This window comes from Rhinatrema bivittatum, chromosome 7 (genome assembly GCF_901001135.1).
Source record: "Rhinatrema bivittatum chromosome 7, aRhiBiv1.1, whole genome shotgun sequence".
In the NCBI taxonomy this organism is placed as follows: Eukaryota; Metazoa; Chordata; class Amphibia; order Gymnophiona; family Rhinatrematidae; genus Rhinatrema; species Rhinatrema bivittatum.
In genome coordinates, this window is record NC_042621.1 from 69,794,317 (window position 1) to 69,938,495 (window position 144,179).

The window sequence follows — 144,179 nt, forward strand, 5'->3', positions numbered from 1 at the left end:
CTAAAAGGAATTATAGTACAAAGATATAGACACACAAAGACCAAAGCTCTAGATTTCGAAAATATAGATTTTGGTAAAACTGGAATTACCTTGAAGAGGAGTTAAAAGTCTGGGAGGAGAGAGTGATGGATGGGCCAAATGAAAAGGAACTACAGTATAATAAAGGTAACCAATCGTTATGCAACAAAAGCAGATAAAAGTAAGAGGAAAAGGAAACTGATATAGTTCACCAAAGAAGTGGCTGCAAAAATAAATACAAAAAAAACCTCTGCTCAGAAAAATGGTAATGGAGCCCATGAAGGGAGGTGTGATACTTGGCTTGGCGCTTACAAATGGAGATAGTATCTCTAATGTCCGGTAGGTGCCCAAGCGAACACCAGGGATCATCAGACGGTATTGATCCGCTATAGCAGCCAAGACAAAAAAAAAAGACACATGAAGACCAAAGTTCTGCATTTTTTAAATTCAGATTTTGGTAAAACGAGGATGTACCATGAAGAGGAGTTAAAAGATGGAGGGGAGAGACGAAGTGGAACAACAGTGGGCCCAATTAAAATGAGGTATAGTAAAAGCAACAATTAATGATGTAACAAAAGCAAATAAAAGTAAGAGGAAAAGAGATGTTTCACCAAATAGGTGGCTTTCCACTCTGACCAGGTTTCTCCCTCTTTTGCATTCTTTTGGGGATTTTGCATTTTGGATCCTCCCCCATCTTTAGACCATCCCCTTGCCTAGAAAAGAGAGAACCATCCTGACTGAGAAGTTGGAATGTTTGGAGCCGAGGAAGGTGTTTTTTGAAGGTGGAGCTTCTGGTAGGCCTCACAGTTCACCAACTGAAGATGTTTATGGATGGACCCGGGATTTTTTGTGACCTTTACCAGTTCACCCTTGCTGGAAGGATTGAATTTACAGTTACCTCACCCCTGCAACCAGTTAATAGAGACTACTGGCTTAGAAGAAGTTTTAGTACCCAGTTTTGTTTTTCTATTCCTATCTCCTGCTAATGATTTTGAGAGGAGATTTTTCCCACCCTTCATGAGGGCATACTGGACATTGATTCAGATCAGAGAAGAGTTAAGAGGAGAAGCACTATGGACAAAGAAACTGCAGCCCTACTTTTTATGATAATGATTTTATCAGTTTTGGCATGGATCCTGTTCTTTTAAATTGAAGTAAACCTGGTTTTTATTGAACACCACTGCTGGACTTCTCCATGCTGTGTTTCTCCATGTGATCACAACTTATTGAGATCCTTAAGTGAGTACCCACTCAACTGAGATTAAGAGGGTGCTTGAAAGTGACCAAGTGAATTGTGAACTCCAGAGCGCCAGAGGTCATACCTCCTCCCTGCCAACAGAACCCCAGCATCCCAGTGGCTGTCACCATTGTGAGATGGCAGAGAGAATAAGAGGGATGTTAGTTTAATAGCCCTGGGAACTGTGAGGGCCCTTTTATTCATTCTACAAATTGAAGAGGGGGTTACAAAGGCAAAAAGAGCAGCATTCAAAACGTCAATGGGAACTCAAAAAGAAGAACGTGGGGAAGAATATCTGGTGAAGCTAAAAGAGATAAGGAAATAAATCAGGAAAAGAAGAAAGTGGAAGAAAGGATGGCCAAGAAGCAAAACGAGGTGACAAAACATTTTTCAGATATATCAGAGAAAGAAGGAAGGCCGGTGGTGATGTTGCAAGATTGAAAGGAGGCAAGGAGCAATGTGTGGAGAAAGAGGAGGAAATTGCAGAAATAATACTTCTTTAGTGAACACTGAACTGAAGACCATGGAGAAGCACCTTTGCTTTTTGGCAAGAGTACAGATGTGGATGTGGTGGATTCCATCCCATTTACAGAGGAGGGTTTTTAGGTGAAACTAGCAAAACTGAAAGTGGACAAGGCCATGGGGCCAGATGAGATTTATCCTGCAATAATAAGGGAGCTAAGAAAAATACGAGTGAGTCCGCTGATGGACCTATTTAATAGATCCTTGGAAATGGGAGTAGTGACGCAAGATGAGATTAAGTAGAGTAGTGGAGGAATTGTCTGGTAGTAAGAGCATTGGACTATAAACCAGGGAAACCAGGACTCAAATCCCATTGCCACGCCTTATAACCTTAGGCAAGTCACTTTATCCTCCGTTGTCTTAGGTACAATCTTAGATTATATCCCTCTGGGGATAGGGAAATACTTACAATACCTGAATGTAATAAACTCTGACATTCCAAAAAGTGGAATAAAAAATAAATAAAATCAGTCTAGGGAAAGGCGATCAAAATGGTGTGGTGTCTGCACCAAAACAGATGTAATTGGAAGATCTAAATATGGATACCCTGGAGGAAAGGGAGATATGATAGAGACTGTTAAACTCCTTAAAGGTATAGATGATGTACAAGAATCAAAGCTTTTCCAGTAGAAAGGAAGCTGGCTTTTGGTATTTCTGAGTTGCAGTTTTCTTCATCTTTTAGGCCCCATAGCCTGAAACAGGAGAAGTGTTTTTTTGGTTTTTTGGAGTTTAGGAGTATTTAGTTAGAGTGTGGTAATTTTATGTTAGAGCTTGGGGTGGAGAAATAGAAATGAAATAATTTGGAAAAGTTAAGGAAACTCCTGGAGTGAGTGCTCAATTGGCCTACTATAAGCCTCTTAGAATGTATGGAGAAAGGACATTAAGGAATGATGGACATTTAAAATTATATACATTGATCAAACTACAGAAGAATATACTGAAAGACAAGCTGAAATAATATTTTAAAGATTGGAAATAAGCCTGGAACTTTCGTATTGCCAAATAGTGAGCAGCTGAAAAGCCGCAGAACTTTCTTTTAACAGAAGTATCATATATGTTCATTCTATATGGTAGCATTCAATCAGGAAAGGCTTTCCATCAAACGCCCCTCTACCAGGTAAAGTGGGGGAGGCAGCATGTGACTCGGAGACCAGCCTGATCTGAACACCCTGACCTGAACATTTTATCATTCTGACTAAAGGGTGGACAAATCATTAAACAGATCCAACCAATGAAATGAGAGAGATACGTGACCTTCTTGCATGCTAAGAGTTATATACAAAGGGGGAGGGGCCAATCAGCCCCTTCGCAGATGTGACCAGAAGGAAAGAGGCCAGACCACGCAGAGGCATCCAGAAGAGTCGGGAATCCCTGGCCAAGGTACAGGACACCTCGATTCGGGAGTGGTAAGAAACTATGGGTGTTTAGAAAGGCATTGTTTGCATATCGTATGCATAGGGAGTTGAATATTGATACATATACATAAGATAATAATGACATTCATATATATGATATTCTAGAGTTGTTGAATCTGTGCCAGAGTGTGCAAGTGCCAGAGTGCATTCGTAGATACACATTGCCCACCATCCTGATTTCCAAGTGGGGCAAATAATCTATACATTCATGACCAATAGGATAGGTGCCCAAGCCTTTCCTTAATAAAATGTCCTGTAACAAGTCGGTGTTAGAGGTGGGATTTGCTTAGCAGGCGTTGGGAAGAAGTTGTAAATTGTGGTTTCAAGCTGCATTATTAGTGGGAACTAGGGTCAGTAAAGGGAAAGAAACTGAAAGACCTTTGAAGGAAACTATTATTTTTTCACAAATCGCAGTGTGATTTGTTAATTAAATTGCAAAAGCAAATCCTGGCACAGATTTAAATGCTTAAATTAAATAGAAACACACTTTACCCAGTGTCTCGTAGATAAAAGATGCTTGCTGCTGCTGCTATAGGCATTGTATAGCGTGGGAGTAGTTATATAGGTCACTAGCATTAATTTAGGGGGAAATGAAGTTCTTTAAATGGGGACAAAAGGACATACAGCAGGAAAATATAGAAGTACAGACATAAAACATACTAGTTTGCTGCAACAAACTGGGTCAGAATCTCTGGGAGAGCTGTGATGATCTGATAGACCTCGATGGTAACTTTCAAAGCAGCGCGCGGGGCACACATGTGCCCGCGTTCGTCGGCCCGCAGCTATGCACACATGTTGTGAAATATCCCGGCCGCACGCACAATTTAAAGTGGGTGTGCGCAAAGGCCGCTTCTACCCAGCAAATCGGGGGAGGGGGGATTTTAAAAGGGGCGCACGCACCGACCAGTTCACCCCCCACTTCGCCCAGTTAAGAGATAAGGTCCTCCAAACTCCCCTAGTTAATAAATAGCCTTCGAAACGGCGCAGATCTGTCTATTTAATATCTTTATTTTATTAACTTACTCAACATCCACGGCAGGAGTAAGGTTACGCCCACGACAAGTCCAGGCAGGTCAGAGTAAGTGCGTAGTCCATTCCCCGTTTTGGTAAACCCCTACAGTGCTCGGTCAGATTCTCGCAATAGTTGGTTGGCCTTGCCTGGTGGCAAGTTCTGAACATAGGCACTTACTACCATACGATGGAAAGTCAAATGAAGAAAAAGAAGAACAGAAATGGACTGTTGAGGGCTTTGGACATTGTAAAGCAGGTATTATTTCAGAATCAAGTTAAAGATATACCGAGTGAAGCTTCTTCCCATCCTTATTCTGCATGACAGGTCGGCTGCACGGGTAGAGAAAGGAACTGGGCACGAATGTTAGCCCCTTTTGACCCTGGTGGGGAGGGCGGGGCAACTGTCCATTTACTATTGGTTAAAAGGACACTACTACTATAATGCTTTTACCTTCCAGATGCCGTGATAGGAGTAGAAATGCAATTGAACCTTAGCTATATATCTCTATCTTTTGTCTGCAAAGAGATTGGATGGAGTGGGCGATAAAAGATGTGATTTTTCATTGTTAGGACAAATGTACAGCAATATGAGTTGAATAGGTACTTAGATGTCACCTCATGTTCCCTAACGGGAATCATGAGGACATCTAATTTATTACTACATTTTAGCCAACTCATGTATAGAGAATCTACAACCAAGACTTATTAGTGAGTATTGAGAAATAATTAGTGCCTCTCATTAAGAGAAGAGGTATCATCTCCCTGTTCTCTCCCAGGTCCCAGGAACTGTGAATTCGGACTTGAAATGGGCACTTTTGCTTTGGGGTCTCCTGAAGGATATAAGGAAAGCTCCTGAGCTTTGTTTGGATCATAATTGCCCAGAGATTACTGTGACCACACATTCATATGTTATAGGCTACATAGGTGGTCATATAAATCAGAACTGCAGCTTTGAGAACAAGCAGATTCTCAGCCAGTGATTAAAATTAGGGAACGTTGAGCTACACCTACCTATCTGTACTGGGGATGAATGGATAGGAAAATCAGCCGCTGGCCAGAGTATTAGGGTAAGATTAGGAGCAGGACCATGCAGATTTAGAGATAGGGAACGTTGAGTTATTCATATTCGTACTAAGGGGTGTATATGCAAATATCAGTGGAGGGCTGCAAGCCATAGCATAGATTTTTACATTTTATTCTACATGTTAGCCTAAGAAAACACAGAATTAGGAATCTGCACGACAGAGTTTAGACATATTGCTGGTGCCGGTTCTCGTACAGTGCAGTTAAATAAAGCAAAGTCTCTTATTGCGCTGGCGCTACTTTATCACAGCCTCATTTGGCCGGTCATACCTATTCTTTTTCATTAACTTGTTACTTACATAGAATGTCTCTATAGATATGTACACTAGTATATGCAATGATATGGGATGTCCTCTGTGCGTCTGTGTTTGTGCGTGTACAATTTAGGATAACTCACATAGTTTAAAACAATATACATGTAGGTTAAGATAATATATACAGTAAGTATTATGTTTTGAGATTTATTTTTTAGATTTGTTTGGAGCCGAAGAAAAAAAAAAAAGAAGAGGATAAAACCAGTTTCAAAAATGGGGTAATTTTGTAGGGGAGTTATCAGGGAAGTTTTGTGGAAACTGCAATTCACAAATTACCCTTTTCTTTGTTTCTTTTTGAGTTCATTTTTAAGACTTTTATACATAAAAGTGTTATCCACATAGATTACATTTGTTTTGTTATTTTGCTTTTTCCTTTTACTGATTGCACTTTTTCCTGTATGTGTCAATTGAAGTTCTTTATGCCTTTGTAGTTTATAATTCTACTGCTTGCACCTTTTTTAAGTTGAAATATATTATTGGTTTTAAAGCCTTGTCCCTGGAATATTTTTACAGAAAACATTTTGATAAAGGCTATGGAAAATAATATCGATACTATCGCCTAGTACTTTTTTTTTTTTTCTGATGATCACTCACCTGACATCAGGAGAACAAGCCCAAGCCCTGTCCCTTGGGATTTCACTCTCCATATTTGATCCCAGCCACAATGACAACAGGAAAGACTGGACACTTATGAAAATGAGAGGGGGAGGAGCAGTGACAGGGAAACGTGTGCAGTTGCTGTATGTTTAATTTTTTTTGTTTGAGTCATTTCAAGAGCTTATTGAAATGTAGATATTACACCAGAACATTCTTTTTTCAGACAGCATTATGGTCATTAATAGTGATGGAAGCAAACTCTAATGTTTGTGACCTTGAATGGTTTGATTTTTTATAACAGAAAGATCATAGCTGCTCTCTGTTGACAGAACCTTTAGAAAAAATGATGGTAACCCTTGTCACCAAATTATTTTCTAATGTAAGACAGTCACGGAAAACAACAAAGGACATCTTAATTACATTGCTTGGAGGTATGGGAATAGTTATGGGAATTCTATGCAAATAGAAGCATTAATAAATATATTAACTGCTTTGGCCCAGTATTCTGGATGCCTGGCTAGATGTTACCATAACAGTTTTTTAAATTCTGACAAATGGATGGTGATGCATCCACCATGTTATCTGCAGAAGTTGATTTCATCTGAATATATAAAAGGTCTGACCTATAAGGTTTCCCAGGCTTTCCAATGCACATTGCCACAATTAATGTTTGCCTCTTATTATTCCTTTATCTTCAGAGTGTTGATACCGGGAAAATGGCCTTACCCCTGAATTTTTACGTAAAGCACATTTATCTCCCCACCTTCTGAATACAGCAACCTATGGCATACATAGATTTTGTTTTAAACAAATTATTACACTTCAGTCTTAGTTACAGGACCAAAGAATGCTCAAAAATATAAAACTGCTATCCTAAGCCTGGATTCACCATTCTATCGCAGAATGGTGAATCCAGCAAAAACGGGGGGCGACAGGGGGGGCGGGCCTGTGAAAGCCGGCAGCCATCGCACCACCGCAGTGTTTTCACTGCCAGCTTTCGCACCCAATAGTGCCACCGTGAAAGGTGGCGCTATTGGGCGCGCTACTGGCGACGATAATGGCCCTTACCTTATTGCCGCCAGCGAAGACACCGCAGAGTCCGCCTCCTCGCCGCCCCGACTCCTCCCCTCGCCGCCCCAACTCCGCCCCCAGCATGCTATGGCACGCAAAAAGGGACTTTTCGCATGTGATAGCGGCTTATTTCACGCGATAAGTGTTTGAAAATGACCCCCCCTACTTAGGTGCATGGTAATACAACAGAATGCTTGTTAACTTGCCCCTATCATTTCACAAAGTATATTTATGTGTAACTCACCTCTTTTCATATAATGCTCCAGCATCACCCTCAGTGGTGCTTGATATGCCATCCTTTGCTTTTACAAACAGATATAATGTGTCAGAAAACAATGCTAATTTTCAGATACACTATGTAGATAATTCTACCTTTGAAATTCAAACAGATGACTAAGTTACAGGTTCAAATAGATGTAATTAAGTATTATAGTCCACATACAAACAACTGATTTTCATTTAAAGTAATTACATTTCAGAAAAATTTGTATTAAATATCTATATTTTTATCATATATCTGTATTAAATAATTACTTCAGATGTATTTACATAATTGTAATATATATATATATATATATATAGACATGATTTTCAGCATATGAGTCTTAAGCAGGGGAATGAAGACGTCCTTTTTTTCATCATGTTATAAGTAATACAGACCATTTGGGGATTTAATACAGACTTCTTTGAGATTTTGTCCCACTCTTTGGGGTGGTATTGGTTCCTACTTGAAGTATTTTTAGCAATAGACATTATTAATTTTGTAGCTTGTTTAGACTAATTTATATGAAATTGAGTTTAGGTGTGTATGTTCCACAGCATCGCCTTTGTATTTGCATTTGTTTTTGTACCTATGTAAATCCATTTTGTACTTATTTAATGTTTATCTAAGTAAATAAACATTTTAATTGATTGTATTTTGAACGGATGTACTAGTGTTCTAGTTTTTCTGAATACAGGGTATATAATGGAACACGTAAGTAATTTATTTGCTGTGTTTTCTTTGACTATATATATAATATAAATCTTTGTAAAAGGGTATCACCATTAGTATCCCAAACAATTTATTAATAAATATACACAAATTCTTTATTCCATGTTATCAACATACCATATACATTTCAAAAATGTTTTTGTTAAAATTGCCTACATATCAATTACTATACCTATTACTAATCACACACTCACCATACACACAACGAGCTCTACACGCTACTCCTGCTAACATTCAATAATAAATATCCTTTACTCTGTCATATCATCTAAAACTACATATGATGGGTGGTCCGTAATGACCAAAAGTAAACACCATAAAGCCAGCAAATGATCCATGTAGAATAGGATGGCGCGCGTCTAGAGCTCGTGGATTGCGCTTGGCCCAGCCCACCAGGACGCATCTAATAGCAAAGTCCCTTGTCAGGTTGGGCAAACCCTGAGCCTTTATGAAGAAGGCGTAACCCATCAAATTGGCTTGATCTGTGCCTCGTGATGTGACGTGCCTTTTGGCCTGCACAATGTATCCCACCATTCTATGCGAAAGACCAAGGCACTTGGGCAAGGAGGTGGTTTTCAGGAATTCCACGACGTCACTATATCCCCTCAGATATGCTTGCCAAGTGGATGGTGAGATCGACTGCCGCAGTAGGTTGAATGCATTCCAGTTCCAATGGTCCAAAGATGTGCAGGGATCAGCATCAACTGTTCCTTGGTGTCTGGAGCAAGTCTCTGGAAATCTTCCCACTTAGAACAAGAAAGACAGTCAGCATTCTTGTTGTGAAGGCTGGGGATGTCTCACCCACGCCAATACATTTAACTGCAAGCACTTTAAAACCATCAGCCTCAGGCGTTCTACAATGGGAGTACACCTAGTGGATTGCTGATTGATTATGTGTACAATCGCTTGATTGTCACAACAAAATATCTTTCTGTTCACTAGCCGCCCTTGCCAAAGGTGGAGTGCTACCACTATTGGGAAGAGTTCCAGGAAGGAGATATTAGCCGTGATCCCTAAGTGCACCCAATTGGAAGGCCAATTGGCCAGCTCCCTTGAAAGTAAAGGCCAAAGCCAATGCCTCCAGAGGCGTCTGAGAATAGCGGATGCGGATGGGGGTAACCACATTACTGTGCCATTGAATTGGATCAAGAATTGTTCCCATACTTCTAAATCCTTACACAAGGCATGGTAACTTGCAAACGGTAGTACTTCTTCGAATTTGTCAAGCAATCGGCGTAGGAATGCCCGCCCCATTGGATGACCTTACAGGCAAAGACCAGGCTCCCTATTAGGATGGTAGCCAAGGTCACCTTGTGGGCCAGACGAGCACCTCGGTGGAATTCCTGAAAACCACCTCCTTGCCCAAGTGCCTTGGTCTTTCGCATAGAATGGTGGGATACAATAGTATTTTGTTGGCTGAGAGCCTGGACATCATTTGAATGGTGTCAAGCTTAATGCTGAGAAAAGTAAGTACTTCAGCTGGTGGTTCCAGCTTGTCCGCTGCCAGCAGAATGCCAAAATCTTTGGCCATGCTTTGAAAGCCATCGAATAGATTGCGACACACCTCTGAGCCAAGAGGTCTAATGAATAGAAAATTGTTCAGGTAGTGGATGATTCCTGTCAGGCCCAATGTAGGAAGGAGTTGAAAGTCTTGATGTGCACACATGAAATTGAGCACCCCATGGGCATGCATTTATCAAAGTAGCAAGCGCTAGGGGTGTGCATTCGTTTGCAATGTATTGGCAATCCGCAACGTATATTCCATATTTGTTGTATTCGTGGGGGTCACAAAATGTATGGCGAACCCCCACGAATACAACGTATCACTAACGAATAAACCCCCATCCTCCTGACCCCCCCCCCCCCCAAGACTTGCCAAAAGTCCCTGGTGGTCCAGCAGGGGTCCTCGAGTGATCTCCTGCACGTGGGCTGTCAGTTGCCGGTATTCAAAATGGTATCGATAGCCCCTGTGACATAGTAAGGGCAAAGGCTATCGGCGCCATTTTAAAAACTGGCAGCCAATGGCCCGAGTGAAGGAAATCGCTCAAGGACCCCCGCTAGACCACCAGGGACTTTTGGCAAGTCTTGGGGGGGGGGAGGACTCCTGACCTATGGCATCGGTAGGCCCTGTGACATAGTAAGGGCAAAGGCTATCGGTGCCATTTTGATACTGGCAGCCGACAGCCTGAGTGCAGAAGATCGCTTCAGGACCCCCGCTGGACCACCAGGGACTTTTGGCAAGTCCCAAAAAAACCCCCATCCCAACCCTTTAAATTTAATTTACTACAACCCCCCACCCTCCTGACCCCCTCCCAAGACTTGCCAAAACTCCCTGGTGGTCCAGCGATCTCCTGCACACAGGCTGTCTCTAGCCCTGCAACCACATGCCATGGCTGAGTTAAAGGTGCTGCGACCCCTAAAGTACCCTGGGAAGAGTTGATATGGATACATCCACCCTCTATCCCCAAGGACTACAAGACAACTGGTTCTCCTCCTCGGCTACCACCCTTGTGAGGAACAAAAGCAAAGATACTGGTCCACGGTCTCGAAAACAGGCAGCGATATGAACCCTGGCTTCCCTGGTTCATAACCTGCCCCTTTAACCACTGGGCTATTTCTTGTTGTCTCTCTGCTCCTGTCTCTCTTTATTTTATTTTATTTTGACAATTAGCCAAATTGTAGGACAGCAGCGGCAGTTTTTCCCAAGAAAGGTGGCTGTGCGGAGACCAGGAAGCAAAAGGGACTGGGGCACTGTGCCCTGGTTGGATACCTTCCTCTGCACAGCTGCCCCCTCCCCATGGGACAGCCATCCCTATATTGTTTAGCCAAAAGATCTACATTCAAAAATTGGAAGAAGGATCCATCAGAAGAAAATAGGATAAAGCATAAGCACTGGCAAGTAAGACATTCATAAGACAGGTTAAGAGAGAGTTTGAAAAGAAGTTGGCTGTATAGGCTGCATAGGCAAAAACTCATAATAAAAACTTTTTCTAAATATAACCGAAGCAGAAAGCCTGTGAAGGAGTTGGTTGGACCATTAGATGATCAAGGGGTTAAAGGGGCACTTAGGGAAGATAAGGCCATCACGGAAAGATTAAACAAATTCTTTGCTTCAGTTGGGAGGATGGGGAGATACCCATTCCGGAGAATGAACTGAACCAAATCACGGTGAACCTGGAATATTTGGTAGGCCAGACTGACAATCTGAAGAGTAGTAAATCACCAGGACCAGATGGTATACACCCCAGGGTTCTGAAAGAATTAAAAAATGAAATTTCAGGCCTATTTCAATTAAATTGTAACCTATCATTAAAATCATCCATTGTAACTGAAGATTGGAAGATGGCCAATGGGTGATCCAGGAAACTATAGACCGGTGAGCCTGACTTCAGGGACGGGAAAAATCATGGAAACTGTTATAAAGAATAAAATCACAAAACATTTAGATAGAATGGTTTAATGGGATACAGCCAGCATGGATTAACTCAAGGAAAGTCTTGCCTCACAGATCTCCTACATTTTTATGAAGGGGTGAATAAACATGTGGACAAAGGTGAACTGGTAGATGTAGTGTATTTGGATTTTCAGACAGCATTCAACAAAGTCCTTCATGAGAGGCTTTTAAGAAAACTAAAAATGTCATGGGATAGGAAGCAATGTACTTTTGTGGATTGCAAGCTGTTTAAAAGACAGGAAACAGAGACTAGGATTAAATGATCTGTTCTCACAGTGGAAAAAGGTAAACAGTGGAGTGCCTCAGGGATCTGTAGTTGGACCGGTGCCTTTTAATATATTTATAAATTATCTGAAAAGGGGTACGATGAGTGAGGTGATCCAATTTGTGATGACACAAAATTATTCAGAGTAGTTAATTATCAAGTGGATTGTGATAAATTGCAGGAGGACCTTGCGAAACTGGAAGATTGGGCTTCCAAATGGCAGATGAAATTTAACGTGACAAGTGCAAAGTGATACATGCAGGGAAAAATAACCCTTGCTGTAATTACATAATGTTGGGTTCTGTCTTAGGAGTTACCACCTAGGAAAGAGATCTAGGTATAGGCAACATAGTTGGCTCAGTGTGCTGTGGAGATCAAAAACGCAAACAGAATGTTAAGAATTATTAGGAAGGGAATGGCAAATTAAAACAATGGATATCATAATGCCTCTGTATCACTCCATGGTGAAACCGCATCTTGATTACTGTGTGAAATTCTGATCACCGCATCTCAAAAAAATATAATTGCACTGGAGAAAGTGCAGAGAAGGGCAACCAAAATGATAAGGGGCATGGAATGTTTGCCCTATGAGGAAAGGCTAAAGTGGTTAGGGCTGTTCAGTTTGAAGAAGAGATGACTGAGGGGGGATATGATAGAGGTCTACAAAATCATGAAAAGACTGAACAGGTGAATGTAAATCAGTTATTTACTCTCTCAGATAACAGAATGACTAGGGGGCACTCCATGAAGTTATCAAGTAGCACATTTAAAACAAATTGAAGAAAATTATTTTTCACTCAGCGCATAGTTAAGCTCTGGAATTCATTGCCAGAGGATGTGGTTACAGAAGTTAGTATAACTGGGTTTAAAAAAGGTTTGGATAAGTTCCTAGAGAAAAAAATCCATAAATTGCTATTAATTAATGAGCAATAGTAGTTTGAGACCTATTTAATGTTTGAGTACTTGCCAGGTACTTGTGACTTGGATTGGCCATTATTGGAAACAGAATCCTGGGCTTGATGGACCCTTGATCTGACCCAGTATGGCATATCTTATGTTCTAAAGCATTTTTTTATCCATGCAAAAATGATAAAGGAGGGGGTGTGAGTGGTCAGTGCCCCCCACCCACACACACAAAAAAGTACAGTACTTCTGTTCATGGAGATATGGGTGGGTTGCAATAGCTCGGTCTGATGGGGGCCAATGTGAATTTACTGGTGAGGGGGCTTGGGAATGGGCTGCTGGCTCCAAAAAGCTCTTTTTTTTTTTCTATTTAACAGTGCTACTTACAAGGATATCCTTTAAAGCTATCCGAATAAGTAAAAAATTATCCGGCCACACAAGGAAGGGGGAGCCTGTTCCGACAGGATGGGCTCCACCTTAACCAGAATGGAACCAAGCTGCTGGCACTGACTTTTAAAAAGGAGCTAGAGCAGCTTTTAAACTAGAACAAGGGGGAAAGCCGACAGTCGCTCAGCAGCGCATGGTGCAGAATTTATTTATTTATTTATTTATTTATTTATTTATTTATTTATTTAAGCAAGTTTATATACCATTTTACCAGTAAAACTAACTGACCAAAGCAGTTTACAATGATGTATCTTTGAAGGATGCTAACAAAACTGAGAAGTTAGGGCCAACTGAAAGATTGCAATGAATGCTAAACTGATTATGCTATTGGTAGTTTAGAGATAAACCGCTGTGAAGGCCCAGAAGGCAGACATCAGTAGCTGTTCTAGCTGAATCCAGCAGAGAGGTTTCTTACATCAGCGCCCGCATGCCATCATGCTGTGATTAGTTAATCATTAGGTGCACAGTACTTTTTAATTAACTACCAGCTCTGTTTGGGCATCTGTTCACAAAATCACATTTGGCTGTGCGTTTCCTGGGCTTCTGCTAAGGAGCTGTTCTTTAACACAATCAAGGTCTTTAGTTCTCTGTGGTAACCAGAGGGTACAGCCACGGCAAGGCCATGTGTGGAGGTCAAAACTCTGTCTTAGCTGACATGTAAGGTGGGCCCATATACTAGCATTGAATATTGTGCTACATCTCTGCAGATGGAAAAAGAATATTTATTTTACTACCTATTAAAAATCCATATTCTATACTGGTGACATAAGGAATATGAACTGACTTGTATTTTACAAATTTATTTTATTTGATGTATTGCAGTTTTAAACTTTGCACACCACTGTGGACAGCCTATTTAGGTTGGGAAGGCAATCTATGCTAAATAATAATAACATGGGTGCTTACTACTTAGGATCCGATCTCCTTGGATTCCCTGTAAGAGTTTTCCCTGCTACAGTGGGGGAGGGAAGAGACTTTGCTTCACACATAAATGCAAATCTCCGAGAGGAGCTTTGTTTTTCTGTCCACATGCACCCGGTGTTAAAGGTTCAGCACTCATGCCGAGCACACATAACGGGCAAGACTTCATTTCGTCGGAAATCATTTTTATTCTAGTAAAGCAAACAAATTGCAAGGAAAGCCAACCAAGTAACAACCATCTCTGGTGCACATTGAACGCTGCTGCGCCCCAGGAGAACTGAATCAAGGAACATTCGCTTACATAATTAGTCCCCTCTCTTCCATCCCTCCTCCCCCTGGGTAACCCCCTGATGAGGACATTTTAAATTCTGCTTTTCCTTCATTCGCCTCCTTTCAGGCATTTAGGTGCACTAATAGTCATAGATTTTTCATAAGAGAACAATTAGATTTCCCACCTTTTTAAGATGGTCGTAAATAGTCCGCCTGCTGAATCATACTAGTAACTCTTGCAGCTGAATAGGGTCGAATCTGAAAAATTTGGAGGTGTGATATTTACGGAAGTCGGCCTATATAAGAGGGGTTAATATCCCCTCTAAGCTAGCCCAATTTTTTTTTTTTTGCAGCATGAGAATGAAGATTCAGCCATTTATGCAACTCAAACATTTTGAATTGAATTACTCATCTTTTCAAAGCCAAAATCAAGGCGAGCTACATTCAGGTCAATAGATATTTCCCTGCCCAATGTGCCCATAGGGCTCACAGTCTAAGTTTTGTTCCCGAGAAAAGGGAGGGTGACGTCACACGAAGCATCCGTGGGAGAGGTCGGATTTAAACTCTTAACTTCCCAATCCACTGTTCCATCCACTAGGCATTGATGATTTTGAATGATTAGTGGTCAATCAAATTTAATAGCTAAATTGATAGGTCAGTCCTCCACTTCCAGACTAAAGGATTATGAGAATTTGTGCTTTTTATTATTGCAAATGGTTTCACCAATACAAAATATTAAAAACAAAAAGAATGTGATTACTTAAGAGATGAGCTAATTCTTAGGCAATGATCCAAGAGGGCAAGGTGTAAGCCAGGCATTTTTCCAGGTATGTTCTACCTCTTGGAATACTATCCATGAATCGGGGGCATCTTCTTTTAATCTACTCAACCAGGATCCACCTTCCAAAAGATGGTCTGTCTCCAAAAATACCCATAGTACACTTTGCAAACTTTTGATCTCAATCCTTGCAATCTATAGAATAAGTGCACCTTTAGGTTGTATCCATTTGGTTCAGTGTGAGAAATAAGTCAATCAGCATCCTTGCATGTGCAGACTATATCAATTAGCATTTTAGGATGTGATTTCGTTAAGAGATCCATATTCAGCAACTGGCTGGCTAGCAAAATCAGCTGCGTAAACTTGTCTGGCTAACTTTGCAGGAATATTCAGCAGTGCAGATGTGCCACTGAATATACCTGGTTACGTTAAATTTAGCCGGCTAAGGCCTGGATTTTCCATTCTCGCAGAGAATGGAGAAGCCCGGTGGTAACGGGGGGGGGGGGGGCAGGGCCTGCGAAAGCCGGCAGCCGTCACACCACCGGGGTGTTATCGCCGCCGGCTTTCGAGCCCAATAGCGGCACCGTGAAAGGTGGTGCTTTTGGGCGCACTACTGGCGGCGATAACGGGTCTTACCTTATCGCTGCCAGTGAAGTTACCGCCACGTCCGCCTCCTCGCCGCCCCGACTCCTCCCCCCGGCAACCTAGCGCACGCGATAAGGGACCCTATCGCGTGCATTAGGGTCTTTTCGCATGTGACATGATGGGGAGGGGAGGAGTCGGCCGTGTTTTCGCTTCCGGCGATAATGTTACTAACATTATCGTCAGCAGTAGCGGGCCGAATAACTACACCTTTTATGGTGTCGCTATTCGGTGCGAAAGCCAGCAGCTGGCACACCACAGTGGTGTGAAGGCTGTGGGCTTTCGCAGGCCCGCCCCCCCCTGTTTTCACAGGATTCACCATTATGTGAAAGAATGGTGAATCCTGGCCTAAATTACCCCAGAACACCCCTGCCCCGCCCCTGAGTTAGCTGAATAACTTTTTAGCTGGCTAAAAAAAATTGTCCAGCTAACTCAGGACTGATCAGTGTAGAGGATTTTCAAATCCCTCCGTTTGTGCAGCTAAGGCCTAACAGCACAGCATCCTGATTCACTTCGATCTTTAGTAGCCCAATTAGCTAAGTGCTGTTAAGAAATTTAATAGAAAGTGCTGAAGCACACATTTTTCTTCACAAAATAATTTAAAAAAACAGACTTTCAAAGAGAATCTTTTATTTATTATTATTCAGTTCATTACATTTTTTGGGTTACTTGAGGACTTTAATATGTTACCCCCTAAAGAAGAAGAGAAAAAGGGGGATATTCAAATAATGTACCAATAATGCACAAGAAGCAAACCTCTCTGGGGAAATAGCCGCCAATAGCCATCCCCTGGCCACATAACCAAGTCCAAGCATGTCATCTGAATCCTCCAACCCCGGAATCATTAGACTAACTTCCAGCTTAAGCAGTGCCACCACATTAACCAACAAAACTGGCCCTGGTCACCCGCCCCAGGCACAGACTATCAAAATTAGTCCGTGACCCTCACAATAAAGCTGAAATAGCTGCAAACCATTGCAAAATAAGATAATAATGTTCTCCAAAACAACATGCCCACCCCCAGGCAAACCAAAGGAAAACTGGCAAAACACAAGTAGGCAGACAATATGCCCACCCTGCCCCAACAGCCAGATATTTACATACCAGGTAAACCAAGGCGCAGCAGATGCCAATCCCCCATCATCAAATGGCATGCTGCCAAAAGCATCTCGCCACCATACACAACACCACTGCCTAGGGACAACAAAAATGAAATCCATCACTGCTTCCGTCACCTTGCTACTAGTCATCTGGCTGGCTAACCAATTTTTTTCTTTGAAAAAAAATATTTGAATAAATGATAACTGCATAACTATAAACGTACCCCAAATTCAGTGCATGGGTCCGAATCGTGCTGGGGCCATTAAAAGTCCCAGTTCCTTTTGCCCTGGGGTGTGGGTTCTTGGTCTCTTGGAGGGAAGGATATACTTTAAGGCACAGGGCATAGATGAAATCCCTTGCGTGTGTGTTACTGTGGGTCTTCAGGGCAGGCAGACTGACAAAGTAGGCAGAACCTGCTGGTTAGATGCTCAAATAAAACTTTACCGTGATTTGAAAATAATTAAGGTACATAAATGATATGATGTCCAGTTACACCCAGATACAGTAGTTATCAGGGGGTACAGATTTAAAATCTCTCTACCTCTGTGGAAGTATCCCTGAGTACGGAGTCCTGAGATTTGCTTGTTATCCATGGGGTGGCGTGACCAAGTGTCCCAAGGTGGCTGGGGTGATCCTAGTTGTTGATGGGTCCCCTCCCTACAGTACCAGAGGTCCAAGGATACTCCCGATCTTCAAACCTGGCAGTGACCTGCGTCCAAGGGTGTATACTCCTTTGGGGGCCTCCGGATGTCCAAACTCCTTCAACCAGATCGCTGCAGACCTTTCTGGGTGAAAGGCCGTTAGCAAGGGAAAAGTTCTTAACACTTCTCAAATGTAGGGTAAGGAAGGGTGGCAGGAAAAGAAAACGTCCTTCCCAAACTCAGGTAGGACAGAAACACCTTGTTGGTCACTACAAACTCCAAAGGGTCTCTACATAAGGAAACATCATTTTGATTTGCTTGTACTATTCCATAAAAGGTTTATTATAACAAGAAAAAGAAGATGAAACAACAAAGCAGAAATCATTAGAAAGCTCTGGTTTAAGCACACGTGGAAAACAGCTGGTTCATATTTTCTCCTGCTCTCAGCCCTCCGTAGCCCAGGAGAAGAAGATTATTCTCTACCACCCAAAGATATTTATTAATGTAGTGTGTTCTTGGCACAGGAAGAGCCAGGTGGCACAGTGGGTTGCATTCAAACCTTTCACCTTAGAAGACAAATTCAAATCAGTGAAATGCATGATGGAAATCTAGTCCCTAGAAATATTTAAAATTGTAATAATAAATAATAATATTATTCTACTAATTCACATATATGTGATTTCATCAACACTGCACTGTGCAAGGCAGGAATAGTGTCAAGGTCCTTTCCTTTCAGAGCTTACAATTTCAGGGCCTCATTTATAAGCATTTTTCCCATAGAATGAGAGAAAAGCCTTAGGAAATCAGTGCCTTAGTCTGATTAAATGTTCTTGACTTAACCCAGATCACACAGCAAGCGTTGGGTATGGGATTCAAGCCAACATCTCTTTGTTTCACAGATATTTGTTTCTAACCACCACACATCACTGCCAGACCTATCATCATAAAAATATCCACCCAATTTAGTGTCTTCAGTAAACTAAGCTACATAGGCTCACCACTGGAATATCAAGGATAAGAGAAGATAGGCCCAACGTATATTTGCATAGCAATCACATGCATAATGGCTGACATTTTCATAAGAACAGATGTTACGAAGGGAAAAAGTGTGTAAACTGCATCAAAAGTAGTATTCATTGCTTGTAGACAGTAATTACGTCATGGCCTTGAAATTATTACCTTGATAGTAATTCAATGACTACTTAGGTCTTTTTAAATTAACAAGAAAATTACATAAAAATATTTTAATTAGAAATCATCTCTTCTAAATGTCTTACTACACAATAGAATAGGGGTGGGTAAATTCCAGCCTATCTTCCCGGCTTTCCAGCCTGTTTACCTCCCACACATTCCCTATATGATCTAGTCCATTGCTACCCTGCCCGAGTGGCCCTGTGTCATCACTGATGGCCCATAATGATGTGATGATGTGTGCAACATGGATTGATAAAGCAACAAGGAAGGCTGTCTAACCAAACCGTGGAGGCAACAAGTGGAGAATTAGAAGCCAAAATGTCCAAAATTTTGGATTCTTTACTGTAGAAATAAATATCTTTAAAAAAGCCCGACTCAGGCCGAGTTTCGCCCTCTTACAATGGGGCTGCATCAGGGGCGCAACAGGATCAAGTGAAATTCTTGCGTGTTCAAATAGAGTGTGAATAAAAGACATCCGATGGTCTCTGGATTTTAGTGCCAATCAAAGTTGTGCTGTAGTCAGTTAACAATATTGCCACGATTAGTTACCTATCAGGAGCGGTCAGTTCATACAGCAGATATTTAGTGCATTTCGGGACACTTATTTCTGCAGTCAGCTCAATCTCCAATACACTCTGTCACATGGTAGGAGCAATGGATGGTGCCGGCCATCCATTGCTCCTACCATGTGACAAGGACTGACCAATGGCACCGGTAGCCTCTGTGACATAGTAGGTCAAAGGCTTTCGGCGCCATTTTGAATACCGGCAGCCGAGGGCGTGAATGCAGGAGATGGCTCCCGGACCCCCCGCATGACCACCAGGGAGCCTTGGTAAGTCTTGGGGGGGTCAGGAGGGTGGGGGAGTTGTAGTTAATTAAATTTTAGCCAGGGAACGAATATGCATTAACGCATAAACGTATCAGGGGCCCCCCTTGCGAATGCAGCGTATCTGCCCCCCGACGAATCCTGAATGCAATGTATGGCGTCCCTCTGCACATCCCTAATGGGCATTTAAAAAAATAAATGTCATGCCCAGGCATCCCAGCCCAATTTACAGACCCCTAACACCCCAAACTCCTCCAATTGTTTGTTGGGGTTTTTGAAAACTGTGATTTGAACTTTTGGCCAGCCTGCTGGGTTGGCCTCCTGCTTACCTGCCCCCTCCCTGGTAAATAAGAAAAGAATAGCCTCTCCGTGCTCTCTCTCTCTCCCTCCCCACCAACCTTAAGTTTCCCACCCACCCAGAACCGTCTTCAGGGTCAGGACCCTGTTTCTAGCGCCGGGGTCGCGGTACGCTTTGATCCTGGGAGCTTGTGACAGCAAAGCTGATAGCTTACGCTGCTGACGTTGCTGCCAAAGCAGTGCTGGGAGCACAGGGGATCGCAGAGTACTGCAGTCCTGGGGGGTAGAAACAGGAGCCCCGCCTTGAACAAGATACTGGATGGGTGGGAGGTTAGGGTTTGAGGAGTGAGAGGGCAAGGGAGAGAGAGAGGAGGGGCCCCTCTTTTAAGCATTTTATTTGTCTCGGGGAGGGAGTGGGGGAAAGGGGAGACCAGTCAGCAGGCCAGCCCAAGGTTCGGTTTACATTTTCCAAAAAAAAAACAATTGGATGAGTTTGGGAGCGGGAGGGCTCAGCCGGCGGGGCACTTTTTCTCAGAATGAGTAGTTGCGGCCGAGAATCAGGCTGGGTGGCCCGAGCTCGACTTTTTTTTTTTTTTTTTTTTAATGCCCATCGCTCCTTAACCGGCTATATTCTTTTGAACATAACTGGTTAAGGCTACCCGGCCACACAAGGCCGGATAACCTTAGGACTGCTCTGAAACAGTGTGGAAGTTATCCAGCTAAGGTAACCAAATGCACAGTGATACTGGCTAAGCCAGGAAGAAAACCTTACTCTGCCCGCAAAACATCCCTGGAACACTTCTTTTTAAGACAGCTAATACTATATAGTTGGATAATGATTGATCCAGCTATAATTTAGCCGGATATGTGCCCTTAATATTCAAAAGTGCCTTTGAATATCGGCCCCATTGTGTCCTGATTCCAAAGTTGATGGAAGAAGGGAAAGCTGAAAGCTCTTGTCCAAGAACTGGAACGGGCACCAGGCTGAGTTTTATTTCTCTTTGCATGGGAGAAGAGAATTTTCCTGGATTCCCGAGACTTCAAAAGAAGAAAATACCTGTTGAGATAACTTGGAGGGATCACCTAAATCCTATCACAGTCCTCAAAATGGTTTGAGAACTGGTCTTGATCTTTTGGGACTGTGCTGAAATGTATTTTCGATAAAGACATTTTCCAATTCTGTACGCTGGACCGTTTCTGTTTTTGTATCTGCTGAACTTATTTTATTCAGTAAACTCTTATTTTTAATTGTAAAACAAGAGCTTGCATGGATTGATTTTGTCTGCAGTGTAATCCCTTGGATCTCACGGGTGAATCCATTCTCCCACAGTGTGACTCTATGCATTTCCCAGATGCTGCACCAAGTAACAAACAGCTTAGCATGCTCTGAGGTTTGACGTCTCCCCCCACCCTACCCTCCGCCTAGATCCATGGGCTGAAAATTACCGCTGGTTTAAAATTTAGGAATTCCCAGTGGTACGATAGGATCAGGGGAGAAAACTGCATCTTCTAAATGTAAATGTAAATATACATATTTTGCATGCATAGATTTGCACCATCTTTTGAAAGTGGTGCAAATCTGAGCTTGCACTCTTTGAAGTCTCCCTCCCAGCTTCCGAACCTTAATCTGAAATAGAAGAAAACCTTTCACCCTAGAGGAGAAATTAGGGGATGTGAGAGAGAGACATTTTTTGGTTCAGGGGAGCTTCCTATATCAGATCTGGGGTCAGGGATGCAGCGGAGAGTTGTTGCTGTGTCCAGGGGCAATGATGCATTGAAGGAGAGGTGGGTAAGACAGTTGCCTGTGTCCAAGCCTAGAGGGGATGGGAGCCCATACAGAGTCTGATTAAGGATAAGAGTGAAGGGTAATGGGAGTAGGGGGACCACCCTGGCCAGGATACCGCCCAGGGCTCAAAGCACCCTTAATCCATTCCTGCCCAGATGAGTTATTTCACGTTAGATCAGGTCTTCTTCAAAGACTCTACGCAAGTAACCTAAGTAGTCACATGGGTAGCTCCTCTGAGTCTGCTTATAGATGGAGTTTCAGACCCCCAATTATCTGCTGATTTCCCTTTTTGAAAATTGCAGCCACACAGGTGAGTTTTCAGAGGAGTTACATATGTAAAATGTAACATACTATTGTAGCAATTTTCAAGACCATTCACTCATGTTGGGTGAACTTGACACGTTAAACTGAACTTAATATGAATAAAACCTATGGACAATTCAATGGCATATAATATAGCAATTTTCAAAAGTGCACACATGGCAAATTACTTTTACACATGTAAAAACTACTTTTAAGCATACAAACGCTTTTGAAAATCAGGCCCATAGTGTACTACAGTAAATACTCACCTAGAAATACTGCTTCTCAACCCTCCCATATAAACTATGTAAAATATGAATGTGTAATAAATTTGTTTGGTCTTGTGCATATATCTCATATGAAAGGTTTTTATAAATTGGAAAGGTCAGAACTAGGTAACTGTCTTGTCTGAGTCAGCTTTTCCCAGTGCATTAATCTTCGCTATTCAGGACATAGTCACCAGTCAACAAGTCTGAAGACATCATAGAATATACAACCTTTTTAATTAAAACCTAACCTAACATCTCTCATTAGCTAATTACAACCGCCATAGTTCTCGTCCTAATTCTGATGGATCACCATCATATTCTACATCCTGGAAAAGCATGCCCTCTTGTGTCAGGCTTTTATTATTATATGTCCTAAATTCATTAAAGTCCTGGGATAGAGAATCTGAATTTTTCTCTTTTTTTATTCTGCACTTTTACCTTTTTTCAGCTTGGTGGTGTCTTTATAAGTGAATATTTTTCTGAAGTTTCCAAAGATTTATTGGTTTAGATTTGACTACTCACCTTCTCCAAATCCAAGCTCGAGGTGCATTACAATTCAAGTACTGTAGTTATTTCCCTGCCCAAGAGGACTTAATGGTTTAAAATGTATCTGAAGCAAAGGAGGGTGAAGTGACTTGTCCAAAGTCACATGGTTCATTGGTGGGAGAAGCAGGATTTGAACCCTGGCTTCCCTCCTTTTTAGCCTAATGATCTAACCACTAACCAATTAAGCCTGATACATCACTTTGAATACATGTACAGCATTGCTCTCTGCTTCCACAGCAAGGGGAAATTTGGAAAAGAGGATTTGCATTCAGACAATAACCAAAAAGGACTGAACTTCATAATCTGGGTAAACAAATAAGCGTGGGGGTAGCTTGCTTATTACGGTGGTTACTACCCCAAACCAATTAATCCTAATACATTTATTTATTTATTTATTAGTTTTTATATACTGATAACTGTTTTCACATTGTATCGGTTTACAGGGAACAATGATACAGATTGCCTATATATGTGGCAGAACAGTTACATAGAACGCATATTTAACAAGAAAACAATTAAATGGAACGCATAGGTAACAAGTAACTTCATCATATAATAAAATAATTACGTGGGCCGTATGGTCTCAAGGTATAATGGTAAAAAGGGCATTAAATCAGTACGGCATTAAGCATGTTAGGGGGAGGAGAAAAGAGGAGAAGCAAGCACGACTATGTACAAATTACAAGCAGGAGTTTAATAGAGATTTGTTATGCTTTTGTGGCAATGGGTTGGGAGAAGGCCTGTCGGAACAGCCATGTTTTTAATTTTTTTTTTTTAATTTCGATGTGCATTATTCTGTGAGGAAATCAGGGGGCATGGTGTTCCAGCTTGAGGGACCTGCTATTTGGAAGGCTCTCTTTGTTGTGGAGGCGAGTTTTGTGAGTTTGTGGGAAGGGTGTGTGGAGGATTCCTTGGCAAGCAGTTCGTGTAGGTCTGTTGGAGGAGTGGAGTTGGAAAGGTTCATGAAGCTATTGTGTGTTTTCATTCACTAGGGATTTGTATATGAGGGATAGGATTTTGAATTGTATTCTTGAGGTGATAGGAAGGTGAAACATCACTTTGAATGCATATACAATGTTGCTCTCTGCTTCAACGGCAGGGGGAAATGAGGAAAAAAGGATTTACATTCAGACAACATCCAACAAGGCATTGATCTGTGCAATCTGGGTAAACAAACATCGGGGTCACTTGCTTCATGCGGCGGTTACTACCCTTAACCATAACCCTTATGTTCACCTTTGTTGCAACTCCAACATTACTCTCTGCATCAATGACAGGGGATGGCAGGAAATTTGAATCAAACAGTTACCAACAAGGTTGATGAAACAGATAAGTATGGAAAAATAAGTGTAGAAGCTTGCTGGGCAGACTAGATGAGCCGATTGGTCTTTTTCTGCCGTCATTTTCTGTTTCTAAGCTATACCTTCAATGATTTATTGATTTCATTTAACAGAGTTGTGACAAGAGAGTTCATATAACGGGAGTAATTTTCCAAACCATTTATAGTCATAAAACCTGGCTTTATGTGCACAAATGGCTGTTCTACCATTGACCCGGACTCAGTGCACGTAAAGGTATGTGTATATTCTGGTATCATGCACACTGTACACATGCTGAGGTGAGGCATTCTGTGGGGGTGAGTCGGAGCAGGATTGGGGTGAAGTTGGCACTTAGGTTGTAACATTTCGGCAGGTCACGGGGAGGCCCGCAACCAGCCGTCCTCACTCGCTGCACCACTGGTCGCCAAAGACACTGCTGGAATTCACTCGCGGCACTGACGCCGCCATTGCAGGCCTCCACCGTCGTGCTGCACCTCCCCCAACTATCAAGGCGGGAAACTCTTCAGGGCGGCTGGGCATTTAAACCCAGCTGCACTCCCAGTACTTGCCTCAGCAACAGTGTGTGTTGTGTATTCCTAATCCTGCATTCCTGGTCCTGCCTTGCTCCAGCCTTGCCTCGTTCCTGCTCCAGTCCTAGCCTTGTCTCATGCCTGCTTTCTCCTGGTCCATTCCCAGTCCCTTGTTTGCCTGCTGTCCTGGTATTGGCCTTGCTAAGGACCCAGACCACTCTCTTGCCTGCTGCCTGCTTCTGACCTTTGCTACGGACACGGACCACTCTTGTGCCTGCCGCCTGCCTCTGACCTTTGCTATGGACCCGAACCATTTTCCTGCTTGCCACCTACCACTGACCTCTTGCCACAGAACCCAATTATGCCTTACTTGCTGCCTGTTTTGAGCCTCAGCCTCTATCCTGTAACTATCTGATTGCTGTCTGTCCTGACCTCACCCTGGTCTTTGACTTTCTCTTTCCAACTACCCTTTGGGCATTCGCCTACGTCCTGCCAGCCCCTGAAACCCAAAGGCTCAACCTGTGAGGAACAGGCTGGTATTGGCGAAGATCCAGCTCAGTCCTAGCCAAAGGCGTGTCCACCAACTGTTGGTGTGGGCTATTAGGTTCACCTAATAGGCTGTATCAACCATGCCATAGCACAAGGGCTGACAACCGTGACATAGACACAAGAAGGTCGATATTCAAAATTAAATAGTTATCCGTCTAAATGGCAAAATTGGCAAATTCAGTCACTTATCCAGCTAAATTCTAGTTATCCAGCTAGAAGTTAGCCGGTAAAGTGTGGGGCTTGCCAAAAGTGGGCAGCATTCCGGTGAGGGACAGCATTAGCCATATAATTTATCCAGCTAACTTTGCTCGGGCTACAGACCTGTCCTAAAGATATCCGGATAAACATATCCAGCTATTTTTAAGATCCAAGGTAAAAAAGACAAAAAAAATTGAAAAAATACCGCTGAAACTGGGAAGAGAATAGTGTGAAGAAAGCCAGGATTGAGATACTTGCCGCCCCCCCCCTCCCCCGACGTCATCGCAGCTGGAGCCGGTCCGTTGAAAGGTGCCAAGCCAATAGGCATCGCGCGTTGTGCGTCGCGCTCCGAAGGGGCGCGACAAAGGGGCACTCCCCTTTGTGTACCCCTTCGTGCAACCCATAGTGTTAACCATTTCCATGTTTTTTATTTCCCTTGTTAACAATTTTCATGTTTTATTATTGTTTCAATGTCTTAGACAAAGGAAACGCTTGATTTCCTGCATTCTTTTTGTTGGAATGTAAACCGATGTGATATTGTAAAATCGAACACCAGTATATAAAAATAAATAAATAGATAAATATTCAGTGGTACAATCATGCCGCTGCTGAGTTATACCCTACTAGTTAGCGAGATAAAGCTATCTGACTAACTGGTTGAGCTGCACAGCTGCTGAAAATGGAACCCAACGTTTTTTATTTTAAAAAGTGTGTACACAAGTGTACATGCGTTACGCTCTCTGAAGAGAAGGTGCCGCTTTATATGAGTGAATGTGCGCATGTTCTCAGCCAATTGCCCATCTATTTTCAAAGTGAACTTGTGTACCTAAGTTTGCTTTAAAAATACTCAGTAAAGTCTGCCTCTACAAAGTAGAGGCAGACTTTACCACTATGCAAGCTCTTTAAAAATGTACCCTCTTTAAGTCCTGTTCAGACTCTCAGAATGGGATTAGACAGTAAAATGTTTCCATTACTCCAGAGGAACTTGTAGTAAAATGGGTCTTCTCCTAACCCTAGGCTTCTCGAGCATCTCTGCACCTAATGTTTAGCAAATTGCGGGAGCCAGGCCTGGGCTTGATGGCAGCAGCGCCAACAGGGGCAGGGCCTGAGCCAGCACGTGCTCACAGGCTCTGTCGTCAACCTGGAAGGCAGGACAGGACTGGGCCTATGAGCTCACAGGCTCTCTTACTGCCTGCTGCGCTGCCATTGCTAAGTCCAGAATCTGGCCCAGCAGTTTCCCTGAGATTCAAAAGAGGTTGGCTGATGGGAAAGGGGAGTTGAAATGGAGTACAGAGATCCTTGACGGGTGAAGGAAGAAGGGAGCAATGAGATCTGTGCTTGGGAGCGGACCAAAGTAGTCTATTTCGTTTATTAAAATGTGAAGGGGGGGCCATGGACCCTGGTTTCTGACGCCACTGAGATGGCAGCTCTTGATATCACTAGGCTGATACTTTCCAAACTGGCCCTCTATATCCATTCATAGATTGAACAAGCGAAAAAAAAAAAAATGGCACAGTACTTAAGCATATAGGGGTTCAATTTAAAACAGCTTGCCTTGCTGCAGAGTCTGTGAGTAGATTTTGCCCATGGATTTTGTACCAAATTTTAAAGAGAAAGTACACGCATGCGTCCCTTTGAAAACCGTCATGGGTACAAAGTATCTACGGACCTTTTTTTTAAATTTTTTTTTTTTTTTTGCATGGGTAAAATTTTGCTGGAAAATAATTAATTTAGATTTGAGACTTCAACCTACGTGTATTATTTTTCGAACCCACCCTGGAGAATAGCACCCTCCAACCCAAGTAACAGTACGCATGCCATGGAACACGCACATATGTTTAGCAGATTTAAGGAGTGCAATTTGTAGGCAGCCTGTTAATACTGGGAAAATTGCACTGAAAGTTGCCCTTATGAAAGCTAGCAGAAAGTATCAGTCTTGTTTTGCAGGCCTTCCTCTTGCTCTGCCACTGTAAACAGCTGAAATTGATAATGATGGACCTGCACAACTAGATCACGATGAACTGGCACAGTTATATGAAGCTCTGCAAGTTTAATACAATTGAAAGCAAACTGATTATCTAATGAGTATTAATAGGGCTTTAGATACTGTTTGCCCAAAGAGAATTTGATTAGATGACATTTTTTTTCCATCTTATAATGCCAAGTTATAAGCAGTAATTAGGTATTACACAGGGAGGATAACTGTGTAATGCCAAATTAGTGCTTATACCTTGTGTATGTATGGCAATGCGGAAATCTACTCCTGTATTTTATAACTTGCGTGTGTGTGATATGCGCAGGTCATAAAATATCCACAAATGTACCCTTCAACCTGCACACGTATGTAAAAACAAAAACATGTGACTTTATATTGCACTTATACGGATGACTTCCGACTTATCCAGCTTAAGTAGATTTGCTGCTCCTTATCCAGATAAATCTCCTATCACTTACTCCAGATAAAGAACAGGCGTAAATATACACGCGTAAGCTGCCAAATCTACACGCATTAATTTCATAAAATAGCAGCTTACACATGGAATGTTGGCCCCACCCAAAAATGCCTCTGGGCCATCCCTTTTTTTTACCTGTACCTTCGTGTACATGCTGTAGATTTCTAAAATAGCATTTATGCGAGTATAAGCTACTGACATGCATAGAATGCTGATTTTTACATGCACAACTTTTGAAAGTTCACCTTAAATACTATAAAGCTATCATAATATGCCTGGTGTAACTTTAAATTTCATAAAAAGGTTCAGTTAGCTAGGATTTTCCAACCTCACCAGCCTCTCTGAGATTTCAAAAGAATTGTATTGTTAGATATTTATTTTTCCAATAAAGATGAAACTTCAGGAAAACATTTTCACTGATAGTCTCGTTGGTTTTGAACTGACATCCCCACTTGCTTACTGGCTGCCATTAGAAATATCTCTCGGATCAGCTGAACAGTTGGAGAGACTCTCCCTCGACAGATCCCCCCCCCCCCCCCCCCCGCTGCTGAGCAGGGGGAGAGGCCCTCTGAGAAGGCTGCGGGTGAACATTCAGACCCCTCTCACCAGGATCCTGGACACCCCCCGCTCTCCCATCTATCTTTCCCCACTCACAGCTACACCCGATGCCCCGCACACCCTGCACTGAAGCATAAGCTTTGGCAACTTTTCCCTCCATCGGATGGAGCCAGAAAAGCGACACAACCCGGGTAGATTTATGGGCGGCTGGGAGATACTTATGGATAAGGCCGTCGTTTGGGCTATTTTTTTTATAGGCAGCCAAGCACCACGCTGCTTCTTGGACTTTTGGTTAAGATTAAACATAAGGTCAGAGTCGAGAGCTAAAGATGAAGAGATTAAGAAGTGGTCCACATTGGAGGGGGGGGGGGCGGGGTTTAATGCCCTGCTATCCAACCCAACTTGGGACATGAAACCAATAGGACTGTGACTAAAGCAGGAAGATCAAAACTTGCATTAAAAAAAAAAAAGATACAGTAACATGACTTACTGACTCCAAATTAGTCAAGCATCTACAGTAAGAAATATGTGTACTGTAATAAGTATCCAGTAATGTTAAACATCCACTACAAGTAATATGTCATTTTTTTCATTTTGCCAGGTGATCTGGACAAAAGGGAGGGAAAAATGTGCAATCAAGCCTAATGGGACTTCATGAGTAATTTCTAATAAAACAGTTTTTACAGCACGTTAATGATTACTGTATATCATCAAGCTTTCCATCCCTAAAATATTTTCAACAGACATTGTACAACAGCCAAGGCAGAATTAACACTGAGCTATAGCCTTCATCCTTCCTTAAAGTAGTACCATTCGGTTTTTAACTTGGTCTGATTTTGCATTTAAGTACTTAATAGCGAAACTCAACATGTCATGAAGTTATGCGCTCTCAGCACTTCAAAACCCTTTCACAACAGCAGAGCGACAGAAACGGCATTCTGAGTTCACAACCCGGGGACCTCCCCTTCTGAGTGAGAAGGCCTCCCTAAATTGCAAAGGAGACTGTCACTCCCGGTTTGGTCTCAGCTGTCACCTTCGGACACACAAGAGAGGGCAAGCCGTGGAAGAGACAGTCATCCCGGACAGCGAGGGACTGCTGGTAACCAACGCTGCTTCAGGAGGCTCCTGCCTTCAACATTCTTTCCACGATGTCATAGTCCGCTTTGAAAAAACTGAATGTGTCCATCCTGGTCGTTAGGGTGTTGCCTCGTAAACATGAAACAACAACAACAACAACAGTGATATTATTACCTCACGCTCCTGAGACATCATAAGACTATACACATTGCCTGACCGGGCTGATTCACCAGGAAATGCATCCACTAGAGGTCCCAGCATTGATGAAGATACCATGTTAGGTGCAACCATGTGATGATCCACTTTGTGTTCACAGCTTCAGAGAACTGTTATAGGACATTTTGAAAGCAGCGACCGTCTTATCCACAGCTGGAAAAATGAGTGCAGGGTCAGAATGGATAGACAGCAAGCGAGCCAAAACGCTAAGAATCACCAATGACAGAGAATCACTCCACGTATGTATAAGGCTGTGATTTTCCTCCCTCATCAATATATATACACAAATTTAATTGTTTATTGCTCGTGTTACACACAAAAAAAAAAGGCTAACTTTCAAACAACTCTGCGCAGCCCCGGTGTACGCGCGTGCGAGGCCACGAGGAGATCCACCGTAGTATTTTACAACCTGCGCATATGGGGCGCAGGCGAAGGTGGAATTTTAAAAGCCTGATGCGCGCTGAAATTAGGGGGAATGTGCGAATACGTTGGACTGGCGGATTTGAAAAGCCGCCCGTATGTGCAGATACATGCCACTGCGCGCACAAATGAAACGTTTCCAAAAAAGGGGCGTGGGCATGGTCTGGGCGGAGCCTGTATATTCTGGGATTTGAACATGAAATTTGCACGTAAATACTTAGGCAACCTCACCCCAGTATGTGTGTCCTGCGTGGGTGGGACCATAAAATTACTTGTAAGCTCTTGGGGGCAGGAACCCTGACTGGCTCTTTTCTGTGCCCCTTTCTCCAGGGTGGGAATCCTTTGACTTGGGGGGGAAAGGCTTCCTTTCGGGTACCAACGCAGGGGCGGCTGGCGGCTTTTTTTTCGGTATTCTCTGGGAGAGGGTTCACTTCTCTTCTTATGTGCTGTGTTCCTAACGAATATACCGGACACACTATATTAGTGCCCAAACTTAGGTTTACTGAATAAAATAGCTGCAGGAGGCACAATAAATACGTTTCCAACACCACAATCTCTTCTCTTATAAATTACAGTGTTCACCTCTGTCTGTGCAGGAATCCCCCAAAAAGGCAGGGATCCATCCATCCTCCAGGGTTAGGTAAGATGGACGTCCCGGTGGGCAGGACAATCCTTTAAGCTGGTTAGGAAAACTCCTTCCAGTGATGGCCAAAACTCCTCTCCTTACACAGGGAGTAAAATTGTCTCTCTCCCCAGGGGCTGAAAACTCCTGACGGGCGTCCTCTAGAACAGTGGTCCCCAACCCTGTCCTGGGGGCCCACCAGCCAGTCGGGTTTTCAGGATGTCCACAATGAATATGCATGAGATAAAATTTGCATGCACTGCCGCCATAACATGCACGTTTTCTCTCATGCATATGTGGATATCCTGAAAACCCGACTGGCTGGTGGGCCCCCAGGACAGGGTTGGGGACCGCTGCTCTAGAACCTTTACAGTTCTGTTCTCCATGGTTAAGCAGATTCCTTCCACTCCTTTAGATTTATTTCAGTCTCTGACTCTCCTCGGGATTCCAGTGAGGGATGCAGGCTCTCTTACTCTGCTCCACTGCACGTAGGAAGGGGCAGCCGAGCAATCTTCCTCCTGGATGCCTAACGTAATCATCTTTACCTTAACCAAGCTAACACCAGAGTTGTCCCTTTGTTGTGGGTCACCGCCTCACATGGGCTAACAGGGTGGATGGGAGGCTGTTAAACTAGGGGGGGTTTGGAAGTCCTATCACTTAACTGGGCAAACTGGGAACAAACTGTGAAAACTGGCAATGGTGGCAGAGCATGTGCCCCAGCCCTACTCTAACCCCCCCCTCCCCTCCCCAATTGTTATTATACCTTTTGCACCTGCCTGGATGTAGGCGCAGGTTGTGCGCGCCGGCAGCCTGCCGGCACGCGATCCTCCAACACAGCTGCAAATGGCCGCTGTGCCGGAGGCCTCTGGCCCTGCCCCCGGACCACTCCAGACCACCCTGCCCCGCCCCCGGACCGCCCCTTTAGTAAAGCCCCGGGACTTAGACGCGTCCCGGGACTTTGCGCGCGTCGCTGGGCCTTTATAAAAATAGGCCCAGAGGGCGTACCCCCCCACGGGCGTAAATCCTCTGGAAATCTGGCCCAGAGTGCGCATCCACTTAAAATTGAGCAAACATATTTATTTATTTATTTATTTAGCATTTATTTTTATATACCGAAGTTCTAGTAACAATGTTACTAATCACTTCGGTTTACATATAACATTGGAATGACATAACAAGTGAGTCTTACATAGAACAGGAAAATGAACTTGGAGAAAAAACAATTGAAATTAATAAGTTAATAAATAACATTAAAACAACAATAAATAACAGCAATCCTATAGAAAGGGGATTAGAATTAGAATGATGCAAATATATGATGCAAATATAACATATATGCAAATATGTTATAAAATTGCTGTGTTCCTGGGTGCAGGCTGACGAACGTGTGCCCATGTGCTGCTTTGAAAGTTACCATCCCTGATTTTAAAATATGTATATGTCTACCTCCCAACATATGCGTGCATGTTTAGTTACGCATGAATACTTGTAATGCATTGAAAGTGTATACCTTACCTATGTCTTTTATAAAAATATGCCCATATATTTTATGCACAAAAAAATTACAATTTGCTTGCATAAACCCCTGATTTATGCCTGGAAGTTGGTACATTTTAAAACATACTGACATAAGTGAAACCACCAATTTTGCAATTTCCTCCACCAGTTCACCCATTCCTTCTCCAGCTTATCGAGAACCTCCTAGTTCTAGATCCTGAATTTCCCCCCTGTTCTCCCAAGCAATAGCAGCCAATAGACTAGTCTGATATCTATTGCATTAGATAACTAGCAGATGCAAAATTGTGTGACTAAGTTGCCTAATGTATTCGCATAAATCTCATAAAATAGCAACTTAACATGCATACCTCGTGGCACCGCCCCGGAACGCCCTTAGACAGATTCCTTTTTGCACAGGTAAATGTATGCGCAAAACTGAAAAAACATGCATATTTCTGATGTTTATAAAATAGCATGTACACAAGTGCAAGCTACTTAGGTGCATATATGCTAATTTTACACACATAATCCTTTGAAAATTCAACCTTTAGTACATAGAAGAAATATATATTTTTCTTGCTGAAGGCTCAATTCAATAGCTATTTCCCTTAACTCATCTGAAATTTGATTAAATCGATGGCCGCAAGAGATTTTTTTAGAGCAGATGAAAGGGTGTCCTCCAGATCTGTCCTCAAAAGTTCCAGGTTGACACAAAAGTCTTATTTCTTAAGCAGAGTTTAATCAAATTCAAAATTATGGATAAAGAAGTGGAGTGGGTCCCCGACATGATCCATATATTGCCGTGCAGCTATGCAAGGAGGGACATCACAATCTAAAATAAAGAGAAGATAAAAAGATACTTAAATGACAGAGCATACTGAAGGCTTCACACAGCAACTGATCATACAAAAATAAAACACATGCCATAAATGACAAATCTTCTTTTTTCTCACTTAGTGCAAACAGAGCAATTCCCCAAATGTCTTATAAGCAGAGCACCAAATTAACAAAATATATAAAAGAAATAAAAATTCACACCAAAAAGGTCATGTGGTAAAAATCAACCAGTAGAAATAGACTGATGAAGCTGGTCACATGACAGTGATACACCAGTCACTGAACCTTTATAGAACAAAATGAATGAATAAAGTCTTATGATCATAATCCACCAATCAGAAGATACTCAAAGGGGAGGTCTTTAAAATACAGAAAAATTCAATGAATGAAAACAGGAGAGTAACATCCACATACTGCAAAAAAATATAGGGGATTTAACCTACTGAGGAAGTAGTATTTCGAAAATGCCAAGGAATTAAAAAAAAATGCAGACCACTCAATCTCCCAGTTTAAGTCAGCTGGGGATAGGGTCTGCAATATGAAACTCCACCCCTGTTCATGGCAGATAAGCCATCCAAAGAGATTACCACCACAACTCCAACAATGCACAAGTTCAATAGCAAATACTCCCAGTGCCTTCTCTTTTGACAGACATCTAAAACTTCCTTTACTTGAAGGCAAGCTTCCGGTTCCGCAGAGGCTTGGGTCGGAAGTGCGGTCATCGTGAAGGCCAAGACATGACAAGGGACTTGAGGAGCGAGACGTGGAACGTTTTGTGAATGCCTAAGCTGGCGGGTAGGAGAAGCTGATATGTAATGGCCCCCACTCGCCACAAAACTGGGAAAGGGCACACAAATTTTGGAGCCAACCTCTGGGAAGGTAAACAAAGTCGGATATGTTTGGTGCTATGCCATACCTTCTGGCCAGGAAGGAACGTGGGGGCAGCGCGGTGATGGGCATCAGCAATTTTTCTTGCCTGCTCGGCGGCCTGGCCCAGTCTTTGTGTGACTTGCTCCCAGAGGTGCTGAATTGACTGGGCTGTTGCTTGAGCTGCCAGAGATGGCACATTCAGAAGGACTGGAAGCGACAGACGGAGCTACCGGCCATAGACAACATGGAATGGGGAGCTCCCTGTGGCGGCTGCAACGTGGGTGTTATGTGCAAATTCTGCCCATGGGAGAAGATCAGCCCAATTGTCCTGCTGGTTGTTTACATAGGACCGAAGAAAGGCCTTTAGGGACCGGTTTGTTTGTTCGGCCTGGCCATTCGCTTGAGGGTGATAAGCGGAGGTTACGTTTAGGTTGATCTTAAACTTGCGGCATAAGGACCTCCAATACTTCACCGCAAATTGTGGGCCTCGGTCTGACACGATCTCCTGTAGGAGTCCATGGAGGCGAAAGACGTGGTTTAAGAAGAGGCGCTCCAGTTCGGGAGCGGAAGGCAGGTTAGGCAGAGGGATGAAATGGGTCATCTTGGAGTAACGATCTATGACGACCCAAAACATGGTGTTTCCCTTGGAAGGGGGTAATTCCACAATGAAGTCAGTGGCAAGGTTCATCCATGGTTCTGTAGGTGTTGGAAGAGGCTGGAGAAGACCCCATGGCCGTCCAGTGGGCGTCTTCTGCTGGGCGCAGATGTGACAAGAATCTACGTAATCCTGGGAATCCTTCATCATGCTGGGCCACCAGTAATGCCTGCGGAGCATCTCCAGGGTCTGAGCCCGACCAGGGTGACCAGCGAGTCGAGAATCATGGGCTCAGCATAGTACTCGCTCTTGAAGGTGACGAGGCACCACCATTTTACCGGGTGGCACGTTGGTAGTAGCTGCGAGGGAGATGCATGTGAGATCAATGATGTGGGTCGGACCTTTGGGGGTATCTTCTGGATCTATTGAGTGTGAGAGTGCATCGGCGCGGAGATTTTTCACAGCCAAGCAGTAGCACAACTCGAAGCTGAACCACAGAAAAAGGAGGGCCCAGCGGGCCTGCCATGAGTTCAGTAGCTGGGCTTCTTTAAGGTGTTCTAGATTATTTTGGTCCATGTGGATGGTAAACTTGTGCTGAGCCCCTTCAAGCCAGGGGCACCACTCCTGGAGAGCTAGCTTCATGGCCAGTTCGTGGTCCCCAATAGTATAGTTGCGTTCTGTGGGTGAGAACTTATGGGAGTAAAAGGAGCATGGGACTAGGGTTCTCTTCATGGAGAACTGGCTGAGGACCGCCTCCGCACCAATGGCGGATGCATCAACATCTACGATGAAGGGGCGGTTTGGGTCTGGATGGCGGAGACAGAGACCAGTATGGAAGGCCTCCTTAAGGGCCTGGAATGCAGACTGGGCTTTGGGACTCCACTCCTGGAGGTTACATCCTTTCCTAGTCATGGCAGTGAGTGGAGCGGCTAGCGTGGAGTAATCTGCGATAAAATGATGGTAATAGTTCGTGAATCCCAAGAACCTTTGCAGGGCCTGTAGACCAACAGGCTGGGGCCAGTCGCGAATACCTTGGAGTTTGTCTGGGTCCATGGTTAATCCCTGGCTGGAGATGATGTAGCCCAGGAATGGGAGACTGGTGTTACGAGCGCGCGCGGGCGCGGTCGTCGTAAGCGGGTGGTGGTGAGCCCTTGGGCCACGGCAGGACTCAAGGAGGAGCCCCAAGCCACACCGTGGGAGGTGAGCTGAGCAGGCATGGTGAGCCAGGCAGGCAGAAACAGAAGCAGGGAGTCCGACCCTCAGCCGGACCTGCATGCCCATGGTAGCCAACACGGGCAAGTTGACTAATGAACGGTCCTCCGACTGTTCCCGGCCCTTTCGGACCCGCCGCAGGGAACGGCAATGGGCAGCAGGCCGGACAGAGGCGAGGGCAGACAGAGTCCTTAAACAGAAGACATCAGACGGGGCAGAAGCAGGCTGAAGCAAGACGGAGACATCACGACAAGGGCTGAAGCGAGACACAGGAAAGATCCAGGCGAGCAGGAACTCCGATGCTGGGATACTCACATCCGAAGCCCCCTCGGCTGGCAGAAGCTCAAGAGCCCGTGGGACGAATCCCTCCTGTTGGCCACTCCAGGGCCCAACAGGACAGAAGGCTCAGGAACCAGACGAGGACGTAGGTCAAGGCAGAGACAGGAAGACATCCGGGCAAGAGCTGAAGCAGATACTGTAGACAAGGCTGGATGGAAACATGGCACTGTCCAACAGGGCGCCCTACTCAGCCCACCCGTGGGACTGAGTCGCGGACCACCCTGTCCCAGACGCGCCCTACACAGCCCAGGAAGGCTGGTCGCGGACCACGCTGAGAAGGAGGGTGCAGGGAAACTCCAGGCGAACAGGAACTCCGATGCTGGGATACTCACATCCGAAAGTCCTTACGGCTGGCAGGCACAGGAACAAACATCTAGGCAGAGACACTGGACAGGGATCCATCAAAGCATATGATGATCACGGAAGACCTGGATCAGCAAGGATACAGACGACTGGAGGACCTGATCCGAAGGCCCGTTGCAAGTGAACAGAAAGTCCTTAAATACTGGGGGTAGAAGGCAACTCCCTGGGAGGAGCTTGCCAGGACCGCCCACCGCTGGGCCTATAAGTCAGGTGGAGAGCTGCGGGCCAGCCCCTAGGAGAAGGGCGTCGCCAAACAGGAAGTCCAAACGCTGGCAAGCAAGCCACAGGCACAGCTAGGCCTCTCAGGCCCTGGAGCAAGTCCCGGATGGAACACAGGCGAGGCCCAGGCTTCAGAGCGGCCTCTGGAGGAAGGTAAGAAACCTCCTGTAGCGCAGCAGCAGGGGGGATCACAACAACTGGACTGTTGAAAAAGGTATTTCTCAAGTTTGGCGTAGAGATGGTGGTCCCTAAGCCATTGGAGGATGGTCCGGACATGAGAGCAATGGGATTCCAAGTCTTTAGAAAAGATCAAGATGTCATCCAAATAGACTACAACAAAGGAGTATAGGAGGTCTCAGAAGATCTCATTCATCATTCTCTGGAAGATGGCAGGGGCGTTGCATAGCCCAAAGGGCATCACTACGTACTCATAGTGTCCATCTCGTGTATTGAACGCCGTCTTCCAGATGTCTTTGGGTTGAATGCGGACCAAATTATAGGCCCCACGCAGGTCCAACTTGGTAAAAATCCGGGCCCCTGGAGCCAATCGAATAGCTCACTGATAAGCGGAAATGGGTACCGGTCTTTGCGGGTGACTTCGTTCAGGCCACAGTAGTCAATACACAGCCTTAAGGTACCGTCCTTCTTCTTGACGAAAAAGAATCCGGCGCCCGCAGGGGATGTAGAGGGCCTGATGAATCCTTTGGCCAGGTTCTCTTTGACATGGCCTGGGTCTCGGGAAGTGAGAGTGGGTATGTTCTCCCTTTGGGAGGCGTGGTACTGGGTAACAGCTCGATTGGGCAGTTAAACTTCCGGAGAGGTGGTAAGATGTTGGCTTGTTGCTTTGAGAAGACATCTTGGTAGTCAGCGTAGGGCGTAGGTAACCCAGGAAGGGTCGTGGAGGTTAACACAGGTAGGGATGGGGACACCCGCCATAAGCAATGTGTCTGGCACCGAGAACCCCACTCAATGAGCTGGAGTGCCTCCCAGTTGAAGTGTGGGTAGTGTAGTTGTAGCCAGGGTAGGCCGAGGACGATGGGGTATACTGACCGTTTCAGGACCAAGAAAGGAATCTCTTCATCATGAAGAGTCCCTACGGTCAGCCGGATGGCTAGGGTGTGATGGGTAATGTGGTCGGGTAGGGGTTCTCCATGGATGGAGGCTATTCGCAGCGGATCCTCAAGAGGTTGAGTAGGAATCTGGAGTAATGTGACTAACTCCTCAAGAATAAAATTCCCACCGGCCCCAGTATCCACGAGGGCAGTGATGGAAAACAAATGTGCCTCCCTGAAGAGGGAAACGGGAAGCAGTAGTTGAGGGCCTATAACTGTAGTGCCCAAGCTCGGGACCCCCGCTGGGCTTAGGCTTTGGAGTTTCCCAGACGCACTGGAAAGGTCTGGATATGGGTCCCCTGGCAGAGATGGAGGAGATGTTGTCCGGTGACCGCCTGTCGGCCTGGGTCATCGAAGGTGCGTCAGAACGTAGAAATGAAGTGAGGGAGCTGCTGTAGTAAAGAGTCAGAACGCTCCCAAAGCAGGGAGGCCCATGCCAGGGCCTTCCCCTCCAAACACGAAAGGATAAAAGTGATCTTTGTCACTTCGTCTGGAAACAGAGAAGGTTGTAGCGCAAACTGCATGTAACACTGATTAATGAAGCCTTGGCAGAGACGAGGGTCCCCATTGAATCGGGGAGGAGCTGGGAGGGCCAGCAGTGCTCATGAGGGCGATGAACCAGAGGAAGCGCTATGAGCAAGAGTCCCAGGGTTGGCCATGGCGGACTCTTCAAATCGTGACCGTTGTTTCTCCACCGAGGTGACCAATGCCTCGAGGTATTGCCGCTGCTCCCGGACATGTGTAGCCAGCCTGGAATAGCCTGCAAGGTGAAGGACTCTGCCGAGTCCATGGCCTTGGCAACCTGTTTTGCTGGAGGTGTACCCTTGGTCTGGCGTATGATTGGTACGGCCCTCTGAGGGATCCCAGAGGGCGCCTGCCACCAGAAGGCAGAGCACACAAGAAGACAGAGGCAAGCTGGAGCTTCATCATTAACAGCCCGAGGGCTCTGCAGGTTGAACCCTTGGATTCCCGGGCTGCCTGGGCTTAGGTGGGCCTCTGAGGGTCTCCCGGAGAGATGGTTGAGAGGTGTGCCCACAAGGAGTAGAGGTGCGCAGCTGATGGTGAACAGATGAGCTAGACCGGAACAGAGAGTACCGGAGACCACGGGTACAAGGCAGGAACTGAAGATCTTCCGGGCAGGGTAGGCAGTGCCTTGTGGTCTAGCTCGAGGAAGGCCACAAACAGTGTCAAGGTAGGTGGGCCTGGTGGCCTCAGGAGAAGCAAAGAGAGTGTCCGAATGGAGTGCAAGGGTCAAAGCCAAGATATCCATCCGAGGATGGTCAGCCAAAGCAAGGGTCAGATCCAGGTATCAGTCTGAGCGTGGTCAGGGGCAAGCAGAGGTCAGTTCCAGGTATCAGTCCAAGCGTGGTCAGAGGCAAGCAGAGGTCAGTTCCAGATATCAGTCCAAGCATGATTAGAGGCAAGCAGAGGTCAGTACCAGGTATTGGTCCAAGCGTGGTCAGAGGTTAGTATCAGGTATCAATCCAAATGTGGTCAGAGGCAAGCCAAGGTCAGTACCGAGTATCAGACCGAGAAGGTATAACCTGGGTTGCAGAACGTGGAACAAACTCAGGAATGAAGGAACACAGGAACAGGCGCTGGAACACAGGAGGAACCATGGGAATACAGGAACAACGCAGAAATACTGGAACAAGCACAGGAACTCAGAACACTGGAACAAGCACAGGAGCACGGGAACACAGGAACAACGCAGAAATACTGGAACAAGCACAGGAACTCAGGAACACTGGAACAAGCACAGGAACACGGGAACACAGGAACAACGCAGAAATACTGGAACAAGCACAGGAACTCAGGAACACTGGAATAAGCACAGGAGCACGGGAACACAGGAACAACGCAGAAATACTGGAACAAGCACAGGAACTCAGGAACACTGGAACAAGCACAGGAACACGGGAACACTGGAAAAACGCAGAAATACTGGAACAAGCACAGGAACTGAGGAACACTGGAACAAGCACAGGAACACGGGAGCACAGGAACAACGCAGAAATACTGGAACAAGCACAGGAGCACGGGAATACAGGATCAACACAGAAATACTGGAACAAGCACAGGAACTCAGGAACACTGAAACAAGCACAGGAACACGGGAACACTGGAACAAGCACAGGAACTCAGGAATGAGGACGGCAACTAGCTCACACAATGTAATCCATTTGCCAAGGCAAAGAATGGAGGGCTGAGCCCTGCCTTTTAAGTAAGGCTCACGTGACGTCATCGCTGGGCACCACAGAGCGGTTTCCCGCTGTGGTGCCTTTTGCGCACGCGCATGCCTAGGGGCTGACTGCAGCAAGGCGTGGCACGGGCTTCTCCACACCACGAAGGATGTGGAGCACCGGAGCAGGAGGGAACAGGGTCTGGAGTTGAGGAGGCCGAGGAGCTAGGAGCCTAAGGGCGCAGACGGATATCTACGACCGCGGGAGAGACCGGGGGAGCAGTGGAGGCTGGGTCTGAAAGGTGAGCAGGGCTGGTCGCAGCCCTAGTGCGGCCGGGGCGCACAACAGTAAGGCTGTCTTAAATGAACTGATATTCTCCTATTACAGTTTTCTTTTATACATCACATTCAAGTATTTTCTCTTGAAACTATCTTCTTCTGTTAGGACTGTCAAAAAATAGTCATCTTGCTTAAATAGTTTCTGTGCAAATTCATTGATTACTAATGTTTTCATTGTTTTCTGTGCATAGAATATTTGTAATTATGTTAAACTTCATATAAATAAAATAAAAATAAATAAATACAATAAAAAATACTAATTAATAGAGATAAAGGTGAGCAGTAAAACTACTGAATTTCAAGATTCATTTTTCCTCTTTCATCCAAAAAAATGTTCTAATAAAAATCAATGGCTAAAAAAATAAATATACAGAAATAGTTTTCTTGAGTTATTTTCATGGATGTGCAATTCCTAATTGTTTGTTTTTTTTCTGCAGATAATAATTAGACATATCTCTACTTCAATACAAACCACAAGGAAAATACATGACACCTAGCAAAACTTTATCCTGTAGACCATAGTTTTAGTATAAACATTTTTTTTTACTGCTAATGTTATATTATACAGCACATGACATCAAATATATTTTTTAAATTAATACAGTGCCACACGCACAAAAGCCACATAGGCAAATATATTAATGTGTGCTCCACTAGCACTGGTACATTTTATGATAAATGTTAGTAATATATCCCCAACTATGTTTAAAAGAAGTGATTTCTCACTAGGCCAGCAGAATTTGATTACAGCAATTAGTTGAAGCTAATGATGATTCACAAAAACACGGTTACTCTGAAAACTATCGGTTTTAGGAAACAAGAGAAATGCACCATGGATCCACCCATTTAACATACAGAAAAATGGTTGAATTAGCACAAGTTTAAAACCTGTGAGCAGCCAGCGTCAATTGTCATGGCTTCACCCTGGCTGACCATTCACTGATCTTTGATAAACAATCATAATGCAATCATTGAAAAAAAATAAATAACAACCCTATAGTCGCTTATCTCATGATTAAAACAGGGTCTTGGGATTGTAAAAAGAAATCAGGATACGCTAGTTCTGGTCTTTTAGGGAGGCAATAATCAAACTGCCTGCATTGGATCAAATACCTTAGGTACCCTTCAAACTTGTAATTTTGTTTTGATTATTGCCATGGGTACCTTAACAACATAAGAACATAAGAAATTGCCATGCTGGGTCAGACCAAGGGTCCATCAAGCCCAGCATCCTGTTTCCAACAGAGGCCAAACCAGGCCACAAGAACCTGGCAATAACTCAAACACCAAGAAGATCCAATGCTACTGATGCAATTAATAGCAGTGGCTATTCCCTAAGTAAACTTGATTAATAGCCATTAATGGACTTCTCCTCCAAGAACTTATCCAAACCTTTTTTGAACCCAGCTACACTAACTGCACTAACCACATCCTCTGGCAACAAATTCCAGAGCTTTATTGTGCATTGAGTGAAAAAGAATTTTCTCCAATTAGTCTTAAATGTGCTACTTGCTAACTTCATGGAATGCCCCCTAGTCTTTCTATTATCCGAAAGTGAAAATAACCGATTCACATTTACCCATTCTTGACCTCTCATGATCTTAAAGACCTCTATCATATCCCCCCTCAGCCGTTTCTTCTCCAAGCTGAGCTGTGGTATTTGTGGTATTTAAAGGGAAATAACACACCTTCAGGTGAATTTTCAAAGAAGTTACGAATGTAAATGCAACATACTATCATAGAAATTTTAAAAGCCATTTACCGTGTTAAGTGCACATAACGCAAATAAAACCTAAGGACAATTCAATGGCATATATTGCAGCAATTTTCAAAAGCCCGCTTCCACAGATAAAGTGCATTTACACATGTAAAACAGTTTAAAGCATGTAATTGCTTTTGAAAATCAGGCCCCTTAATTTTCTACATGCAATCTTCCCAAAGGGGCGGATTTTAAAAGAGTTACGCGCACAATATGTGCGTAACCCTTTTAAACCCCTCCTGCGGACGCCAAGCCTATTTTGCATAGGCTCAGTGACGCGTGCAAGCCCTGGGACACGCGTATGTCCCGGGGATCAGAAAAAGGGATGGGGAGGTCTGGGGTGGGGGCGTGGCCAGACGCCTCCGAAGGCCCGCTAGGCGGGGGTATCGCGTGCCGGCACTTGGCGCGTGCAACCTACACCTGCCCGGTGGCAGGCGCAACTTAAATAATAAAGGTAGGGGGGGATTTAGGTAGGGCTGGGGGGTGGGTTAGATAGGGGGGAAGGGAAGGGAAGGTGGGGGGGGGGCGAAAGGAAAGTTCCCTCTGAGGCCGTTCTGATTTCGGAGCGGCCTCAGAGGGAACGGGGAAAGCCATCGGGGCTCCCCTAGGGTTCGGCGTGCATAAGTGTGCACCCCCTTGTGCACGCCGACCCCGGATTTTATAACATGCACGTGGCTGGCGCGCATGTTATAAAATCGGGCGTAGATTCGAAAATCTGGCCCAAATTGTTTCCCTCCCTGACTAGAGTTGCCAACTGGCTCCAGATTTTCAGGACAGGTTGATCCAGTCCTGGTTTTACTCCCTTGCATGCAGGTACTTATAGTCTTGATTTTCTTTGGGAAATGCGACAGGTAAATCAGAATAAGTCCCAGCATGCAATGGGGGTAAAACCAGGTCTGGATCAGCTTGTCCTGAAAATCTGGAGCCAGTTGACAACCCTACCCCTGACCTAAAGACGCGTTCAGAAATGCATCCCATCAAGGCAGGCAGAACAACGCTCATAGTTTTACCCACATTGAGAGTGGTCAATTTTTGACATAAATCAGCTTTCAAAATTGCCCTCTCCCAGACTAAATTAAAGAATTTAAATATCTCTGGAGAAAGGGAGTTTGCCAAGGATGTGATATAGTCTGGACTGAGAAAATGATGGGTTATAGCTACAAGGGAGAAGTATTTGTTGGGTCTTTTTTTCTTTTCCAGCAGCTAGAAAGCTAACGTTGAGAAAGAGGCTAAAACATAAAAATACAGGGAGAATCGTATATTGTCACTTATCTTCTTCCTATTTGCGCAGACTATCCAATCTGAAGCATATTTCAGAAAGCTCTCACACTGTAAACTGACGGCCTTCACCAAAAGGGGGAACCTATTTCTTTTGCTCTCTTAATAAAAAGTATCCTTAGCTCCCTTGCGGACTCTGCCTTGCATGGTTGGTTCATTTGTAAGTGTGAACAATTTTCTTTTCTCTCTCTCTAGCTGACGAAGCTTAGACGTTCTCTAGACAGCATGAAGACTCTGAATGACTCCCTACTGAAACAGGAGGAAAAAAAGGTGAAGAAAAATCTGGCAAAACTTGCAGAAACTTCCATCTGTGGACCCTATAAAAACATATACAAGGTATGGAAGTCTCTTGCCTCTGAAGGGTAACAGATCTTGGCTGTTCCAGAATAAATAGGGGCCTTTCTAAATTTGTATCCAGCTGTCCATGCTTCCCTGAAGGTATCGTAAATACCTCTATTATGCAAACATGGGTGAACCGAAAATCCGATCGCAATTCTGTGATAGGTGTTGCATTTGGCGATCCATGGGCTGCTCCCGAAAACTGCCACACTTACCCCCTCGGGCCAGGCCTCCCCTCATCATTCCCCCAACGCCGGACTGCCTTCCCCTCCGGGCAGCGGGAAGCCGCGCCTCAACACAGCAGGACACCGCTGCATCTCCCATGACAGGACACTGCCAGCACTGCTGGGCACGCACCTGACGTCATCAATCTTAGAGGGCCCATGGCAGGAAAGACCAGGAGGACCCTGCAGGTGCTCCTCCAGTACCTTGGCAACAGGTCTCGCTACGTCCTTGTGGCGTGAGTTGCCCCAGTGACCATATCCATGTTCTCCAATCAGGGCTGTTGTGAGGGGCTCAGCCGCCCTAGGCAAGCCATTGTGCCGAGCGCCCTTCTCCTGCCTCTAACCCCCTTTTTCTCGCAGGCCTTCCTGATTGGGGGGGAAGGCGGAAGCTGTGTGTGCGCATACGAGCAAACAGCGGCTTGCACCTCTTTCCTTCAGGTGCCGGCGGCCCCGTGGCCTCTCCAGCTGCTTCCGGCTCGTCGTCCCCCCTGGGATGGCAAAAGAGTGGAGCGGCCTCAGTCACTGGTGGGAAGGACAGGGAAGGAAGCGAGAAAGACTCAGGTACCGAAACCGTAGGGAGGGAGAAAGAGGAAGACCCCGGAACAGAAGGAGAGGGAGAAGAGCAGAGGGGCCTCAGTCATAAGTGGGATGGAGAGCAGTGGGTAAGGCTCAGTCATCTGGACTGGCAGAAGGCAGAGTGGCGACAGCGGGCAGGGGAACTTCGGACTGGGTTCAGGCACCGGAGCTGGCGGGAGGGAGACACCAGACTATGTCTGTGGTGGCACGGGGTGAGCGGAAAAGCGGCAAAGCATCAGGTCTCTGAGGCTCTTGCTGCCGAGGCTGCTGCCCCTGGGACCCTGGCACCCTAGGCCGCCACCTAGTTCACCTAATGCTTCCTCCGGCCCCTGTCTCCAATTCCTGCACTCCATGTATTCAGTCCCAGTGGTCCTTGTCTTCTCTTCAGTTCCAGTTCTTGAATTTGTATTCAGTCTTCAGTTCTTCAGCTCTTCAGTCTTCAGTCTTCAGTCCTCCATGTCTCCTCATCTGCCCCCTATTCTGCTCCTTGCTTTCCTACCCTGCCTATCCGTCCTGCCTTTCCCTTTGGGTGGATACCTAGTATTGACCCTAGCCTGCCTCTTGGACCTTCCTGAACACCACCTGCTACAACCCAAGAAAGAGATCTAGGTGTCATAGTGGATAACACATTGAAATCGTCGGTTCAGAGTGCTGCGGCAGTCAAAAAAGCAAACAGAATGTTGGGAATTATTAGAAAAGGAATGGTGAATAAAACGGAAAATGTCATAATGCCTCTGTATCGCTCCATGGTGAGACCGCACCTTGAATACTGTGTACAATGCTGGTCGCCGCATCTCAAAAAAGATATAATTGCGATGGAGAAGGTACAGAGAAGGGCTACCAAAATGATAAGGGGAATGGAACAACTCCCCTATGAGGAAAGACTAAAGAGGTTAGGACTTTTCAGCTTGGAGAAGAGACGACTGAGGGGGGATATGATAGAGGTGTTTAAAATCATGACAGGTCTAGAACGGGTAGATGTGAATCGGTTATTTACTCTTTCGGATAATAGAAAGACTAGGGGGCACTCCATGAAGTTAGCATGGGGCACATTTAAAACTAATCGGAGAAAGTTCTTTTTTACTCAACGCACAATTAAACTCTGGAATTTGTTGCCAGAGAATGTGGTTCGTGCAGTTAGTATAGCTGTGTTTAAAAAAGGATTGGATAAGTTCTTGGAGGAGAAGTCCATTACCTGCTATTAATTAAGTTGACTTAGAAAATAGCCACTGCCATTAGCAATGGTTACATGGAATAGACTTAGTTTTTGGGTGCTTGCCAGGTTCTTATGGCCTGGATTGGCCACTGTTGGAAACAGGATGCTGGGCTTGATGGACCCTTGGTCTGACCCAGTATGGCATTTTCTTATGTTTCTTATGTAACAAAGATTCAAGATACGTAAAGGACTCAGACAGAGTCACAGGTTACTTGAAAGGTACTCAGGATACTTGAAGGATGAGAACAAAGATTCAAGATACGTAAAGGACTCAGACAGAGTCACAGGTTACTTGAAGATGTGGGATTGCTTGAAGAACTAAGACGAGACGCAAGTTATTTATTTATTATTTATTTATTTGTTTTTAATTTTTTTCTATACCGATGTTCCTGTATACAATACATATTGCACCAGTTTACATGGAACTGAACTGTCGCCTCAGGGGCGGAATACATTGTAACATGTTGACTGAGACAGACTCAAGTTACTTGAAGAACTGAGACGGGACACATTTTGCTTGAAGAACTGAGACGGGATGCAGTTGCTTGAAGAACTGAGATGGTATTCCAAGGTACTTGAAGGACTCAGACGGAGTCAAAAGTCAAGAGTTCTGAATAGGTACTGACACACCATGCACCCTACGCAGCCCAGTCAAGGCAGGTCACAGACCACGCTGGTGGTTCCCGACTCAGGATACTTGGAGGTTCCACAAAGAAGACTCCGGCGAGGCCTGCACTGAGGCTCGCCCTCCACAGCCAGTTAAGGCAAGGCACGGACCACACAAATACGGGACAGGTTATGCAGAATTCATTCATATGGACAAGGCAAACGCAAGGGACTCCAAAGACCTGGACAGGAATCAGCAAAAGGGAGGAGGACCTCAGGATCCCAGGGACTCGGAGTAAAAGGCTCGGCATGGAGCTCGAGCGAACTCGGAGTATGGAACCTGAAGCTCTAAGGGTTAAAAGCCAGAATCCTCTGGAGGCTTACGCTGCCAAGGCAAAGGACATCTGAAAATGAAGATCAGAATGTGAAGATATCGAGAGAATAGGACATCAGGACTTCAGGGACTCTGAAGGACGACACATTAGGAACATCAGGAAGATCAGGAAAACTGAAGAGAAGGACGTCAGGTTGTCAGAACATCAGGAACTGGACGGATGAAGACACAGGATCTGACGAGAGACCTTGGCGAGGACGAAGATGAAGACATGGAATTCCAACATGGAACAGAGTGCCTAGGAGAAGCAAGATGGAAGAGAAGTCCTAAGGAAGACTGGCTCCTTGCGAAGTCAACGAAGCAATGAAGACAGGCCCTTTTAGTAGGTCTGAAGAGGAGACTCCCATGATGACATCACAGGAGGACCACTCCCATGCTGGCCCTTTAAATATATAGAGGAGGCACGGCCCCACACCTAAGGAGATGGAAGACAGGACCGTGGAGAGCGGCATCCCTGCCACCGAGTGAAGCAGGAGCTGGAACAGGCCGTAAGGCAGGCCCGATGTGGGAGGCAGCTTCCTGCCACGAAGAGGACGCTGGAGATGGCTCTCCCTGCTGAGGATGAAGGCCCCCTCCCCACGGAGGGGACAAAAGTAACGTTGGCGGCCTCGGGGCCACATGGGAATGCTGTCAGCAGCCTCCTGGCCACAAGGGTTGCACCCAGGCGACTCCCTGCCACCGGGTAGTGTAGTAAGGTCGGTCGTCTCCAGACCACATGAGGAGCGTCGGCGGCACCCTACCACGGGGCGGCTGTAAAAAGGTCGGCGGCCTCCGAGCCGCGTAGGAACGCCATCCGTGGCCTCCTGGTCGCAGGGCAGCCCTGGAGCAGCTCCAGCCGCGCTTGAGAAGACGTCGGCGGCCTCCGGGCCGCGGGAGAAGAAGGAAAAAAAAGAAGAAAAAAAAAGAAGAAAAAAAAAGAGAGGTGAGAGGCTGCCATGGCAGAATCGTAACACATCCTATGGACCCATGCAGCAGAGTTATAAATGCAGAGGTGGGCATACACCAGTTCTCTCTTTCATTGTGTGAGCTGGACTCTCTGACAGGGCTTTCCTTGGTAACTTCATCACGTGGCTAATTAGAGCATGGCAGAGGGGGATGAACCATTGTTCATGAGCCTTTATGTTACAGATAAATGCGATAATATTGACCTAAGGTGCCAGGTTGCTTCTTATCCCTCTTCTTCCACAGCCTTCTGGAAGATCTCCAGGTAGGGCTTCTGTGAAACGCAGCAGACTGATCTTAGGGCAAAAACAAGACTTTTTTGAAATACATTTTTTTTTTACAGGGCATCCTTAAAAATGCTTTACCTTCTCAGCTAGTTAAAGCAAAGCTGTAAGAGAACAAAAGTCAGCCCCCAGGACTCAGCCAAAAGCACGGTGAACTGCTTGGATTTAAGTATCTTGTCTAATGAAGCCAGCAGAGCTCGGGCACGTGCTCAAGCTTAGGAGAGTCAGGGAAGGTTAGCTGCTTGCAAGCCTTGCTAAGCGCAAGAGCGACACTGAGAATTAATCTCAGATAAGACTTCCCTGCGCACTGTGTTCAGAGAAGGAGCTTGCGAGGGGACACTGTAAACAGTGGGGAAGGAGGTAAAAAAATAATAATAATCCCATAGCTTTAAAAAGAAAGGACAAGGAAAAGCAATCCTACTGGCAGTATCTCCCCTTTAGTTAGAGTCCCTAGGAATAAAAAGATTTTATTACCCAAATAGGCAAAAGATGGAAGCCATTAAGACTATTAAGGCATTTTATTGAGTGCCAATGACAGCTCAATGTACTGCAATGCCCTTAAAGCAACAGTACTAGCAAATAAAAAAAAAAAAAAATCAAATAAAAATGGCTCTGCATTTCTTATGTCGTGTTAGCTGGCAGTTAAAGTAAGCAGCAAAATCATTAAGCTTCTCTGTTTCCAGAGGCAGTGTTAGTGCTGTGGAGCTGGGAGGCTCTGAATGAGCTTCCTTCCCAGGCGTTCCATCCGTTACGAATGCGGGCACACGGGTGCTCTGCCACCCTGATCCTTCTCAGAACACAATGCATCCAGCCGAGGAGTACACTTTACAAACAGAAGGCTGGTTTTACTTTCAAAAGTGCAGACTGCTTACTCCAATAAATTTAAACAATATTGTAAGTATATAAGAAATAAAATTTAGCAATCAAAAAAAAAAAGGAAAGAAAATCTTAGAGTAAGATCTAAAGAAGCCACGCCAGCAGTACTAAATTTGATATTTTGAACAAATTGTCTTGAAATTTTGCTTGAAAACATGCACACAGTAGCACATTATTTATTTATTTGTTTATTTTTAACTTTTCTATACCGACATTCCTGTAAAATATACATATCACATCAGTTTACAGTACAACTTAAACGTTCGCTCAGGGCGATACAAGGAACAGAGGTGGCAATTAACAGTAAAGCGTGTCATAACATAACATATCCTAACATGATTTAGAGTACAAGGCTTCTTTTCTGCGTTGTTTAAAATAGAAAGGTGGATTAAATCAAGAAATCCAAACAGTGTTCCAATCCAGGTCTCGCAGACATCACTGCAGCAAAAGCAATGGAACCCATCCCGAGCCTCCGTTTGTTAATAGCATTGTAGAGTTACTGGATTATATCTCTGTGCTCCAAAAGCTAAATATTATTTTATACGGACAGAGAAAGAAAAATGTAATTTGGGGAAATACAAGGCCTAGTGCATTTTCTTTCCACTGCTTAATAATTATCAGAGCGTTTGCAGTGTTACCAGAGGAAGGGCAGATTGTAACCTTATTCACCAGCAAAGGCAAAATACTTGCGGAACCCTGGTGAAGGCTGCAGTTATATTTCACCAGAAATTTCATCATAGCTACACAATATGAGAAAATTCCCTTGCGAGTTATTCCCACTAAGGACTTTTCCACAGGTTACCGGATGAGGAAGCGACTTTGTAACCTCGCGCTGAAGATAGCCAGCCAATAAGCCAAAAAAAAATCACCCCAGTTTTGCAAAGCAGCTTTATGTGCGGAAGTCTGCTTTGAAAATGATGCTAGCAATGCTCCGCGCATGCAGATACACCTGCTATTTGGTGTGCAGAGTTTTGCCAAGCACACATTTAAAAAAAAAAAAAAAAAAATCAATGTTATTGGAACTTCTGTAACTTTTTTTTTTATGAATGCTTTGATGACTACTTGGCATTGCCGGTCTTAGGCATCATTTGCTTTCCTCGTTTTATATTCCGTGTGTTCACGTGATCCCTGCCCCATACTTTACAGGATGTGGGATGCAAGTCATTTTAAATTAAAAAAAAAAAAATGTACGTGAATAAGTCCCAATCCCACCCAGACTCCAACCCTGCAATGCCTCTTTCCCTGCGCATGAAAATACACACGCAATTTTATGTGCGTATCGGTCACGCTATTTTCTAAAGGGTCTTTCTGCGGATAAAGTACTGCTTTAGAGAGTGATTTTCAATAGTCTGCATAAGTCAGCGCATATGTATTTAAGTCAGTGCCTCTAAAGCTACAGAAATATTTTACAGATTGATAACAGCGGCCACAAAGTTAACGAAGTACTGTGTATCTCTGACCTGAAGTATGTGTGCCTACTGCCTATATGAGTATGCGCCCATATGCCTAATGCAGCAAACAGCATACTTTCTCTACCCGTTTAACAAAGAAGCACATGCACATCTTTTCCTCGCAGAATTGTAGCATGTGCATGATAATAACCCTGACTGACACGAGGAACGCATGTATTTTATAAAGAATGTGTGTGCGCCACTTATTAAAATACTTGCGAGCACTCACGCATGTTTGGCATCACCAGTTCACCCAGAACCTCCAGCACTTTGCCCTGAACCCTCCCCCCTCCCCCTCCGCCATCTCCACCACCAGCACTTAACCCAGACCTCCTACCCAAAAACTGCAGACAAACGACAAGCACAATGACACAGCCATGGTTTAATTAGCAAGTGTAGAAAAATACAGACAAGTTTGGCAATGAATGTGCACATATACCGCTTGCAAGACAGGGAACTTGTGTTCCGACTTCCGAACCGCGCCCTGGAACGCTCTTAAACCACCCCGTGGTTTCCCTTTCACATTTACACGCAGCTTTGTGGCCGATGCAAAACAGTGGGCTCAGCCGAGCGCGCTGCTTGACCCGCAGCTGGACGCGGGTTTTGGAGGTGCGTCCACAGCCCCTTATGCTATAAGGGGATTGGCGCATCCAACGAACCGCGAAACTAATAGCGCTCATCACATGCAAATGCACGTCGATGAGGCTATTAGTTATTCACCCCACCCGCACAAAAAAAAAAAAAACGTGTGCTGGCCCCGCACGTTTTTACACTCAGAATTTAACGCCCGCCCAGAAAATACTGCTTTTCTGTACATCCCCCGACTTAATATCGTGGCAAAATTAAGTCTGAGGAACCAAAAGTTTAAAAAGTTACAAAAAAATTTATTTTTTTTTTAAAGTGCCGGCACTCAGTTAATGAGGGTCCATTTTCCTAACCCGTGGCTGTGCACCGGTTAGGGAAAGCGATGCTCGTAAAATTGAGTGTCCGCTTTCCTAACCCGTGGACAGCCGACCTCTCCTGGGCGCCCGCTGCTGATTGACCCTAGTGCCTCCTTGGCAGCACAACCCCTGATTTAAATATTGCATGGCCCCCCCCCCCCCCCCCCAGAAGAGGTGCCTGGGCGCGCGTTAGGACAGCGGGTGCTGAACATTGAGCGCCCGCTTTCAGCGCACTTTTATTGCATTGGCCCCGTGCATGCTTTGGGCTCTTGCAAAATATTACTTATGCTTACTTACGTGCGTAAGTTCCAGTTTCGCACACAGAAACATTTTGAAAATGTACCCCTTAAAGTGCTACTTTACCCGCAGACGTCCCTTCGAAAATGCACCTCCCTGGGAACTAGACCCCCTTATAACCGACCCAGTTATAAAACAATGCGGCAGATTTTTATAGCGACAAACTGAGGTGGCGTAGAGAGTCATTTTCCCCCTTCTTTACGAACATGTTGTGCTGAGTCCTTCTGGAAGGGGGCTCCAGGACGCAAGAAACCCTCATGCAATTTCTTTCCTTTCTAACAAGTCTTTCAGACCCATTTCGGTGCCAAAGCAGTGCGAGCAAGCATTGCTGACTTCCGCAAGCGACTCTGTTGAAACTGCAGGGAGCCAGTTCTCCGACCATCTGCCCAAGTTTGCAAGCTTTCTGCGGCAACCAACAAAAAGAATCAGCTATGGTAGGTGATGCGTCAACACAAATGACATTTTTACGAGGCTTGATTTACGTGCCAGTTTCTTAAATGCATAATCCATTTTCCTTATTACTATAATTAGTGCTATTCAGATTCTGCTGAGAGCAGAATTCCCTCCAGGCCCCATTGGTATAGCACTGTGAATCTATATGACAGCCCTAAAAATAACGTGTATCTCTGTAGCCAACAATATGAGAGATCACTCTCAAAACCAAGGAGCTTTTAAATGGTATTTGGGGACTGATTCACTGTCTATGAGAAACCTTCATGAACCAAACCCTTGGATGCCTTTATTATATTCCCTAGCATTGGGTTGGAATGTTAGCAAGAAGTTTATTTAATTGTCTCATCTCATGCGTAGTCCTGTTATCAACTGTGTGTATATGTACTGTGAACTACAGCCTAAACTGGAGAGTTGCAATGGGAAATTTTGCCTGAGGGGTAAAACATAACCGGTGGAAATGTATACGGTCTCAAAGTTAAGGCTAAGGGGTGAATTTTCAGAACATTTACTCATGCAACATTAGCATAGAAGCATGTAAGTAGCTTGTACTTGTGTCCATGGTGTCTTAAAAACATCAAACATAGGCACATAATTTTGGTTCTGCAGGCACATTTGCACGCGAAAAAAAAAGGGGACTTTCAGGACGAGGCCGAAAGCTACACATGCAAGTTGCTATTTTATAGAGACTTGCGCGCATCCATTTATCAACTTATTCATGTAACTTTGTACCTGCTATTTATCCGGCACAATTGATATCAGCTTTCTCTGTTGTTTACTTTTGGTTGGGTGAGAGGGTCTGGGTGACCTGGAATAGGACTGGGTGAACTGATAGAGGTTTTGGCAAACTGGTGATTCCAATTAGGCAGGCATGTTTTAAAATATACTGCCTTACATACTTAAACGGAGCTCTCTGCAAGCAAGTGCTGAAGTTTTATCGTGTGTAAGACATGCACGCATGTGTTTTTTATAATAGGTAGTGCATCCATTATACAAGCATGGTCCTTCCACAACCACATTCAGTGATCTAACGCGCTCTCATACCATGGTCTCGCAATCAACATTCAAAAGTAACAGGCCATGTGTAACTCGATCTTGCATGGTTACAAAAATGCAATGCTGTATGTGGGAATGCTCCATGGGTTATCGCAGGCTGTCACAGATTGTGGAAGGATCATGCCTACATAATGGATGAAGGGCTTCTTAGAGTGTTAATTATTACACATGTGATTGTCCTCACATTTTAATAGTGAGGATTCATTCGAGTGTTGCTTCTCCAGGCAAGCGTTTGGTAGTGACATTCACCTGAGAAACCCATGTATGACGTACGGTTATGAATCTTATTTAACAGAGGGAGAAATTGAATGCTGACCCCCCCCCCTGAAGAAACCAGACAGGCGAAACAGCAGGGCCCGTCGTCGGGATAGATCTGTTCCTTTTCAGCTACATTGTGAATTTAAAAATTGGGGCAGATTTTCAAAGGGGTACGTGCGTAAGATACGCGCGTACCCCCCGAAAACCTGCCCCATGCTCCCCCTGTGCGCGCCGAGCCTATGTTGAATAGGCTTGGCGGCGCGCGCAAGCCCCGGGACGCGCGTAAGTCCCGGGGCTTTCCAGAGGGGGCGTGTCGTGGACGAGTCGGAGGGCATGTCATGGCGGCACGTCATCCGAGGGCAGGGCCGTGGGCGAGTTTCCAGTCCGGGGGCATTTTGGGGGCGTGGCCAAGGCCTCCGAAACTGCTCCCGGGCCGGGGAATCGCGAGCCGGTGGCCGGCCTGGCGTGCACAAGTTACGCCTGCCTTGGGCAGGCATAATTTTTGCAACAAATGTAGGGGGGTTTAGATAGGGCTGGGGGATGGGTTAGATAGGGGAAGGTAGGGGAAGGTGCGGGGGGGTGGAAGGAAAGTTCCCTCCGAGGCTGCTCCAAAATCGAAGGCGGGTTGTGCGGCTCGGCGCGCGCAGGCTGCCGATTTTGCGCAGCCTTGCGCACACCGACCCCAGATTTTAAAAGATACGCACGGCTACGCGTGTATCTATTAAAATCCAGCGTACTTTTGTTTGCGCCGGTCGCGCGAACAAAAGTACGTGCGGGTGCAGTTTTTTAAAATCTACGCCATTCTGTATAAAGTAAACTCTAAACTTAATATTACTGTGTTGTTTACATAGGGGTAAAATTAGTGATTTTTTTATATATGTGTGTGTGAATGTTGAGACTGGATGAATGGTGGGTTGTGGTCACTTCCATTTTGTGATTTTAGTGGGTAGATATGATGAACTTTGTAATATATATACATTTTATATATATCTGTTATCTTGTGTTTTGAGATGTAAATTTTGCGTCTTGTAATAAAATGGTATTTTTGTAAAATTGTATTTAAAACAATGATTCCTTTATATGGTTATAGCGATTATTAAGGTTAGGAATTATATGTGAACTCTGATGTAGTACTGTACCTTTCTCCTAGGTAGAAAAATAATGCGTTTTCAATGCATTTCAGGTATATGCACCTACGTATGGAGGTAGACATACGAGTATTTTATAGTTTGAGCAGACCTCATACGCACAGGTTGTAAAATACCTGTTGTGGATCTCCGTGCGGCTTACATGCACATACATGGACCATGCAGAATTGTCTGAAAGTTAACCTCCCAGGGTATTGTTCTTTTCATTATAGTGAGGGCTGTATCAGGTTTCACAGAGCCCAAATAAAATTCAGTTTCTGCCCATTCTATTGATTCTTAAATGAACTAGACAATGACAATTTCAAGTCTGACGGGTGCAGAGCTAAGTGGACTGCAGTGCCAGGGGAATGCCGGGCACCCAGACAGAAAAGGCAGCCCAAGCAGGCTATGGGCTAGGAACAAAGAAACTAGCAGCAATCTCTTGATGGCAGTCAGAGCTGAAAGTCAAGTTGCAAGAGATAATAACCCAGGCAGACAGAGAGATGAGAGTCAAGCAAGATTAAGGACCCAAAGGTGTTTCCACCAACCATAGAAAGAAGGGAAATGGTTACTTTAATGATAAAATTCTGGTTCATGCCTAAATTAAAATGTAACCCAGCAATGTTTATATGTGCCCAAACGCCCTTCGCATTTGTTCCCACTTATCAAATTCGGGCTTCCTCCCTATTCCAGTTTTGTGAAGGGAACTTAACTGCAGCAGTGATGACAAGGCCAAAAGATGCAATCACACCAGTTACAAATGAAACAAAATCATTCTTAAGAGACCGGAAAGTCACCCTAATAAACTAAGGGGCAGATTTTAAAAAGTGCATGCGCTGGCGAGCGCGCGTTATCAAATCTGGAGCCGACGCGCGCAGGGGGAGGAGGACTTAGGTAATTCAGGCTTCCCCCAGTTCCCTACCACCCCCTACCTCACCTTCCCTACCCTTCCCCTCTCCTCCCCATCCCCTAAATGCAAGTTTTTTTTTGGGGGGGGGGGGTTTACCTTTGTTGAGCAACTTACCTCAGCTCCCGAGCTGAAGTAAGTTGCACGCGCCAGCAGCTGGCCGGTGCGCGAGGCTCCGCCCCCTCCATCCAGAACACGCCCCCTGGCCCGCCTCTTCCAAGATGCACGGCACTTGAGCGCATACCGGCCTTTACACGCGCCGGGCATTTAAAATCTGCCCATAAGATCTTATTATAAGGGCAACAAATAGCTACAAATTATTGCATTAATCAGATTACAGCATATGATTATTACACAGAAATGTAGATGTTTTGCATTCACTAAGGATCTTTAGAGATAGGATATTGTTGCAGGTTTGTGCCACTGGTCACCCTCCCAGTTGTAATCTGACTGGACTCCTGGGCACAAAAGAAACTGAACCCTTGATTAAGTCTCCATTGCTTATTCTCACTCTGTTCCCTCCAGGGTTTTACAGCTACAGGTTCAAATCCTTTCACCGCAGTTGGTGAGCTGGGCTTAAACAAACATAGACCCAGGTTATCTTGGTAGTTTAAACTTTAATATCTCTGTACCTTTGCTTTATCAAAACACAAGTCTCCAAGTCATACAGTAAGGGGCAGATTTTTAAAAATGTACGCTCGCGCGTACTTTTGTTCGCGCAAACCGGCACAAACAAAAGTACGCCGGATTTTAAAAGATACGTGCGTAGCCGCGCGTATCTTTTAAAATCCGGGGTCAGCGCGTGCAAGGCTGCGCAAAATCGGCAGCCTGCGCGCGCCGAGCCGTGCAGCCTGCCTCCGTTCCCTCCGAGGCCGCTCCGAAATCGGAGCGGCCTCGGAGGGAACTTTTTTTTTGTCCCCCCCCCACCTTTCCCTCCCTTCCCCTATCTAACCCACCCCCTAGCCCTAACTAAATCCCCCTCCCCTACCTTATTTCGTTGAGTTACGCCTGCCTCTGGCAGGCGTAACTTGCGCGCTTCGCCGGCACCCTGCCCCGGCACAGACCGCTGTGCCAGAGCACTCGGCCCCGCCCCCGGGGGATGAGGAGAAGGGTCAGGGGAAACAGCAGAGCGCAGGCATCTAGAGGAGCAGCAGCAGTGCCCCCCCCCCCCCCGGTCTCCTCTCCCCCAGCTCGGCGGCGACATGTCCCAAGAGTGTCTACAAGAGCCAGAGCAGCAGCTGAGGAGCCATTGCCCTCGCCTGGCCCTGGGTCTCCCAGCCGAGCATGGAGTCCACGGTTGTAGCAACTGAATGGGATTTCATTTTTTGGCAGCAAGAGCACCCACGTTCATTTTGCTTCTATTAATTGGATTGAAAAACCCTTTATTTTTAAAATGAAAAAAAAAAAGCGATTTGGAAGTTTGCAGTAAAAAAAATCAACTCAGCTACATGCAGGTTCATGCAGATCTGATGCAGAATCACTGCAGAACATTTCAACCTGTGTTACAAGATTTTTATTTATTTATTTATTTATTTAGCTTTTGCCAGACAATCTATCCCTATTATTAGATGAAACTTCTCACATAAGAACATAAGAAAATGCCATACTGGGTCAGACCAAGAGTCCATCAAGCCCAGCATCCTGTTTCCAACAGTGGCCAATCCAGGCCATAAGAACCTGGCAAGTACCCAAAAACTAAGTCTATTCCATGTAACCATTGCTAATGGCAGTGGCTATTCTCTAAGTGAACTTAATAGCAGGTAATGGACTTCTCCTCCAAGAACTTATCCAATCCTTTTTTAAACACATCTATACTAACTGCACGAACCACATTCTCTGGCAACAAATTCCAGAGTTTAATTGTGCATTGAGTAAAAAAGAACTTTCTCCGATTAGTTTTAAATGTGCCCCATGCTAACTTCATGGAGTGTCCCCTAGTCTTTCTACTATCCGAAAGAGTAAATAACCGATTCACATCTACCCGTTCTAGACCTCTCATGATTTTAAACACCTCTATCATATCCCCCCTCAGTCGTCTCTTCTCCAAGCTGAAAAGTCCTAACCTCTTTAGTCTTTCCTCATAGGGGAGTTGTTCCATTCCCCTTATCATTTTGGTAGCCCTTCTCTGTACCTTCTCCATCGCAATTATATCTTTTTTGAGATGCGGCGACCAGAATTGTACACAGTATTCAAGGTGCGGTCTCACCATGGAGCGATACAGAGGCATTATGACATTTTCCGTTTTATTCATCATTCCTTTTCTAATAATTCCCAACATTCTGTTTGCTTTTTTGACTGCCGCAGCACACTGAACCGACGATTTCAATGTGTTATCCACTATGACACCTAGATCTCTTTCTTGGGTTGTAGCACCTAATATGGAACCCAACATCGTGTAATTATAGCATGGGTTATTTTTCCCTATATGCATCACCTTGCACTTATCCACATTAAATTTCATCTGCCATTTGGATGCCCAATTTTCCAGTCTCACAAGGTCTTCCTGCAATTTATCACAATCTGCTTGTGATTTAACTACTCTGAACAATTTTGTGTCATCTGCAAATTTGATTATCTCACTCGTCGTATTTCTTTCCAGATCATTTATAAATATATTGAACAGTAAGGGTCCCAATACAGATCCCTGAGGCACTCCACTGTCCACTCCCTTCCACTGAGAAAATTGCCCATTTAATCCTACTCTCTGTTTCCTGTCTTTTAGCCAGTTTGCAATCCACGAAAGGACATCGCCACCTATCCCATGACTTTTTACTTTTCCTAGAAGCCTCTCATGAGGAACTTTGTCAAACGCCTTCTGAAAATCCAAGTATACTATATCTACCGGTTCACCTTTATCCACATGTTTATTAACTCCTTCAAAAAAGTGAAGCAGATTTGTGAGGCAAGACTTGCCCTGGGTAAAGCCATGCTGACTTTGTTCCATTAAACCATGTCTTTCTATATGTTCTGTGATTTTGATGTTTAGAACACTTTCCACTATTTTTCCTGGCACTGAAGTCAGGCTAACCGGTCTGTAGTTTCCCGGATCGCCCCTGGAGCCCTTTTTAAATATTGGGGTTACATTTGCTATCCTCCAGTCTTCAGGTACAATGGATGATTTTAATGATAAGTTACAAATTTTTACTAATAGGTCTGAAATTTCATTTTTTAGTTCCTTCAGAACTCTGGGGTGTATACCATCCGGTCCAGGTGATTTACTACTCTTCAGTTTGTCAATCAGGCCTACCACATCTTCTAGGTTCACCGTGATTTGATTCAGTCCATCTGAATCATTACCTATGAAAACCTTCTCCATTACGGGTACCTCCCCAACATCCTCTTCAGTAAACACCGAAGCAAAGAAATCATTTAATCTTTCCGCGATGGCCTTATCTTCTCTAAGTGCCCCTTTAACCCCTCGATCATCTAACGGTCCAACTGACTCCCTCACAGGCTTTCTGCTTCGGATATATTTTAAAAAGTTTTTACTGTGAGTTTTTGCCTCTACAGCCAACTTCTTTTCAAATTCTCTCTTAGCCTGTCTTATCAATGTCTTACATTTAACTTGCCAATGTTTATGCTTTATCCTATTTTCTTCTGTTGGATCCTTCTTCCAATTTTTGAATGAAGATCTTTTGGCTAAAATAGCTTCTTTCACCTCCCCTTTTAACCATGCCGGTAATCGTTTTGCCTTCTTTCCACCTTTCTTAATGTGTGGAATACATCTGGACTGTGCTTCTAGAATGGTATTTTTTAACAATGACCACGCCTCTTGGACATTTTTTACTTTTGTAGCTGCTCCTTTCAGTTTTTTTCTAACAATTTTTCTCATTTTATCAAAGTTTCCCTTTTGAAAGTTTAGCACGAGAGCCTTGGATTTGCACACTGTTCCTTTTCCAGTCATTAAATCAAATTTGATCATATTATGATCACTATTGCCAAGTGGCCCCACCACCGTTACCTCTCTCACCAAGTCCTGTGCTCCACTGAGAATTAGATCTAAAATTGCTCCCTCTCTCGTCGGTTCCTGAACCAATTGCTCCATAAAGCTATCATTTATTCCATCCAGGAACGTTATCTCTCTAGCGTGACCCGATGATACATTTACCCAGTCTATATTGGGGTAATTGAAGTCTCCCATTATTACTGCACTACCAATTTGGTTAGCTTCCCTAATTTCTCTTAGCATTTCACTGTCCATCTCACCATCTTGACCAGGTGGACGGTAGTATACCCCTATCACTGTAGTCTTCCCTGATACACAAGGGATTTCTACCCATAAAGATTCAATTTTGTATTTAGTCTCATGCAGGATGTTTATCCTGTTGGACTCTATGCCATCCCGGACATAAAGCGCCACACCTCCTCCCGACTGCTCCTCTCTGTCATTGCGATATAATTTGTACCCCGGTATAGCACTGTCCCATTGGTTATCCTCTTTCCACCATGTCTCTGAGATGCCAATTAAGTCTATGTCATCATTTACTGCTATACATTCTAATTCTCCCATCTTACTTCTTAGACTTCTGGCATTAGCATACAAACATTTCAAAGTTTGTTTTTTGTTTGTATTTTTATTCTGCTTTTTAATTGATAGGGATAAGTTAGAATTTTTTAGCTCAGGTGAGTTTTTAGTTACAGGCACTTGGACTACTTTTCTAATTATTGGAACCTCACTGTCGGGATGCCCTAATTCTAATGCATCATTAGTATCCTTTAAAGATACATCTCTCCGAACCATGCGCTGCTGAGCGACTGTCGGCTTTCCCCTTTGTTCTAGTTTAAAAGCTGCTCTATCTCCTTTTTAAAGGTTAGCGCCAGCAGTCTGGTTCCACCCTGGTTAAGGTGGAGCCCATCCCTTCGGAAGAGACTCCCCCTTCCCCAAAAGGTTCCCCAGTTCCTAACAAAACTGAATCCCTCTTCCTTGCACCATCGTCTCATCCACGTATTGAGACTCCGGAGCTCTGCCTGCCTCTGGTGACCTGCACGTGGAACAGGGAGCATTTCAGAGAATGCTACCCTGGAGGTTCTGGATTTAATCTTTCTACCTAAGAGCCTAAATTTGGCTTCCAGAACCTCCCTCCCACATTTTCCTATGTCGTTGGTGCCCACGTGTACCACGACAGCCGGCTCCTCCCCAGCACTGTCTAAAATCCTATCTAGGTGACGCGTGAGGTCCGCCACCTTCGCACCCTGGATTTGCTTTATGATACCCCTCAAATATTGAATGCATGGGTTGAACACTATGCGTGCTCTGTTGAGTTGTGTCCGATTCAGCACTGGAAAGTTAGGCTGAACAGTTCCATATTCTAAAACCATCAGGACTGAAAGAGGTCTACTCTTTACTGATATTAAACACTTTAGTGAATGAAAAATTATAAAACCAATAAGCATAATAGAAAGTGTTTCCTTTTTAATTCACATTTTGTAACACCTTTTATTTTTCCAGTTTTAGCCAAGGGACGTACAGTCCGCTCAAAATTATATTGATTGAGGATTTGTTGGTGCTTTTTTTTTTTCTTTTGTTTGGCCAAAATAGTGGTTACCAGGGATGAATAAGCCCAGAGGACTTGATAGAAGTTCCTTTCGAAGCAGGGGATTCAGTAATTTTCTAAGTCACAGTCAAGAATATTCTAATGTACCAAAGGTCAAATCAGAGTTGCTTGCAAAACTTTGCTTTAGAATTACAAAAACAAGACAGGTTATACAAATGAGAGTTAGACAAAAAAAAAAAAAAAACATTTATGATTTTTAATTTCAGTTGAGCTGGATCTGGAAAAAAAAAAAATCATCATAAAAGGATGAAGACTAATTCAAACCCGCATCAAAAACGGGCCATGGCTGATATGGCCACTCCCAGTTACAGCATTGCAGCATCACAAAGGAAAGCTCACCAGGTCACACATTAGGGTACAAAGTAGATGCAGTTCTGAGAAATGGAATGACCAGCGGCTTTAATTAGTTTTCTTTATTATCTTTTGTTCATTTCAGACAAGAAGAAACCTAAAAGTTTCATGCCTTTCAGTGCGGTGGACTTATCCATGAGCGCAAATGCACCCAAACCACCTGATAACGCCAGAGTTATTAACACCTATGCTCCACAGAAGAGTTCAAACCTCATCCGAAAAACCAGCAACCAAAGGAACATCAGCCAAGAGCCCAGCAACATTTCCATTCAAGAAGCTATTTCAATATTCCCTTCTTTGCAAAAGCTGTCGTCAGTAGGCGACAAATTTCCCAACGATAAGTTTCAGTTGTACGATATCATCTTTGGATTCCCAGCTTTTGAAAGAAGGCTGAAGGAGCTGCTCGTAAAAGCCCAGGAGGAAGAGAACAAGTCCAAGCTAGATCAAAGTCTGCCACACATCAAGCCTGAGGAAATTTTGCGATGCAGGTAATAATACAATCTTTACAGAGAAACGGCAGTATAGGTGCCAATTCCTGGGGAACACGTGCATGCTCAGTTCTCAGGCAGATACCTGACCTGCTTGCCGCATTGTCTCTTGGATCTATGCTAGCAGATTGGAGAGGGAAATTGAGAGGATGACATAAGAGGCAGATCAGTCACTGTACCCATAAAGTTGGCTTCAATGAACAGCACCAGACAGAAGTGACTAAGATCTTAAAATAGTGCTCCGCATAGAATAAGATGGATAATTGATTTAGCTGTAATCTAATATAGGGGAGTACTAGCAGATAGGGATGTGCAGACAAAAAGTTTATGTTCATAAGTCCATAAGTCGAAAAGGGGGGTCAATTTCGGTCAATATGGACATATGGAGAATTCCATAAGTTGAGTCTATGTCTATACGTGCACCGGTTCCCTAAATAAAAATTTAAACCCCTCACCCTCCTTAATCCACCCCCAAGACTTACCAAAATTCCCTGGTGGTCCAGCGGGGAGTCAGGAAGCCATTCCTCTATTCCTTTGCGAGGAGCACGTGACGTCCGCGTCACGTCGGAGTGACGCGGCCGTCACGTGTCCACCGCGGTTCCGCTCCCGGACCCCTCCCAAGCTGGCCAAAAGTTCCGTTTGTGTCCAACGAGGGGTCCGGGAGCGGAACCAGCTTGGGGGGGGGGTCAGGAGCACGTGACAGCCGCGTCACGAGTGACGCGGCCGTCACGTGGTCCACCGCGGTTCCGCTCCCGGACCCCTCGTTGGACACAAACGGAACTTTTGGCCAGCTTGGGGGGGCCTCCTGACCTCCCCAAGCTGGCCAAAAGTTCCGCGGTGGACCACGTGACGGCCGCGTCACTCCGACGTGACGCGGACGTCACGTGCTCCTCGCAAAGGAATAGAGGAATGGCTTCCTGACTCCCCGCTGGACCACCAGGGAGTTTTGGTAAGTCTTGGGGGGGATTAAGGAGGGTGAGGGGTTTAAATTTTTATTTAGGATCAACGATCGCGATTTCCAACGTATTCAACATAGCTATGTTGAATACGTTGGAAATCCGATCGTTTTCGCCTCATCACTTTTTTAAGTTAAAAAAAAAAAAAGTAGCGTTTTACATATAAGTTCAAAACGAATGCACACCCCTACTAGCAGATAAAAAGAAACATATGAGGGAAAACTGGTAGGCAATTAAGCTAGAATGTTCCACAAGCCATACAAGATTCCATATAGATATCCAAAGGAGCCAACTTTTCAAAAAATGATCAGGGGGGCTTAACTCAATGCAAGTTACAATGCCCCCCAACTAGTGTGACTGGCCAACCTGTACTTAAACTCCCAGAGGGAAGCAGGTAATATGGTCATGTGGAAGACTCATTGTGGCCAACATAAAAGACTAGGGAAGCCCTCAGTGACATCATTCATTCTCTGCAACCCCAACCCGTCCTCACCCGTCTCCTCCTCTCTCTCCTTCCCAGCAGCCCATTCACATCACAATCTCTGTCTCCACTACTCTCAACCTCCGCTCTATCTCACATTCTCCTAATCGCTTCTTCCTCCTCCTCCATCCTTCTCAATCTCTTTACCTCATCCCCTCTTTACTGCTTGTGCACTAAGTCTTCTCCTCCTGCATGAGGCATTCTTTTATATTTGGGGCAAGGGGGGGTTTAATACCCCGTTAAGCTTGCTCTGCTCCCCATTTCCCCCCTCAACCTGTCTTTCTCTGTTCTCTGCTCAGTCCCTCGTCCCATCTTTTCGTTCCCCAGCATGTTCCTTCCCGCCCTTCCTCTGTAGGCTTGGTTCATCCCCATTCCTTCTCTGCTCCGCACCCTTCACCCCCCTTCCCTTTGTTGGCAGGCTGGGCACACCTCTCAGACTCTGATTCCCCCTCTCCTTCCCAGGCTTGGATCGCTTGGCCCTCCTCCGCCTTCCCTAAGCCAAGACAGATCTTAGGGTTTTTTTTTTTCTGGAACTGCTTCTGCCTCCCCGGCCCCCTGCAGCCCTTCCCCGGGTACTTTTAGACTCCAGGCCAGAGACCCTCTCCCCTGTCTGCAGAGACCATAAAAGACATTTATGCCACCTGCATGCGCCGAGCCAGTATCTCTCCCCCAGGGCCACAGGCGTATGTGCCAATTCCCACCCTCTGCTTGGAAACACCAGAGATAAATGCCGTCTCCTGCAGGCTATAAAGGTGGATTTATTATTATTATTATTATTATTGTTATTATTGCAAATAAGAGGAATGGTGTTCTGCTCCATTCTGCCTCAATTCAAACCCCCATCCCAGCCCCTCAAATTTTGAAGCTGATAAGAAGGAGCATAGATTTTATTAAAGAGATTTCCAGCCCATGTCATTGCATGACACCAGAATCTCATTCTCCTTCCCCATCCTTCCAGCAAAAAAAAGAAGTTATTTTTGTAAAAAAAAAAAAAAAAAAAAAGAAAAGGCAAAGAGTTTTAGCTTTAGGAGCTAATTATTTTGCTAAAGTTTCCTTGCACGTGTGTGGTTAGGTTAGAAGAGAGAAAATATATCTCATTTGACCCTACATCATTAAAAGAGTTTCCTGCAAAATGAGACTGCATTGCTTATATCTGGCTCTTAGCATATTTGAAGAGTATAATAAGTAAGATGATATATCAGATTGTTTCTTTTTGATGTTTCTTCTTGAGTCTCCCCCCCTTATGTGGACTAATAGCATTTACATTTTTTATATGATGTTTCCTTTGAATAATAGCTATGTTTTCTGAACGTCAAGTTTTCTTGATTGTTATATTTGTGAAATTAATAAAGACACAATTAAAGAAAATATTTTATTTACCCTGATGACTGCAGAGCTAGAGGCAAAGGGCAGGAACTCCCTGCCACCCCCCCCACCCCCCTACCACCACCACCACTACTACTACCACCCTTGACCTATCCCAGCTAGGGATCTTCTTTTCTCACAACTCTTCTCTTGGTTTAATTACTCTGTCATTCCCTTTCCTCTCTGTGCTAGTCCTCTTCCCTCCTCTCTCTCTCCCTATTGTTTCCTTGGCGCTAGTCCCTCACTCCCAGCATCTCTTATTACAGTCCATATCCATGCTTGTACCCCCTTCTCTCACCTTCTTTTCCCCCTTCTCCTCTCTCAGTCCCCTCAGCTCCTCTCACCCTCACCGCCTGTCCTTCTTCCCCTCTCATGTTCTCCCCTCTTCTCCCAGCCAGAATTCCTTCTTTCAGTTCCTCTCCCAGACCCTCACAACAGTATTCTCCCTCCCATAGGGATGTGCATTTGTTTTAAACAAACGCGCAATCCGCAACGTATAGGTCCCTATTCGTTGCATTCGTGGGGTTCCGAAATGTATGGCGAACCCCCACGAATGCAATGTATCACTAACAAATAAACCCCCACCCTCCTGACCCCCCCCCAAGACTTGCCAAAAGTCCTTGGTGGTTCAGCAGGGGTCCTGGAGCAATCTCTTGCATTCGGGCCGTCGGCTGCCAGTATTCAAAATGGCGCTGATAGCCTTTGCCCTTACTACGTCACAGGGGCTACCGGTGCCATTGGTCGGCCCCTGTCACATGGTAGGAGCACAAGATGGTGCAGCTTGTACAAAACTGAAAAGGGGGGGAGCTATTTTAGGCCTAATTCTTAGTGGTCAGACGATTTGGTGAAATAGGTAATGGTGATAAGGGCCCTTGGCAACAGTGATCATAGCATGATCAAATTTGACTTGATAACTTAAGAAAATCTACTGCAATAGAATTTAACTTTCAAAAGGGAGATTATGAGAAAAATGGTTAGGAAAAAAACTGAAAGGAGAAGTTGCAAAGGTTTACAACAGCATGGAGATTGTTTAAAAATACCATCTTGGAAGCCCAGACCAAATGTATTCCACACATTAAAAAAATTGGAAGAAAGGTCAAATGAATGCTGGCATGGTTAAATGTGAGGTAAGGGAGACCAAGATGGCACTGTGAGTGGATGTATCTAAAAGGAGCATCTGCAAGCCTGAGATTTTTACATTCCCTCGACCTGTCCCCACTCCACTAAACACACTTTTCACAGCACTGGGGGGAGGCAATATTCAAAATGCATTTTTATGATTGCGAAACTCTTTAATTATTTGCCCCCTATGTTTCAAAAATGTAACGAGGTACGCAAACATTTTAGATATATTTTCTGAACATGAATGTTGTCACTTTGGTTTCCTACTCGTTTATTAGTTTATCTTACCAAACTTGGCGTAAACCCATCGAGGTTAAAGCAGAGAGTAGCAGAAATGTGACAAAAGGAAGTCAACCGAAACAATGAAATGCACCCAAATGCACACATTACATCAAATTCACTATCCAGCATCAGTACCTCATCATGAAAAATCAAAAAGTACTATTTGCAAAAACTGTTTATTGGGCTTCAGAAAGAAAAAAAAAAAGAGCAGAAATAAACCTCATGCAATACTATGGCAAAATTGTGCCCAATAAACACTTTCATTTCCCCTCCCCTCCAAAAAAAAAAAAAATCTATAAAAAAAAAAAAAAGAAAGAAACCCAAACTCATACATGTTTCACCTATTACAATCTTTTTCTAAGGTAACTCAGAAAAGTGAAATCCTATTCTAATCATCCTGAAATGTATTTCTGTTATTTGTGCCGAATGCCAAGATATGGTTTTGTTTTCTTTTTTTTTTGGAAGGGGGTTCAAAATGAGTTGTTTTTTTCTTAGATAGTACTTGTGCCGGCAATCCATGGGTAGCTTCTGCAGGCCGCTATAGTGTTTCTTCTTTTTTCATATAGATATATATGTTTTGGGGGGTTTTTTTGTCTTAAGGGATAATTGTATGTTATGGCATCTACCTAACAAATACTATATGCCTTCATGGTTTGTTTGTTTTTAATGCACCTACAGGTACCTGCGTTTGTCAGACAGCAACATTTCTACTTTGCTAAAATTGTGTAAGGACTCCGGAGTTCACATAGACATCCATCCACACATGAAAGAATCTGAAATTGACATCCACACAGTCATTTCTCCTTCGTGTTATAATACTGTTTCTCTGTAGTTCTCGTTTGCTCTCCCTTGTCTTTATTCCAGCAATAGGTAAATCTAGGAATCATTCAAAAAAGCAGGTTAACTTGCTACCCTGTAGACCACTTTCATGCCCAGCCCTGCTTGTGATCAACTTTAAGAACTGCATTTAAGTTAGAAACAAGTTTTATAAAACTAATCAATGTTCCATATGATTTAACAGGATGAGAAATCAAGAATAAAGCATTTAAAAAAAAATGTGTGTCTGTTTTTGAAACAACGTAAAACAAGTAAATGGAGAGCTTTTGTACTGTTGTGACAAAAATAGTCTTGGTTCATGTTTTTTCCTAAATGCATCTGATGTAGGCTGAAACCATGGTTAAGAATGCCACGCAATTTCCTGCTATTTAGTGCGGTTCCACGCTAATGAAATACAGCATTTCACCGCATCAGACTTGATAAGTAAAACAGTTTTCCTCATCATATGCTAAAAGAAAAGTCCATATGAGTTGGGCTGACTAAGGGGGTCATTTTTCAAAAGGGACTTTTCACGTGCGATCACTAAAAAGGGGCGGCCTCAAGACCGGAACAGGAGGCGTCGGGGCGGACGCCGCAAAGACAGCACGGACTGCGAAAAGGTAAGGATCCTTTCCGCTGCCTATTTCGCGCCCAATAGCACCACCTTTTATGATGGAGCTGCTAGGTGCGAAAGCCGGCCCCCGCCCCCCCCTGCACCGCGCGATTCACGCCGCCGCAGTAGGTTAGAAAATCTAGGCCTAAGTCCTATGTTCATACACCCATTTACAACTATAAAGCTTTTGAAGAGAGACATGAAGGAGGCTAATTTTATTACTACCCACATAGAGATAAAGTCTGTAAGGTAAATTTTCAAATCGTGCATGGAAAAGCAGTATATATACACATGTGAAAAGCTTGTATTTGCATACATGCTATTTTATAAACTTCAAAATACACACGTAAGTTTCTGCAGGTAAATTTGTGCATGAAAAACAAGGGGCAGGCCAGGGACATTCCAAGGGGGGCCTCAACATTGATGCATGTAAGTTGCTATTTTATAACCAACGTATGCATGTGAATTTGGTAGCTACCTTGCATGTACGGTATTTACACTGCTTGGTATCTGGAGTAAGCGATCATGAATGTCTTAAAAATGAAATACTGACCGAGTAGGGGTTCTGGGTGAAATGGGGGCGTTGAGACCGAAGAGCCAGGATGACCTGCAGATGGACTGGGCGAACCGGTAGACTACTTAATAAAATTGGTAATTTCTTTACCGCACAAGTCAGAAAATCTCCTGACTTGCACGTATAAAATCCAACTTGCAGAGGGTAGATGTATGTCAATTATGCAGGTAAAATCTCCATGCGTATATTTTTAAAGTTAGAAAAAATACTTGAGTATAGTAGTTTTGCAGAACTTACCTGGATAAATTTCAATTTATCTGGTAAGTAGGTGTTTTGCCGCTACTTAGCTGTATAAATCTTGAAAGGGGCACTTAATTAGGGATGTGCATTCGTTTACGACGAAATAGGAAACAGAGACGATATTTCCTATTTCGTCGCACTTCGGAGGCACACCAAAAGGTTAAGAAAACCCGCGAATTTCGTGTGGTCTTCTTATCGTATATCGGGGGGGGGGGGAGGGCACATTAAAAAAAAACCCAAACCCACCCCAATCCTTCAAATTTAATTAATTGCAACCCCCCACCCTCCAGACCCCCCAAGACTTACCCAACCGCCCCCCAAGACTTACCAAAAGTTAGCAAGTAGCACATTTAAGACTAATCAGAGAAAATTCTTTTTCACTCAAGGCACAATTAAGCTCTGGAATTTGTTGCCAGAGGATGTGGTTAGTGCAGTTAGTGTAGCTGGGTTCAAAAAAGGTTTGGATAAGTTCTTGGAGGAGAAGTCCATTAACTGCTATTAATCAATTTTACTTAGGGAATAGCCACTGCTATTAATTGCATCAGTAGCATGGGATCTTCTTAGTGTTTGGGTAATTGCCAGGTTCTTGTGGCCTGGTTTGGCCTCTGTTGGAAACAGGATGCTGGGCTTGATGGACCCTTGGTCTGACCCAGCACGGCAATTTCTTATGTTCTTATGTTCCCTGGTGGTCCAGCGGGATCCCGGGAGCGATCCTCCCCTCTCGGGCCGTCGGCTGCCACTAATCAAAATGGCGCTGATGGCCCTTTGCCCTTACCGTGTGACAGGAGCTATCGGTGCCATTGGCCGGCCTCTGTCACATGGAGGGAGGCTGGAGGCTATTCAAATAGGGGTAAAAATTCCTAGGTAGTTGCAAATGGAGGTTTATAGCACCAGGATCCCAGCAGTGGTTCTGACTGAGTCAGAAGAAAAAAGAAAAAGGATAAACTACTGGAAGAGAATTAGCAACTGCAAAGCATGGATGTTAACATTACCTATGTATTTGGGCTCTTGATGAGGTGTAAGTCAGTCAATTTAGGCCCAAATAAATCTCTATTTGGGCCTAAATTGACTGGGGAGGGATCTGGGTCAACTGGGGAGAGTGCAGGCTGAAGAACCAACCAGGGGGGGGTCTGGATGACCTTGAGATGGACTGGGCAAACTGGCAGACTAATTGGTAAAACTGGGAATGGCCTTCACGCATGCAGGTTTTAAAATCCACTTACCTGTGAGCATTAAAGTCAATAAAGTCCTAAGGAAGATACACAAAATATGTGTGCTCGAGGAACCACTTAAAATTAGGGACATACATACGTGCAGTAGGTGTATATTAAATCATATCACAACAGGGAAATGTGCACCTTCAGCAAGCAGATATGGGAACATTTCATGGTGCTTATTTTCTTTGGTGGAGAAGTTGGCATATGGCTATGATTACTAACCAATTATTTATTCTGTGCGTTTTTATTGTGCGCCCCACCCTGAGCGCAGGAAGGGCGGGTAACAAATGTATTCAAGTAGATAAATAAATAATCAGTAGCAGAGCAACCTTTCAAACTGATCAATGGAGTCCCAATATGCTGTGACCAGGGTCATCCCTGGAACAGGTGAGGTGAATAGGGTGAATGTTTCACCTCCTGGCATCACATTGTTAGGCCTCGTCCCCTCCTTCCATGTGGTCTGGGGCTGCCAACCCTGCTCCTCTTTCCGGTTGTCTTGCGTTGTCTTGCGTTCGGGGGCGTGCCGCGGCACTACGGGGGCGGGCCCGGGGGGCATGGCGCCGGCCCGGGGGCGTGGTCGAGGCCTCCGGACCAGGCCCCGGGTTGGGTGACGGCGCGCCAGCAGCCCGCTGGCGCGCGCAGATTTACGTCTGCTTTTAGCAGGCGTAAATCTGCCAACAAAGGTAAGGGGGGTTTTAGATAGGGCCGGGGGGGTGGGTTAGGTAGGGGAAGGGAGGGGAAGGAGGGGGGAGGGGAAAGGAAAGTTCCCTCCGAGGCCGCTCCAAAATCGGAGCGGCCTCGGAGGGAACAGGCAGTGCGCGCTGGGCTCGGCGTGCGCAGGTTGCACAAATGTGCACCCCCTTGCGTGCGCTGATCCTGGATTTTATAAGATACGCGCGGCTACGCGCGTATCTTATAAAATCCAGCGTACTTTTGTTCGCGCCTGGTGCGCGAACAAAAGTACGCGATCACGCAATTTTTTAAAATCTACCCCAATATGCGCAGACATTGAGCGCCAATTTCACCGCGAATCTTATTACATCAGCCCACTGTGAGTTATGCTCAGTACTAGCCTTTCAAACCTTCTTGGAATTCGTAGTAAACCTTAAACTTTTCCGGTGAAGCCAAGTGGTGGATTCAGTGAATATATTTGGAAAATGATAGAAATATCTGTGACGTGACTGCAGATTGCCAGAAGTTTTAACAGGCTGGAGGCTCAATAACCAAGATTCTGTGTTGCTGTTGTATGCAGACCATCTTTTATTTTATGATAAAAACTAAGTTGTGTTGTATAAATCATAATAAAACAACAAAACCTTGTTATGACTACAGTTTTCTTTATTTTTCATACAGATGTTATGCCTGGAGGGAGAAGGAGAAAGAAACAGATATATAGAAGGGGATAGAGAGAACAAATCCCCAGGCAGTAATACGATGATAAATATATGTAGGGTATGCTACATTTATAACCATTGGGATGGTTATATTTTTACTTGCAAAAGCAATCTTTAAAGATTTATTTTCTGACATATTTGTTAATAATGTAGTTTGGGATGCTTTCTGACAATCCCTTTTTTCAAAGGGGCATCTTAAATATGGCCTTAGAGGAGGAGGCTTTTGATAGGAGTTTTAACAAAGAATTGACTGTGGGGAATTGTGTTTCACTGTACCGTACTGTGCATATATTTTGAAGTAAAGCTAAGCATGAATCAGTAGGAATATGAAGATGTTTTTAAGATAAATGCCAAGATGCATGTCTATAACCTTGCACGCACAATGTGGTCTTCACAAACTGGATTCCTTGACATTCCAGCAATTCAGTCAGCTTGGTTAGGAGAATCGAGGGACAGAGCATGTCCAGTTGCAGCCCCTATTCTATGGAATTTGCCTCCAGCTTATCCACCTGCAATGTCATGCTCTAAGACCCTTTTGGAAACTGCTCAAAGCATACTTGTTTAGGCTGGCGTTTTCCTGAATTTGTTAAGGACTCAGCTATTTTACAATGATGCAGTCTCAGGAGGCCAATTTTGTAAGCAGTGTAATTATTGTTCATTTTATGCAGTGAGAAAATGAGGGCTGGGATTTGTTGTTTTATTTTGGTTTGTTTTGATTTGCAATATACAAATGGTTTGAATAAATAAATAACTATGGAGTTAATTTTCGAAGATGCTAGATGCATAAAATTAGCATATAAGCGCTTAAGTAGCCTGTACTATACATATTATTTTATACGCATCGAAAGGCCATGTGTTATTTTTGGTATCAGGCACACATTTATCAGTGCAAGAAAGGGGTGGTTTAGGGACATTCTAGGGTGGAGCCCAGAGGAATGCATGAAAATTGCTTTTTTATAAGAGATTTATGTGAATATATTAGGCAACCAATCAGGATAACTTTAAAACATGTACGCGCATGTATGGGCATGTGCAAATCAACGCCGCTATTTAGAACCTGCACGTATACGACCTACACAGGTTGTAAAATATGCATAAATAATATACCCGAGAACATGTGTGCATGTTACAAAAATGCACAAATACATTATTTGGACCCAAGAAACAAACCGGAAGCCGATCCAATATGGCTGTGTAGCGACCAAGAAGAACGAGATCGGTATATGGAAAAGACCTTTATTCTGACAGTATTCAAGCCCAACTTTATTCTGACAGTATTCAAGCTTGAATAAAGGTCTTTACCAGATACATTATTTTACTTATCCAGATAAGTTCCGAGTTATCCGGATAAGAAGTGGCACTTATAGTTCTGGTTTATCCGTCACAGCTGCTACTTAGCCAGATAAGCCTAAAAAGTGTTACCCATTCAGCTATCTGACTTAGCCGGATAAGTAGCACTTTTAAGACTTATCTGGCTATTAGAATTAGGACTAGATTTTCTAAGCTACGTTAAGGCAATATCATCAGGTAAACAGCATGTAACAAGCATTAAATGCTGTTTATCTCACGATATTATCGTATCACAGTGCTATCATGCGATATTGCGTGATATATCTGAAGATTCCACCCCCCACCCCAAGGAAATAAGCTGCTTTGCATGCATTTTCATGCATAAAATTACCTAATACACACCAAGGACCTTATTCACAGGCAATCTTATGTTAATAAAATAATGCTGCAGACTTAGAAAAAAGTCTGCCCCATTAATTTAGTAGAATTGAGGGAAGTGTATATTTTTTCCCAAGGGAGCATCAGGATGCTAATGCAGGTTCCCCATAGTCCTGTGAAAAAAATTAAAGGGCCAAGGTGCCCAAAATACACCCCCTGCCCAATTAGTGGAAAAAATCCCAGGGCAAAGTTAGGTCAATGCCATTTTGAAAATGTTGCGTCCATCGCTCACAGACGGCTGTGACTGCTCTGCCTTACCTCTTTTCTTCCCTTTTCCTCCTCCTTGGGCAAGATGGTTGCCTCCGGTGCCAAGGGCCGAGGGCTACTCGCCATCAAGCTGGCTTTTGAAGAGTGGTGTCCTTGGTTGGAAGGTACACAACACCAAATAGTAGTGTACACCGATCACAAGAATTTGGAGTACCTTAGACATGCTCAACGACTCAATCACCATCAAGCAAGATGGTCTCTGTTCTTTAACAGAACTGACTTCCTTCTGAAGTATTGTCTGGGAGAGAAGAACACTTGGGCTGATGCCCTGTCACGATCTTTCTCCCCTCAGGATGTGCCAGATGAACCCCGTCAAGTCATTGATCCCGAAAGAGTGGTCCTCGCAGCCACTCATACAGTACCCACCGGGAAGACGGTGGTGGCCAGAAATCTAAGGAAGAAGCTGTTGATGTGGGTGCACGATTCCCATCTGGCAGGCCATCCGGGACAGAGTTGTACCCTAGCTATGTTACAAAGGTACTATTGGTGGCCAACCATGAAAAAGGACGTACAAGCTTATGTGGGTTCCTGTGCTGTCTGTGCCAAGTAGAAACCACCACCCAGGCATCCTTGAGGGTCTATTACAGCCTCTACAAAAGCCGGATGAACCCTGGATACATATAGCAACCGATTTCGTGGTAGACCTGCCATCATCCAACGGAAACAAAACCATTTGGGTCACGGTTGACCGCTTCTCCAAAATGGCACATTTTGTAGCATTACCAGGATTACCCTCTGCTATGGAGTTAGCAAAACTCTTTATTAAACACATCTTCCACCTTCATGGGATGCCTAAGCATATCCTATCCGACAGAGGAGTGCAATTTACTGCAACGGTTTGGAGAGCCTTATGTCAAAAATTTGACATCATCTTGGACTTAACCTCCACATCTCCACAGTGACTATGGGTCCACACGATGCCACAAACACAACAGAAAAATGGCGTCAATGGGCTCAGAGCTAGGGTGAGCTCTGGGCCTTCATTGACTATCAAAGACCGCTTTTAGAAGTACGGGGTTTAGGGAGTTGTTAGGATTTGTAGGTATGTGGGCCCTGGACCGAGGTGAGAGATGGTACCATCCACAGGGAGGAGCCCTGTGAACCTCACCATCGGGAGGCAAGGTCTCAGCCGAAGTCAGACACAGCTGTGGAATAGAGTCTTTATTAGAGAGAGAGAGGCACTGCCCAAGGAGGGGAGACTGCAGGAAAAAGTCACAAAGTCAGTGCAGTGGGGTATACCCAGAGGGGATCCCTCAGTAGTTTAGATCTGGCAATGGTCTGCAGAGCGAGGTATACCGATGAGGTTCCACTGTAGTGATGACTTGATAGTGGCTAGCAGCTCAGGGTACATCGAAGGGGTTCCTCACTTAGAGATGGTACGATAATGGCCCGCAGCATGGGGTATACCAGTGAGGGTCTCCCAGTAGAGATCCACAGCACAAGGTACACCAAAGAGGATTCCAACTAGAGATGGTACAGTAGTGGCCCACAGTGTGGGGTACACCGGAGAGGATTCCACACTAGAGATGGCACGGTAGTGGCCCACAGCGCGGGGTACATCGGAGAGGATTCCACACTAAGGATGGTAAAGTAGTGGTCCGTAGAGTCAAGGTACTCCCAGCAGAGGCCTCAGGGAACGGGGATAGGCAGTAGTCCAAGGCGAGAAGGCCCTCCGAGGAGCTGATAGCCAGAGAAGAGAAAGGGTCCCCGAGGAGCGGGTACCCAGAGAATCTCACACCAAAAGTACAGGAACTAGAATGGAAGGTCCATAGAGAGCGAAGCAGATTCAGCAATGAGGGAACTTGTTGCCAAGTCGTCAATAGGCAGGGCCAGCCGGCTTAAGTATCATGGAGTGAAGACGTCATCTGGAGGGGACGTCCCCGATGTTCCCGCCATGACGTGCTTAAGACTGGCCCATGCGTGCGCGTGTGCACCTAAATAATCCTGAAGGCAAGATGGCGGTCGGCAGCACCCACGCCATCCCAGGGATGCCAGTCAGGTCAGCGGTAACAGGCAGAGGCCGCCACTCTCACCAACGGTGTCAATGCAGCAAAGAAAGAGGGGAGGATTAGTGGTCGCAGCCGTCTGCGACCGATGGGCATAACAGGAGTGGACCCACTAGACCACCAGGGTCATTATTTTCAGTTGGGCATGAGGGAATGAGGGAGTTACCACTAGACCCCAGTGATATTAAATTATGTGCAGGAGGTGGGGAAGGGATGGGCATTTTTGTGGGGGGGTTTCCTAAAGACAAAGGAGGCACTTTTATTTATTAAGGGGGAGAGGTGAGGGAAGGGAGTGGGCCATTGCCTTGTGGTTTCCAATAATTTTTGGGGGGGAGAGCTAGAGCCACCTTGGAAGGAGGTGAGGGGACAGATGGGTCCTTTAAGCAGTAGCGGCCCCAATTAAAGTGGATCGTCGTAATGCAGGAATACCCTGTACCATAGTGTGATTTTTTTATCACATGTTTGAGATGCAATAAAACATTGCACTGCAGTACTGCTGCAATAGTTTTTCGGGACAGGACATTCCCCCATGATAATTGACCTTTCCTGCGATAAACTATTGCAGGTTAGTAAATCTTCCTATAAGCCAGATAAGTAGAGCTTTTTAGACTTATCCAGCTATCTGACTTAGCTGAATAAGTAGCGTTGTAAGTCTTATTTGGCTTAATAGTGGCTTTAACACTACTTAGCCTTGTAAATCAGTACTTATCTGGATAAGTGCTGCAATTTAGCTGGATAACTCAGCATTTGTCCAGAGAAGTGCTGATTTCAACATTTAGTCAGATAAATCAGAATTTATCCTGACAAATAGTCTACAAGTGCTATACTCGCATATTTTTGCATCTAACTTTACAATATATGTGTGGAGATTTTACCTGCGTAATTTACACATATTTACATAGAAACATAGAAACAGAGAAATGACGGCAGAAGAAGACCAAACGGCCCATCCAGTCTGCCCAGCAAGCTTTCACAATTATTTTTTTTTCTCATACTTATCTGTTACTCTTGGCCCTTATTAGTAACTTTTTGGTTCTATTTCCCTTCCACCTCTGCCATTAATGTAGAGAGCAGTGCTGGAGCTGCATCTAAGTGAAGTATCTAGCTTAATTGGTTAGGGGTAGTAACTGCCACAATAAGCAAGCTACTCCCATGCTTATTTGTTTACCCAGCCTGTGCAATTCAGTCCTTGTTGGTTGTTGTCTGAATATTAATCCTCTTTTCTTCATTCCCCCCTGCCATTGAAGCAGTGAGCTGTGCTGGATATGTATTCAAAGTGAAGTATCAGGCTTAATTGATTCGGGGTAGTAACTGCTGTAACAAGCAAGCTACACCCATGCTTATTTGTTTACCCAGACTATGTAATTCAGTCTTTGTTGGTTGTTGTCTGAATATAAATCCTCTTTTCTTCATTCCCCCTGCCATTGAAGCAGAGAGCTATGCTGGATATGCATTGAAAGTGAAGTATCAGGCTTATTTGGTTTGGGGTAGTAAGCGCCACAACAAGCAAGCTACTCCCCCGCTTTTTTGTGAATGCAAATCCTTTTTTCCACATTTCCTCTTGCCGTTGAAGCATAGAGCAATGTTGGAGTCACATTAACCGTGTGTATGTTTGTTGAATAAGGGTATTAATCACCAGGTAGTAGCTGTCATTCCTGCAAGCCACCCCCATGCCTCTTCTCTTCATTCACATCCTCTAGACTTTATGGATCCACAGTGTTTATCCCACGGCCCTTTGAAATCCTTCACAGTTTTGGTCTTCACCACTTCCTCCAGAAGGGCGTTCCAGGCATCCATCACCCTCTCAGTGAAGAAAAACTTCCTGACATTGGTTCTGAGTCTTCCTCCCTGGAGCTTCAAATCGTGACCCCTGGTTCTGCTGATTTTTTTCCAACTGAAAAGTTACCTCCCATAAGTCAGCATTTATGCGTGTAAGTCAGGAGATTTTCTAGCACGCATGCCACAGTGAAATTACCAGAAGATGGATATTCTAGGACAAGTAAGAAAGACATCCTTAAACAAGCCCTCTTCCCTTTTGCATTTATGACACTGTGTGACCTCACTTAATCCCATTTTGTGCTATCAGCTTTACAATGATACAGAATTTTATATTGCATTTCTCTATAATTCATTGCAATCGGCAGCTTATGGATGTCTCTGAATAATAATTTAAGTTCTTTGAGAGTATAAGGCTCCCCAATTTCACACTGCCTGTAATCCACCAATCCCAATGTTAAATCTGAGTCCAAGTTACTTTTACAAAATTTATACCACTGTGATATATAATTCTTTCCCATTTCTATACTTTCCATCTCAGTAGACCAACATATATTTAATTGAAGAGACTCTACCGAGATTCCCAAAGAATGAAAATAATGTCTCACGTAAATAAAATCAAAGAAATGAATTGAGGGGATAGGACATTTACATTCTATTTTTTGAAAGTTCATGAAACAGCACTTTTCTTCATCTATCAACTGTTGAATATTGAGCACTCCCCATGACTTCCAGTCTCTAAATACCTATCTGTCCCAGGCAAAAATGGACGATTATTCTGAATAGGCAGAAGAATAGATTTCTACGCCAATATTCCCAATTTCTTATGTATATTATTCAGGCAATCACAATAGACTTAAATAAAGTACTGCCCCTCACCCTCCCAGGCAGAGAATTATCCGTAAGATGAATAAGCCCCAAAAGGGAATAGGTTGGCCATCTCCTCCACCAACTGGAGCGCATCATATTTAAATTTGCCCTCAATATACTCTCCCACATATCACATTTGACAAGCCAAGTTATAATAGTGAAAATTTGGGGCATCAATACTTCCCTTCTCTTTGCTTTTTGCCAATTTATCATAAACCAATTTTCAATTGTCTGTTCCTCCATAAGAATTGTATAAACATAGATCTCAGATAAGCCAAGGCCTTAACAATATGCCAGCCCCAAGGACTCTGGCAGCCACTGTTCAAAAAAAGGAGGTCAAGTCTCTATCCTTAAGCGCCCCTGGAGTTCCTGCAAGTTGTTACGCCTTTTTTGGTTTTGCTGATCATTCACTTTCTCGATCAGTGCAGCATTCTCTTTTTGCAAAGCCATTATCTGTGCATCAGCATGACTCGCATGATCCTCCTGGTCCGAAACCTCTGTCCAGCGCACGTTCTGCCACTCCATTCCCTCCTTAATTTCATCTATAGTTGATAGAATCCTGGACAATCGAGCTCCCAAGGCTGCCGACAGCATCTGAAGCATTTCATCTAATACCACTGCTTTTTTCAGTCGCCGCATTAGTGGAATCCGGCACCATTTTAGTTTCCAACTGCCTCCCCTTTTCTCTCACAGAGAGGGCCATATTAACGCTCAATTACAGAGAAAAACCAAACCTTTTTCGTGCCTAAATGTAAACCGTTGTGATGGTGCATCACTAAATGACGGTATAGAAAAGTTCTAAATAAATAAATAAAAGTTTCTAAATAAATAAATAAAAATACTATTAGTAACAGGTAATTATGTAACTTTTAAGAAGTTTGCAATCACTTACTCCAGATATCGAGCAGATGCAATGATACGTGAGTTAAGCTGCCCAATTTACATGCAGAAATTGCTTATAAAATAGCAACTTGCTCGCCGAAATGTTGGCCCCGCCCTGGAACATCCTTGGCCTGCCCCTTAGTTATACATGCAAATTTACTCATGGACCCTTACTTATGTGTGTACTTTGAGGTTTATAAAATAGTATATACCAGAGTATATGCTCTTTTGCACACGGATCTGCTGATTTTTATGCATGCAATTTTTGAAAATTCACCTTTATTTGCGCAATTATACACCTGCTAAATATCTAGAGGACTTGATATCAGACTCATCAGTCGTCTTCTGTTGTTGAGTGGGAGATCTGAGTGAAGTACTTGGAAGATCTTAGTGATGTAGAGATAGCCTGGGTGAACTGATGGAGGAATCAGCAAATTGGTGATTTAAATTATGTGCACATATTTTAAAATATACCTACTTTAGCATATACATCAGGGTTTTAAATAAACAAGTTGTATTTTTTTTCTCACATATTCTTATATAACAGGTAGAAAAAGTATGCACTTTCAAAGTATTGCTGATATTTGCACATAAGGAAACATATGCATGTATGTTTGGGGGGTGGACACTTGCATATTTATAATCTGCACCCACCATGTTCACTCAGGTTTATAAAATACCATTGTAGGTCTCTGCACTGGAGACAGTACCTGAATGTAATCCACTTTGAAGTGCTGAAAAGCAGAATAAAAAAAAAAGAAAAAAAGTAAGGTCAGAAGACAGTCTGAGTCAGCAGCAGAACAGTTTCAGGAAAGGCTGACTAAGGCAAGACAAGGCGAAGCAGGGCCCAAGAACAAGGAGGGCAGGGGAATGACCTGCAAGGCTGGACACGGCAAGGCAAGGCTGGATAATGCAGCAATAGCAGCAGAGCAGCACCAACGACTAGCGCACGAGCACCTGTTGCTGAGCTGCTGGCTGGTTGCAGATGGTTTCCTTATATACCCAGCCTGCACCTCAGGAAGCCCCCGGCTGCAGGGCCTACAAGAGGAGCTCAAGGGTGCAGGACACTATGCCAGAAGCGCTTGGAGGTAAAAAGGTTTTACCCAAGTGAAAAGTAAATTCTGTCTTTTAGTTGTGAGGACTGAATATTGGATGTGTACATGGAGGAAGGACCTGGTCACAGATACCAGGAAAGAGACTTCGGGGTGATAGTGTCTGATCTGAAGGTGGCAAAGCTATGTGACAAGGTGGTGACTGAGGCCAAGGGGTTGCTGGGCTACATGGAAAGATGAATAACCAGGAGGAAAAAGGAGGAGATAATGTCCCTTGTACAGGTCTCGGGTGAGGCCTGGCGTATCACGTTTAGTTCTGGAGACCATGTCTCATAAGGATAGAGACAGGGTGGAAGCGGTCCAGAGAAAGGCGACCAAAACGGCTTGGGGTCTGCATCAAAAGCCATTTGAGACCAGGCTGGAGGACCTGAATAATATGTATCCCCGTGGAGGGGAGGAGAGAAGAGGCAGGGGAGATATGATGCAGACTTTTAAACACAGGAATCAAACCTTTCCCAGCGGAAAGAAAGTTATAGAGCTAGGGGCCATAATAAGAAACTCCAAGGGGGGGGGGGGGGGGTAGACTCAGGAACAATATCAGGAAATATTTCTTCACGGAAAGAGTGGTGAATGCATGGCATGCCCTCCCAGAAGAGATGGAGAAGAGGAGAACAGCAATGAAATTAGAAAGGGCATGAGAAAAATACATATTCAGCTGCAGAGTGGATAGGTAGGTAGTTGGCCTAACTTAACTGGGATATTCAGCACCGTGGCAGTGCCCTTGAATATACCTGACCGCACCAGCCATGTGGTGCAGTCAGAGAGTTAAGCTGGGTAACCTATCTGGCTAACTCTGCTCCTTCCCGGAGCGCCTGCCTCCCGCCCCAGGAATGCCCCTGACTTTTCTGGCTAGAATTTACCTGGATAAGACATTTAATATCGACCTCAGAGAATCCCTAGTGGATGGAAATAAAGATAAGAGGTAAACCTATATTAACTGGGGTAGCCTACAAGGAGCGGCTAGTACCCTTAAAAAAAACTAAAAAGAAACTTGCTGGGTAGACTGGACGGACCACTTGGACCTTTCTCTGCAGACATTTACTATATTCCTATGTGAACAAGGAGCAAAATGAAAAATTCAGCAAATAGTCTGCCTAAGAACATATTGGGGTAGATTTTAAAAGCCCTATGCGCGCCTAATCAGGGAAACATGCACGTCTCTCGGGCCGGCGCGCAGCGCGCGTATTTTAAGAAGCATCCATGGACACGCGTATCTCCTGGGACGCGCACAAAAGAAAAAGTCCAAAAAAGGGACTGGGACTGGGCGTGACCTGGGTTCCGGAAATTTAAACGGAAACTAGTGTGCAAGTACTTATGCGCACAAGCGCTCGCCGGAATCCCCTATGCGTAACTTTACTTCTGCTATAGATGGTTTGTAAGTTATCAAACAAAAATAATTGGCTAGAGAGTGGGGTTTAAAGGGTTGAGGCAGGTAGGGTAAAAGACGGGTTAGTTAGCTAGGGCGGGTTAGGAAGTCCTTTCCTGTAACTGGGCAAAGTGGGAATGAACTGGTTTAACTGGTCATTGCATCGGCGCACGTGTATATTAAAATGCCCCACACACTTACGCAGTTGAAGTGGCACATTCGCGTATCCACATAAAATGCCGCGCACATTTACAAGTGTCCGGACGGTTTCATAAGATGCGCACATATACTCATCCGTGTTATAAAAGGGCCGCGTCCGTGGGTGTGAGCCGGCATACGCGCATTCATGCACACCCGCGCAGCTGTTTTAAAGTTACCGTTATTCCTTTTACCTTGCTTTCTAAGAGGTCCATATTCAGTAAAGCCAGGGAGCAGACGAGGTAAAGTTAGTCAAATAACTTGTCACAGATATTCTTCAGCGGAACCTTTAAGAATTTTAAGAATTGCCAATTAGATTGAAAATTGTAAACCGTTGTGATGGCGAAACCGAACGACGGTATATAAAACTCAATAATAAATAAATACTAAATAAACAAGCCTCTCACTGAATGCTCTCAGATAACATTACCTGGTATACGTACCCAGATAACTTTGAAACCTAACCAGTTGTGTTTGGATGCAACCAGTTAGGTGCAAAGTTCTTCTGAAATGCCCCACAACATATTTAGTGAGATCAGGCCCGCTGATCCATGAAAATTATTTTTATTCTTTTGCTGCTTAACCAGCTAGATTTTGAATATAACCAGTCGTGGTACAAGTTTTCTGGTTACATGTTCCCGGATAACCTTAGACCTGCTCTAAGCATCAACCTTCTTAGCCACTTCTTAGAACTTTGAATACTGGAGTCAGCCGGATAAGATATCCAGCTAACTTAACGCCACCCCAGAATGGCTCCAACTTATCAAGATAGATTTTGCATCTGGGTAATCAATTACCGGGTTATAATTTATCCAGTTAGTGGTGCCAGAAATGTGCACCTTGGGTTTTGTCTGGCTTAACTCAAAAGTTACCCGGAGAAATGAATAGGGACGTCTAAGTTCATCATTTTTCTAAACTACCCTTCTCCACTATCATTTCAGCAGTTTGATATGTCTGCCCTCCTGGAAGCTTTTACCTAAGTCTCTGATGCTTCTGGATTGCAGGATGAGTTCCTCTTGGCATTTGCCACACTCTCCAGCTGACTTTCGTGCCCTTGGGGAATCTATGCTGCCTCCACACATCAGCTTACTCCACTGCTCTGCTAAATCTCAACCCTGGCCTTTAGTTAGTGAAATAATCTCTTCAATGCAATGCTGAAATATTTACTGGTGGTTTGAAAAAAAAAAGCAATCAACTAAGAAAAGCATTTTAAGCTGAAAAAAATAAGTAAAAGCTAACACAAACCAAAAACAAGGAGAGCATGCACCAATTTCTACCACAAAAAGCAAGTAGGTCAATTTTAAATCTGGCTTAGAAGTTATTGGGAGGTAGGAGCCAGTTTCAGAATATTTGCGTTGAAATTAAAAGGATAAAGTTTTGTAAAGATTGGCCAGATCTTGGCGCTTCCCCTGCACAAATCTTTCCTATATGGTAATCCCTCAGTTCCTTCATATCAACACCAGATGGCGCTCTAATATAGCTAATATATTGTGATAGTTTGTATCTTATGAAAAAATATATTCTATCAATGTGAGTCTTTACCAGTTTATATTTACATTATAATACCTCAAAAAAGCTAATTCTGAACTATTATTGTATAGTTCAAGTTTACAACTCAAGAAAAAGGATTTCCAATAGCTATATTTTCTTTCAAGGCATTCAAAAGGTTATATTTAGTTTTACATATGCAACTAAATATCGCCTGTATTTTTTGTTTTTAAATACCAGATGTATTGCTAAAGAATATTCATCATGTTTCCATGCCAGATTTTTTTTTTTCAAGTAGAGTTATCTGCTCAAAAACATCCCAGGCTAATTGAAATTTCGAATCACTGAATATTTATAATTTCCCAGTTTTTACATATTCAAGAGCTTCTTCGGGTTTGCAATATCTACTGTGAATTGTAGGCGTGCTGGGATAAAAGCAGTGTTCTGTGCGCCAAGCAGAACCTTATCTTGCTTCCAAATGATAGGAGCACAAAGGACACCCAATACTAGAAGTTGGCTTTTCCCAGCAATCCCCTTGGGCACTTAACCAAAACCTAAAACCTTTCTATACTAGGGGTCTTGATATGAGCCTGGACATGGGTAGACTCAGAACACCGGTTCTGATTATAAAGACTGAACCAATGTGAGATTTCCGTGATTGGGCAAGTCATACATAGTTGGGTTCTTTTATTCTGTTCTTAATCTGGCTTGCATCTTTCTTAGAACTGCTGGGAGATTTTTATAATTGGGGAAGGGATGTATGGTTCTTATGATTTTGAGGAAGCTATGTATGGTTCTGTCCTAATTTGTCACTGCCAAGTATTACATTTAATCTGTCTATTAAATATGTTGCTGCTTATTTATGGCTATCACTATAAAAGAACTGTATATCCACATTAATTATCCTTTAAACATCAGCACCCATTGGTGAAAACAGAATGTTTGTGCTCATATGACTGACCTCATATCAATAGGCGTGTAGTGTAATGCTAGATAGCATGTAGATAATGCGCCATTTGGTATAATCATGGGTCAATAGTGAATGAGCATTTTTCCTATGCTTCGTGAAATAGTCCAGGCAAAATCCCAAGATAATGACAATGTAACAAGAATCACAAAAATTATTGCAAATGGTATTAATTTCTGATTTAACTTAGCTTTCATTAGCCTTCATTAGCGTGAACAACGCCATGTTGTTTGATGAGAGAGGCTCAGATGTAAACAGCCCGACACAGGATCCGTGTTTCGGCTTTGCCTTCATCGGGGACCAAAATTTAATGGTGGAACGCGGCTGCATTACCGGCAGGTCGGCAATTGCAGCCGCGTTCCACCATTAAATTTCGGCCCCCGATGAAGGCAAAGCCAAAACACGGATCCTGTGTCGGGCTGTATACATCTGAGCCTCTCTCATCAAACAACATGGCGTTGCTTCACGCTAATGAAGGCTAATGAAAGCTAAGTTAAATCAGAAATTAATACCATGTGCAATAATTTTTGTGATTCTTGTTACATTGTCATTATCTTGGGATTTTTCCTGGACTATTTCACGAAGCATAGCAAAAATGCTCATTCACTATTGACCCATGATTATACCAAATGGCGCATTATCTACATGCTATCTAGCATTACATTACGCGCCTATTGATATGAGGTCAGTCATATGAGCACAAACATTCTGTTTCCACCAATGGGTGCTGATGTTTAATGGATAATTAATGTGGATATACAGTTCTTTTATAGTGATCATTGTTCACTGTTTTCCACTTGAGATTTTTCTGAGAATTTACCTTTGATAGTTTTAGGATATTACATGGAAATTGATGCTAGAGCTGTGCCATGAATTAATTCCTGTGCTGCTTTTTTGGTTTCTCTTTCCTTGTTTTATAGCTTTAATTGTTGCTTTAATGGTGCCTGTTTTAATTGTTAAAATTTTCATAGAGTATTTTTTTTTAACTGTTAATGTTTTTTTGACATATTTTGTATTTGTCTGACTTTTAATTGTAGTTTGCCTTGAGCTTTTGCTTGAATAGATGGACTCATAAATCTAAGTGGTAAATAAATAAATAAATAAGAAAGCATTTCTTCACAGAAGAGTAGGTAGATGCATGCAAAAGCCTTCCAACTGGGGATAAAGGGTCAGAAATGAAATCAGAATTTTAAAAAGCATGGAACAAGCAAGGCTAAAGCTTGAGATTAAGCAGGCTCTGCTGTATTGCAGAGAGAAGAGGAAACAGGTAAAATAGATGGGACTTCTGGGTTTTATTTGTCTAAATTTCTACAGGCCTTATTCAAAAAGAACTCTCCCCGTATTCTGTTCCTAAAGAAAAGTTATTTTTCATTGAATAGGCTTCTATATCAGAAAGAGAGAGCAATAAGTTGAGGACTACAGCTCTAATAATTATTTCCTTTTGGCCAAAGGTTAGGACAAACAATGGAGCCCAAAAGCCGGGGTATTAACTCTACTAAAAGGTATTTGTGTTTAAAGTATGTCACTAAGCCTTCAAGTTAATGCAATTTGCACTTCAGACTTTGCAGTGGTAGCCAAGAGTTAAAAAAAACAAACCAACCCTCAGGGGGTAACAGCTGTGACCACCAACTATACTCTGCCATCAGCAATTAAGGCTGCTCCACAAGAAGTTAGCAACAAATAATAGTTTTCTTGATGATACTCGTTATTATTTACATTACCGACAATCTTACATTATATATGAGATTTAGGGGGGCAATTTTCCAAGGCATTTTCTGAAAGTCAAGGGGTGTTTAGCCGCAGAGAAAAACCTGTTGAAAATTCACCACATACCCCACCATCACCAGTACAGGAAAAAAGTAGTGGGGTCAGGGTAGGAGCATTCAAGCATGCAGGGGGATTTCATTTTTTGTAATTCCCCACTCCTTTTTTATCCTCATATACTTTGGTAAAAGAAAAAAAAAATTCCTCACAGCGCTGGCTGCCATAGGAATTTCAAAGAGAAACCCAGACACTTTCCCACTGAAAATCAGCTTGCAGGCTCATAGCCTCTTTGAAAATCGGTCTCAAGGAGAAGGAGAGATGGGCTGGGAGGGGGAATGTCACAGAGAAATTCAAATACCCCAAAGGCATAAATAATGCACAAGAGGCAAAACTTTTTCAGCTACCACAAAATTCTAGGTCATGACGTGATGCTCCAAGGAAGTGGAAGCAGGAATAACAGCAGAAGCGAATTCTTCCCTGAAAGGTTGTGCAAGGGAGGTGACTGAGGCCGAAACTGTAAAGAAGAAAGCCTGGGAAAAGCACAGAAGATCCTTCATTGCAAAGAAGTGAATGGAACAGCAGAAATCAACTGGGGGTCTATGGCATTGCATCAGGAAGTAAAAATAGAGGGCTAGATAAGCCTTATAGGCTTTACCTCTCATGATATCCCATGGAGTGAATTTTAAAAGGGGGTTTGCATGTAAAAATAGCATATATGCCCATAAGTAGCATGTAGACGTGTGTACACTATTTTCTAAATGTCAAGAGCATGTGCGTATTTTTTGTTTCACGTCTATATTTTACCAGTTAAAAAGGGAGCAGTCTAGGGGCATTCCAGGATGGGGTTCTGAAGTATACATGGTACTTGCTATTTTGTAAGAGATCTCCATGTATAAGAACATAAGAAATTGCCATACTGGGTCAGACCAAGGGTCCATCAAGCCCAGCATCCTGTTTCCAACAGTGGCCAATCCAGGCCATAAGAACCTGGCAAGTACCCAAACACTAAGTCTACATTACCAAACTTATCCTTACATTTTTACACCTGCTAATTGACTCGCACAAATGAAATCAGACTTGTCTGTTGCCTGTTGTTTTTCATTGGGCTGAAGTGCTAAAGGATGTAGGTGAACTGGAGAAGGACTGAGTGAACTGCTGGAGTTATTAGCAAACCACTGATTTCATGTATTGGTGCAAGTATTTTCAAAACAATATACATTCATATTTTAGGAAATACCTGCCTCCGCATTTAATTCTGGGGGGGGGGGGGGGGCGGGTTTATGCAGTGTCACAATTATTTCGCATATAGAATATATGTACGTATGTTTATAAAATGAGTAGAAAAAGTATGTGCTTTCTTGCATTGGAATTTTAAACTTTCTGTAGTATCTATACATTCATCATAGATACGGTCAGGGCCTAATAGTTCCAATACATTTCCATTTGCTTTTTCATGTTCCTTCTTATGCGTCACAAAAGATGTATATATTTTCAAAATTATACCTGATTAATCTCAGAGAAAAATATATGTGGCATATAACATCTTAAATTTATAACAGCTCTTCCCATTGGTTTGGAAACAATTATATTATCATCATAAAACAATGGCCACTCAAAAGCAGATGTATTAAAGATGTCATAATCATATATTTGTCTAGTTTATTGAAGACATCACAAAGGCACTGTGACAGTCCCAGCCTGAAACAACTAAATAGGAAATTGATTTAACATCTCTTAAAGCAACTGCTCCCGTTTTACATTCTAATAAAACTGGATAATTTACTAGGCCTTTATGGTTTTTATACGGATTGGGGCGGATTTTCAGAGCCCTGCTCGCCTAAATCCGCCCAAAACCGGGCGGATTTAGGCGAGCAGGGCCCTGCGCGCCGGGAAGCCTATTTTACATAGGCCTACCGGCGCACGCAGAGCCCCGGGACTCGCGTAAGTCCTGGGGTTCTCCGAGGGGGGCGTGTCGGGGGCGTGTCGGGGGCGGGCCCGGTCGTTGCAGCGTTTTGGGGGCGGGTACGGGGGCGTGGCTACGGCCCGGGGCGGTCCGGGGCGTGGCCGCGCCCTCCGTACCCGCCCCCAAATTGCGGCATGGCGCGCAAGAGGCCCGCTGGCGTGCGGGGATTTACGCCTCCCTCCGGGAGGCGTAAATCCCCCGACAAAGGTAAGGGGGGGGTTTAGGACAGGGCCGGGCGGGTGGGTTAGGTAGGGGAAGGGAGGGGAAGGTGAGGGGAGGGCAAAGGAAAGTTCCCTCCGAGGCCGCTCCGATTTCGGAGCGGCCTTGGAGGGAACGGGGGGTAGGCTGCGCGGCTCGGCGCGCGCCGGCTATACAAAATCAATAGCCTTGCGCGCGCCGATCCAGGTTTTTAGCAGATACGCGTGGCTCCGCGCGTATCTACTAAAATCCAGCGTACTTTTGTTTGCGCCTGGAGCGCAAACAAAAGTAGGCTATTCGCGCTCCTTTTAAAATCCGCCCTATTATATACAAATGGAAATTTCCAGTAAAATAATCCTAAATAGTTTTGATTCTCGGTTAAAATGATAGCATCTTACAGAATTAGAAACACAGTGGGAATGACTGAAGAGGGGGAATATGGGCAGTCACATATGGATGGATACCAGTAATAGCATTTTTTTTTTTCAATGCTCGACATATTTTCACCTGAGCATAACAACTTTCTTGGCATCCAGAAAAACTTCATCTCTCTCTTTTGTAAAGCATCTTCCATTTGCTGTAGCAAGTCCTGAAAGAAAGAAAAATAAGCTGAAAACATGGGTTTGACTCCCGGGCCAGGTGTTTCCTCTGTGGCCAGGCAAAGCTGGAAATATTCTAATGGCCGAGTGGAGAAAATTCCCGGCCATCACTGGCCGAAACTAGAGTACGCTCATGCCAGGTAATCACGATCTGGGGCCAAAGGCAATCACTGGAATGGAAGGGGCTAGGGAAGGCTGCAAAATGTATGGAAATAACCCAAGGACTTGTGAGCGAATGCTCCTGGTGCCATACAAGCTGGCTCAGATTGAGCTGGAAACTCAAAGGAAACTGACAATCCCCTTCCCCCCCAATAAAAAGCTCGAAGAATAGATCATTTCAGGGCTGATAGGGTACCCAGTCCGGAGGACCTTATAATAAATATGCAATATAAATGAATCAATGGGAAAATGAGTAAAAAATGGCAATGCAATATGAAAAGTCCACTATCACCCTGGCAATATATCAAAACCAGGAAAGCCAGACCAAAAAGATTAGAATCGTGTTTATTTCCTTTTTTATTTATTTATGTATTTATTTATTTATTTACAGTTTGCTACGTAATGTTGATTAACTGGCAGATCAAATTCTTTTTTGCAACAGACGGTGCTGTGCAAAAGTTTAGATGAAAACATAGCCTGTGTGATGTGCCTTGTTCACTCTCCACTCAGCTACCCCCCCTCCCTCAAAAAGAGAAGGAAAAAGAGAAAATGTAAACCTGTCAGGTGTACAAGTCAGGGATATGAATGTTGCGATGGCGAGCAGGAGAGCAGTAATCCGTTCTGTCGCTGGTCTTAATAAACGTCATAGCTCGTCATTACTGATGGATCAAATGAGGTTCTCCAGAATGTCTGATTTTAAAAAAAAAAGCCTTTTCAAGGACAAATTACAATTTTCACCCCTGGTACAATTCTTCTTCTGACTCGGGGACACGGCTGGGTCCATCAAACACCCCCCCGGGGCTCCCCAGGTTCTTTTGACAGGAGGGAAAGGTAGTTGACCCTTCTCACAGTCCCTCCCCCTGCTCACAGAGGCTGCTGAAGTTGCTGTTAACCTTTGCAGGGTGGGAGTAGCGTTAGGACCCAGCTGCGAGGAAAGCCAGGAAGATTAAAATGCTCCTCGCTGCAGCGAGTAGAGAACCCTGAGGGGAACCTCTCTCATCATGCAATAAGCTTATCATGAATAGCCTTAGTCACACAAAGCTGTACGGAAGGAGGAGCTGAAACTCTTAATAGACAATTAAACATAAAATCGATACCCCCCTACTGTGAGAACCTACAGTCGTGCACGATAAAAACACTCCAGCAAGCACTAACAGGTAAACATGAACTCTCAGGATGTCCTCCTACCTAACATTAAGAATATATCTCTCGCCTCCCCAGAACTATAAAACCTGAAGACAAAGTGCCAAGGCCCACTCAGGTAGTGATTAACTGCTTGTCCCACTCAGTTCAATTACCAGGGAAAGTCCTCCCACAGTCCTACATAAAAGAACATAAGAACATAAGAGTCCATCAAGCCCAGCATCCTGTTTCAAACAGAGGTCAAACCAGGCCACAAGAACCTGGCAATTACCCAAACACTAAGAAGATCCCATGCTACTGATGCAATTAATAGCAGTGACTGTTCCCAAAGTCAACTTAATTAATAGCCGTTAATGGACTTCTCCTCCAAGAACTTATCCAAACCTTTTTTAAACACAGCTATACTAACTGCACTAACCACATCCCCTGGCAACAAATTCCAGAGCTTTATTGTGCGTTGAGTGAAAAAGAACTTTCTCTGATTAGTCTTAAATGTGCCACATGCTAACTTCATGGAGTGCCCCCTAGTCTTTCTATTATCTGAAAGAGTAAATAACCGATTCACATCTACCCGTTCTAGACCTCTCATGATTTTAAACATCTCTATCATATCCCCCCTCAGTTGTCTCTTCTCCAAGCTGAAAAGTCCTAACCTCTTTAGTCTTTCCTCATAGGGGAGCTGTTCCATTCCCCTTATTTTGGTAGCCCTTCTCTGTACCTTCTCCATCGCAATTATATCTTTTTTGAGATGCGGCGACCAGAATTGTACACAGTATTCAAGGTGCAGTCTCACCATGGAGCGATACAGAGGCATTATGACATTTTAGGGTAGATTTTCAAAGAGTTGCGCGTGTAAGATATGCGCGCAACCCCCGAAAACCTACCCCTGCCTCCCCTGCGCGTGCCGAGCCTATCTTGCATAGGCTCAGCGGCGCGCACAAACCCCAGGTCGTGCGTAAATCCTGGGACTTTGAATAAGGGGCTGGCCGGGGGAGTGTCCGGGGCGTGGCGGCAGTCCATGGGTGGGGCCAGAGGCATGACGGTGGTCCGGGGTGGGGCCGAGTGCTCCGGCACAATGGCCTGTGCCAGAGCAGGGAGCCAGCGGCACGCGCAACTTATGCCTGCCTCTGGCAGGGGGGATTTAGTTAGGGCTGGGGGTGGGTTAGATAGGGGAAGGGAGGGAAAGGTGGGGGGGACCAAAAAAAAGTTCCCTCCAAGGCTGCTCTGATTTCAGAGCGGCCTCGGAGGGAACAGAGGCAGGCTGCTTGGCTCAGCGCAATCAGGTTGCACAATTGTGCACCCCCCCTGCGTGCGCCGACCCTGGATGTTATAAAATCGGGCATAGATTTGTTCGCGCCGGGTTGCACAAACAAATGTGCGCCCTCTCGTAAGTTTAAAGATTTGCCCCTTTCCGTTTTATTCTCCATTCCCTTTCTAATAATTCCCAACATTCTGTTTGCTAAATAAATCTCAAGCTACTATTGCTTGTTAATTAATAGCAGTTTATGGATTTTTCCTCTAGGAACTTATCCAAACCTTTTTAAATCCAGTAACACTAACTGCTGTAACCACATCCTCTGGCAATGAATTCCAGAGCTTAACTATGTGCTGAGTGAAAAAGAATTTTCTTTGATTTATTATAAATGAGCTACTTGCTAACTTCATGGAGTGCCCCCTAGTCCTTCTATTATCTGAGAGAGTAAATAACTGATTTAATTTACCTGTTCAAGTCCTTTCATGATTTTGTAGACCTCAGTCATCTGTTCTCCAAACTGAACAGCCCTAACTTCTTTAGCCTTTCCTCATAGAAGAGCTGTCCCATGCCCCTTATCATTTTAGTCGGCCTTCTCTGCACTTTCTCCAGTACAACTATATCTTTTTTGAGATTCAGTGATCAGAATTGCACACAGTACACAAGGTACAGTCTCACCATAGAGCAATACTTGTGACACTTGAGAAGAAGAGAAAGAGAATATTCCTGGAAAATGGACTGTTCAAGGTGACAGGGGTATGAATGGTAGTGGCGTAAGTTCTCCATTTAAAGAAGAAAGGGTTTATTTATTTATTTATTTATTTAAGAAAAATTTCTATACCATCGTTCGGTTATATACCATCACAACGGTTTACAAAAAGGCACAAATAGTAATGTCAGGACTTAAATATGTTAATACGTTTTATAAGAGTGCCATTAAGGTTCGGTTACATAATTTCATAATAAGGCTATTTGATGAATGTAATAAATCTTGTCCTTTTATACATGTATCAGTTTTATTTACATGTATAGCTCTCTTAGAACTGTATAGTTTCTCTTATGTTAGCGTTGGAGTAAAATAATAAAATCTGCTCATTTGAGCTAAGTGCTTTGTGCTGATGTTCTACTGCTTGTTTTAACCTTTCTGCTCTATTCTCCATTCTCTTTGTGAAATGCTTGTTTAAAAAGCCAGGTCTTTAAAACCTTTTTAAAAAGTTTGAAATCTCTCTGTAGTCTAATCTCTAAGGGCATGGTGTTCCATAGTATAGGTCCTGCTAAGGACAATGCCCGTTCTCTAACTTGGGTTAGTCTAGCTGCCCTAACAGAAGGGATGGTTAGGAGGGCTTTGTTAGCTGATCTCAAATTTCTATGTGGGACATGGACACACAGTGCTGTGTTCAACCACTCTGCTTTTTTGTCATGAATTAGTTTATGTATTGTGCATAGTACTTTGAATTGTATTCTGTGTTTAATGGGTAGCCAGTGTAACTCTGCTAGAGTTTCAGTAATGTGATCTCTTTTATTTTTACCAGTAAGCATTCTTGCAGCGGAGTAATATTTGGAGTGGTCTTAATGTTGTGTAAGGTAAACCTAGAAAGAGGGCGTTGCAGTAATTGGTGCTTGCAAATATTAGTGCTTGTAGAACTGTTCTAAAGTTTGCGGGTGTTAGTAAAAGCTTTCGTTTCCTGAGAACCATAAGTTTAGCATATCCTTCTTTTACTTTTAGTGATACGTGTTGTTTGAGGCTAAGTTCTGTGTCGATTATCACACCGAGGTTCTGTACTTTCTTGGCTAATTCAACTTTCAGGTTATTCTTAAGCATTATTGGTGTTTGAATGACTTCAATATTTTTTCACTCTAAATGTAGAAATTCAGTTTTTTCGATATTAATAATTAGTTCGATTTGGTTTAATAGTTGTTTGATGATGTCAAGGTACATGTTTGCTAGGTTTAATGTTTTTTCGATAGTGTTTTCGATAGGTAAGATTAGCTGTATGTCGTCAGCATATATGTAATGTATGATTCCCAGGCCTGCTAGTAGATGGCACAGAGGAAGCAGGTAAATGTTAAAGAGTGTTGCAGACAGAGCTGATTCCTGTGGTACTCCCGTTTGTAGATTTATTTTTTCTGACATTTTGTTTTTGATCTGTACTTGAAAAAATCTATTCCTTAGATATGATCTGAACCAAGCGATTGCTGTGCTATTTAGTCCTATTTTTTCTAATCTTTTTAAAAGTATATCATGATTTATTGTGTCAAAGGCTGATGGCAGGTCTAGCATTACCAGAATGTATTGTTTTCCACTATCAAATCCTCTCAGAATAGTGTCTATCAGTGAGATCAGTAAAGTCTCTGTGGCTATAATGTTTACGGAAGCCATGATGTGAAGGGTATAGGATATTATTGTTGTCCAAATGTTCAGCCAATTGTTTTTGAACAGTTTTTTCTATTAATTTTGCAATTAATGGTAAATTTGACACTGGTCTGTAGTTGCTCGGGATGAGGGGATCACTGTTTTCTTTTTTGATAATTGGTTTAATAATTGCCCCCTTTAGTATATCCAGCATTGTCCCTTCCTCTAAGGATAGGTTTATGATCTTTGTTAACATTGGGGAAGCTATGTTGGCTAATTTTTTTATGTCCATAGTTCGCAGTGTGTCAACTAAATATGGGGCTGGATTTAATTTTTTTTAGCATGGTTTCCACTTCAAGGTCAGATATCTTGTCAAATGTAGACCATTGTGTAACTTCTCTTTTGCACATTTTAATTTCTTGTTTAGTTATATTAGGGATTTTGTATCTTAAGGTTGCAATATTGTCACTAAAGTACTGTGCTATTTTGTTGCACCTATTTTCGGGTAGGTTCTGGGGGGACTCTGTTTTGTCGTTTGTGAGATCTCTAACTATAGTGAATAACGTTCTGGGGTTATTTGCAAATTTCTCTATTTTTAAACTGAAGTATTGTTTTCTTTGTGTCGAGAATTATTTGTTTGTAGTAAGCTAAGTGTTTCTGAATTTAGTTAAGTTTTCAGTAGTTTTATATTTTCTCCATTAATTTTCTTTTTTTCTCAGATTTCTCTTGACCTCTTTTATCTTTACGTTATGCCAGGGATTTATTTGTTTAGGTTCTTTGATACGTATGTGTTTATGGGGTTAATTTCGTCTGCTATTTTGCTGGTTGTTTCCAACCATGCTGTTGCTGCTGATCCGCTATCTTTATAATCAAAATCTGTTAGTTTTTCTTCTAATTTGTTTTCTAGTATTTCTATGTTATAAGGCGGACGATACCTAAATTCTATTGGTCCTTTAATTTGCTTTCCTTGGGGCCCCAGATATTTAATGGTTGATTGGATGAGATAGTGATCAGACCATGGAATTTGCATATAATCAGATTTTATTTGTTCTAGGCAGTTGTGGTTGATAAATGTTAAGTCGAGTGAGTGACCTGCTTTATGTGTGGGTTTGTCTGTAATCAGATTGAATCCTAGAGCTGTCATAATATCAGGTATTTGATAGCGGGTGGACGTCCATGTGTAGGTTAAAATCTCCAAGCACGATGGTGGGTTTAGATGTATTAAGGTGTGTTGTGAGGAATTTGATTAGTGGGGAAATGTTTAGTTCAAGGAGGCTAGGTGGGCAGTAAATAAGGCATATTTGAATGTTGTCAGTATCAAGCCTTTGTACAGATCCATGATGCAATCACACCTTGAGTATATTATGCAGTTCTTGCATAATAAAATAGAAATGACAGCAGAAAAAAAATTGGTCCATCCAGTCTTCCCAGCAAGTTTCTTATGGTAGTAACTGCTGCTCCATGCTGGTTACCCCTATGTTTCTGTTAAGGGTAGTAACTATTACTCTATGCAGGTTACCTCCATGCCTTCTGTTAAGGGTAGTAACTGCCACTACATGCAAGCCACCCCGAAGAGTCTAGGTAAACTATATGTGTAGTAGAAATGAGTTACCTCAAATCTTCATTTCAATTCTCAAGCCAGCAGAAATCCTCTATGTTTGACCCACGCCCTACTGAATTCTATTATCGTTCTTTTCTTCACCACCTCTTCTGGAAGGGCATTCCATGAATCCACCACCTATTCAATGAAGAAATATTTCCTAACATTGTTTCTGAATCTTCCCCCTTGTAATTTCAAATTGTGACCTCTGGTTTTACAGCTTCTTTTCCATCGGAATAGATTTGATTTTTGTGCATCATTAATTCCTTTCACGTATTTGAAGGTTTGTATCATATTTCCCCTGTCTATCCTTTCTTCCAGGATATATATATATATATATATATATATATATATATATATATATATACATTAAGATCCTTCAATCTCATCTCATATGGCTTTCCGTGCAGACCCCACACCATTTTGGTTGCCTTTCTCTGGATTGCTTCCATTCTGTCCTTATCCTTTTTGAGATGAGGTCTCCAGAACTGAACACAGTACTCTAGGTGAGTCTTCATCAATGATCTGTACAGGGGCATGATTACCTCCTTTTTCCTGCTGGTTATGCCTCTTTCTAGACAGCCCAGCATCCCTCTGGTATTAGCCACCACCTTGTCATATTTCTTCGCCGTCTTCAAATAATCAGACACTATCACTCCAAAGTTTGTCTCCCAGTCCATGCACATCAATCTTTCACCTCCCAACATATGTGGCTCCTTCTGATTTCCATGCCCCAAATGCATGACTTTGCACTTCTTGGCATTGAATTCCAATTGCCAAACCTTTGACCGCTTCTCGAGTTTTCCTAGGTCACTTCTCATTCTCTCTACCATTTCAAGTGTGTCCACTCCTGACAAATTTTACTTTCTAATTCTGCCACGATATCTCTCACAAAGATATTAAACAGAACTGGTCGCAGAACAGATCACTGAGGAACTCTAATTATCACTCTTCTTTCACTGGAATAGGTACCATTTACCACTACTTGTTAACATCTATCAGTCAATTTGTAATCCATTTCACCACCTTGGGCCCACTCCCAGGTTTCTCATTTTATTTATGAGCCTTCTGTGTGGGACCATATCTAAAGCCTTGCTGAAATCCAAGCAGATCATATCAATTGCTCTTCCTTGATCCAATTCTCTAGTCAATCAACAAAATCAATTAGATTTGTTTGACTGGACTTCTGCTGGTAAAACCATGTTAGCTCAGATCCTGCAGCTCATTGGACTGCACATAGTTCATCATCCTTTACCAGTCTTTTCATTAATTTTCCCACCACCATGGTAAGACAAACTGGACTGTAGTTTACAGCCTCCTCCCTGTTGCCACTTTTGTGATGCCTGAACACAACCGCCCTTCTCCAGTCCTGCAGCACTACTCCTGTCTTCAAGGATCTATTAAACAAGACCTTTAGTGGATCCACCAGCACTCCTCGGAGCTCCTTAAGTATGCTGGAATGTAATCAATGGCTCCATGTCCTTGTCCACTTTCAGTTTGCTTAGTTCCTCCCAAACACTCTCTTCTGTAAAAGGGGATGTATCTACACCACTCTTTTCTGTACTCTTGCAAGCCAACAATGGTCCTAGTCCAATGTCTTCCTTAGTGAAAAATGAACTGAAGTAATTGTTATATACTTCTGCTATTTCTTCATCTTTCTCCACACCTTGCTCCTTGTCTCCTTTCAATCTTGCAATGCCTCCTCTGGTCTTCCTCCTTTCTCTAATATATCTGAAAAATGTTTTGTCACCACGTTTTACCTCTTTGGCAATTTTTTCTTCCACTTGAGCTTTCAACATCCTGATTTCTTTCCTCCTTTTCTTCAGCTTCATCTGATATTCATAAGAACGTAAGAACATAAGAAATTGCCATGCTGGGTCAGACCAAGGGTCCATCAAGCCCAGCATCCTGTTTCCAACAGAGGCCAAACCAGGCCACAAGAACCTGGCAATTACCCAAACACTAAGAAATCCCATGCTATTGATGCAATTAATAACAGTGGCTATTCCCTAAGTAAACTTGATTAATAGCCGTTAATGGATTTCTCCTCCAAGAACTTATCCAAACCTTTTTTGAACCCAGCTACACTAACTACACTAACCACGTCCTCTGGCAACAAACTCCAGAGCTTTATTGTGCATTGAGTGAAAAAGAATTTTCTTTGATTACTCTTAAATGTGCTACTTGCTAACTTCATGGAATGCCCCCTAGTCCTTCTAATATTCAAAAGTGTAAATAACCGATTCACATCTACTCTTTCAAGACCTCTCATTAAGATCATGAGAGGTCTTGAAAGAGACCTCTATCATATTCCCCCTCAGCCATCTCTTCTCCAAGCTGAACAGCCCTAACCTCTTCAGCCTTTCCTCATAGGGGAGCTGTTTAATCCCCTTTATCATTTTGATTGTCCTTCTCCATCGCAACTATATCTTTTTTGAGATGCGGCGATCAGAATTGTACACAGTATTCAAGGTGTGGTCTCACCAAGGAGCGATATAGAGGCATTATGACATTTTCCATTTTATTAACCATTCCCTTCCTAATAATTCCTAACATTCTGTTTGCTTTTTTGACTGCTGCAGCACACTGAGCCAACAATTTTAAAGTATTATCCACAATGATGCCTAGATCTTTTTTTCCTGGGTGGTAGTTCCTAACATGGAACCTAACCTCGTGTAACTACAGCAAGGGTTATTTTTCCCTATATGCAACACCTTGCACTTGTCCACATTAAATTTCATCTGCCATTTGGATGTCCAATATGCCAGTCTTGAAAGGTCCTCCTATAATGTATCACAATCCGCTTGTGATTTAACTACTCTGAATAATTTTGTATCATCCACAAATTTGATTACCTCACTCGTCGTATTCCTTTCCAGATCATTTATATATATATTGAAAATCACCGGTCCAAGTACAGATCCCTGAGGCACTCCACTGTTTACCCTTTTCCACTGAGAAAATTGACCATTTAATCCTACTCTCTGTTTCCTGTCTTTTAACCAGTTTGTAATCCACGAAAGGACATCGCCTCCTATCCCATGACTTTTTAGTTTTCTTAGAAGCCTCTCATGAGGGACTTTGTCAAATGCCTTTTGAAAATCCAAATACATTACATCCACCAGTTCACCTTTATCCACATGTTTATTAACCCCTTCATAAAAATGAAACAGATTTGTTAGGCAAGACTTCCCTTGGGTAAATCCATGTTGACTGTGTTCCATTAAATCATGTCTTTCTATATGCTCTACGATTTTGATCTTGAGAATAGTTTCCACAATTTTTCCCGGCACTGAAGTCAGGCTCACTGGTCTATAGTTACCCGGATCGCCCCTGGAGCCTTTTTTAAATATTGGGGTTACATTGGCCACCCTCCAGTCTTCAGGTACAATGGATGATTTTAATGATAGGTTACAAATTTTAACTAATAGATCAGAAATTTCATTTTTTAGTTCCTTCAATACCCTAGGATGCATAACATTGGTCCAGGTGATTTGCTACTCTTTAGTTTGTCAATTTGGCCTACTACATCTTCCAGGTTCACAGTGATTTTGTTCAGTTTGTCTGACTCATCACCCATGAAAACCATCTCAGGAACTGGTATCTCCCCAACATCCTCATTAGTAAACACAGAGCAAAGAATTCATTTAGTCTTTCTGCAATGGCCTTATCTTCCCTAAGAGCCCCTTTAACCCCTTGGTCATCAAATGGTCCAACAGACCCTCACAGCTTTCTTGCTTTGGATATATTTTAAAAAGTTTTTATTATGAGTTTTTGCCTCTATGGCCAACTTCATTTCAAATTCTCTCTTCGCCTGTCTTATCAATGTTTTACACTTAACATGACAATGCTTATGTTTTATCCTATTTTTTTCAGATGGATCCTTCTTCCAATTTTTGAAGGATTTTTTTTGGCTAAAGTAGCTTCTTTTACCTCACCTTTTAACCATGACGGTAATCATTTTGCCTTCCCTCCACCTTTCTTAATGTGTGAAATGCATATGTACTACACCTCTAGGATTGTATTTTTAAACAATGTTGAACACTTTTAACCTTTGCAGCTGCACCTTTCAGTTTTTTTCTAACTATTTTCCTCAATTTATCAAAGTTTCCCTTTTGAAATTTTAGTGTTAGAGCTGCAGATTTACTTACTGTCCCCCTTCCAGTTATTAGTTCAAATTTGATCATGTTATGATTAGTATTGCCAAGTGGCCCCACCACCGTTACCTCTCTCACCAAATCCTGTGTTCCACTAAGAATTAAATCTAAAATAGCTCCCTCTCTTGTTGGTTCCTGAACCAATTGCTCCATGAAGCAGTCATTTATTACATCCAAGAACTTTATGTCTCTAGCATGTCCTGATGTTACATTTACCCAGTCAATATTGGGGTAATTGAATTCTCCCATTATTATTGCACTGCCAAATTGGTTAGCTTCCTTGATTTCTCTTAGCATTTCATCATCTGTCTGACCATTTTGTCCAGGTGGACGGTAGTATACTCCTATCACTATACTCTTACCCAACACACATGGGATTTCTACCCATATAGATTCTACTGAGCATTTAGTTTCTTGTATGATCTTTATCTTGTTGGACTCTATACCCTCCCAGACATAAACTGCCACACCCCCACCAAGTTGATCCTCCCTATCATTGTGATATAATTTGTACCCTGATATAGCACTGTCCCATTGGTTTTCCTGCTTTCACCAAGTCTCTGTGATGCCAATTATGTCAATCTCATCAATTGCTACTATACACTCTAACTCTTCCATCTTATTTCTTAGACTTCTGGCATTGGCATACAGACATTTCAAAGTGTGTTTTTTGTTTGTATTAACAACCTGCTTTTCAGTTGTTAGGGATAATTCGGAAATCATCAGCTTCGGTGATATTTTACATACAGGCACATGGACTATGTTTGCTTTTAATGGAACCTCTCTGTTGGGATGCCCTAACTCTCCTGTTTCATTAGTATGCTTCAAGGATACATTTCTCCGAACCATGCACTGCTGAGTGACTGTCAGCTTTCCCCCTTGCTCTAGTTTAAACGCTGCTCTATCTCCTTTTTGAAAGTTAGTGCCGACAGCTTGGTTCCACTCTGGTTAAAGTGGAGCCCATCCTTTCGGGAAAAGTCTCCCCTTTCCCCAAAAGTTTCTCCAGTTCCTTACAAAGCTGAATCCCTCTTCCCTGCACCATCATCTCATCCACGCATTGAAACTCTGGAGCTCTGCCTGCCTCTGGGGACCTGCACGTGGAACAAGAAGCATTTCAGAGAATGCTACCCTGGAGGTTCTGGATTTCAGCTTCCTACCTAAAATCCTAAATTTGGCTTCCAGAACCTCTCTCCCACATTTTCCTATGTCGTTGGTGCCCACATGTACCACGACAGCCAGCTCCTTCCCAGCACTGTCTATAATCCTATCTAGGTGACGCGTGAGGTCTGCCACCTTCACACCAGGCAGGCAAGTTACCAGGCAGTCCTCACGTCCACCAGCCACCCTGCTATCTTCATTTCTAATATTGAATCACCAACTATGATGGCTGGCCTAACCCTTCCCTCCTGGGCAGTAGCCCTGGGAGACTTGTCCTCAGTGTGAGAGGACAATACATCACCTGGAGAGCAGGTCCTTGCTACAGGATCACTTCCTGCTACACCAGGGTGATGTTCTCCTACTGGGAGACCTTTCTGATCCAAGGCAGCACTGGGGCTGCCAGACTGGATTTGGGACTTGGCTACTATGTCCCTGAAGGTCTCATCATGCCTGTGTTCCTCTTTTTGAGTTCCCTTATGCTTTTTGAATGTCAGTCTTTTTGCCTTTATTTTCTCAGCCACCACCAGATCAGTTTCCTTTTTCTCTTACCTTTATTTACTCTTTTTACATAAATGTTTATCGCCTTTGTTATAGCTCCTTTTAATTTAGCCCGCTGTCATTTCACTTTATCCATTTCCTCACAGTCCTCTAGCTCCTCCTCAAAGTATGTAGCCATTTTACCACAGTTTATGTTTGGAAATCCAGGACCTTGACCCTTGTGTAACTTCCTCCTTTTTGGCTATAATGTCCAACCTTACCAGCTGATGATCACTGGATACCTACCTGACATTTGAGATACTGTATCCATTAATGCTTCTCACCTCGAGGGTTCCATCACCATTCGTCTGAGCATAATCCCTTGAAGAGTGTTGCGACCGTCGGTCTATGACGGCTTCTCCCTGCCTACCTTACTCTTCTTGTGGCTCCTCCGCTTACCTCGGACTGCTGGCTGCCGCGGTGTCTGTCTTCCAACCTCTCCGGTGTCCCCGGACCAGCTTTGGTGCTGCTTCCCGCCATCCTCCTCCAAGGTACCATAGGGGGCGCGCGCGCGCATGCTGCCCTCATCGTTATTTCCTCATTGGCGCGAACCTCAGGGGCATCCCTCTGAGATGACATCACACTGCCCAGATATTTAAGCCTACCTCTTTTGCTAGCTAATCGAGTTAGCAACGACTTGGATACTGCAGATAGGATTCGCTCTCCGTACCGAAGCTACTTTGCCATTCCAGCGTTCTCTGGAACTCTTACTGCTAACGGGGTACCCCACTTCTTGGGGGCCTCTTCTATTTCTTTCAGGTGCTATCAGGAACCGATACTCACTCCTCGAGGGCCTATGTTCCCTGAGTCGCTGCCTGCATCTACCATCTTCTCCACTTGGAAGACTTCACTAACAGAATCCATTTGTGAGTACAACTACCATCTATTCCACAGTACTGCTTCTCTGGAACCAGGTACTCGCTCCTCGAGGGCCTGCCCTCTGTTCCAGAGCCAGACCTCTCGTCTAGTGGAACCACTGTTTAAGTACTATACCATGGAGTCTCCCTGTCTCAGAGCTTCATCTATTCCACCTGGGACTCTGTATTTTCTCACTGTGTACTCATAACTCTCAGTCTCTTCCACTACAGCACAGCCAAGCAGAGGATCCGCTGTTCAAGCATCCTGTGGGATACTCGCCCAGCCGGGCTCAACATCTACTACTCACTACTGCCACCCCTGGTGGTTTCCAAAACTGATTAAATAAAGATTTAATCTGTGTTTGTGTGTCCAGAGTCTAGCCTGACACAGTGGTCCCTCACGGGACTGCCTCCCGTGGGCGTGGTCAGCTGTCACAGTGTCCAAGGATCCACCCAAACACCAATAATCATAACAAGGAGCATCCACACTCTCTCTACTTCTTGCAGATTTGGCAGCAGGGATAGTCCAATCCCCATCAAGTAAATTGAAATCTCCAGTGAGCAACACTTCACCCTTCCTTTCCACTTTTGGATGTCTTTGTCCATATCTCTATCCAGTTCTTCTGGCTGATTTGGAGGCCTGTAGACCTCACCAGTGTAAATGGAAGTGCCATCATTTTTTTTTAAGACAGCCCACAATACGTCTTCCTTTCCCCCATGCCCCCTCCATTTCAGTTGCTTGGATGTTAGTATACTCCTGCTGCATGTTTATAATGTTTTGGTAATATGATTGTAAGGAACTCATAAGTTCCTTAACATGGAACATATGATAAGAGGTGAATAATAGGTGAAATGATTTGGATATGCACTAATAGGTGATGCCTGGGAAATTGGAAGGCCTGCAGCCAATTGCAAGAGGATAGCAGGACGTTTCTCCAGTTGATGTATCTGCTTGGAACAAGAAGAGAGGAATAGGAGAATCTAAGGAAAGAGTAAGAATCTAGCCTATGGTGTTCTAACCTGTACAATGTCCAGTGGTTCTAAGCCTCAAGAGAAGAACGTTACACAGTTTGGAGTCAAGAAGATTCAGGCAAGAAGGGGAGTCAAGGAATCAAGGATAGATCCCTGGACTAGCCTGAAGGAATACCTAGAGTCGATGGAGGCCCCTGCAAGCCTTTGATGTGACTGTGTATGATTTGCTGACACACAGGAATGAGCCTTTTTTGTGGCAGCCCCTGAGCTTTAGAATTCCATCTCATATAAATTGGGAATATTGACTTGTACAAAGATGTCTAAGGCTATGCTTAAAACCCAGCTTTTCAGACTGGCATTTGATTAAGTGCTAAACTATGGATGCTTTGGTTTTTCACATCTTTATTGTTCTGTCCTTGTTCTCTTATTTTAGTAAATTATGTATGTATTACTGTTCACCGCCTAGGGCCATGGTATTGGCGTTATACAAATATAAATAAATAAACATCAGAAGAAGAAAGTGTGTTTTCTTTCATCTTATCCCTATCCAACAAGTTATACACCAGTAAGCTCCATTTATTTTTAGAACCACAAATTCTGATGTGAATGACCATTATTATTTCTAATTTCCTGGCGAGTCATAAACCCTCCTAGGACCCTGAAGGAATGATTATCCTCAGCCAGAGGAACCCCAGGGAGTCCCATGTTTTGCACCATCGCCCATCAGCTCTCAGATGTACTCCCTTGTCCAGCGAGATATTGGAAGGGGGTGGGGAGGATTTCACAGATAACTCAATATTTGGCCCTTGATGATCTGCCATTGCTGTCTCTATGGACTCTGTGAGGCTGGCAATGATGTCCAGACCAAAGATTTCTGTGATGCCTTGCTCTAATGGTGCGAGACAAATGGGACAGATACTTCCTCTTCCTGACCTCCCCCTTGGTGCAGTTTTCTCAAATGCCTGCTTAAGCAGATGACTTTAAAATGTATATGGCACTTGTATGTATTGGCCTGAAGAGTTTCCCTTTGAAAAATCTGGGTCAACCAGCGCCGTGGATAGATCAGTAACCATGGACTTTGCACCTGGTTTAAAGCAAATACTAAGTCCGCACTATAAACCATGTGCAGGGGTTTCAAAATGAAATCCCTACATGTTGTCTTCTGGCCCCACCCCTGGCTCCACCTCTTTGCAATGCAGGTAGAGGGTGGGTAATACTAGTTTTCAGCCCTCAGTTTTACCAAGATAATTGCTTACCTACCTTAACAAAATCTTTTGAAATTTGCCTTCGTAATGCTCTGATAGTGCTGTTTGAAGTGTTTAATATTTCTGTGGGTGACTCCAAGGCTGATAACAACAGATGCATTCCTTTGCCACTATGGATTTTCTTATTCACTTTCTCCCAAAGAGAATACTGGAATTTTCCAATATCAGATCCAGAATTTTATTGTCTTCCTTTTGGGTGAAGTGAAAAATCCTTGATTATTTTGATGAAACGGGAGTTATTCATCCATGTCAATCTGAATTTCATACAGGATATGAAACAAAATCATATCATGGAGCAGAAATAAATCTTATGAATGAGATTTGAATGGTGCAAACATGAGCCAGGAATCACTGTTTAGTGCTCGTGGACTTGCCTACAGCATTTGGTAACATTGATCATAGTTTGCTTTTACGATGCCTTTTAATTGGAATCAGTCTGGAACTGACTTTAAACTTTTCTAACCAAGAGATCACAGACGTATTTTTTTTTGGCGGTGGGGCTGTGGGAGTCCCACAACCCTCAATGCTATCGCACTCCTTTCTAATTTCTGCCTCAGCCGTATCCTTCATGTTATCAACCAGTTCTAAGTCAGCTGACAACATCAGCTTTGTGCAACTGCTGAACAAGACCAAGTGGGTACGTTTCTCAATTTCAATGCATGTTTAGCAGTAGCTGCAGTGGACTGATTTTTAATTCGATAAACTCGAACTAAATCTGGAAAAAGAGCTACTATGGCTGAGTAGACTGAAAAAAAAGAATTTACAAGCACCCCCTCTATTAGAGGTACTCATCCGAAGCCAAGTGCCTCTGTTAGAAGTCTGGGGTGATCTACTGGACCTTGCTCTGTCTATGGAAAAACAAATTTCTTCAGTGCTACATTCTTCAACTGCTAGCTTGTGTTTGCTTCACAGGACCCAACATTTCCTGGCAGGAGGAGATTTTGCTATTATGGTCCATGCGTTAATTAGTAATTACCGACAGAAATGAGTAATATTATTGGAATAGGTTATATCGGGGGTGCCAGAGAAAAGTGCCTGACGTTTGCAATTACTGCAAAATACAGTAGCACGATTGCTTCTGGGGGGAAAAGGACAATGATCGTGTCCCTCCTTTAGTCAGGAAGCATCTCTGGTTGTTATAGAAACCTTTGTTTGTTTTTTTTTAGGTCATCACACCAGAGAGGTCAGAAGTATCTGGCTGACCTTCTGACCAATTATAATCCTGTTCAGGTCCTTCAGCCATCACAGCAGTGGTTATTAAATGTGCTAGTTTGTCTGAAGTTAAACGAGTGTCCATGAGGCAGAAAGCATTTGTGTATTACGTTCTTCCCTCTGGAGCATAATGCCAGTAGAATTGTGGCAGGCAATGAATTATTTGAGCTTTCACAAAAATGCAAAAATACAGTTATTTCATTGGGCATTCTATTAACCTTATCCTTTTATGTCTTTTATTAATTGTATTTTTTTTTCCTAGCTGTCCAAAAGGCTGGGTACAAAGAGACACAGGAATTTGTTAGGAAGACTGAGGATTGATATGACTGGAGGAAGGGAGAAGGGTTAATTAAGAAAATGTTTAAATGTTAGGGTTTATGGGTGTCACATTATATGTTTGATTGAATTCTATTTTATTTAATTTCATTACTGTATTTGTATATTAATGGGAATTTAACACTCCCTGAGCTGTAAAGGTAGGGCAAACAAGCAATTCAAAATAAGTAAGTGTGTTCTTGCACCTGTGTCTGAAGTGTGTGCTCCCGTCTTTGGTTCTGGTTTAACATAAGAGCATAAGAAATAAGAATTGCCATATTGGGTCAGACTGAAGTTCCATTAAGCCCAGCATCCTGTGTCCAACAGCAGCCAATCCAGGTCACAAGTAGCTGGTAAGTTTTCAAACAGTAAATAGATCCCATGCTGCTATTGCACAGTGATAAGTAGTGGCTATTCCCTAAGTCTTCTTGGTTAATAACAGTTTATAGACTTCTCCTCCAGGAACTTGTCCAAAAATTTTTTTTAAGTCAAGTACACTAAGCACCTGAATCACATCTTCTGGCAATAAATTCCAGAGTTCCTCCAGCAACTCCTCCACAATTTCTTCCTTTACCTTCTTCCGTTCCTTCTTCGCCTGAGACATTTGTGGTATATGCATTTGGTTTGGTTTGGATCTTTCACTGCCTCTACTGGAGTCAATACTTTCTAGCTTCTCCTGTCAGCACCGATAACCAGCCCCATGTGCTGGGTTTGCTTTTATATAGTTTTGAGGTCAAAGAGGTAGAGCCATGAAGCAAATAAGCATGCTCAGTTTAGCAGTTTGCAAACGTGCTATGTTGTATAGTGTCCACATGCTAAATGTTGTTTGGCCACTATTAGTAAGTAGATGCTATAGTTTTTGTGTTAGAATGCTTGTGCTATTAAGGCTACATTTAAGCCAGCATTCTAACAAATTTAGTGCATCACCCATTAAGTGCCATTTTAGTATGCATACTAATTTATTTCTTGACCTGGCTAGTTCCTCCTGCTCCTGCTTCCAGCTCAGTTGGAATCAAGGCTGAGGTTTGTCACCGTGAGCTTTCGTTGTCCTCTATTTTAGTCACCATGAGCTTTCATTGTCCCCTTTTCTTTAGTCCAGTAATTATAGTGATAATCCTTATCTAGGGGGCCATATTCCAAGTCTCCTAAAAACCTGTAATCATTGGCTCTAAATCCAGCCACAAGATGTCGCCATTGCATGCTGACTTCCTTCTACCAGATCCAGATGTTATACTAGTTGACCCCTCTTCCTGGCAACTTCTGCTTAACTCCTCTCCAACCTTCAGCATGCCTTGAGGGCACTTTCCTTTAGATTCCCAGCTTGGCAGGCCTCCCCTTTCTCCTGGGGTTTTCAGCCTGACCTGCATCCCTTCCTTCAGTTCCAAATTCTGACTCTCAGAAACTTCCAGAGCCCTTCCCGCCCTTACTGAGCAGCAAGTTTCAGTATCCTTTTGTGCAATACCAAAATTATGCCCTCACTCCCCTTAACACTAATCTACTCGTTTTAACAGATTATCATTACATCAGAACAGAACATCTTAACTGCATCAATAACGTTTAAACAGGTATCATTTTCTTATTTTACTATTCTCTCTCTCTCTCTTTACTATTTTGCTATTATTTTACTTATTTTGCCATTCTCTCTCACCACACTAGAAGCAGCCCCCTCCTCTCCCCTCCACATGGACATTTTAACACATTACAACCTGCATACTGCAACAGTTTGGGGAAAACTATTTAGTAACACATTAAGCCTCCTTTAATAACCCACTGGGTCACACCTGTGTGGCAAAGCACATTATTTCCGAGCATTACTATAAATACAGGTTATTTTGCCGGAGAATAATTTTATAAACATTGTAAATTATACTTGCTCTACAGCAGACTGATAGGACCGGGTAAGTGCCTAGACATTAATTAGCATCCCGTTAATCAGCAGTACTAGCTAGATCCCTCAAAATACTAGCTTACCTGTTTCCTAGCTCTGTTGCATACCTAGACCTCTTACTGATTGGATATTTTTGCACAGATCATAGCAGTATTCATTTAAATTAACTCAATTTTTGAATGCTACAATCCAGTGGAGCATAGCTCGTAGCAATGCCATTGTGAAGACTCCCTTCCTTCAGTCTGTACCTTGGGCCATTCACTAATTAATTTATTCAATGTAAAAACTTTGCTTACTTAGATTTGTTCAATGTAAAAACTTCTTTTATTATGTTCTATGTTCTATGTAAACCGCTATATTTTTAGCGATAGTTACTGTTCTTTGTAAACCGGGGTGATATGTATACTATACAGGAACCTCCGGTATATAAATCATTTAAATAAATAAATAAATAAATAAATAAAGTACCTGTAAGAGAACATAAATACTTTTCCTGAATTCTGGGCAGCCAGCCACTACGGATGACACTGGAAAAGCGTCACGATTTCACCTGCTATGCAGTCGCCCTGTGCCAAGGTTCTGCCGTGCCAGGTTTGTCTTGTTCTGCGGCCTCTCAAGCTTCCCTGCCAACCTCTGTGCCCGCCTGGGCTATCCTACACCTATCCTACACCTCTCTGGTGTGTTCAGTCCTTGTTCAGTCCCTGTCTAGTCCTGTCCTTGCTTGTGCTCTGTACCCAGCTCTCCCTTCACCAGCCTGCCCTGCCTCATCCAGCCTGCCCTGCCTCATCCAGCCTGCCTTGCCTCATCCAGCCTGCCCTGCCTCATCCAGCCTGCCTTGCCTTGCCACCCTGATGTTCCACAGAAGACAAGTCCTACCGGCCCTCAGAACCCAAGGACTCAACCTGCGGGGGCATGGGGTTGATTACACAGGAGACAAACTCCAGTCCTGACCTACAGCCCTATACCACCTCTGTGGGGGATGCTCCCTGACTCCAGCCTGCCAGTCCTTGACAAAGAGTTATTGGAAACCAGAAATCATATGATGTCATTCTAAGGCAATGCATGCTGGGAGATGTGGTTTTAAGGGGTTTGGTCCGGGAAGACAAATCGAAATAATTAGGGAAATTGAAGAATACAGAACGAAAGGCACTTGGCAGAGATATAGTCGGAGAGAAAGAGAGAAACATGCTGTGACATCATCAGAAAGACAGGTTCCAGGTTCTGGGAAAGAGAGCGCAAGAGCCAACACACTGGTGAGGAGCCTCCATGTGAGAAGTCTATGGCAGCCAGTTGCTTGGAAGTTCAGCAGCTTGACAATATATTGTTTTCTCACTATATTCAGGATTGCTAGCTTGCATTTAAATCCTCACATGCCCAATTAGAATACCTTGGTGACTTAGGCCATTGAACTAAGTTGTAACCTGTAAATAATAGACGGTTGAGTGGAAATTGAGAGAGAAAACCATGCCTGTGCATATCTGGGAAGGGGAGAAAAGTCAAGCTCCAGCCCCAAACAGCCGAGGTGTGTGTGCTACCTCCCCAGTGTGCCCATAACTGATAATGCAATACCCATGGATTTGCCATGGGAGTAACTTGTTCATTTGTTTTCTGTGTTATTTGTATATTTTGTTGTTGTATTCTTGTATGGAAAATTAATAAATAAGATTTTGAAAAAGAAATGGAGCTGCCTTTCAGTTTCCCTTGACTGGCCTCAGCAGAAGTGCAACATTAATGAACTTGCCCAAATAATCCTATTATATCCTTGCAAAGCACACCAAATCGCATTTATGTTTGTTTGTATAGGATTTTTTTTGGTATGGGCATATTGCTATATTTTGGCTCTCATATACACAATGCCAGTAATTTTAAAATCATGCATGTACCCATACATGCGCGTCTTGGCTCGCAGGCCAGGATACGCTAGAATTTTTTATTGCGCTCACCCTCACACGCGTATGTTTTAAAATGCACCAACCGTGGACAAGTCTGATCCTGATTTTAACAGGTTACTCGAGCACAGCCACCGCGCGCGTGTGTCTTCCACAGAATCTTGTCTGCTTTTACGTACGCATGTCGGTGAATTTTAAAAACATTGCTCATGCGAAGCACAATCCCACTTTTGCAATTAGTCCACCAGTTTGTCCAATTAATAGCGAGGTCTTTCAGACCCCCCCCCCCCCCCCTTTGGTTCTTCATCCTACATGTCCCCCAGTCGACTCGGACACCTCACCCTGTTCTAGGCCCTAACACTTGAGATCTACAGACTTGCTCCTCAACAGGAGAAGCGGTAAAGTGACGCGGATATCTAGCGTATTGGTGCTGTGGTTTTCGGTTTTAAAATTAGGAGTTATACGCGGATATCTTGCCCCCATGCCCCACCCTTTTTCTGTCGTCCTCCCCCCTTACTTCTCATGCACGCACAGATACGTACGCGCGTATTTTGCGGCTTTTTAAAAATCCGTGCCGCTCGCACGCAGCCCCCATACGCGCCTACGTGGGCAGTTTTGCGTGCGCAATGCTTTTAAAATCGACCTGTTAGTCTATTACATCCAAGTGGTGGCAAGGTTGTGCCACTTAAAAAACTCGCGGTATCATTACGCATACAGTAATTGGGATTTATCGTGTAATTTAGGGGTGGCCAACTTTGCACGCATCAAGATCCAGGGAACCGGAATGCGCAGTTACCAAAGAGCATCACGTTTTCCGGAAATGAGTGGTGCAAGAAGAGAAAAGGGTCCTTGGAGGCGCGGGGGTGGGGAGAGCAGGAATTAGGAAAGCCAGGCGCTCATTTCCTTTAATAATTTCTGGCTTCAGAATAAAACTGAGCTCCAGGACCCCAGTTTGTCTCGGAGCAAACTCTTAAATTAGCAGCGGGATATTAACCAAGAAAATCTGACATGAAACCAAAATGTGGGTGGTTTATTGTAAGAAGTACAAGCCTAACATAAAGATCTTTAAAAACAGTTTGCTGCTCTCCGTGTCCTACACAAGCAACTCGTTATATACTTTACATTTTCATTACCCACATACACAGCCAATCAATACATTACCACCCATTTCCTTGCATTATATTCTCATGACATCAGCACCTCACAGAGCTATAAAATCGGCGCGTCCACGTGCATGCGCCGGGAACCGCGCACACATGGACGGGCGTGCGCTGCCTTAAAAAATTGACCCTTAAGTATCTTTCTTGAAGTCCAGCTCTATTGCAAGTGTTTCATTACAAGCATTCTGTATATGGTAGTTTTTTTTAATGTAATGTTTATTAACCATTTTCAAATATGTAAACCATATACAATAATAATCAATCACAAAACAGAAGCAAACTCCTCTCAAATAATCACTCACAACAAAAGTGGTAACTCTAGAGAGGGAAATAGTATTTTTAACTATTTACCTTACACACATTAACCCAGACTAGAGACAATATCATCAAAAGATGCTCAAAATAGGGTTTAATTGAGGGCGAGAGACAGCGGATTAAACCCTATTTTGAGCATCTTTTGATGATATTGTCTCTAGTCTGGGTTAATGTGTGTAAGGTAAATAGTTAAAAATACTATTTCCCTCTCTAGAGTTACCACTTTTGTTGTGAAGGAACCATATACAATAAACATACATATGCAGGTATGGTATTCCGTTGCAATGAACAATGTAACGTGATAAGATGCACAGCCTGGAATATACTGTACAGCTGTATATAATGCATTATATATTGCATGTAACATACCGTATGCAATGAAACTCTGGCAATGAATAAAGGAAGATCTATAGAAAAAGTGGTCAAGCGTGCCAGTCTGTTCGTATTGCCACTCCAGTGCTTAAGATGCATCAGGAGCAGAAGGCCTTGAGGCTGCAGGAAGTGTCTCATCTCTCCATGATGTATATGGTGACCAAGTCCGGTGAAATCTGGAAAGACGATGATGTTGTCTTTGGGCAGTTATCATGTACATCGTGCTCATTAAGTCCAGTTTCCGTAGCAGTGATTCCCCTAGTGGGCACCAAAGGTTGTTTTCAGGTGGCCGCCAGCAGGCATCGTGCCCCCAAGCAGAACTGATTGATCAGTGCACTTTCAAATCTGGAACCGTCAACAGGGACATTTGTTTTGACATTGTTTTATGTTGATATTTATACATGTTATAAATGCATAAGACTAAAGAGAGTTTAGAAGCAGTGTGATAAATATATGTGTGCGTTTGTGTGCCAATTTTTTTTTTTGTTTGTTTAATAGTTTTGATATTCTTTGCCATTGTGGAATAAACTTGCAACATTAAGCATCTTTCAAATCATTTAGGGTTCTCTGATGGATACACCATTTTAGGTTCCCAAATATTTTTATTTTATTTAAAGCCTAGATCCAATATACTATTTATTATTATTATTATTATTATTATTACAGTGTGCCCTTTTCTAGAAAAAGTGCTAGATGCACAGTAGGAATACGTTAAACATTTTTTCAGAAAGTAACAATGCAGGATTATAAAGCTGAAGGTCAGTGAAGACTTTCAGCCAAAGTCTTCTACCTCAACCCTCAAGGTTTCCCTACCAAGTCCCCAAGAAGCTAGCAAAGAAAAAATATTGTGACATAGTACTTTGGCAACAAAAGAACTTGCCCCATGAGAAGCTTTAGCTATTTTTATCACCTTCACCGGCCACTTGTGGATACTGTAGACATTAGGAAAAAATATCTCTGTGTGTTCAAAAAATGACAATTCTGAGAAGTCTCTGTGGCGTATACTCAAAGGTGCTCCCTTCCTTTTTCTCAGGCATTGGGATTCCACCGTTATCCAGCTGGAAGAAAAACAGAAGCTTGCTGCCTTAGCCCAGGACAGGAAGGGGCAAGAGAAACCGGCTGCTGTGCAACAAGCTTCTCCTTTCCTCTTATCTGCATTGTCTGCAGGCAGACAAGCAGAGCGTGAGGTCTTCCTTATGCAAATGAAAGTCTGAAATCATATAAAAGCTGTAAAGCGGAGTCCAGGAAGGGAATGTGCTTTCTGCGATGTACGGCAAGATGCTCCCATTTAGCAGACTGAAAAATACTGATTCTGTTTTGAAATATTGATTCTGCCTTTGATCCGGCATTTTAACATTCTTAGATTATCGTTGCTTCCCGATCTCAGAAGGCTGTGGTATGAGCCATGTCAGTTGCAACTCCATTTTTTATTTAGATATTGTTTAACTTTAATGATTTTTTTTTTTTTTTTGGTATTTTGTATTTTTTATGTGAGCCACCTTGAACTTTGCCTAAGTAGTATACAAATTGTACAAAATAAATAAATAAGCAAGTAAATAAATAAATAATCTCATTTTTTCATTTCTTCTAAAGACCTACCAAGAGGTCAGGATAAAGTTATGTCCTAAAAAAAAAGTTAAATATTACAATTATTCTAAAAAAAAAATAAATTTGAAAACAAAACTGGCTAAATCTTCACAAATGCTAGTCATGGAAAACACCAATACAGACTCACTGAGAGAGTGATTTGGTAATAATCCCCATAATTGCCTTACTGGGTCAGACCAAGGGGCTCATTTTCAAAGCAGTTTACTGTGTGCAAATTAGTAATTTGCTATTTGATTATTGCAGGAGAGAGAGAGAGAGAGAGAGAGAGAGAGAGAGAGAGAGAGAGAGAGAGAGAGAGAGAGAGAGAGAGAGAGAGAGACTTACTATAGTGCCTATGCCCTAGACAGGTATTTTAACCCCTATGGGAGGGCCACCTACTAACTCGGGGTGGGGATTAGGTATGAGTGTCGGGGGTTGGGGGCCACTTTCGCATTCCACATGAGACCTACGGACAGAACAGTGGTCTCTAGTGCAGATTTGCTGGCCGTCGGAGTGAGGAAACTCACTCCAAGAGGAGATTTGGGCTACGTTCTCTCCACCTAGCTTGTTGTTGCCCAGGTAGAGTGTCCATCAAGCGAAAACAATAGCACCACCACGATGTGTGTGGTGCTAATGTTTTCGCGAATGGCGAAAACATCGCTGCACGCGATGTTTCCCCACTGCACGAAAGAAGCCTCATTTGCATTGGTAACGCCCCCTACTGCGTTACCAATGCGATATTGGAAAATGAGGCCCCAAGGGTACATCAAGCCCAGCATCCTGTTTCCAACAGTGGCCAATCCAAGTCGTAAGTACCTGGAAGGATCCCAAACAGTAAGATAGATCCCATGCTACTAACACCCAGGGATAGGCAGCAGCTTTTACCCAAGTCTATCTGGTTAATACAGTTTATGGATTTCTCCTCCAAGAACTTGTCCAAATGTGTGCATGACTTATACTAATTTTCAAAGCAAGCCTACACACGTACATTCGCTTTGAAAATTCTGCCACCGAATCTACCTTCACACAACTGCCTACCCCCTCCCCCTCCCCCTGTTAATTTGTGCGTGGACAATTTTTGGACACCAAAAAGTATGCACCGAGGTCCAAATCCACACCTGGGAACGCCTCTGCTCAGTCTGGGTAAATGTGCTTGCACACGGGATACACCACACACATAAGTTTACCCAGGTCAACAATTTTATAGTAAAGTCATTTCTGTGGGTAAAGCACTATTTTTCTTGTGAAAATGCCTTTGAAAATTACCCTCTTTAATAATGTAGAGGCAGAAAAGAAAATAATATTCTCTGATTAGGATCTCTGATGATACAAATAATTTCAGTTTTCAGCATTGAAAAATCTAGATTTTTGATATGATTACTCACCTTTCCAAATTTGAGCTCAAGGTGAGTTACATTTCATGTACAGTTGATATTTCCCTTTGCCCCAGAGGGATTTTAATCTAAGGGGGTCATCTACTGAACTGTGTTAGGGATTTTACCACACAATAATGTGCATTTACAGTACGATAAATGTCTTAATGGTTGGAAGAGTGGACCCTTGGACCAATACGAGGTTGACACTACCTGCGGGGGGGGGGGGGGGGGGGGAGCCCTGCAGGTCCCCGTCATCGGCAGGCAGAACCGGACGGTGCAGAGACCCAACAGGACCTTCACCACTATCAGCCCTCGTTCCCCGTAGGCTGAGCCCTTGGGTGCCGTGGCCGGCTGGACTTAGGCACAGGTCTCCGGTGATGAAGATTCCCACAACAGACAGCTGATGAAAGAAGAACTGGGATATTCCAAGGGTCAGGGCAAACAGCGATCAAGCAAGTCCAGGAAGTGTCCCCAAGGTCGGGGCAGGCGGTGATCAAACAAATCCAGGAAGAGGTCTGGGGTCAGAGCCAAGAGTCCTATCCAAGGAAGACGAGTCAACGGGATCAGGAGCACAGAGATAGGAACACGGAGTCAGGAACACGGGGTGAGGCAACCAGCTACTCACACAGAGTTTGACCTGTTGCAGAGACCAGGAGCAAGGGCAGGACCTGGCGTCAAATAGCTTGGGAGCACTGGCGTCATCAGGGAGGTCCGCAGAGGCTTTCCCACCACAGCCCCTTTAAGAGGAGGTGAGAGGCATGCGTGCCTAAGGGGCTGCATGCCAGAGAGACCAGCTGCACTCACCGCGGGACAGCAGTGACTCCTATGTGATGCGGGAGGAGCGGCAGAGAGAGGTGAGCGCAGCTGGCCGCAGGTGCCCATGGCCGGCAAGCGCAACATTAACATGCAATAACGTGTGATATTTCAAATACCAAGCAGTATCACCCCATCTAAAAACCCAGCACAATAGAGGTATTAAAATGAGCTAAATATGCTAAAAAATAATGTGACAAAATATAATTTACAAGTCACATTATTTTATGTACAGTTAGCTACACCTTAAAAAGTTTAGCTAAAATTTGCTGGATGTATGGGCATGCAAACACACATTCTGATTCTCTCAGAAGTGTCTTTAAAAGGCTAGAGAGGCCTGCATAGTGCTCCCCCCACAGTCAAGTTAAAACCTCCAGGGTCTATTGTCACTCCCCTGTCCCATCCTCCGCCACTCCATGAGGTGACCCAAGGTTAAAGGTCTGTATCTGGTCATGCCCCTCCTTTCCAAATCCTGCCACCTTGTAGTACTAAAAATTACCATCATCTTCCTGGACTTCTATACTGCCCCATCCTAGCCCTGAACCCTCTTCCCTGTCCAATACCATAATAGCCCTGGTTGGTCCAATGGAGCCTGAAGCACTCCTAAGGTTGCCTGGCCCATCTCTGAGATTTTCAAACTGGTACCAGTTGGCCACACATAAAAAGACTCTTAACTTTGTACTTGAGGCAATGGAGGGTAAAGTTACTTGCCCAAGGTCTGTTATTGGAAGAAGTAGAATTTGAACCCTGGCTTCCCTGGTTCTCAACCCACTACTCTAACCACTAGGGCAATGTTGGCCAACTCTCAGGCTGATTCAATATAAAGTGCGGGAGAGCCGGCGCTCTGTGTTGAGCGTCCACTCTCCCAACACGCGCCCAGGCACCTCGCCTGGGTGCACGATTCTCTATTTAAATGAGGCGGGGCGCTAATAAGGAGGCGCTAGGGACAATAGCGCGTCCCTAGGGCTTCCTTATTAGCAGAAGTGGCAGCGTCAGCGAGTCCAACAACTGACGCTTAATTTTACTGGCGTCAGTTTTCTAACCTGCTGACAGCCACAGGTTCGTAAAACGGACGCTGGCAAAATTCAGCGTCCGTTTTCGAACCCGCGGACCGGCAGACAGCTTTTTTTTTTTTTTAAGTTTTTGGGTTTTTCTTCATTTTTGGGACCTCCAACTTAATATCGCTATGATATTAAGTCGGAGGGTGTTCAGAAAAGCATTTTTTTTTCTGCTTTTCTGTACACTTTACCGGTGCTGTCTATGATTAACGCCTGCCTTTGGGTTGGCGTTAATTTTTTAGAGTAAAATGTGCAGCTTGGCCGCACATTTTCAGTATCCTGGGCGACTAACTAATAGGCTCATCAAAATGCATTGCATGTGATGAGCTCTATTAGTTTTCGCGAGTTTGACCGTGCGTTTTCAAAGCACTGTTATCCCTTACAGTATAAGGAGTAATAGACTCGCATCAAAATCCCGCGGCCAAACGGGTGCTAAATGGTGTGCTCGGCCGAGCACACCATACTAAATCGGCCTGTCTGGTCTTCAAACAGGCCTCATTTTTCAGGATATCCCTAATAAATATGCATGAGATTTTTGCATGCAATTGAGGCAGTGCACACTTCATTCATATTCATTGCGGATATCCTAAAAAGCAGATCATAGATCTTAAGGATTAGAGTTGGCCACTCTTGCGTTAGCGGCCATAGGTATTTTGAGGCTGTGGTAGAATGCTACAGCAGTCTGCAATCCCATACCTAAGACCATAAGAACATAAGAGATTGCCATGCTGGGTCAGACCAAGGGTCCATCAAGCCCAGCATCCTGTTTCCCACAGAGGCCAAACCAGGCCATAAGAACCTGGCAATTATCCAAACACTAAGAAGATCCCATGCTACTGATGCAATTAATTATGCACCAACCTGGATCGGACACAGTAGATTTTTCTCCCGCAGTCCCTGAAGCAGGCACGTAGCGCTGAAACATGGCCAATGTCGGGCAGGCGAATCCGAACCCACAGGGAGTGGAAGCAATGAGGGCGGCAGTCTAGATAAGTATATGAGAAGAAAAATAGATGGTTGGGTCGGATAAGCAGCCAGGGAGAACGGATATCATAAAGAAAAAATAAAGAAAAAAAGAAAAAAGATGAAAGTGTGAAGAATAAAGAGCAATATACGGGGCTAGTAAGAGGGATAACTAAAAAGTGGTTATCCTTGAACATAGCCACCATACAAAAAAACCACCAAACAAGGATTTCCCTTGAATTAGTGGAGTTGTTGAAATACTGATGCAATTAATAGCAGTGGCTATTCCCTAAGTAAACTTGATTAATAGCCGTTAATAGACTTCTCCTCCAAGAATTTTTCCAAACCTTTTTTTAACCCAGCTACACTAACTGCACTAACCACATCCTCTGGCAACAAATTCCAGAGTTTTATTGTGTGTTGAGTGAAAAAGAATTTTCTTCGATTAGTCTTAAATGTGCTACTTGCTAACTTCATGGAATGTCCCATAGTCCTTCTATTATTCAAAAGTGTAAATAACCGAGTCACATCTACTCGTTCAACACCTCTCATGATCTTAAAGACCTCTATCATAAACTAAGTATTCGCCATACATCAGCATTCATATACCACCAGTTCTAATAATATGAATATTTTAGTTTTTATCAGTCTTCTTTTGCCATAGTAATTATGCCAAATAGTTTAATAGTACACAAGGAATAACTATGATATTCTAGAAAATCTCTAGATAAATTCTAATTTTTTAGCATGCAAATTAACTTCATTAGCATCTTAACATTTCTGATGCAGACTTGACAGTAACCAATTATCTTTTTTTTTTTAGTAAAATTCAATTGAAAATATAAAAGAACAAAATTAGAAGCTTTAATATTAATACTTTTAATATTGCATTAGGCTTGCCGCATGTCCTATTTATCTTTACGACAGAACCGCACTGATCTGCCCTGTTTTCCCAGGATTCCTTCTCCCTTAATACAACAATAACTGATCAAGCATACATTTTACATTTTTAGCTCCCCTTTTAATGGTATTGACTGTTCTTTCCTTACAGGAAGCTTAATCTTTTCTAATTATTTAAATGTATCTACTTTCTGCAGATCTGCCTTGTGTGGTGTCTTAAAAAATATATATTTTTCCATCTATTTTTACCTTTGTGGCTCAGCCTTTCGCCCTTTTGGAGACTGTGGAGACCTAACCCAGCCTGCCTGTATACACTCATAGGTGGTTTAAATAGCCTTAATTGGCCTCAACTGGCCACCGTTTGGTATTCCATTTACCTGAAGGCAAGTCAGTGCTTTAGCCCTTGCCTCCCTATTCCAACGTGTAGGGTCTGACTTTTCAATCATAATAACCTTCAACTGACATGTAAGTCTCCATCAAGAATTTCAAATTTCCTCAAACACAAATGTTATTGTAAATGTGAGCTTTGTTATTCCAGTAGTTAGATTGCCATTGAAAGTATAAGAATGGGAAAGCACTGCATGACATTTGGTACAGTATTACAACTTTGAGTTCTCTTTACTAAAGAATGCATAGCACCCAGGGCCGGTGCATTCTATTAGGCGAACTAGGCGGTCGCCTCAGGCGCCGACCTGCAGGTGGCGCTGAAGAGCAGCCATGTGGGCCGTGAGCGGAGCCTACCCCGCTTGCTGCGGTGGAGTAGAGATATGGCGGGCCTCGAGCAGTGCCCATCCTGCTTGCGGCCCAAAGAAGCATATACTTGGCAGGTGCAAATGTGGTAGGAGCCAGGGCCGAGACAAGGTGGCAGCGCAACGTGGGGGGGAGGGCCCGGCACAACCGGGTAGGGGGGTGGGCACAAGGCAGAAGGCTCACCTAGGGCACCTAATACACTTGCAGCGGCCCTGACATACAGTTATAAAATGAACCAATTGCCTGTTTGGATCCAACCAAGGCCTCAAGCAAGATATCATAGCTTGATCTTCTTTACTTCTTTAAGCTAGAGATTCCTTCCCTGCTTAACTTGATCAAACAATCGAATTAGCCATTACACCACATACTAGTGTAAAGTCAATATCAAACCATTTTTCTTCTCTCAGATTAAAAATAAATATTTAAAACTAGTGTACACAAAAATGATCTGGACAAATGCAGAAAAATTTAAAACAATCTTACACGTGAACTCCATGAACAGAAACCATACCAATACAAATATTAATTTAATATATTTAATGATTAGAACAGCATAAAATAGTTAAAAACACCTATAAAACATTTTAAAATAGCAACATCAAATAATAACCAATAATAAAATTAGTAAGGATTTAAAACCCCTCCCCCCCCCATACCTGGAAACTTTGTTTTCCAGATTCCCCGAGATTGTCAAGGATTAGTAGGCTAGAGGAAGTAGGGGAGGAGGGGTTGTTGCACACATGTGCTCTCTTTCTCTCATCTACACACATACACACATGCTCTCACTCACCCACACACATTGCTCTCTCATCTACCCACTTACACACAAACATGCACTCACTCTCACTGGCTCCCTGACACACACACCACAGGCAAGCTCCCGTTCATTCTCACACACACACACACACACACACACACACATTTGCAGACTCCCATTCATTCTCTCTCACGTACACACAGCAGCCTCAGAGCCTTTCTTGCTCCTCCAATGCCATAATCATTGCCATGTGCTGAGGAGGAGTCAATCCATTTCTTCTCAGTCCAAAAGGGCACAAAAAAGGCAATGTTCTAGCACCAACATTTTTCTCATTTGTATTCTCCATGATGCTACTGGATGTCTACCAGGATGTTGATTGGGGCATTTACATCCAGTCATGCAAAGATTGAGGGTTTCTCAACTTAAGACAGCTACAGGCTCAGTTGAAGATGGTCAGGGTTGTTGTTGTTTGTAAAAGACTATGCACTAGTAGCTCACTTAATGAAGGACATCCAGGTCATCATAGACCAATTCACCCAGGTAGCTAGATGCTTTGGAATCACATCAGTCAAAAAAAAAAACAAAAAACAAAGAATGCCATATACTAGCCACCTCTATTTGAAGCCTACAATGAACCTTCATCAAGGGCACTCAACTTAATGCAGGTGAAAAATTCCGTTATTTCAGAAGCATTCATTCTAAAATTGCCAACACTAACAATGACTTTATACAATGTATTTCCAAAGCAAGCTCCTTCTTTTAGCAGACTCCATCATAATCTGTGAGTTGAGAGGGGGTGAGTCTGTCCAGTAAGATCAAGGTGTATTAGTATTAAGTTGTAGTGTCCGCATTGCTGCATGGATGTGAATCCTGGACACTATGCTGCAGATACCTCATGAAACTCGAGCTACTCCATCGGTGCTCATTGAGATCTATCTGCAACATAAGGTTGCAAGACAGAATCTACCACAAAGAAGTTTTTGTAAAATGCCAGATTTCCAGTTTAGAAAGAAAAATGATGAGAACTCAGTTGTGGTGGACAGACAAGGTCATAAGAATGGAGGACAACAGAATTTCCAAAGTTGTTTCCTGTGGTCACCTGAAAATTGAGTACAGATCACAAGGAAGACCCACAACATTAAAATCTTCAAAACAGATAAGGATTTGGGCAGAGACAAATGGAGACAGCTCTGTTACTGGGCCATCCAAAGCCTGGAAAACCCACAGATACAAGGAGAAGAGGACAAAAATGAGAGAACAAAGGGTAACTCCACAACTTCATTAGCAATAGGATTCACTTGCAAACTGATTTATGGGTCAAAGATCGGTCATATATCACATGAATAAACTTAGTCAAAGGGAGTCATTTTTGATGGGAGACTCATCGCCAGTGTTGGGGAAAAAAAGAAAGAATGTACCTAGTCATCATATGACTATTTTTTGATAAAACGATGAATAGAGTTCCATGGCCTGTGAACATTTCTCTCCCATGCCACCCTCAGGTGAGCCCTGGGGACGTATTTCCTCCTCCAGTCAGGATGGCGTGCAGAGCCAGAAGGATCCTTCCTCTCTCCCAAAGCTCTGGCTGCAGGGTTGGTCCCGGGACTGATGCAGGAGCTAGAATGCACTGAGGGATACCTCCTTCAGCTGAGAGGCGATATTGGGCTGCCAGAATGAGTAAAATTATTTCCCCATTGGTAAAGCAAAATAAATTGTAAGGGAAAAAAAAACAACAAAAACATTTTTATCAAATGAAAAAAAAGTCCAAAAGAAATGGGAAACAAAAAACATAAAATTATAAATGGCATGAAATTCATTTTCATGCACATCTGTACATATTATAGCCCAGAGTGGCCATATCCCATTCATGGGATTCATTGAGCCACATCTCCATAATTGCAACAATTTCTAGATCCAGCTCCACCATTAGAGCTTGAAATTAATTTTATTGTCTTTAGACAATGAACATTTGTGCTCAAAGCTTTTCAGTTACTACTCTTCCACTTGCTTATGCTCTGTATAACTCCACATCTGATCCCCTCGTTTACTATGTTAAGAGTGGACTGGTGTGCTCATTAATTTCATGTTTTTCTTTTGTTCACTGCAGGTCACAGTCCAAATCCATTGACTTCCATATGACACCCTCCTCATCTAGTTTAAATACGAATCAATATATGATCTGAATTTCTCACTTAGGATCCTTTTTCCTCTCTTCTAGAAAGATATAGGCCATCATTACATACACACAGCTCCCCCCCCCCCCCCCCGCCCCCGTCCATCCCCCACCCATACTTCACCCCACATAAATACTCCCACTCACACTGACTCCCTACTCATACACACACACACACACACACACACACATCTTCAGCATTTCCCACCCTCCACCCCTATTATAGTCCTGAAGTCTATGGATTTCCTTCAGAGGCTCAGGAAGTTTTCATCAATTACCAGATCTCAGAAGAAACACTGAAAAAGATCTGGGCACTCCCCTTCAGTAAAGCCTTCAGGTAGGGGAGAAGTAGGCCTGGAGCGTACCCACTGCGGGCAGCACGTGGAGAGAAACTGCATCTGTCATTCCAGGACCTGGAGCTCAGCTAAGGGCAGAGTGAGGGCGCACAACTCCGTGAATTTTGAACTTATAACGAGGTGGGAGAAAAGAGTCAGGAAGGAAATAATGCCGGGGATCAACCCTAGAGGGGCAAAAGTGGTAGAGGTAGTCGCGGAGAGAGGCAGTGTAGATTAGCTGGGAGGAGGTGGAACAAAGAAAGTTGAAGGGATTAAGGTGAACAGGGTAGACTCGGGAGTAATCTAGGAAAATATTTTTATACAGAGAGGGTGGTAAATGCATGGAATAGCTTCCCAGTGGAGGTTATGGAGACAAGGGCAGTAACTGAATTCAAGAAAGCATGGGAAAATTACAGAGGATCTCTGGATGGGCAGTTTAGATGGGCCATCGCATTTCTATGTTTCTGTAATATGCATTATTCCTTCCTCTTACTCCCCTGCCTCTCCACCCCTGCTAATTGACAACAATCTAAGGGTAACCTCACAAGAAAATGTTCCTAGGTATCCTGAAGGGGCTGTCATGCTCCAGTCATCTCCCCCTCCTCAATAACACAATGTTGAAGAAACCACTGTGCTCAATGTCCCCGTCCCCCCACCACACGCACACACACACACACACACACACACACACACAGTCCACAACTCTGACACAATGCTAAAGAAATCCCTGTGCCCTCCTCGCCCACCCCCATCACCCACCTCACACAATGCTGGAAGGGGGTCACCATGCCTCAATGAACCCACCCCATTCTCAACTTTCCTGACACAATGATGAAGGGGCCACTGTGCTCTGATCACCCCACATACCTCATACCAGCCCCTGACATAATGCTGAAGGATCTGTTATGCCCCAATTTCCCCCTCTCCGACCTTTCCATGATAAGGGACTGCTCTGTCCTGATCACCCTGCACCCCCCCTCCTACCCTTACCAGGTGGTCCTACCTCCACCCTACCAACGTAGGCAAAGAGAGAGGGGAGAGGAGAGGAAAGAGCACAATTCCAACCTGCCTCACTTTAGCCAACTTCCAGGGTAGCACCAGGTGAACTCACAACCCTCTGCATGAGAGGATGAAGGATGGGGAATGATTTTGGCGTAGTGGCCCTTTCAGTATTGTACACAATATCAACTAAGGACATAAATATCCGTTGTTATATATAATAAACATGGCATACATATTATATTCAACAATTATAGTCATTTAACAAATCACAAATTTTCTTTAAAATTTATATAATTTATTAAAGATACATCTTATCACAACTCAACATATAACCTATAAATGTCATATCAATATATTTAATCAAACATAATCTCATCTGATACATGTATAATATATTTATGACATTTTTCTTATTTTTTTACTTATATTTTTCAACATTGTGTGGATACCCAAACCCCCCCCCACCCCCCAAAAAATGTTTTTCCCATAAATACACATAAATCCAAACACCAATCATCTCATAAAATATACTAACCATTCACTCACATCCAAGCAATCCTTTACTTAAAATTACCCATCATTATTGCACCTTACCCAAAAACATATTTTACATACAGGAAGATTACAGTACACAGTACATGAACTCAACTAAGGATGAATAAACCCTGGTACAGTATTTTTACAAGCGTTAACTTTCCAGAGTCAACATTTCTTTTAATGCAATTCTTTAATTTTCTCACAAACTTAATACTGTATAAAATATTGAACTAGTGCCCACGTATTTAATACTGTATTATGTTGTCAATCCCCGACAAGGACCTTGTTTCGCAAGTTAGCTTCTTCAAGGGTTATCCTTAATAATACTTTTTCATATGTACTCCCCCTCACATGGGAGCCTCAATTCTCCATTGTCCTTAACCACCTGCTAACATATCGGTATCCACACTACCTATAATGTAAAATACATTTACTATAAAGACCAAATACAATTGTCACAAACAACAAACAATTACTAAATCTCCCAAAGTCATAATCACAAAATGTTTATTCTAATCCAACTCACCACATATATATATTATGGCTCTCTGACCATGGCACTTGTCCACATTACATTTCATCTGCCATTTGGATGCCCGATCTTCCAGTTTCACAAGTTCCTCCTGCAATTCATCACAATCCGCTTGAGATTTAACTATTCTGCATAATTTTGTGTCATCCGCAAATTTAAGCACCTCACTTGTCGTTCCCCTTTCCAGATCATTTATAAATATATTAAAAAGCACCTGTCCTAGTACAGATCCCTGAGGCACTCCACTGTTTACCTTTTTTCCACTGTGAAAATTGTCCATTTAATCCTACTCTCTGTTTCCTGTTTTTTAACCAGTTTGTAATCTACGAAAGGATATTGCCTCTTATCCCATGACTTTTTGCTTTTCCTAGAAGCTTTTCCTAGAAGCCTCTCATGAGGGACCTTATCAAATGCCTTCTGAAAAACCAAATACACTATATCTACCGGTTCACCTTTATCCACATGTTTATTAACCCCTTCAAAAAAGTGAAGCAGATTTGTGAGGCAAGACTTCCCTTGGGTAAATCCATGTTGACTGTGTTCCATTAAACCATGTCTTTCTATATGTTCTGTGATTTTGATGTTGAGAATAGTTTCTACTATTTTTCCTAGCACTGAAGTCAGGCTAACTGGTCTGTAGTTTCCCGGATCGCCCCTGGAGCCCTTTTTAAATATTGGGGTTACATTGGCCACCCTCCAGTCTTCAGGTACAATGGATGATTTTAATGATAGGTTACAAAGTTTCACTAATAGGTCTGAAATTTCATTTTTTAGTTCTTTCAGATGGTATTGATGGGGGAAAGTTGGGCAGGGAGAGAAGGCAACCTTGCCCCTGCCATTTCTTTTGTTTCTTGTTTTTCTCATTTGTTTTCACTTTAATTAATTTTTTAAAAAACGAACCAAGGAGAGATCACATGATTCTGTGAGAGCTGGTAGCAGCCCACTGAAGAACCTCCCGCCAGCCAAACTATATTTAACCTTTTAATATTACTTCTGTAAACTGAAAGGATCAGTGAGAATGAATAAAGGCAAAAGTGGTCGTTGACGATAAGGCCCTTTTTTCCAGCTCTTCAGAAGAAGTGACCGCTTATTTGGATAAATAGTAATCAGTCCTCTGATTATTCTTATGTGTAAAATGCTGTCTGTGGGGGCATTGAGACTCTTCCTTTTGTTTATTACTGCTTCAGGGATCCTGATTTGTTCTGTGGTTGCTGGGGCTCCGATAACGGAGAAGTGAATCATGATTCTCAGCCTTTTTATTTTGTTGTATAATGTTTGGCCAGCCACAGGATGGCCCCACAACTGGCCGTAGTTATGGAAGATACTGCCAGCCTGCTCCAACTCCATGCCTTCTTCAGGGCATGGATGTCGCTGCTCCTGAGTGTATCCATAGGCTTGGGCATGCGGACACATTAATATTAAAGGTTCCAAAGTGGGAACAGAACCACGGTGACACATGAATACATCAGCAGTGCTCAAGCATAAATAACCCAGCCGTCCACTCTGCCGATGCCTCAGCAACAGGTTCTCCTACTCTTGGCATTACGTGTTGTTTTTCATTTTCTCTGTGCCTTACCTTGTCTCATTGTCTCTTTGCCTTGCCTTGCTGTTTCCTTGCATTGCCTTGATTGTCCTGCTTGTGTCTTGCTCTCCAGTACCTTGTCATGCCTTGTCTGTCTGTCTCTGCCTGCCATCTGCTTCTGACCACTGCTTCAGATCTGACAACTCTCTTACCTACTGCCTGTTTCTGACCTCTGCTACGGACACCAACTATTCCTCTGGATTTCTGCCTGCCACAACCTTCGCCTAGACCAGGATACTGATTCTCGCTGCCTGCCCCTACCTTGCCCTGGACTCGGACCCTGCCTACTCTCTGTCAGTCCTGACCTCTGCCCATATCCAGACTTCATCTGACTACTCTTTAAGGGACACTCGCCTAAGCCATGCTGTCCCCTGGAACCCAAGGGCTCAACTTGCAGCAAACGGGGCTGGAACAGATGAAGTCCCATTCCAGTCCCAGTAAGGAAATGTCCACCAGCTGTCGCCATGAGCCTGGTAAGTTCACCTAGTAAGTTAATCATGCCACAGTCCAAGGCCTCTCATCCATGACATGTTCCTCTTCCTTGTTTTATTTATTTATTTTTGTTGTTGTTGTTTTTCTTGGACTTTTTGGCAGATTTGTTTGTATATATGTTTTACATTTTTATCACTTTGTGCTTCAATTATTATTTCTTCGATCCGGGATTCCATTTGGCAGACAATGAACATAGGGGTTCGCAGGTCCAATTTTTTTATTTGGCTTTTTGCCAACAGCTTTTTTTATTTTTTTTAAATCATTGACTGCACTATTTGGCCGCAAAGGCTTTTTTTGTACAGTACTTGTGACACAGTTTGACAATTATCGGGGGTGGCAAAGTGAAGCAGCATTTCATAGCTCGGCTGCACTCTTATTATATGTTCTGTATGGACATGATATTGGACTTTTTTTTTAGTTTTCTTTTCTTTTCTTTTTTTTAAGTGTTCCCAGATTATCATTTTTTCTGTTATGATTTAGACTGCATACTTTATGGGCCTGGCATAGGCCACTGCCTGGACCTGCAGAGTTGGTTTTCGTGGACAGGTGGTGGGAGGGTTCTGGGGGGTTACTGTTAAGGACTGGGTTGGTTGGGATGTAGTGGGGTGTACTGTTGACTTTGGGTTTCCTCAGTATGGGGAAAGGTAGTTCTGGTTCATGGCTGAGCTGGTAAGGGTTGGGTAAGTTGTGGTTAGTTGAGGCAGGAGCTCTTGGTTGTTACAATTGGTTGGGGTAAATGAAAAACTTGAGAGCACACAGGGTTCTTTTTTCTGATTATAGGTTTCAGGCATTACAGGCGAATGGAGACTGGGTTGGGAGGAAGTTATTTTATTCTTCTATTTTATTCTTTTCTTTCTATTTAGATTATTAGGAATGTAGATAGCTTGGTGGCTGGTGGACGTGAGGATCGCCAGGTAACATGCCTACCTGGTGTGAAGGTGGCGGACCTCACGCATCACCTAGACAGGATTTTAGAGAGTGCTGGGGAGGAGCCGGCTGTCGTGGTACATGTGGGTACCAACGACATAGGAAAATGTGGGAGGGAGGTTCTGGAAGCCAAATTTAGGCTCTTAGGTAGAAAGCTTAAATCCAGAACCTCCAGGGTAGCATTCTCTGAAATGCTCCCTGTTCCACGCGCAGGTCACCAGAGGCAGGCAGAGCTCCGGAGTCTCAATGCGTGGATGAGACGATGGTGCAAGGAAGAGGGATTCAGTTTTGTTAGGAACTGGGGAACCTATTGGGGAAGGGGGAGTCTCTTCCGAAGGGATGGGCTCCACCTTAACCAGGGTGGAATCAGACTGCTGGCACTAACCTTTAAAAAGGAGATAGAGCAGCTTTTAAACTAGAACAAAGGGGAAAGCCGACAGTCGCTCAGCAGCGCATGGTTTGAAGGGAGGTATCTTCAAAGGATACTAATAACGCACTAGAATTAGGGCATCCCGACATTGAGGTTCCAATAATAAGAAAAGTAGTCCAAGTGCCTATAACTAAAAACTCACCTGAGCTAAAAAATTCTAACTTATCCCTATCAATTACAGCTTTGCGTGCGCTACATACATTTTCGGAAGGGCCCGGCCACACACATCACCCCTGTTACGCGACAAAGTGCTGAGCCTCTCCAATAGGGCGGGCAGGGGGACGGGGTCTGGGCGGGGAAGGACAGGGTGGGGAGCGCGGGCTGGGACAGCGCCATTCGAAGCTGTCCCGGGAAAAAGTGCAGCGGGGCACCTTACTCTAACTTAGACAACCGCTCTTCGGGGGTCTTATTTCTCTATCCACAGGATTCCTCAGTGCTATCAGGTACTCGCTCCTCGAGGGCCTTGCCAGCTCAGGGTATCCTGCACCACGGACCTCGGGTTCCCTCCTCCATTCTGCTACCACGGAAGACATCTGCACTACTTCCTCTGTGAGTACCCCTATGCTCCAGTTCTCCACTACCACCCTTCAGGTTCAGCTTATCCCGCTCAGCGGAACATTACCAACCTTGCTACATCCTGGTGAGAACTTCTACATCTGAGACTGTCTGAGTGTATTGGATATTGCAGGACTACAGTGCTACATAATTCTGGAGCAAGTACCATCTACCCGCAACAGTATAATAAAAAGGCTTTTCCACCTTCAGTGTCTGCTCTTTGAGTCTAGCCTATCACTGGGGTTCCCCACGGGGCCCCTCCCCATGGGAAGAGTCATCACCACTGCAACTAAGGGGCCATACTATGCCACAAACACAGTGGATAAGTGCAAGGTGATGCACATAGGGAAAAATAACCCATGCTATAGTTACACAATGTTAGGTTCCATATTAGGAGCTACCACCCAAGAAAGAGATCTAGGCGTCATAGTGAATAACACATTGAAATCGTCGGTTCAGTGTGCTGCAGCAGTCAAAAAAGCAAACAGAATGTTGGGAATTATTAGAAAGGGAATGGTGAATAAAACGGAAAATGTTATAATGCCTCTGTATCGCTCCATGGTGAGCACTCCATGGGGGCACTCCATGAAGTTAGCATGTGGCACATTTAAAACGAATCGGAGAAAGTTCTTTTTCACTCGATGCACAATTAAACTCTGGAATTTGTTGCCAGAGGATGTGGTTAGTGCAGTTAGTGTAGCTGTGTTTAAAAAAGGATTGGATAAGTCTTAGAGGAGAAGTTGACTTAGAAAATAGCCACTGCTATTACTAGCAACAGTAACATGGAATAGACTTAGTTTTTGGGTACTTGCCAGGTTCTTATGACCTGGATTGGCCACTGTTGGAAACAGGATGCTTGGCTCGATGGACCCTTGGTCTGACCCAGTATGGCATGTTCTTATATTCTAATGGCTAATACCACTTTACAAATTATATCGCTGAATGTGAGGGGAATATCTTCCCTGGTCAAGAGGTCTAGAATTTTTCAATTTCTTAAAAAACATGGAGCTCAAGAGGCCTTTCTCCAGGAAACACACTTATCAAAGAAAAACATGACAAATTGGTAAGAGATTGGGGTGGGCAAGGCTTGTGCAGCTTCGTATTATTTCTCGAAGTCACGGGGTTTGCATTCTCATACATAAAAATTTTCCATTTAAGATTCATAGATCCTTTTTGGATCCCAGTGGCAGATATGTTATTCTCGAGTGCCTATTTCATGGGGAACCACTTACTTTGGTGAATGTATATGGTCCTGACACCAGTCACGCTGATTTTTTTTTTTAAATGATTTCATGAAGGTGTTAGGAAGTGTACAGGAAACTCCCTCTAACCACTTTAAAAGACCAGCCCCAGCTATCCGACCCAGTCCTCCTTAAGGAGCAGCCCCACAAGGGATTCTGGGTGGAAGGAAGCTCCCGTCACCACACTATAAGGAGTCAGGGCCCAGAAGGGTTAGGCAGGCCCCAGGAAGCAGGCAGGAAGCCAGCAAATGCAAAAACCAGCAACGATTGAGTTTGAGTTTGTTTAATCCCAGCACTGCAAGGTGAGCAGTTTTCTTTCTGTTTTGTTTTGCACTGCAAATAAATTTGCACCTAAGGAAACTGCCAGAACCTGCCACGTTATTCCTCTTGGCTGTTTCCTAAGCCATGACTGGCCATGTTACTACAGAAGGTCTTGACAAAGTTCGATTCCATGTCTATTATTTTTGGGGGACACTGGATTTTGTGCCTTAAATCTGCTTTGGACTGCTCTGGTAGTCATGGGAGAAGTTCCATTTCTTCTGAATTGTCGACTCGCATGAAGCTTTTAGATTTGAAGGATTTTGCAAGGGCTTTTTGCAAGTGGTAGGGACTTCACATGTTTTCCCCCCTTGGCAGCAATCATATAGGAGGATCAATTATTTTCTTTGAAGTATCAGGCTAGGCCCTAGAATTACTGACTGCAATATTTTGTCTGGGTTTTTGTCCAGTAATAATAATCCTATCAGTTTGTCTATCGAGTCAAATGCTGGCAGTTCCAGCAGAGGGAAATGGAGGTTGAATTTATCAATTTTACACGATAAAACTTTTGAGGATATGATTAAAGCAGCAACTGACAAATTTGTAGATATTCATCCCTCCAGAGCCAACCAGCCGCTTTAGGCAGTGATGTCATCACATGATCTCTCTCTCTCTCGCTCTTTCACTGCATACAACAAACGACCCCAGCGCGCAAGTTATAAAATCGGGTGTACATGTGCCTTCACCGGGTAGCTCGTGCACCTTTTTAAAATCTACCCCATTTTACACAATGATGTCTGTATCCTTTTCCTGGGTGCTGACTCCCAATGTGGAGCCTTGCATTGTATAACTATAATTGACTCTTCCTTTTTTAACATGTTACTTAGCATATTGACATTCTACCTCCAAGTCAGCAGTTTAACTGTGCTCAGCTATTCCCTTCAAGCACTTGGCTTACTCAGGGCAAGCTAAAGATTCTTTGTGACATCATATTTCTATCCCTGTTGTTTGCTACGGCCTTAACAATTGGTCAGTGTGGCAGAGAGCACTATAGAAACCCTCAGAACACCTTAAAAGACTGCTCCCAGCTGCCTGGTCCCGGTCCACCTTAATGCAAGGCATTCTGGGTACAGGGTATCTCCCTGGACAGGAATATAATGTAGATCAGAGAAAAAGGGAGGCCCTGGGGAAAACAAGGAGAAAGTGGCTCAATTTAAGTACTGCTGTGTTGGTGTGAAGTATTGTTGAGGTAAGCAACTTTGTTATACAATTTGAATGCTGATAATAAAAATGTGCAAGAGAAAAAACCTGGAGTCCAGACTGTAATCTGTCCTTCAACCATTCACAGACTGCTTGTGCTGTGTTACAGTTAGTAAAAAATTCCATTTATTTAAATGTTTTAAAACCCACTGTTTATTGGCCAGCCTCACACAATATATTTTGCAATTTCTTACAGCCCGCTATGTCATTTAAGTGACATTTGGTGCTAGCCAATCAGATTTAATCAATACCAAGTTCTCTAATACACAGCAAAAGAAAAAGCATGTGTCCATTTAAGAACAAACACAGAAATTGCACTTATTCACAGTGCTAAATAGTTATATGAACTAAACTTGAATGCTGCAAAAGCAGAATAAATTTCTGCTGCATTGCATGTAGTATACATGAGAATATTTATACAATTTATTTTGGTGATTGTAAGTAAAGTGTCAGATAAGCACTGTTCAAGCATGTTGCACTCATAGTACCCAAACCAATTCACATATTTCAATAATTTTATTAAAAGCCAGAAATAAAATAACAAAAAAAAACAAAACAATATACATAGGTCACTTTGTTATAGAAACACAAACAGCAAGCCAGCCATCTGAATACTTCCTCTATTGCAGTAAGGCAAGGCGCGTGAGGTTTATTTAGTGCGCATCTTATTATTTTTTTTTTTTATTAATCTCCCTAAAACCCATGTTAAGGTTGTTTAAAGTATAGAACCTCTTCCTGGGAAAAGTTTCTGTTGAATCTATGACAGCTAAGGCAGACCTGAATAAATGCAGTGCAGGTCTCCCTGGACTATGACATTTCTATACCTCCGCAGGGATGCCAGTATTTTAGATTAGTTTGGTTAACGCTGCAGATGCAGCACGCTGATTTACTAAAGTCTGATGTGAGTCTGGGGGAAAAAAAAAAAAAAAGAAATAATGACCTCGCTGGGCATCGTCTTTCTGTTTGTTTCCAAAAGTAAACGGGGTCTAAATCTGGCAATGGGGTACAGAAAAAAAAAATTAGGTTTAAACTCACCACGAGCGGGGGCAGATTTTATAAACAATTGGTCACGTGGCTAATGAGTTCTTATTTTAGTGCTTGGTGAATATCATAAACGCACAGAAGAGTTATCTGTCCGCTGGAATTATACAATTATATCTGAATCGCCAAGCCTACTTTCTCAATCATGAAGAAAATGCCTCTGAACAATATACTGTATTGATTGGTAACCCGGTACATAAGCTTTGAAATGATTATTTATATACTACTCTCAGCTTTTCAACATGGCTGTAAACAAAGCACCCTCAGAAATGTTTTATTTACAGCGGAGAACGCGTTCCCCCCCCCTCCACCAGTGCTTTTGTGCGTAACCTGAAAGACCCGAACGCAAGGCTTATTAAAGTGACTTATTTCCCATCCTGTGCTCGTAGTGAACGCGAGACAACTTCTCCTTACCTTCCCGATGACGGGGCGGGGGAGGGGAAGGGGGGGTTGTCAATGGAACCCTCATGTGTCAGCTCCCCGGTGAACCGGGGCCCCGAGGTAAAAAAAAATCGGCGGTAACAATTCCAGCAGCCGGAAATGAAATGGATTGGAATGCTGAGAAGCCATTCTCACCCCTACTGGAGTTGCAGCGCCCACAAGGAAAATTGGTCTTAAAAGCATTATTTTGCACAACTACGTACGGCTATTAGTGCAGTGTAATATAGCTTAAAGAAAAGGTGCAAGGTCACCCGACCATTTTTTTTACCCACCAAATAAAAATACATTTCAAACCACAGAGAGAAACATAAATTCATCTTTACTGTGCACACTTTAGGAAAAAAAAAAAAAATCAGCCAACGTCATGTAAACTACAACTCTGATTTTACATATGTATGGCAACCATTTCAGAAACCAGGAGACCAGCCAACCGGACTACAGCATGCTCATTTATAAATTAGAAAGTAAAAAAAAAAAAAAGGGTATAAATTGATATATACTTTGATTTGTAATAGACATGATCTATAAATTCTCCTATATATTTTTTTTTCTTTCCATCTTGTTCTTTATCTTTGCTCTCTATGTAGTCTGAACAGCTTCATATTTTTACTAAAATGCCTTCTGGAAATGGCTTTGACTTCAGCAGTAGAAGCTGGCTCATCTCTCCTGAGAGTTGCCTATTCCAAGAGAGGAAAGCACTAGGGGGACAGAGTTTCCAGATCTAAATGCTTCATTTTAAATTCCATCTCAGTAGAAAGGGCAAAGATTCAAAAATACCAAATTGGGATTTATTGACTGTGATGCTCTGCTAATACTGGGCTACCCTTTACTTTTGTGAATGTAGCAGCACAAATTTCAAAATCCCTTGCCTTTTTTTAAATTTAGAATCTGGTATTTCGCTGTCTCAAATGCACAGAACTTTATCTGCAAACGTGTTTACACATAAATGATAAAAGCTGAGCTGGAAATTTATCAAACTGTAATTGTACTCGTGTTGCCTGGGAACCAAGGCTCGTGATCATCTTGCCCACCGAGCCTTTTGCCCCATGTCCCACTGAATTTATTGACTTGTGTTGTGGCACATTGGTATCATCTGTTAATAAAAGCACAAAAACCTAGCACAAGCCCAGAGAGATGAGTTTATAATTGTGGGTGGTATTAAAAGTTGACCCTCAAAACTGTTAATTATGTTAGTGGTAACTCAGCCAGCAGAATACAGCAGATGGCTTGGTGCCTGCTTGCATTGTTCTGAGATAATGGGTAAATAACATGTACTTAAAGTCACTTATTTTTATACTGAAGTGAAATATCCCTTTGGGCATGCAAGATCAAGGGACCAAGGAAATAAGGAAATTAGAAAGCAGAAATTAGAAAACAATCCTGACACAGAACAAAATATATATAAAGGAGCACATTCCGGATGAAGAAACTTGACGGTTTTGGGATGGTCCACATAATTTTTGTTTTCTTTCATTTGATTTCCCCCCTTTTTTTTCCCTGTTTCAAGTTATTTCCGTGTTTTTAATCATGAACTAAAACCATTCAATGCATGTTAAAATGCAGAAACTGACTTCCTGTAATGGAGGCAGCCTGAAAAGACATGGGTGGAGTGATCTCCGTGGACCCCTCCCCACCCCCCAATGCCAACGCATATGCCAGTCAGTAAACCTCCCTAATGATCTAAAACATAGTTTGAAATACGCAGAGAATATCTGATGGAGGTTTTTGCCATTAAAAAGCAGTATGATATGAACAGGAAATCTGCAAGAACAACGCATGAGAAAGGCCATCAGTGGACCCTAAAATGGTGGCAGAATCCCCCAAAGCAGAACCAGAGAAAGTCGTGGCGGTCATATCTGACTAAATTATTTCATACCATTTCCAAAAGTGTATTGTTGATGATCCAATCCACGATTGATGAGATTAAAGAGGATCTTGAGACCCAGACAAAGTGACTGATGGAGGTGGAGCAGAGAGTCTCGGCACAAGAAGATCATGCAGACAGGGTTGACACTCAGATTTTGATCATGCAAAAAGAAAACGCAACCCTCAGAGAAAGATTAGAGGATCAGGGGAATAGAAATCAAATAAATAATTTGAGTTATTGGACTTCCGGAGGCTCTGAAAGATAGTGTGCTTTCTTCCTCCTTTGAAAGATGGCCGCCAGAGGTGATTGGCCTGGATATCTTGGTGAGTTCTATCATAGGCAAACATGCACATTGTGTGGGGCTGCTTAAAGAAAATAGAAACATAGAAACATAGAAATGACGGCAGAAGAAGACCAATCGGCCTATCCAGTCTGCCCAGCAAGCTTCACACTTCTTTCCTTTCATACTTATCTGTTTCTCTTGGCTCTTAGCAACCCTTGGTTCTATTTCCCTTTCACCCCCACCATTAATGTAGAGAGCAGTGATGGAGCTGCATCCAAGTGAAATATCAAGCTTGATTAGTTAGGGGTAGTAACCGCCACAACAAGCAAGCTACACCCATACTTATTTGTTTACCTAGACCAGTGGTTCTCAACCTTTCTAATGCCGTGACCCCGAAATACAGTTCCTCATGTTGCGGTGACCCCTTGCCCCGCCCTCGCGGGGCGAGGGCGGGGCGAGGGCGGGGTGAGGGTGGGGCTTTGGTCATATGGGGGCAGGGTTATGGATGGGGTTGGATTTTAGTGCATACTTATTTATTATGACATTTATAAACAGAACCACCATTCCTCATAAAACAATAAAATTAAGAAACATAAAGCATCAGTTATAATAGTAAAACCATACTATAAAAGAATATTTTAAAATTACTGATAATAGAATTTCTATTAATTAAAATCATATACATTTTTATAATTTCCCAAACACCAATAATATTTCAAAACAGCACATATATCAAATAACACACAATAATTAAAACTAATATGGATTTTAAAAAGCCCCTGCTGTCCATACATGGGAGCTCCTGATTTCCAGTCACCCTGATATTGTCGAGGATTAGGAGTTTATCCTCTCTCTCTCACACATACACTCACATGTCCATTCTCTCTCACACATACACTGTCACATACATACACATTCATGCTCTTATACCCACCATAACCTCTCACTCTCACAGACACTGATACACTCTCAGGGTGTAAGACACTCTCCCCCCCCCCCCCCCCCACTCACACACACACACTCTTACTCCCCTGGATTTTCTCATACACACTCATGCTCTCACTCTTACTGGCTCCCTCACAACCTCAGAGCCTCTCAGATAAAACTCTATGCAGCAGAAATAATGCTGAATGTTGAGAATTGTGTTATGCAGACTAATCTGGAAAATGCACTAATTTCTACATGAGTCATAATGAATCAGTCCTCAGCTGCAGGCATCAATTGATTATCCTGGCTCCCTTTATGTTTGCCAAATACAGTTCATGTGTAACAGCAATCCTAATTCTCCACCAGATCAAGCTGATTTCACATCCCACTTCATACTTTGTCACCTCCAGCTGAGTCAAACAATTAATCTAATTACTGCCACTGCTGCCACGTGGCTATTGGGGAGGCACTGATTGCTGCTATTGGCACTGAAGCCCATTCTGCTGCCTCCTCTGTGCAGGCCCCGTGGGTTTCTACTTCCTCCATGTTGATCTCGTACATTGTGAGATCCGCCATAGAGAAAGTGCTACTCTTGCACATTCCCAAAGATTACATGTACCAATCAGTAAAAAGTCATTTTTTTTTTTTTTACATCTGCTTCCCTTTCTAATTTTTTGCCATTTCCTTTTATATTGCCTTTTTTTTCTATTTCTTTTCTCTCCACCTGTCTTCTTCCCTCAAACACACAGTCAGGTTCTCATGCATTTCTCTCTCACACACACATACACAGGCTCTCACTGGCACAGGCTGTCTGAGTCTCACACACAGGCTCTCTCACACCCCCACATGCTGCCTTGCTCAAGCACAGGCTCTCACTCTTACATGCTGTCTCTTTCACACACACAGAGGCTATCACATGCTGTCTCTGCAAACACACACAGTCTCTCAACTCATCTTATGCTCGCACACACCTCTCTCTCACCTCTGGGCCTCTTCTTTACGGGTTGCCACAGGATGGGCTCTGCAGTGGCTCTAGTCTTCCCGGCCCCGCTGCTCCTCTTCTGCACGCGGCTGAAGCGCCTCTTCTACCCACGCGGCTGACGCTCCTCCTCCTTCCTCCCCGTGCGGCTCCGGCAACATTTGTCTTCCGGGGCAGGGCGGGCAGGAAGGAAGTAGGAGGAGCACCTGCAGTGGCTGATACACCTCCTTCCTGCCTGCGCGGCTCCAGCAACATACGTCACTGCGACGCGCTAGCTTTTTGGGCCATGTCTCTTCCCTTTTGGGGTTGGAGGAGGCAGGTTGCCAGCTTTGCCCCGCCTCCCCGCAGCAGCCGCGGCGCTGCGGACCGGCAAAAAACCCCAACGGCCCGGTACTGGTCCGCGGACCGGTGGTTGGGGACCTGCTTTAGGTGACCCCTGCGTTTTGGTCGTTCGACCCCCGCCGGGGTCGCGACCCACAGGTTGAGAACCGCTGACCTAGACTATGTTATTCAGCCCTTATTGGTTGTTTTTCTTCTCCCCTGCCGTTGAAGCAGAGAGCTATGCTGGATATGCGTGAAGTATTAGTTTTTCTTCTCCCCTGCCGTTGAAGCAGAGAGCTATGCTGGATAAGCGTGAACTATTAGTTTTACTTCTCCCCTGTTGCCTGAGGCCAATTATTGCCCGAATTTTAAATTGGGCAAACAAAGTTAAAATGCTCAGTGCCTATTGAGCTAAAGACTTGGTGGAACATGATGAGGCTAGAATATTGCTCTTCAATGATTTTTCAGCACTGGTGGCAGCCCAAAGGAAAGAACTCTCATAGACATGTATGGAATTGGATAGGGAATTGCATAGGAGGGTTATTTAATTTGCTGTTTTATACCCTGCTAAACTGAGGGTTCATTTTAACAGCAAGACTTAGTTTCTGCTTAACAAAGAGCAAATACAAAACTTCATAAATAGTCTACAGTAACTTTTGCCAGTATTTGACTTGATGCAAATAATAGAGGCTTAGCTGTGGTTACCAGATTTTCAGCGATTCTCCAACACATTTCTGATAGTCTTTGGAGTATGGGGGCTCGACTGCATGGCACATGGACATAGACTAGAGTAAAGACTTGTCTGCCTTATTGTGTGATAGTTTTATAAAGTTCAATGTGCAGTATTGCTCACTGCGTAGGTTGCAAGCAACTATAACCCTCAAGTAACTACCATCTACTGAAAATAAACTGTGATTACAAATATCTGAGAAACATCCATATGATACAGAGAAAAACTACCTTGCCATCTAGTTGCATTGAAGCTGACATATTATGGGCTATATGGAGATTTGCAGTTCCTCCTTCTAATATTCAACTGCTGGAAAGATCAAAGCCTATCATGGTCTGGGAGTGCAGTGGAGAGATAGAGAACCAATTAGTCTGCACAAAATGAAGGCCTCATCAAGAATGATCGTGGGAAGGCTGGTGATTACTTGTTTATCTGTTAGTGTTTGTAGTTGTGATATAAAATTAAAATTGCTGTAACAGCATATTGGTTTATGTTATTGAATATGATAAATAATATTTGAAGTACAAGGGTCATTTATAGGTTGGGCTAATGGGAGGTTTGAAAATTATTGTGCTGACCATGAGGGGTGGTCCACACTGGGCCCACCCTCCAGCAAGGGTGGGCCCAGTGTTAAAGGGGGCCCAGGGGTTAAAGGGGCCCTTAGAGAAGATAAGGCCATCGCGGAAAGATTAAATGATTTCTTTGCTTCGGTGTTTACTGAAGAGGATGTTGGGGAGGTACCTGTACTGGGAAAGGTTTTCATGGGTAATGATTCAGATGGACTGAACCAAATCACTGTGAACCTAGATGATGTGGTAGGCCTGATTAACAAAGAGTAGTAAATCACCTGGACTGGATGGTATATACCCCAGGGTTGTAAAGGAACTAAAAAATGAAATTTCAGACCTATTAGTAAAAATTTGTAACTTATCATTAAAATCATCCATTGTACCTGAAGACTGGAGGATAGCTAATGTAACCCCAATATTTAAAAAGGGCTCCAAGGGCGATCCGGGAAACTACAGATCGGTTAGCTTGACTTCAGTGCCAGGAAAAATAGTGGAAAGTCTTCTAAACATCAAAATCACAGAACATATAGAAAGACATGGTTTAATGGAACAATGTCAGCATGGCTTTACCCAGGGCAAGTCATGCCTCATAAATCTGCTTCACTTTTTTGATGGAGTTAATAAACATGTGGATAAAGGTGAACCAGTAGATGTAGTGTACTTGGATTTTCAGAAGGCGTTTGACAAAGTTCCTCATGAGAGGCTTCTAGGAAAAGTAAAAAGCCATGGGATAGGTGGCGATGTCCTTTTGTGGATTACAAACTGGCTAAAAGACAGAAAACAGAGAGTAGGATTAAATGGGCAATTTTCTCAGTGGAAGGGAGTGCCTCAGGGATCTGTATTGGGACCCTTACTTTTCAATATATTTATAAATGATTTAGAAAGAAATACGACAAGTGAGGTAATCAAATTTGCAGATGATACAAAATTGTTCAGAGTAGTTAAATCACAAGCAGATTGTGATAAATTGCAGGAAGACCTTGTGCGACAGGAAAATTGGGCATCCAAATGGCAGATGAAATTTAATGTGGATAAGTGCAAGGTGATGCATATAGGGAAAAATAACCCATGCTATAGTTATACAATGTTGGGTTCCATATTAGGTGCTACCACCCAAGAAAGAGATCTAGGCGTCATAGTGGATAACACATTGAAATCGTCGGTTCAGTGTGCTGCGGCATTCAAAAAAGCAAACAGAATATTGGGAATTATTAGAAAGGGAATGGTGAATAAAATGGAAAATGTCATAATGCCTCTGTATCGCCCCATGGTAAGACCGCACCTTGAATACTGTGTACAATTCTGGTCGCCGCATCTCAAAAAAGATATAATTGCAATGGAGAAGGGTGACCAAAATGATAAGGGGAATGGAGCAGCTCCCCTATGAGGAAAGACTAAAGAGGTTAGGACTGTTCAGCTTGGAGAAGAGACAGCTGAGGGGGGATATGATAGAGGTGTTTAAAATCATGAGAGGTCTAGAACGGGTAGATGTGAATCGGTTATTTACTCTTTCAGATAATAGAAAGACTAGGGGGCACTCCATGAAGGTAGCATGTGGCACATTTAAAACTAATCAGAGAAAGTTCTTTTTCACTCAACGTACAATTAAACTCTGGAATTTGTTGCCAGAGGATGTGGTTAGTGCAGTTAGTATAGCTGTGTTTAAAAAAGGATTGGATAAGTTCTTGAAGGAGAAGTCCATTACCTGCTATTAATTAAGTTGACAGTCACTGCTATTACTAGCAACATTAACATGGAATAGACTTAGTTTTTGGGTACTTGCCAGGTTATTATGGCCTGGATTGGCCACTGTTGGAAACAGGATTCTGGTCTTGAAGGACCCTTGATCTGACCCAGTATGGCATGTTCTTATGTTCTTATGTTCTTAAATGCATTCAGCTGGAGAGTGGTGGTCCTTTGGCGCGAGACAAGTTGGAGTTACAATATTATTCTTGCAGGTATGGATGGTGTGCATCTGTGGTTCTGAGTGGATGAATGGAAGGGCTGGGGCTGAAGGAGGTGGGTTTTTGGGCCAACAGGACAAGGTCAGGAAGAGTTTTTTGTATGCAGAGATGGAGTAAGGGAGACAATACATTGGTGGTTAGATAGAAATGAGGAGAATGTTGGTAATGTATATGTTGCAAGTGTGGACCCCCGGGCTGAGGTGAGGTTAATGCTACCCACAGGGAGGAACCCTGCAGGTCCTCACCATTGGTAGGCAAAGCTGGCAGGAGCAGAGTCCCAATGGAGCTTCACCAATTCCAGCCCATGTTCCTCGCAGGTTGAGCCCTTGGGTGCTGGGGCTGGCTGAACTTAGGCACAGGCCTCTAGGGGGAGAAGTATCCATCACAGTTGTGGAAGACCAGCAAGAAGAAGACAAGTCAGTTTGGGCCGAGGTCGGGGCAGGCAGCAGACAGCCGAGACAAGGAGAATCTAAGGTCAGGGCAGGCAGCAATAAATGAGGTCAAAAGGAGGTATGAGGTCAGCTGAGAATCCAAGAAGAAATTGAAGCCAGGATCCAAGCCAGGGTCTAAATCCAGAATCAGTCCAGAGGGAGGAAGGCTGGGAAAAACAGCAAGAAGAACAAAGACAGGCGAGGGACCACCAGATGAAGATGCAGGACTTCCAAGGAAACAGAAACACAGGCAGGATCAAGAACCAGCACCAATATGGCAAAAAGCTACTCCTAGCAGTGGGACCCATTGCCAAGGCATCTGAGGCTGTTCTGGGCCGGCTTTAAGTAGGGAAAAACCAGTGATGTCATCCGCAAGTACCGAGGTGGATTTCCCGCCTCAGGTCCTTTAAATACAGCTGAGTCATGCAAGTGCATGACTAGAGACACCCCACTCAGCTGAGCGGCATCCCTAGCGCAGCATGGTTAGGCCCATGCAGTGGTCTGCCGCGTCTCCCTAGCGCAACTGTCACAGCGTCGGCGGACCTCCTTCGGTCAAGAGGTGAGAGCGGCTGGTCACAGAGCCGAGTCACGACCAGCCAAACATAACCCCATAACAGTACCCGATATTCTAAACTCTCCCCAAGGGGCCTGGGTTTCTTCAGGTGCGAAGCATAGAATGCTCATAGAAGGTTCTTGTCCAAAATATTTGAGGTAGGTTCCCATGTGTTTTCCTCCAGACCGTACCCCTCCCAGGAGATCAGATACTCCCGTCTTTTGTTCCGACGTTGAACATCTAGTACCTCACTCACTTGGTAGACCTGGTCCTCCTCTGTGACTACTTCTAGGGGTCTAGGCACCTTTCAGAATGGCCACATGAGGATTAATGGCTTGAGGAGGGAGACATGGAACACATCATGGACCCCCAGGGAGGCCACAGGCCCCACCTCCCGTGAGATGGGAAAGAGCCCAATGTAGTGGGGAGCAAGCCTCGTGGAGAGTATTCTGAGCCGGATGTGGTGGGTGCTTAACCACACCTTGTCTCCTGGTTTGAACTGCAGGGACGGTCGCCTGTGCAAGTCTGTCACTGTTTTGGCTCTCTATGAGGCCTTCTGAAGCAAGTCCTCAGTACGAATCCAGAGTTCATGGAGTTCTTGTCCGATTAGTAGTTTTGCTGGTGAGTAGACAGATAATGGAACTGGCAGTGGTGGGGAAAGCTGTTTCCCATATACAATCTGAAACAGGGAAGCACCCGTAGTGGAGCAAATGTGGGAATTTTGGGAGACTTCCACCCACAGAAGGAGGGTCACCCAATTGTTCTGACGTTCATTGACATAAGCCCTTAGGAAGGTTTTCAAGGTCCAATTGGTTCTCTCTACCTGGCTGTTGGCTTGAGGATGGTAGGCCATAGTATAATCCAAAGTGATGTTGAATTTACGGTACAGAGAACATCAGTATCTGGCAGTAAACTGGGTTCCTTGATCTGAAACAATATGCTTGGACAAGCCATGCAGGCAAACAATGTGGGTGGTAAACAGCTGAGCCACTTCTGGTGCTCAGGGAAGACCCGGGAGAGGAACAAAGTGAGCCATTTTAGAGACTCGGTCAATCATGACCTAAATGGGCCCAGGGTTCCTTGGAGGGCTGGCAATGGCTGTAACAGTCCCAAAGTCATCCCACCAACAGATTTTGCTGTGCATAGTAGGCCCTGACATCTCTTTGCATCTGGGGCCACCAGTAATACTGTTGGAACAAGGTGAGAGTCCAGGCCCACCCAGAGTGATCTACGACACAGGAATCATGGGACCATTCCAATACATTCTGTCAGAGATGTCATGGAATGACTGTCTTTCCTGGGGGGACAGTCAAAGAAGAGGCCAAAAGAATCCAGGCTGGATCAATAATGTGCCTCGGGGGATCTGGCATGTCTTCTGCCTCAAAGGAATGAGAAAGGGCATCTGCCTGAGTATTCTTGGTAGCAAGCCAATTCCTCACCTCGAAATCAAAGCATGAGAACAGGGACCATCGGACTCAGTACGCGTTCAGTCGTTGGACATGGTAGAGATGCTCCAAGTTGTTGTGGTCAGTAAATACAGTAATTCAGTGTTGTGCTCCTTCCAACCACTGTCGCCACTCCTCAAGCACCATTTTGATGGTGCGCAACTCCCTACTCCAATTTTGTAATTCTGCTTGGCAGAGGAGAACTTGCAGGAGCAAAAGGAGCAGGGGTGGAGAACTCCTGTCCTGGAGTGTTGGCTCAGCACAGCGCCTTCGCCCAAGAAAGCGTCATCAACTTCTAGGATGAATGAACATGTGGGGTCTGGATGGTGGAGGAATGGTTCGTGGAGAAAGGCCCGCTTCAGTTCTTGGAAGGCAGCAACCACTTCAGGAAGCCAAGCCATGGTATTGGCTCCCTTTCTGGTAAGTGCTGTGAGAGGGGCTGTGATCCAGGAATAATTGGGCACGAAGTGCCAGTAGTAGTTTGCAAAACCTAGAAACCTCTGCAAGGTGCAGAGACCCAAAGGTTGTACCCAATCCTGAATACACTTGACCTTCTCCAGATCCATATGGAAACCACGGCTGGAAACTATATAACCCAGGAAGGGTAAACTCTCCTTCTTGAAGATGCACTTCTCCAATTTGGCGTATAAATTATTTACCCATAGTTGCTGAAGGGCTTGATGAACGTCTTGTCTATGAAATGAGAGATTCTTTGACAAGATGATAATGTTGTCGAGGTAAACTAAGATATACATACAGAAGATCCCGGTAGATTTCATTCATCATGTTTTGAAATATCCTGGGGGTGTTACATAGGCCAAAGGGCATCACCAAATACCATTAATGGCCATCCTGCATGTTAAATGCCATCTTCCTTATCCAAATAAGGTTGCAGGCCCCCTGGAGGGCCAGTTTTGTAAACATTTTGGCTCCCTGAGTCAGTCAAAGAGCTCTAAGATGAGCAGCAAGGGATAGCAATCCTTTTTAGTTATTGTGTTTAGGTCCCGATAATCTATGCAAGGGCATAAGGAACCATCCTTCTTGGACACAAAGAAGAACCCTGCCTCAGCAGGAGATATAGATGGTCTGGTGAAGCCCCAGTCGAGGATTTCTTTGATATACCAAAACATAGCTTCAGTTTCTGGGAGTGATAATGGTTATATTCTTCCTCATGGGGAGGTCGATGCCCGGTATCAGGTTGATGGCGCAATCGAATGCACAGTGAGTAGGCAGCGTTTCAGCCTTCCTTTTGGAAAATGCATCTGCTTAATCCGCATACTGAAGCAGCAGTCCCATGACGATGGTAGCCAAGGGGCAGCTGCTGGGGGCTTGATTTTTATTAGACCTGCGTCATGGCAACAAGTTCCCCAGCTTGTTAACTGAAGTGATCCCTAGTCGAATTGAAGGGAGTGGAGCTATAGCCAGGGTAACCCTAGCACAATGGGTGCACTACTTTCTCAATGACATAAAGAGTTATATTCTCCACGTGCAGGATGCTGGTGTGAAGCTGCAGAGGAGTTATGGTAATGGTGATCCACCCGGGAAGAGGTTTTCTGTAGATGGAAGAGGACTAATGGTGGTTCCCAGGGAACCATGGGTAATTTCAGATGGACCACCAGGGCCTTCATAATAAAGTTACCGCCCTCACCAGAGTCAACCAAGGCTAGGGTCTGGAACTTGTGGTTGCCCATTGTGATGGACACTGGCAGAGTTAGTTGGGGTGTGGGAGTGGTAAAGGTTAGGTTCATCTCCCCACTGGCTCCTAAGCTTGCTAGTTTCCCAGCCTCTGGGGCAGTAGTGCCAACAGATGCCCCTTCCCAAAACAATAAAAGCAGAGTCCCAAGATATGACAGCGGAGCCTCTTCTCTGGGGAGAGATGACTCTGTCCCAGTTGCATAGGTTCCTTAGATTTTGCGGTAGAAGGTGGAGCTAGTAATGCAATAAGCGGATGTGAGAAGAACGGGGTCAGCATCACCAGTCTCCGCAGAGGTCGCAACTCCCGAGCTAGCTGCTGGAGATGGCGCTCGATCTTCCCCAGCAGATCAATGAGCATGTCCAGAGACTCGGGACGGAGCCATGCCACTAGTTCATCTTTTACCTATGAGAAATGTCCCTCCAAGGAGATGCTTCAAAAGCTATCCTCTCGCCAATTCAACTCAGTAGCCAACTGACCGGGTTCATTGAACACCAATTTAAAGGCTTTGACAAACTGTTGTGAGTCCTGGAGAAGTACGTCTCCACACTCCCACAAGTGGGAGGCCCAGGCCAAGGCTTTCCCATCCAGAAGGGAGAGGATGAAGGTGGTTTTTATGGTGTCACTGGAAAATTGCACAGGCTGGAAAAACAAATGCATGAAGCACTGGTTTAGGAATCCACGGCATTGCTTGGGATCCCCTGTATACTGGGGAGGTACTGAGAGGTGTACCATGGGCCCGGCTGCTGCAGTTGCTGGCACCACAGGATCC

At 43.6% G+C, this 144,179-nt stretch overlaps 1 protein-coding gene across 1 annotated transcript; it reads left to right on the plus strand.

Moving 5' to 3' along the window:
• Positions 1 to 29,767: 29,767 nt before the first annotated feature.
• On the plus strand, positions 29,768 to 67,041 carry C7H16orf78 (chromosome 7 C16orf78 homolog). The gene is made up of 5 exons (XM_029610632.1): positions 29,768 to 30,044; positions 43,645 to 43,785; positions 51,879 to 52,029; positions 61,385 to 61,787; positions 66,672 to 67,041. The coding sequence occupies exons 1-5, from the start codon at positions 29,967 to 29,969 to the stop codon at positions 66,823 to 66,825; spliced, it is 927 nt and encodes a 308-aa protein (XP_029466492.1). The 5' UTR covers positions 29,768 to 29,966; the 3' UTR covers positions 66,826 to 67,041.
• The last annotated feature ends 77,138 nt before the right edge of the window (positions 67,042 to 144,179 follow it).

Bases quoted from the DNA above. Each gene is read 5' to 3' on its own strand.
- C7H16orf78 (XM_029610632.1), top strand. From the start codon at position 29,967: ATGAGTGCAGGGTCAGAATGGATAGACAGCAAGCGAGCCAAAACGCTA. The intron at 30,045-43,644 runs GTATGTATAAGG...CTCTCTCTCTAG, and splicing joins ATGACAGAGAATCACTCCAC to CTGACGAAGCTTAGACGTTC. The intron at 61,788-66,671 runs GTAATAATACAA...ATGCACCTACAG, and splicing joins GAGGAAATTTTGCGATGCAG to GTACCTGCGTTTGTCAGACA.